Source organism: Dama dama, chromosome 22 (genome assembly GCF_033118175.1).
Source record: "Dama dama isolate Ldn47 chromosome 22, ASM3311817v1, whole genome shotgun sequence".
Classification (NCBI taxonomy): Eukaryota; Metazoa; Chordata; class Mammalia; order Artiodactyla; family Cervidae; genus Dama; species Dama dama.
This window is the reverse complement of record NC_083702.1, coordinates 30,826,291-30,970,469: the sequence shown is the minus strand read 5'-3', so window position 1 is coordinate 30,970,469 and position 144,179 is coordinate 30,826,291. Positions and strand designations below refer to the sequence as shown.

Here is a 144,179-nt window from a genome sequence, read left to right as displayed (position 1 = left end):
GGACTTTTCCCTAAAATAGAAATACAAAAAGGCATTCCAGCACAAAAACTGTTAAGCTATGTAAATCACAGAAATTATATTCAAAATAAATTTAAGTTTTCTAGTTTTGTCAGAGAAATAAAATAGCAATCACTGGGAGGAAAGTCTAATATTCCTGGGAAAATAAAGTGCTTTTAAGAAGGAGAGCAGTCATCTCTCATTCTAGGAAATGACAGAATTTTTTGTTAATTATGGTTTAAAGTTTTATAAAAGTTGTATGTAGTTCTATACATGTATATATCATGTATACACATCACATAAAAATAGTCTAAGTTGATAACATTTCTTAAACCACTGCCCCACTGCCATGGGCACTGATATCTTAAGAATCCCCATTTCTGCCATGATCATGGCAAAAGTTACACACTTCAGGGACCTTGCATTAAGATTAGGAAAGAACCCAAATCCTTTTATTGTTAATCCAGCAAATCCACTTCTAGAAATCAGTCCCAATACACTACCAAGATAAAAAATACATTTGCTCAAGATTATTCTTTGCAAAAACAAAAAACAAAGAGAACAAACAAAAAAGGAAAGAAAAAAATTATTACAACATAATTTGTTATATGAAAAGTCTAAAAACAATTCAGAAGCTCATCAAAATGGGACTAATTATTTAAATAATACATCTTTACACGATCAAACACTCTTCAGAGTTTAAAAAAGAGTGAGAACTACCTCCATGCTCCATGCATTTCTATGGATTGTGTAGTTGTTGTTCATTTGCTAAGTTGTGTCCGGCTCTTTGTGACCCCATGGACTGCAGTCAGTACTAAGAGTACCCTCGGTGCCCAGACTGTGATATCTAAATTTATTTTTTTCCCCCAGTTAGGTGGAACCTGGGCTTCTTAGAGAACTGACTGATTCCAGATCTGGAGCAAGAAATTTACAAGATAAACTTGAACATTCTTGTTGGGTCAAAAAGCGAGAACACTGCCCAGATTATTTTCAAAAGACTCATGGTTCAACCTGAAAAGATTCCCACCATCCAAAAGTTAGACTATTAGAACACCAAGAAGAGTAATAAATGCAATCACATAAAATATGTGTGTATGTTATAATGTGTAAAATATTATCAAAAACCATGTGATAGGATCACAAACCATATCACATGGTTCGTGATAATATTCAAGCAAGGGAACAGGCAAACTCATTGACCATCCTTGGAGAATGATAGGGAACATGGTCATTTTGAAAACTAGTAAATAGAAGGAAAGGACCAAACTTCATCCTGCTTTTTCTATATAAATTATACTTCAGAGTAATTCAGTGGGTAATGGGGCTAGAGATCTCTATGCGCTCAGTCCCTTCAATTGTTTCTGACCATTTATGACCCTATGGACTGCAGCTCACAAGTTTCCTCTGTTCATGGGATTCTCCAGGCAAGAATACTAGAATGGGTTGCCATGCCCTTCTCCAGAGAGAGTTCTCTATATAGAAATATTAATATTTCAGCTAATAAAAAAAGGAATTGTAGAATAGTGATATTCCAATGCATATCACTCTTGCAAGCTCTAATGTGTTAATAGATTTAGACAATGGTCATGAACTTCTAAAATCACAAAAAGAGAACCGGCTAGACAATAGGTGCCTTCTATTAAAAGGTCACTACCCACTATTCTTGCAAAAAATTAAATCTAAGTTTCATCAAGACTAAATCTATCACTCTTCTGAAATGACAGAACATGTAAAATGATACCACAGATTAGCTAATTGCAGTGCATGAGTCTTATTTAGAACCTAATGATAGCAAAAGTGAACTCAAAATAAATTGAGACTATGGGAAAATTTGAACACTGACAGAACACTTGATGGTATTAGAAATAATTGTGAATATCTTTCTTGTGACAATCCCAGGTCTCCTGCATGGCAGGCATATTCTTTACAGTCTGCATTACCAGGGAAGCCCAAGCCAGTTATGAGAGGCACACGAATGAAAGGGCAGAATGTTCACTGGGGAAGGAGGAGTTTGGGGAGCTGTATTCCCTGATTTTTATTCCAGCTCCATTTTCCCAAGGGGAGGAGGGATTTTTGACCTCATTTAGTTTAAATCAGAAGTGTCATGGCATCAGTGAATGATGGGTGCTTCTTATCTGCAAGGCTAATTTTATTAGAATGAGAGCATAATAAGCAACAAGTTACATTTCAAGGTAGGAGAGTCCCATCTTTCCCCACCTCTCTTTGTCTGCTTTCAGGACTCTTATCACCCAAAAGATGTGGTTTCCTGTTAGTCTGGAGGTTCCTACTTTTATTCGTCTGCCCATGGAACTGCCCTGTGTGCAAGATGTGTGATTTCCTGCCACCTGGCCTCTGCCCGCATGTCTCTGCTTGTATTTTCTCTGCCTGCCTGCTGGAACAAAATGACCCAGACACCAGTATTAACAAGCCTGGAGTGTGAGGTTTACAGTGATTAGATTCTTGTGATGCCTTTACAGCCAAGGTTTATAAGGATGGTGGAGAAACAATAGCTCTTTCTCATTTAATTTGCTTCAGAAATTAGAAGGGAATAGAATGCTATCAATACAACTTTTGAGGTCTTCCAAAGGCACTGTTTTCCCCTTTGGTTTTTAGGGCAAGAAACTGACCTAAGGTAGGCTGAAGTGGGAGGCTGGCTTCAGAAAACAGGTACTAAACAGGATCTGAAATGCTTCAGGGCAAAGAAGGAAGAACACTTAAATCAGAAAAGGACAAGAAAATGGGGGTAAAGAAGAAAGCGACTACAGATGTGGGATGTTGTTTGTCCCTAAGGATTTCTTTATAATGACACAAAATAAATTCTACTTCTGTGTTCAGGGTTAGTTGTAGAAATCTGGCCATAAAATAAACAGTAGAAGACAAAGGGCACGTTGCAATAGAAAGGTGGATGAAGGCAGATGGTTATGTAATTTCACAACAGCTCCCCACCCCTTGGCGAGAACTGATGGTTCTGTCAGGGGAGCGTAATCTCCTCGGTTCTGTCTCGTCTCAACAAAAATTTGAAGCGACGGACGTTAAAGCCCTCGGCGTGTCACAGCTCTCAGACAGACCGTTTATAGCTCTTGGGTCTTGAACAGACTGTGTTATAGCTCTTGGACAGATCAGTGTTACAGCTCAGTTCTATTTAGAAAAAATAGGAAAGTAGATCCTGGAGGCGTGAGGGCATGCCGACCCAAAGATGCGAAGAGGAGAGAGAGAGAGAGAGAGAGAGAGAACAAGCGTGCGGGCGGGTTGGGGGAAAGAGACCCCTGGCCTTTTGGCTCCTCTTTTTATATGTTTTTCCTCCCCCTGGGTTTGCCCTATGTAAATTGGGCTAGCCAGGAGTACTGTTTGTTCTACCTGAGGTCCTCACTCCGGTCCTTGGACCTTCCTTTGTTCTATTTTCATGGACTTTCCCCTTCCTTGTCTTTTAGCCACTGACACTCTGGACTCCTTTTTCCTATTCTAACTACCTATCAGTTCCAAAAATCCAAGAATATCTCCCCATGTGATCCGGGACTTATTGGAAAGGAGCTTGTACCTGGCTTGATGAGGGGAGAGCTTGCCCCCATAAGTGATGAGTGAAGAAATCATTTTCCCTGCTAGACTTAGGTCAGAAACCTCAGAGAGAAGAGATTTGAGATTCAAAAGCCAGTGATGGCCACCATCGTGCTACTTTTAAAGAAGCTGGAGGCTGTTAACACCATATGCCATTTATCTCATTTACTTCCCCACATCACATTCTTTGAACATATACACTATTAACAAGTTCATGTGCCTGAGGCACACTGCCGTCAAACAAACTGAAATATTGGCGTTTGAAGCAGAGAAAAGTTTATTGCAAGGCCTTCCGAGGAGACAAGGTGACTCATGCCCTGAAAAGCTTCCGACTCCCCGAAGTGTGTGCTAAGTCGCTTCAGTAGTGTCCGACTCTGTGCAACCCCATGGACAGAGTGTGCAACCCCATGGACAGAGTGTGCAACCCCATGGACTCTAATCTGCCAGACTCCTCTGTCCATGGGTTTCTCCAGACAAGAACACTGGAGTGGGTGCCTTGTCCCTCCCCCAGGGGATCTTTCTAACCCAGGGATCAAACCCGTGTCCCTTACTTCTCCTGTATTGGCAGGCAGGTTCGTTACCACTAGTGCCAACCCTGAAGGGTTTCAACAAAGCGTTTTAAAGGGCAGGTGAGGGGAAGTGTCACAGGGCGGGTGATCAGCTTACACACAATTCTCTGACTGATGGTGAGGCAGCAGAGTGCTGTCACGGAGTTTAACATGATCAGTCCCTAGGCTCCAGGAGGCCTGGGGCTATGCGCTTAGTTAACATCTCCCATTTAGTGGGAAGAGTTTTCATATCTGCAAAACAACTCAGGAAATTTGTATCAAATACTGTTATCCAGGTACTCCAGAGAGGAGCTAAAGCAGAGAATATGGGGCAAGTCCTATCCCAGGAAGGCCCCAAGAAGTTCTGCTCAGTTACAAGTTTGCCAAGCCCTGAGCTAGACCCAGGGATTGCATCACTGAGGAAAGCAGGCCTGGGGTCTCAGGACAGACAGAATATTACATCCTTGTCTATCAGGATTCAATTGTCCAGTGATCTTCAGTGAGAAGCCCGGCAAAGGGCTTTCCTAGGCTCACCTTTCTCAGCTTCTTTTGACAATAATCTTTCCCTCTATACCCCTGTAAGCCCTATTTTAAAGCTAACAGAATCCATAAGAGATTAGTACATGGAACAAAGATAGGAACAAATACCTCCAGAGGCCAGAACTCTTTACTCTGCAGAATTTCTGATGTACAGTGATGAAAAAAACAAAATCCTCAAACATTTAGTTGTCTAAACAGGACAAAATAGCTCAATAAAAGTCTCCCATCCACTTCACCATCACTACTGTAGGCACTTTTGTTCAAAGATAGACAAGTCAAGGCCTTGCCTTGCCTATTTCTATTTTGTCTAGTACAGAAAATAATTCATATTATGACAAATGGCAGCATCAAAGAATGGGCTGAATGAAGTCTGCTTTATTTCATACATAGAAATTAATGCATATAAAGTAAGTGGACTGATTAAAAACTGAAAAGTTTTGGTGTGTGCAAAACTGGCATCAAAATTAAAGGAACTTAGACAAAATGGTCCCACTTAACAGACAGGACACAATATACAGGTGCCATGAAATGAACAAATTAAGAATATTTTATCAGAATATATACAAAACTTCACCTAGTTTTAAAATTAATGAGTAATTAAAATACTAATACAGAAAAGAGACTTAAAATACCATTTTAATTCTGTTATAAAGCCATGTAACCATTGGTATATTTTTTCTTGTATAAGACAACTATTTTAATTTTTTTGAATAGGTAATAAAGGTGTTTGGTTAAAAAAATAGGAAACAGAACTTCCCTGCTGCTGCAGTGGATAGAAATCTGTTTACTCATGCCTGGAGCTCATGCTCTGCAACAAGAAAAGCCACCGCAATGAGAAGCCCACGTACCATGATGAAGAGTAGCTCCCATCACCATAACTAGAGAAAGCCTGCAGGGAGCAACTAAGAACCAACACAGCCAAAAATAAATAAATAGATTTTTAAAGAAAAGGACACAATAGGAAAGTGGATCTCCTCCCCACTCCTTATCACCTCTGTCTCACTTTCAGAAGCAAGCAGTGAACCCGGATGTTTGAGTGTCCAAGGGAAGCAAGCAGTGCAGACGGGTTTTGGATGGGTAGGGCTGGTATCGGAATGCTAAGTCACTTCAGTTGTGTTGGACTCTTTGCCACCCGATGGACTGTAGCCCACCAGGCTCCTCTGTCCATGGGATTCTCCAGGTAAGAATACTGGAATAGGTTGCCATTTCTTCCTGCAGGGGATCTTCCTGACCCAGAGGTAGAATCCACGCCTCTTAGGTCTCCAGCATTGGCAGGCAGACTCTTTACCCTTGTAGCCACAGGGGAAGCCCCCGCTCTATTGGCTGTTAAAAGTCAACACCTGTTCTGACTGGTCAGTCAGCATCCCCGACTGAGTACAAGTATGTGTACACGTGTAAAATCTTATTTTACAAATGTAACACACTTTGTATCAATTGCTCTGCTTACTTAATTTATGTGTGATTTTCCACATACGTTAATATAGATAGCTTCTTGTCCTTTCAGTGTATTAGCTCTACTCTTCAGAATGTCCCAATTTATAGATGCGTAAACCTAGACAGCGTATTAAAAAGCAGAGACATTACTTTGCCAACAAAGGTCTGTATAGTCAAAGCTATGGTTTTTCCAATAGTCATGTATGGATGTGAGAGTTGGACCATAAAGAAAGCTTAGCACCAAAGAATTGATACTTTCGAACTGTGGTGTTGGAGAAGACTCTTGGGAGTCCCTTGGACTGCAAGGAGATCAAACCAGTCAATCCTAAAGAAATCAACCCTGAATACTCATTGGAAGGACTGATGCTAAAGCTGAAGCTCCAATACTTTGGCCACCTGATGGAAAAGACCCTGATGCTGGAAAAGATTGAAGGCAGGAGGAGAAGGGGAGGACAGAGGATGAGATGGTTGGATGGCATCACCGACTCAATGGACATGAGTTTGAGCAAACTCTGCAAGGCAGTGAAGGACAGGGAAGCATGGTGTGCTGCAGTCCACGGGGTTGCAAAGACTCGAACACAACTGACTGACAACAACAAATCCAAAGTTTAGAAAGATTAAGCAATTTCCCTAAAACCACAAAATTAGCAAGTGACAGAGTCCTGATTGAACCAGATCTGCCTCAGTTCAAAAACTCAACCTCTTAGCAACACTTTACAATTTTAAATTCATTAAAAGCAATAATAAATAAAACATAAATAAAGAGAAAAAGACAAATTGTTAGCACTACTGCTGCGTTTTACTGTTCCCTTAGCTTCTAGTCATTGATTTCATGGGGATAACAAGAGGTGAGAGATGGGGGATGAGGGAGGTCAGACTGAAATAGAGAACATGTTGGGTGTTCCCACAGCAGTTCTAGCAAATTTCCACCAGGTGGCAGTATTTAAGAACATTACTGAAAACCACCAGGAGGGCAGCTATTGCTGCTATGTGATTGAATGTCAAACAAGATTATTTAAACTTTGGCCCACATTTGCTTTTCCAGTAAACTTTTTTGTTGTCCTTGGAAAAATCCAGGAGCTAAAGTTTTACCATTTCCAGTAACGAAGGGTTCACCCTTCAACTTGCTGATGTAGAATTTTGGCTTTAACAAATTACAGTAAATTTGGTTAACCTGATTCTGAGAATTCTGTGTAAGGTCCTTGAAATTGCTCCAAATACCAATTCCCCCTCTGGAATTTTGTTGGCTATGCGACAAAGTGGTATTTAAAAGGCTGTTAATCTATATGGTGTCTAAATGCCTGGGCCATCTGTGAAGTACAAGGTCAGGAGATCCTGACATGGCCCAGGAATCATTGGTAAGAACACTGCCTGGAAAGAAGAGTAACTTTTTCCTAACAGTTAAGATCTTTTACAAGCTTCCCCACATTTGTCTTTTCTCATCACTTGGCAACACTCGACCCTTGACCCAGTCTATTAAGCCATTTGCCTTCTTGTAGACATCACATCACTGTTGCTCCCACTACCACATTTTGCACACAATTTTCCTGTTTAAAAAATTCCTTGCTGGGACCTCCCCGGTGGTCCAGTGGTTAACACTCCATGCTTCATCTGCAGGGGTTGTATTTTCAATCCTTGTCGTGCATGCTGCATGGCCCAGCCAAAATAATGATGATGATGATCCTTGCATCATTCTTTCTTTTTCATGTTTATTTGGCTGCCTTGGATCTTAGCTGTGGCACGTGGGATTTTTTCTTGGGGAATGTGTACTCTCTAGTTGTGGCAGGAGGGCTCAGGAGTTGAGGTACTTGGACTTAGTTGCTGGGCATGTGGGATCTTAGTTTCCTTTCCAGAGATCAAGCCTGCATTCCAAGGCAAATTCTTAACCACTGGACCACCAGGGGAGTTCCTCTTGCTTCATTCTTTCTCAATTAAGGTAGCTACTGAGAAACAAAGAAATTGTTTTTTCACCTCCCAGATCAGTAAACAAAGAATGTTGCCCACCATCAAGCTATCAGTTACTGCAGAGCCCTGAGGGGAGTTTGGGTTGGAGAAAAGCAGGATATGGGGCCAAAATATTTAAGATACATATCTAAGGAATCATTTCAATGAACGCAGACTTTTGTATCTTCCCATACATTATAAGCGGCTTTCCTGGTGCCTTAGTGGTAAAGAATCTGCCTGCCAGTATAGGAGACGTGGGTTTGATCCCTGTGTTGGAAAGATCCCCTGGAGAAGGATTCTTGCCTGGTGTATTCTTGCCTGGGAAATACCAAAGACTAAGAAACTGGGGTTGCAAAGAGTCGGACACCACTGAGTGACTGAACTGAACTGAACTGAGAAGGCTGGTGGGTTGTCCAAGAGGTCAAAAAGAGTCGTACATGACTGAGTGACTAAACAACAACAACAAACATGCTAAAGATCATTAATTTGAGATTTCCGGCTTTTGCAATTAGCAGTAATCTTTTGTGGTTCAACTGCATGTTTTTGCTTTGTTTTTCAGCAAAAACTCCTATATTTCCTGGTTCTCCTCTTACCTCTTCAGAACAGTTCCTCAGAACTATCTGAGAGGCTGTCAACCAGGTTAGAATCTTTAGGAAGACCCCCCAATAAAGCATAACTCACAACTTCTAGGTCATGCATATTTCTTCAGTCAACACTCCCTTGCTTCAAAAGTTATTTTCAAAAAAACAAAATCTAGGCATTTTCTTGACTGATTTTCTGTTGCTTTTTGCATCTCCATTCAGGATTTATGAAACTAATTTTCCCATAATAATTTATGTATTTCATATATGTTTAATTATTCAAGTCAGCATTTACTTAGTACACACAAAAAGCCATTCTGAGATTTTTATATTTCCAAAGAGTCGTCTGAGGCCAGTTTGATTTCTCATATTAAATATTTTTAGAATATACATTCCTCTTAGAATTGGGGCTTCTTCCATAGAGAGTAATTTACATTTGTAAGACACTCTGAATCAAATGTGCATAATATTCACATTTTCCTTTTTTCTTTCTTTACTATTTTGTGTGCAAATTAATATTGCAGTATTATACACCTGCAGAAATACATGTAAATCACAGACATAGAAATGATAATTCTCAAAGTAAGCATACTGCATAACAAAATCTAGATCTAGAGATTGAGCATTCTCAGAATCAGGAGTCCCACAGAGACCTTGTGGACAAGAATGTTGTCTGCCACATTAGTAGGTGAAGAATGCTGTCTGCCACATTAATAAGTGAAGAATGTAGTACAAGGCCCTTAAGTCATCAGCCCTACAGCCATCATAACTGTGTACTCCGAGGGGATTCAGGAAGGAAAAAAGCAGGACACTGGCCCTGTACAGTTAAAGTGCATCAAAAGAATGATTTCAATGAGCCCAGACTCTTGCGTCTTCCATACACAGAAATGCACTAAGTTCATTAACTTGAGATGTCTGATTTTCCTTAATTAACAGTGATCTTTTGAAGTTTGACTACCTAGGATATATTCTGGCTCGTTCCTTACCTCTTTGTAACAGTCCACCTGAGCTATTTGAGAGGCTGTCTCCTGGGTTTAAGTCTTCAGGATGTCCACCCAGTAATGAATCTCAACTTTTAGGTTGCACATATTTTTCAGTGAACAGCATCTTGCAGTCAAAACTCTACCTAACAACCATCCTGCCTGACTTCTACCACCATAAATTCACATCTAACTTTAAGAAGCATAAATAATCCAGCACACTTGCAATAGATGGAAACATAAATATATTTAGAATAAATATATCTAACTAGCGGTTGTACTTCATCTCCATTTATTTATGTCAACCTTCTCGATAACTCTATGAGTTATGTCCTCCCATTTTCCTAATTTTCAGATAAAGAAACTAAATATTAGAGCAAAGACAGCATTTTCTTAAGGCCACCCAGACAGTTAATGGAAAAAGTGTAATTGTAAGCAACATTCTAAAGCAGTTATCTTCCAATTAAGAATAAATAAAATTTAAAAATAGCATAGCAATGGCATAGGGAGAGATGAAAACGAACTATATCCTTCGAATATTTACTGAATGGTTATTTGTGCAGCAGGAATGAGGGGATGCAACCACGAACAGTACAGATTCTTGTTCTGTCCTCTTACAGGTTTATATCCTTGCAACTAGAACTCTAAGAGGATGCCCTAAGATAACCTTTCCTCCTCATGCTGGTGGAACATCCAAAGTAGAGACACCAGTCTCAGGTTGCCCTGATAGACTTCAAGCATCCACTTGAGCTCAGAAGGATTTTGAAAGCTTTGTAAACATTCGTTCCCCAGCCTGCTCGGAACCTGAGCCTAGGAAGAGAGGTTAGGACCACAAAAGAAGAAGTGTGCTAAAACACCTCAAAGACAAAGATGGAAATGAAGGAGGATGAGGAAGAGGAGGAAAAAAGCAGCAACAGCAAGAGGGCCTGAAGCTCCCATATATTCATATAATCTTCATTCATCCGAGCACTTAAAAGAAATGAGTCATTAAATTGTTTTCTATGATATGCCTTCATTGTTTTAGCCCTGAAAATACAGAGATGGAAGATGGGCTTCTAGAAGTTCGAGCTCACGGATAAATTAACAGACTCTGCATGTTGGTGAGTAACTGTAGAGCGTCACACCTGTTCAGAAAGCCTTTTACCGGCTCAGGGGCACCTGTGATGTGGCCACAAGGATACATGTGCAAGGTGCAAAGGAGCAGTGAGAGAGATGCTGTCCCCATCTTTGGGGTTAAGAAAAGTTTCCCAGAATTTTAGACCAGGAATTATTATTTCTCTCTTCAGTTCAGTTCAGTTCAGTTCAGTCACTCAGTCGTGTCCGACTGTGCGATCCCATGCAGCATGCCAGGACTCCCTGTCCATTGCCAACTCCCAGAGTTTGCTCAAGCTCATGTCCATTGAGTCAGTGATGCCATCCAGCCATCTCCTCCTCTGTCGTCCCCTTCTCCTCTTGGTTGCAGTTTTAGAGAATATGCCGCACATATTTTATCTAATTTGGGCTTCACCCACAAAATGATACTATGCTTGTGCCCATTTTACAGCTGAGAAATGTTCAGAGAGGTTACATTGCCCATGCACTTTGACATAGCTAACAATGGGAGAGCCTGGATTCAAACCCAGACAGTCTGTATACTTGTGATCACCACCTTCATTGACTCCTTTGTTCACCTATCACCTTCATCAAAGCATTTGGCATTGAAATATATATTTGTGCCCTGTTTAAATGTAAGCCTGCATCTTAACCATTTAAAACACCTATTTTTTTTGACAGAAAACAACAAAATTCTGTAAAGCAATTATCCTTCAATAAAAAGATAAATTAAAAAAACAGAATTAAAGCAACAAAATTAAAAAAATAAAAAACACCCCCCCCCAAAAAAAAAACCCACCTACTTTTATACTGATATAGTGGGAAATTGAGAAGTTTCCTCAATTTTTGACTATTAAAAAAAAAAAGTTTTGGAGCTCCAGTAGAGCAAATGATGCTGGGTGGACTTGCAAATATAAACAACCAAAAAAATAAACAAAATAGGAAAAGCAACAATTTTTAGACATTGGAAAAGAGGCATAACAAGACCATGATCCAGAAAAAAAAAAAAAAGAGGAAAGAAGATGACCCTTAAATTGAGCCTATTGTTGACCTGACTTTCTTCCTGGAAACATTTTGTGGTCACAGCATTAGCAGGATTCCACGCAAAGCACTAACATCTCACTGGATTCAAGTAACAGGGATTCCAAAGCTTAAGGTGACTGAAATATGTGGGACCCATGTAAGATTCGTGGTCAGCAAAGAACAACTGCCAAGAAATGTAACTGGATGATTCCCAGAACCCAAATGGAATTTGATGTTGTTCAGTTGCTCAGTCATGCCAACTCTTTGTGACCCCATGGACTGCAGCACGCTAGGCTCCTCTGTCCTTCACTATCTCCTGGAGTTTTCTCAAACTCATGCCCATTGAGTTGGTGATGCTATTTAACCATCTCATTCTCTGCTGTCCCCTTCACCTTTTACCTTAAATCTTTCCCAGAATCAAGGTATTTTCCAATGAGTCAGCTCTTCACATCAGGTGGCCAAAATATTGGAGCATCATCTTTAGCATAAGTCCTTCCAGTGAATATTCAGGGTTGATTTCCTTTAGGATTGTTGGTTTGATCATCTTGCTGTCCAAGGGACTCTCAAATGAGATTTGGTGGTATTCAGTTTTGATCAGCCATTGTGTAGAAATCTTACTGAAGGCCCAGGGTCTCAGTACATACCCTAGAAATCTAACACCTTGTTAAGACATGTAATATTTTTTTAACCCTTTCTAATATTCAGTTCAGTCTTTCAGTGGTGTCTGACTCTTCGCAACCCCATGGACTGCAGCATGCCAGGCTTACCTGTCCATCACCACCAACTCCTTGAGCTTGTTCAAACTCATGTCTATCGAGTCAGTGATGCCATCCAACCACTGTATCCTATATCATCCCCTTCTCCTGCCTTCAATCTTTCCCAGCATCAGGATCTTTTCCAATGAGTCAGTTCTTTGCATCAGGTGGTCAAAGTACTGGGGCTTCAGCTTCAGGATCAGTCCTTCCAATGAATATTCAGGACTGATTTCTTTAGAATCAACTGGTTGGATCTCCTTGCAGTCCAAGGGACTCTCAAGAGTCTTCTCCAACACCACAGTTCAAAAGCATCAATTCTTCAGCACTCAGCTTTCTTTATAGTCCAACTTGCACATCCATACATGCCTTACTGGAAAAACCATAGCTTTGACTAGACGGACCTTTGTTGGTAAAGTAATGTCTCTGCTTTTTATTTATTTATTATTTTTATGTCTCTGCTTTTTAATATGCTATCTAGGTCGGTCATAGCTTTTCTTCTGAGGAGCAAGCATCTTTTTAATTTCATGGCTACAGTCGCCATCTCCAGTGATTTTGGAGCCCCAAAAAATAAAGTCTGTCATTATTTCCATTGTTTCCCCATCTATTTGCCATGAAGTGATGGGACCACATGCCATGATCTTAGTTTTTTGAATGCTGAGTTTTAAGCCAACTTTTTCACTCTCCTCTTTCACTTTCATCAAGAAGCTCTTTAGTTCTTCTTTGCTTTCTGCCATAAGGGTGGTGTCATCTGCATATCTGAGGTTGTTGCTTTTTCTCCTGGCAATCTTGATTCCAGCTTGTGCTTCATCCAGCCTGGCATTTCACATGATGTACTCTGCATATAAATTAAATAAGTTAAATAAACAGGGTGAAAATATACAGCCTTGGCATACTCCTTTCCTGATTTGGAACCAGTCTGTTGTTCCATGTCCAGTTCTAACTGTTGCTTCTTTGTCAGGGAATGTTTAACAGGAGGATTCCTGTGTGCTGTTTCCTGTCTCTCTTGAGCCCTCTGTTCCTTATCAGTTCCTGTCAGGAGCGAGAGGAGTGGCAAGCCACTCCCAGGACTGAGATCATAGAGATGGGATGCTTGCATAGGATGTCCTTCATTAGTTTTCCATTTGGTGAAAGGGGGAGAGGAGTGGCAAGCCACTCCCAGGACTGAGATCATAGAGATGGGATGCTTGCATAGGATGTCCTTCATTAGTTTTCCATTTGGTGAAAGGGATTATTTACGACCCTCTTTTGATATGGATTGCCTTGTGGCCTTATGGCCTCTATTGCTCCTCATTTCCCTGGTAACTTGTAAAGTCTGGTCTTTTGATCTTTATCTGAAGAAGCTACCTTGTAATATGGTATATATACTCACACAGAATTCAATAAAGCACCCTTGTTCCACCAGAGACTTGGGTCCCCGTGTCCTTCTTTCTCTCTATCTCTCTGGCTGATTCACTGGAACACGAAGGCCTGCCAAGCTCATTTTCCTGCCCGGGCTTCCAAGGCCTCTCAAGACTTCTTGAGAGGGTGCCCTGCACCTACGTGAGCGGTACAAGCTCTGTCCAAGGGCTTTATTGGCTTTCTGCATAATCCAGGGAATATTAGCCTCTTTCCTTCTTTCACTTTCTTATCATCGACTCCGGACCACCAGGTTCTGGTCCATTAAAGGACGCCAACACTTCTTGACCTGGACACAGATTTCTCAGGAGGCAGGTAAGGTGGTCTGGTATTTCCATCTCTTTAAGAATTCTCCACAATTTGTTGTGATCCACACAGTCAAAGGCTTTGGCATAGTCAATGAAGCAGAAGTAGATGTTTTCTGGAACTCTCTTGCTTTTTCTATGATCCAACAGATGTTGGCAGTTTGACATCTGGTTCCGCTACCTTTTCTAAACCCAGCTTGAACATCTGGAAGTTCTCTGTTCATGTACTGTTGAAGCCTGGCTTGGAGAATTTTGAGCATTACTTTGCTAGCATGTGAGATGAGGGCAATTGTGTGGTAGTTTGAACATTCTTTGACATTGCCTTTCTTTGGGATTGGAATGAAAACTTACCTTTCCCATTCCTGTGGCCAATGCTGAGTTTTCCAAATTTGCTGGCATATTGAGTGCAGCACTTACACAGAGTCATCTGGAATTCCACCACCTCTACTAGCTTTGTTCATAGTGATGTTTCCTAAGGCCCACTTGACTTTGCATTCCAGGATGTCTGGCTCTGGGTGAGTGAGCACACCATCATGGTTATCTGGGTCATGAAGATCTTTTTTATATAGTTCTGGGTATTCTTGCCAGCTCTTCTTAATATCTTCTGCTTCTGTTAGGTCCATACCATTTCTGTCCTTCATTGTGCCCATCTTTGCATGAAATGTTCCCTTGCTATCTCTAATTTTTTTGAAGAGATCTCTAGTGTTTCCCATTTTATTGTTTTCCTCTTATTTCTTTGCAATGATCACTGAGAAAGGTTTTCTTATCTTTCCTTGCTATTCTTTGGAACTCTGCATTCAAATGGGTATATCTTTCCTTTTCTCCTTTGCCTTTACCTTCTCTTCTTTTTTCAGCTATTGCCTCCGCTGACAGCCATTTTGCCTTTTTGCACTTCTTTTTCTTGGGGATGGTCTTAATCACTGTTTCCTGCACGATGTCATGAACCTCTATCGATAGTTCTTCAGGCACTCTATCAGATCTAATCCCTTGAATCTGTTTGTCACTTCCACTGTATAATTGTAAGGGATTTGATTTAGGTCATACCTGAATGGTCTAGTGGTTTTCACTACTTTCTTCAATTTCAGTTTGAATTTGGCAATAAGGAGTTCATGATCTGAGCCACAGTCAGCTCCCAGTCTTGTTTTTGCTAACTGTATAGAGCTTCTCCATCTTTGGCTGCAAAGAATAGAATCAAACTGATTTCCATATTGACCACATAGAGATGTCCATGTGTTGAGTCATCTCTTGTGCTGTTAGACGTGAGTGTTTGCTATGACCAGTGCGTTCTCTTGGGAAAACTCTGTTTGCCTTTGCCCTGTTTTATTTTGTACTCCAAGACCAAATTTGCCTGTTAATCCAGGTATCTCGACTTTCTACTTTTGCATTCCAGTCCCCTATGATGAAAAGGACAACTTTTTTGAGTGTTAGTTCTAGAAGGTCTTTCTAGTATTAGGCACTATTTATATAAAAAAAGTAAGACGTGAAATAAGATGACTTGACAGTATATTATCGATTAGCCAGAAACTGCTTGATATTTTCTTCCATTTCTGACTTTACTATGATTTTGTTGCCTCCTTAGATCATCACCCTTCTTCATTAAATACTATTAGATGATTGTCTCAAGGTCAATAGCATCAGTTCACTATTGATGATATTGCCAAGATTACGTTGGGCCATTCAAAGCAATCAGTGTGACATCTAACATACACAAGTCTTAAATAAATAAATACTAGTTCCCTTATGCTATACTCCCAAATAGCACCCCCCCTCTTTTTTTTTTTTTTTCATTTAATGAGCAATGTCAGGTTTCTGGATTTTAGGTGTTGCTTTTGGTGCACCTGTTTTTCTTAATTAGATGTTTTGTTTGTTTGTTGGCCACACCATGTGGGATCTTAATTCCCCAACCAGGGATTGAACCCTTGTCCTCTGCATTGGAAGCATGCAGTCTTAATCACTGGACAGTGAGATAAGTCTCTGTACCTGTTTTTCTGCAATTTGTTTTTTCAGTTTTGTTTTGTTTTTTATTTTTCTTTCTTTTCTTTCTTTTTTTTTCTCTATCAGCTAGTATCAGGGAAAACAAAATGAGATTTTTTTAAAAGGCTTTTTAAATTTTAAATGCAGATGAGAAAATTATTTCTTACCCTATTTTTGCTTTGGAGTGAAAGGTAAACACAGCTGCAGGAAAACCAATTTCAAAAACCCATTAAGAGAACTGATTACAGCCAGATGGATGAGTGGTAGAAATAAATTCTTTTGCGGTACACAAGAGCACTGCAGAAAGTTGCATTTTAACCTGCCCTAGATAAGCAAGAAGACATAATAACTAACTTAAATACACATTCCATGCCAAAATGCCTGAAGCATGTGCTCTTTGCAACAGTTCTACTCTATAAGTGAAAGGCATTATTCAAGTCTATTGACATTGCCTAGAAACCTTGGTAAAGCTTGATGTATTTAAAGTATATATAGAGAATGTATTATGTTTATTTTCTAGTTAAAGAAATTATCTGTGGACATTGCACAAATTGTTCAATATAAAGAAATGTATATATTTTAAAAACAGTGAGATGCATATAAAATCTAGTGAAACCTGAATGAGTAGTTTAATTTTTGTAGTTTCATTTATAGAAGTGTACCAATCTCAATGTATTGGTTTTAACAATGTACAAAGGTTAAATCAGATGTTAATCAGAAGAAATTGAGTGATGAAGATATGGGAGCTTTCCAAGTGATTCTGCAACATTTTGTGAGTCTAAAATTATTTCAAAATAAGAAGATTTTAAAAATCAGCTATAGTTTTGATATTTTGGTGTTGAAACAAATATAAGGTTAATGTGGTTAAAAAAAAAGAACAAAAGAATGTGTCAGTAAGGACCCTTTCTTTGGTCAGCGATTTGTTTACCTGAAAAATTCCAGAGGAGCGGTTCAAATGCTATCATCTGTTTTTTTCTCTTGCCCATCATCCCCCAATTCTTATTTCTCTTGGTTGGTTCTAGTTTCAGACAGACTCTTCTCTTGAGCAGTTCCAATGGATCCTAGGAGAGGATGGGGTGAAAACAGGACAGAGAACTCTGGGCTGGTTTTACAAGGTAAATAGTTGCTAAGTGGAAAAAAACAAATGTCCACTTCAGTAGATGAGCAGAGATACAGAAAGTTAAACAAACAACTCCCTCAAAACCACCTTCTCCACAAATATTCAAAAGATATATATCTTAACTAATAGTCAAAATTACATAAATTTACAACATATTCCATTTTCATATAACAAACTGGAAAAAAAAATTAAGTAAGACATACAAGGGCTGGGAAGCATAAAAGGGCACAAGCCTTCTAGAAAACAGTACATTCATAAGCTTTGCTAATTTCATTTTCAGTGATTGTAAGGAAAGAACTAAAAACATGCATAATGACTATGTACAAGAGGTATTTATGCAAGATTTTTTTTCATAGTGAAAGACATATGCCTCAAAATATGGGGATAAGTGAATAAGAACTTGACTGAATATTTGTAAACTTCCAGATTTCTTGTAATATTTAAAGTAATATTTTTTAAAAGACACAAGTACATATAAATCTGTACTTTAAGAATGATCTTCAAATTTTAAAACAGTTTGCTTACTAGCTGTCTTCTCTTGGTCAGAATATTAACTTCTCTCTGTCTCAGTTATCTCATTTGTAGAATGAGGATAATAAGAGTGCAATATAAGCTTGAAATCAGGATTGAGTTTGTTACTACTAGTAAAATAAGTATTAAATTGTTGTTAATTTGTGTAATTGCATGTATTACATGCTTCTTTGATGTATTACATGTCTGGCACATAGTACTTTTTACAATAAATGAAAGTTTTTTTAATTATATAAAACAAACTCCTTGATGAATATTGATTTATAGAACTCTAAGAAAATATTAGGGGACTCCAGCATTTCCCAGTTAAATATTTCACTTTGTGCATGTGTATTAGTCAGTCAATTGTGTCCAACTCTTTGCAACCCCATGGACTGTAGCCCCCTAGGCTCCTCTGTCCATGAAATTCTCCAGGCAAGAATACTGGAGTGGGTTGCCATTCCCTTCTCCAGGGGATCTTCCCAACCCAGGAGACAAACCCAGGTCTTCTGCATTGCAGGCAGATTCTTTTACCTTCTAAACCACCAGGGAAGCCTGATAACACTTTGCACCTTACAAATGGATGTGCTTTAAATAAGTATATCGTTGTTTATATTTTAATGAGTGCAAAGAAAGAAGGGAAGGAGCAGGTAGGCTTTAGAAGAATTCAAGAATTTAGGAAGACGACACAGTTGCATCTGTACTGGGCATGACAAGCAAGGGGCAGGGGACCATTTATTTCATTATTAGTACAAGCATTTTCATTCCATTTAATTATTTATCTATCTTTTATTTGCTAAAATATCATGATATCCAGTACCATCACTTCATGGCAAATAGAGATGGGGGAAAAGTGGAAACAGTGACAGTTTTTATTTTCTTGGGCTCCAAAATCCTGCAGACAGTGACTGCAGCCATGAAATTAACAGAAACTTGCTCCTTGAAAGGAAAGCTATGACAAACCTAGACAGTGTATTAAAAAGCAGAGACATCACTTTACCAACAAAAGTCCATACAGTCAAACCTATGCTTTTTCCAGTAGTCATATACAGATGTGAGGGTTGGACCATAAAGAAGGCTGAGCCAAAGAATAATGCTTTCGAACTATGGTGCTGGAGAAGACTCTTGAGGGTCCCTTGGACAGAAAGGAGATCAAACCAGTCAATTCTAATGGAAATCAACCCTGAATATTCATTGGAAGGACTGATGCTGAAGCTGAAGCTCCAGAACTTTGGTCACCTGATGTGAAGAGTCCACTCATTGGAAAAGACTCTGAGGCTGGGAAAGATTAAAGGCAGGAGGAGAAGCGGGCAACCGAGGATGAGATGGTTGGACGGCATCATTGACTCAATGGACAGGAGTCTGAGCAAATTCCAGGAGATAGTAGAGGACAGGGTGCCTGGCATGCTGCAGTTGGGTCACAAAGAGTCGGACAGGACTTAGAGAGTGAACAACAACAAAAGATGGCCAGAATGCAGAAAAACTACTTAACATCTTCAGGGTTTCTAAAATAGGAAAAGAAACCATCAAGAAAACCCATGGCAGCACAAACAGTAAGAGGTCATGATTCCAGGAATGGGAAATGTGGATGGAGGACTTTCACACAATGAAGACCTTGGCAATGCCCTTAAGGGCATGTGGAAACAGCGCCCAGGCAAATTCAAGGGCAACTCCTTGTAAGCTGTAGGAACTTCCTGCTTTCTGATTGGCTGTGCTGTAAGAACATTCTGCTTTTTGATTGGCTGTGCTGGAGTTGGCCGGCCTGAAAGTTCACCTTCAGGCAAAAGTTGTAACCTTTTATCTGGTGTATAATTCACTCTATGTGAATAGTTTCATCTCAGTATCAAGTTAACGGGAGTGAACCTTTACCAAGGCAGGACTCACCAGAGGTGCCTTTCAGAGATTTATCCCCCTCCCCCAACAGAAGGGCAAAAAGACATTTTTCCATGAGTGGGACATGGTTAGTCAAAAAGGTATCACTGACGTTTTTCAGACACCCAGAGAAAACATCCTCCAAGGCCAAGGGAAGTAAAAATGCATGCCTGATTTTTGGTTAGAGTCCAGGAACTTGTCACCAACGACACTACTTCTAAATGCCTAATGCCGGGAGCCAACACACGAGACCCTACCCCTAACAAGGCCGTAAGGGAGAAAACCTGACGGGCAAGGCGGATCAGGTTTTCAGGGGTTTTCAAAAAGGCCAGCTCACGAGATCCCACCCATGACAAGGTCACGAGGAGAAAGCCTGACAGGCAAGGCAGATCAGGTTTTCAGGGATTTCGAAAAGCTGCCCCCGGCTCTCACCTTAAAGATGGTATCTGTCTTTCTGATGCCTGCCTCAATGGACTACTCCCTAATTTCTCTGACACAGGCAGGCAGGCCTTCCCCCATCTCTTCCCAAATAAGAATCAATTTAGAACTTTAATCAATAAGTTTCCCAGGTGGTGGTATTTTATGAGATTATTCAGAGTGAAAGGAGTGTTTTAATTTAAACTCCTTTGCTAGTAGTTTGTTAGCCAAATGCATTTATGCGCTTGGTACTAATATGTATGATTGCTTATAATATCCTAATCATAAAATAGCATAAAGAACCTGATTATATGAAAGCCCTAATAGACATAGAGCATTTTTGAGGGGTGAAGGAGTCCTATTAGAAAACATAAGAAAATTATTCTATAGGTGGTTATTGGGTTGTGATTTGCTTGCTGTGTTTTGCTTGCTGTATTTTTGCCTTTAATGTGCTAAGGTTGTGTTATAAAAACCATTGTTAATATAGTTAAAGATCTAGAGAAATAAGAACTTAGCCCTAGTGTGGTAACAATGAGATGGTTGTTAATTGTCAGCCAGGAGTGCTAGGCAGAAGCTGCCTCACTGAAGCCGCAGAGTCTGTATGAGGTAAACTTCTTAGATAAATGCAACTGACAACTTTTGCAGAAAGATTAATTTGTGTATTAACAAGAATATAATTCTACTCTGTACTATTTCCCTATGACCCTGTTACCTTTCAGTTAAGGTCACCATAAAAACAGAAAATAGGTTTACAATCACCTGACCTGCATGAAATGTTAATAGCCTCAAGGCCAGAAGATCATGTGCTAAAAATTACTATAGAATTAGAAAGCAAAAAAATCCTGCTTTTCCTAAAAATCAAAATGATGCAATGCTAATCCTGTGTAATCATGAGTAAGCATCTTGTACCTTGAAAACGTTCTGTGAAAGGGTATAAAACCAATTGTCAAAAAGTAAAAACACAGACTTGGCCCTATCAAGGCTGGTCTCGCGTGTCTTCTCTCTCTCTCGCCGACACCGTTCATCCTGAGGGTACTCCCTGGATCCTGTCGAAGCTGGACCCCGGCAGCCTAACACTCAGATGTACCAAGGGACCCTATACTGGTTAGAACTAACCAGTTCATACCCAACTAGGTTCAAATATAGGTCATTTCAAGACTACTAGTATAACTTAGAATATCATTACCTTCCTTTAAAAAGGAACAGCTAGAAGATGGCGGAGGAATAGGATGGGGAGACCACTTTCTCCCCCACAAATTCATCGAAAGAACATTTGAACGCTGAGTAAATTCCACAAAACAACTTCTGAATGCTGGCAGAGGACATCAGGCACCCAGAAAGGCAGCCTATTGTCTTTGGAAGGAGGTAGGAAAAAATATAAAAGATAAAAAAAGAAGCAAAAGAGTTAGGGATGGAGATCCGTCCCAGGAAGGGAGTTTTAAAAAAGAGAGAAGTTTCCAAACACCAGGAAACACTCTCACCGGTGAGTCTGTGGCGAGCCTTGGAGCCTCAGAGGGCAACATAACCGGGAGGAAAAATAAAAAAATAATTAAAACCCACAGATTACGTGCCTAAGGGCAACTCCCAGCAGAGAAGCAGCGCAGACACTCGCATCTGCCACTGGTCAGGGAGGCGCGGGCTGCATCCTTAGGGTAAGGACCAGGCATGAATGCCCCGAGGGCAATCCGAGGGAACTAACTTGAGATAGCAACTCAGACTGGGATATCTATCCTGTGAAAAGTCCTAACCTAAGACACCATCAGGCCCGCTCACAGAACAAAGGACTGAGCAGAGCTGGCCGGCTGTGGACCGGCCCACCCCCCGCCAGAGACAGGCAGGCGAGGGCAGCCAGGGCCAGAAAGGGGGCGATTGCGGCCCCAGAGAGGCATCATCTACCAAACTGCAAGCAGGCTTCGTTGCTAACCAAGACTTCCTGGGATTCTGGACCAGGAAGAGTCGACATCCGCCAGGGGGGTCGCAGCCAGAGATCAGCTCCCCAGAAGAGACACACCGCACACCTGAGAATGCACGCCCGCTGTACACCCAGAAAACCGAGCAGCTGGGATGGGGGAGGCGAGAAGATGCAGCCCCCAATTGGGGCCACCGCGCTCGCCAAGCACCTGGTCACCTGAGCGGCTCAGAGCTGGGAAGGGCACAAAACGCAGGCCCCACCAAGTCTGCGCCTTATACGGGAGAACCTGAAGCTGAGCGGCTTAGACCTGGGAAGCGCACGCAACCCAGGGCCCACTTTAGATAGTTCCCCTGCAGAGCAACCTGGAGCCTGAGCCGTGTAGACGGGGAAAGCACGCACGCCGTGAGGGGGGCAAACCCAGGGTGGCCGAGCGCTCCCCACACACGCCAGTGATATCAGTGATATGTGTATGCAGTGTTCCTCCCTCCTCACAGCACGACTGAACAAGTGAGCCTACAAAAGTGACCACCACTGCCCCCTTGTGTCAGGGCGGAAATTAGACACTGAAGAGACCAGCAAACAGAAGCTAAAATAAACAGAGGCAACTGCTTTGGAAGTGACAGGTGCAATAGATTAAAACCCTGCAGTTAGCACCGACTACATAGAAAAGGGCCTAGAGATCTTGAGAAGTATAAGCCAGATCAAGGAACTATCTGAAACTGAACTGAACCCACTGTCCACAACAACACCAGAGAAAGTCCTAGATATAGTTTTACTATTATCATTTTTTTAATTAAAAAATTTTTTTAAATTTTAAGTCCTCTATTACTCCTTTAATTTTCATTTTTATAACCTACTCTTACTTTGCAAAAAAAAAGACCCTATTTTTAAAGCAAACTTCATATATATATATATATATTTTTTAATAATTTTTGTGACTTTGTTTTTTTCTTTAATATTGTATTTTTGAGAATCCAACCTCTACTCTAGGTTTTTAATCTTTGCTTTTTGGTATTTGTTATCAATTTTGTACCTTTAAGAACCCAATCTTCAGTACCCATTTTTACTTGGGAGTGAGATTACTGGCTAGATTGCTCTCTCCCCCTTTTGACTCTCCTTTTTCTCCACCAGGTCGCCTATAGCTCCTCCCTCCCCTTCTCTTCTCTACCCAACTCTGTGAATCTCTTTGTGTGTTCCAGGCTGTGGAGAACACTTAGGGAACTGATTACTGGCTAGATCTGTCTCTCTCCTTTTGATTCCCCCTTTTATCCTCCTGGCCACCTCTGTCTCCTTCCTCCCTCTTCTCTTCTCTGTGTAACTCCGTGAACATCTCTGAGGGATCCAGACTGTGGAGAGCACATAGGGAAGTGATTACTGGCTAGCTTGCTTTTGCCCCTTTTGATTCCCCCTCTTCTCCTCCTGGTCACCTCTATCTCCCTCCTGCCTCTTCTCTTCTCCATGTAACTCTGTGAACCTCTCTGGGTGTCCCTCACTGTGGAGAAACTTTTCATCATTAAGCTAGATGTTTTATTATCAGTGCCATATAGATGGAGAAGTCTTAGGGCTACTGTTAGAATAAGACTGAAAACCAGAGGCAGGAGGCTTAAGTCCAAATGCTGAGAACACCAGAGAACTCCTGACTCCAGGGAACATTAATCAATAGGAACTCATCAAACGCCTCCATACCTACACTAAAACCAACCACCACCCAAGAGCCAACAAGTTTCAGAGCAAGACATACCACGCAAATTCTCCAGCAACACAGGAACATAGCCCTGAGCTTCAATATACAGGCTGCCCAAAGTCACACCAAACCCACTGACATCTCAAAACTCATTACTGGACACTTCATTGCACTCCAGAGAGAAGAAATCCAGCTCCACCCACCAGAACACTGATGCAAGCTTCCCTAACCAGGAAACCTTGACAAACCACCCATCCAACCTCGCCCACAGCGAGGAACCTCCACAATAAAGAGGAACCACAAACTGCCAGAGTACGGAAAGGCCACCCCAAACACAGCAACATAAACAAGATGAAAAGGCAGATAAATGCCCAGCAGGTAGAGGAACAAGATAAACGCCCACCAAACCAAACAAAAGAGGAAGAGATAGGGAGTCTACCTGATAAAGAATTCTGAATAATCATAGTGAAAATGATCCAAAATCTTGAAAACAAAATGAGCCACAGATAAATAGCCTGGGGACAAGGATCGAGATGATGCAAGAAAGGTTTAACCAGGACCTAGAAGAAATAAAAAAGTCAATATATAATGAATAATGCAATAAATGAGATCAAAAACACTCTGGAGGGAACCAACAATAGAATAACAGGCAGAAGATAGGATAAGTGAGGGAGAAGATAGAATGGTAGAAATAAATGAAACAGAGAGGAAAAAAGAAAAAAGAATTAAAAGAAATGAGGACAACCTCAGAGACCTCTGGGACAATGTTAAACAACCCAACATTCAAATCATACGAGTCCCAGAAGAAGAAGACAAAAAGAAAGACCATGAGGACATACTTGAGGAGATAAAAGTTGAAAACTTCCCTAAAATTGGGAAGGAAATAATCAACCAAGTCCAAGAAACCCAGAGAGTCCCAAACAGGATAAACCTAAGGCAAAACACCCCAAGACACATATTAATCAAATTGACAAAGATTAAACACAAAGAACAAATATTAAAAGCAGCAAGGGGAAAACAACAAATAACATATAAGGGGATTCCCATAAGGATAATAGCTGATCTTTCAATAGAAACCCTTCAGGCCAGAAGGGAATGGCAGGACATACTTAAAGTGAGGAAAGAAAATAGCCTACAGCCCAGATTACTGTACCCAGCAAGGATCTCTTTCAAGTATGAAGGAGAAATCAAAAGCTTTACAGACAAGCAAAAGTTGGGAGAATTCAGCACCACCAAACCAGCTCTCCAACAAACGCTAAAGGATCTTCTCTAGACAGGAAACACAGAAAGGGTGTATAAACTCAAACCCAAAACAATAAAGTAAATGGCAATGGGATCATACTTATCAATAACTACCTTAAATGTAAATGGGTTGAATGCCCCAACCAAAAGACAAAGACTGGATGAAAGGATACAAAACCAAGACCCCTATATACGTGGTCTACAAGAGACCCACCTCAAAACAAGGGACACATACAGACTGAAAGTGAAGAGCTGGAAAAAGATACTCCATGCAAATAGAGACCAAAAGAAAGCAGGAGTAGCAATACTCATATCAGATAAAATAGACTTTAAAACAAAGGCTGTGAAAAGAGACAAAGAAGGACACTACATAATAATCAAAGGATCAATCCAAGAAGAAGATCTAATAATTATAAATATACATGCACCCAACATAGGAGCACCGCAATATGTAAGACAAATGCTAACAAGTACGAAAGGGGAAATTAACAATAACACAATAATAGTGGGAGACTTTAATATCCCACTCACACCTATGGATAGAGCAACTAAAAAGAAAATTAACAAGGAAACACAACTTTAAATGCTACAATAGATCAATTAGACCTAATTGATATCTATAGGACATTTCACCCCAAAACAATGAATTTCACCATTTTCTCAAGCACACATGGAACCTTCTGCAGGATAGATCACATCCTGGGCCATAAATCTAGCCCTGGTAAATTCAAAAAAATTGAATCTTTTCTGACCTCAGTGCAGTAAGATTAGATGTCAATTACAGGAGAAAAACTATTAAAAACTCCAACATATGGAGGCTAAAAAACACGCTGCTGAATAACCAACAAATCACAGAAGAAATAAAAAAAAGAAAGCAAAATATGCATAGAAATGAACAAAAATGAAAACATAACAACCCAAAACAGTGCTAAGGGGAAGGTTCATAGCAAAACAGGCTTATCTCAAGAAACAAGAAAAAGTCAAATAAATAACCTAACTCTACACCTAAAGCAACTAGAAAAGGAAGAACTCCGGGGTTAGTAGAAGGAAAGGAATCTTAAAAATTAGGGCAGAAATAAATGCAAAAGAAACAAAACAGACCATAGCAAAAATCAACAAAGCCAAAAGCTGGTTCTTTGAGAAGATAAATAAAATTGACAAACCATTAGCCAGACTGATCAAGAAACAAAGGGAGAAGAATCAAATCAACAAAATTAGAAATGAAAATGGAGAGACCACAACAGACAACACAGAAATACAAATGATCATAAGAGACTACTCGGAGAAGGCAATGGCGCCCCACTCCAGTACTCTTGCCTGGAAAATCCCATGGATGGAAGAGTCTGGTAGGCTGCAGTCCATGGGGTTGCTAAGAGTCAAACACAACTGAGTGACTTCACTTTCACTTTTCACTTTCATGCCTTGGAGAAGGAAATGGCAACCCACTCCAGTGTTCTTGCCTGGAGAATCCCAGGGATGGGGTAGCCTGGTGGGCTTCCGTGTATGGGGTCGCACAGAGTCCAACACAACTGAAGCGACTTAGCAGCAGCAGCAGCAAGAGACTACTATCAGCAACTATATGCCAATAAAATGGACAACTTGGAAGAAATGGAAAATTCTTAGAAAAGTACAACTTTCCAAAACTGAACCAGGAAGAAATAGAAACTCTTAACAGACCCATCACAAACACGGAAATTGGAACGGTAATCAGAAATCTTCCAGCAAACAAAAGCCCAGGACCAGACAGCTTCAGAGCTGAATTCTACCAAAAATTTAGAGAAGAGCTAACACCTCTCCTACTCAAACTCTTTCAGAAAATTGCAGAGGAAGGTAAACTTCCAAACTCATTCTAAGAGGCCACCATCACCCTAATACCAAAACCTGACAAAGATGCCACAGAAACAGAAAACTACAGGCCAATATCACTGATGAACATAGATGCAAAAATCCTTAACAAAATTCTAGCAAACAGAATCCAACAACATATTAAAAAGATCATACATCATGACCAAGTGGGCTTTATCCCAGGGATGCAAGGATTCTTCAATATCCGCAAATCAATCAATGTAATACACCACATTAACAAATTGAAAAATAAAAACCATATGATTACCTCAATAGGTGCAGAGAAAGCTTTTGACAAAATTCAACATCCATTTATGATCAAAACCCTCCAGAAAGCAGGAATAGAAGGAACATACCTCAACATAATAAAAGCTATATATGACAAACCCACAGCAAACATTATCCTCAATGGTGAAAAATTGAAAGCATTTCCCCTAAAGTCAAGAACACGACAAGGGAGCCCACTCTCACGACCACTATTCAACATAGTTTTGGAAGTTTTGGCCACAGCAATCAGAGCAGAAAAAGAAATAAAAGGAATCCAGATTGGAAAAGAAGAAGTAAAACTCTCACTGTTTGCAGATGACATGATCCTCTACATAGAAAACCCTAAAGACTCCACCAGAAAATTATTAGAGCTAATCAATGAATATAGTAAAGTTTCAGGATATAAAATCAACACACAGAAATCCCTTGCATTCCTATACACTAACAATGAGAAAAAAGAAAGAGAAATTAAGGAAACAATTCCATTCGCCATTGCAACGAAAAGAAAAAAATATTTAGGAATATATCTACCTAAAGAAACAAAAGACCTTTACATAGAAAACTGTAAAACACTGGTGAAAGAAATCAAAGAGGACACAAACAGATGGAGAAATATATCGTGTTCATGGATTGAAAGAATCAATATAGGGAAAATGACTATACTACCCAAAACAATCTATAGATTCAATGCAATCTCTATCAAGCTACTAATGGTATTTTTTACAGAGCTAGAACAAATAATTTCACAATTTGTATGGAAATACAAAAAAACGTCAAAAAGCCAAAGTAATCTTAGGAAGGAGAATGGAACTGGAGGAATCAACCTGCCTGACTTTAGTCTCTACTACAAAGCCACAGTCATCAAGACAGTATGATACTGGCACAAAGAGAGAAATATAAATCAATGGAAGAAAATAGAAAGCCCAGAGATAAATCCACACACCTATGGAGACCTTATCTTTGGCAAAGGAGGCCAGAATATACAATGGAGAAAAGACAATCTCTTTAACAAGTGGCACTGTGAAAACTGGTCAACCACTTGTAAAAGAATGAAACTAGAACACTTTCTAACACCATACACAAAAATAAACTCAAAATGGATTAAAGATCTAAACATAAGATTAGAAACTATAAAACTACTAGAGGAAAACACAGGTAAAACACTCTCCGACATAAATCACAGCAGTATCCTCTATGACCCACCTCCAAGAATATTGGAAATAAAAGCAAAAATAAACAAATGGGACCTAATTAAAATGAAAAGCTTCTGCACAACAAAGGAAACTAAGCAAGGTGAAAAGACAGCCCTCAGATTGGGAGAAAATAATAGCAAATGAAGCAACTGACAAAGAATTAATCTCAAAAATATACAAGTAGCTCCTGCAGCTCAATTCCAGAAAAATAAATGACCCAATCAAAAAATGGGCCAAAGAACTAAACAGACATTTCTCCAAAGAAGACATACAGATGGCTAACAAACTCATGAAAAGATGCTCAACATCACTCATTATCAGAGAAATGCAAATCAAAACCACAATGAGGTACCATCTCACGCCAGTCAGAATGGCTGCTATCCAAAAGTCTACAAGCAATAAATGCTGGAGAGGGTGTGGAGAAAAGGGAACCCTCTTACATTGTTGGTGTGAATGCAAACTAGTACAGCCACTATGGAGAACAGTGTGGAGATTCCTCAAAAAACTGGAAATAGAACTGCCATATGACCCAGCAATCCCACTGCTGGGCATACACACCAAGGAAACCAGAACTGAAAGATACATATGTACCCCAGTGTTCATCACAGCACTGTTTATAATAGCCAGGACATGGAAGCAACCTAGATGTCCACCAGCAGACGAATGGATAAGAAAGCTGTGGTACATATACACAATGGATTATTACTCAGCCATTGAAAAGAATACATTTGAATCAGTTCTAATGAGGTGGATGAAACTGGAGCCTATTATACAGAGGGAAGTAAGCCAAAAAGAAAAACACCAATACAGTATACTAACGCATATATATGGAATTTAAAAAGATGGTAATGATAACCCTGTATGCAAGATAGCAAAAGAGACACAGAGGTATAGAACAGTCTTTTGGACTCTGTGGGAAAGGGCGAGGGTGGGATGATTTGGGAGAATGGCATTGAAACATGTATATTATCATATGTGAAACAAATCGCCAGTCCAGGTTTGATGCATGATACAGGGTGTTCAGGGCTGGTGCACTAGGATGACCCAGGCGGATGGGATGGGGAGGGAGGTGCGAGGGAGGTTCAGGATGGGGAACACATGTACACCCGTGGCAGATTCATGTCAATGTATGGCAAAACCAATACAATATTGTAAGTAAATAGCCTCCAATTAAAATAAATAAATTTATATTTTTAAAAATAATTTTAAAAAAAAGGAACAGCTGATATGTACACAGAAAAGTCACTCCAAGTTACAATTATTCAATAAATGGTCAGACAATGAAACTTTCATTTCTCTTCTTTTCCCACAGGCATTGATTTCTCTCCCTGGCCACATCTGTTTCTTGTAGTTAGAGATAACCAGCAACATCAGTTCTTCATTTTATAAGCAAATACTGCTAGTACAGTTTCAACTTGAATGACAACCCACCCACTAGAAACTCAGCTTCAAGAAATTTAAGTATTGGAAACATGCTTAAGAGATGGGAAATTAAAAAAAATGACACTCTCTCTATATATATATACATATATATATGCATATAATGTATGTGTGTATTTGTGTGTGTGTAAAAGAGTCTAAATCAAGTCTGAATCATAAATCCTTGCTCATATTGTACCCCAAGTTTAATAAGTATCTAGCTATGAGAGACACAGGTGTCTTTCAGATACTATGTTATTTGTATATAAAAAGATGAAAAAAACCTCAAGTAATTTATAATTCTAATAAGATTAACCTGGTTTCATAACCACAGAAGAACAAAAACAGAAAAAAAATAGAACTGAAAGGATTCCCACAGGCAGGTACACAGACAGTGGCAAGACCAAAGTGCTTTCTGGTTCTATTTTTAACTAACAGAGTAACTTGAGGCCAGTCACTCAGACTCTGGGTATTCATTTGGATGACATGATGTCAAGGTTTCTATTCCATTCTAAAGTTCTATGAATTTGGTTTTAGAAACAGTTGATAATCTGGTGACAGGGCTTCCTAGGTGGCTCAGTGGTAAAGAATCTGCCTGCCAATGCAGAAGATGCAGGGACTCAGGTTCAATCCCTGGGTTGGGAAGATCCCCTGGAGGAGAAAATGGCAACCTACTACAGTGTTCTTGCCTGGAGAATCCCATGGACAGAGGAGCCTGGCAGGCTACAGTCCATAGGGTTGCAGAGTCAGACACAATTAAAGCAACTTAGCACACATGCACATAAGGGATAAGAGTTAGTAGCTCAATCGTATCTGACTCTTTGAGACCCCGAGGATTGTAGCCCGCCAGGCTCCTCTGTCCATGGGATTCTCCAGGCAAGAATACTGGAGTGGGTTGCCATTTCCTCTTCCAGGGGTTCTTCCTGACCCAGAGATTGAACCTGGGTCTCCCACATTGCAGGCAGATTCCTTACCACCAGGGAAGCCCTTAGCACACATGCACATAGCTGAGAAATAACTTTTCCTTCACCCTCTTAAGGCTCCCTGGCTGGGTCTGAAAAGTAAATTGACAAAAACAGTTTAACAAGAGAAAAGCATTTATTGATTCATTAAAATTTTGTTTAAAGCATTTAATTAAATTTTATTAAACTTTTACACATACATGGGAACCCTCACAAAAAGAAACCCCAAAGAATTGACCAGAGGAGAGAAGTTTTATAACTTTTAGACCAAGAAACAATAAATTTGTGAAGACTTTGACAAGACAGGGATTTGGGCTAGTGGTAGTAGATAGTGAAAAAGTGGTTAGAAAGTTAAAGGTTAGCTTAACAAAAGTTTGTTTATACACATTTTCCTTCTTCCTGGTAAAGGAAGGGTACCTATCACAGGGGAGATTTATCGCCTGCTCTCAGGGAAGATGGGTGATATAGGGGGAGGGGAGGTCAGAGAAAACTTATTGATCCTACTGTTTCCTCAACCCCTTCAGTTTAAGATATTCAGGATGCCAAGGTACCGTATTTTGAGGGTGGCATGTCCTGAATCCTGCCAAAGGATTTTATTATATGAATCATTGCATATAAAATTGTCTTTCACACTTCATACATAAAAAGATCACTGGTCTGGTTATACAATTCTCAAAAATCTTCGAGGCAGGTGGTGTGTCCCCTCCTGGCACTGAGAGCTGCAGATGGAGAACTCAGTTTGATCAATCAGATTAGTAACTGACTGTGGAGGGAGGGGATGGAGATGTGGTAGAAGAGCTACAACCTCTTATTTTTTCTCGTCCCATCTTCCTTACCAAAGACAGGCAGTAGCAGGGCTGACAAGAAGGGGGAAAACTAGGAAGATACTTAGAAATCTATAGCAATGTAAACTGACTGTTTTTGAAAAACAGAAGAGAAGATTCTACGGTGGCTTCTAGATATCTTGTCAGAGTGAGTCACTGGTCTTATTTCAAACTTGGATTCAAGATGAACATAATACTACTTTTGAGGTTACAGTGGCTCAGAAAGTAAAGAACCAGCCTGCAATGCAGCAGACCCAGGTTTGATCCCTGGATCGGGAAGATCCTCTGGAGAAGGGAAGGAAATGGCACTCCACTCCAATACTCTTTTCTGGAAAATCCCATGGACAGAGAAGCCTGAAGGGATATAGTCAATGGGGTGGCAAAGAATCAGACATGACTGAGCAGCTAACACTTTCTTTCACCAAATCCTTTCTATCCCTGATCATCGTGTTTCAGTTTGCAAGTAGACTGTGTCTTCATGGGCACCAAGGTCCACACTAACTGGCCTCTGTAATCCTGGAGTTTGAGGTTTATCAATTTTCTAGCCACACTCTTTCTTAGGGGCTCTATTCTTTGCATTTTTTTAAATTGTATTTTAGCCAAATCTCTATTACCACTTATCACATTGAACTGTAATTGGAAGAGTTTGCCTACCTTATCTCCTTGGAACTGGGAGCACCTCAGTGAGCACAGTGTTACACTCGTCTTTGTACTTCCCACACTTGCCACTGAGATGAAATTAAAGAATAGGATTAATGGCCATTTACACAAAATAAATAACACTAGCAAAAAAGAAAAAGAAAAAAACTCCCTTTCAAATGCAAGGGGTTTCTGAGATTGCTGTACCTGAAAACATGTTAATAAGCATATACAACTGAATCCAAATCTTTAGGAAACTTTCACCTGCGTAATCATTCATTCACTCACTCATTCATTCACTCATTCACCAACACTGAGGTACCAGGCACAGGGCTGGGTGTTGGAGACACAGACTGAATGGACACATGAAGCCTTGGAGTCGCTCAGGGACTAAGAGAAACTGCATTTCACTCACTAGTGGCCCAATTATATGCCCTTGAGACCATACAGATTGGTAGGGAAGTTTAAAATGCAGGCACTAGGCCTCACTGACTTCACAGGCAAGTGTATGTGTGTATGTGTGTGCGCGCACACACGCTCAGTTGTGTCTCTTTGTGACCCCGTGGACTGTAGCCTGCCAGGTTTCTCTGTCCAAGGAATTTTCCAGGCAAGAATACTGGGGTGGGTTGCCATTTCCACTTCCTCCTCCAAGGCACCTTTCCAACCCAGAGATCAAACCTGCCTCTCTTGCATCTCCTGTATTAGCAGACGAATTCTTTACCGATGAGCCACCAGTAGGTAGTTACTGCGTATTTGCTAAGGTGGGGAAAACCCTTCCATCAAATGAACTTTATATCAGAGATGAGGAGAAGTGAAAATCCAGCTTTACTTCTAAAAACATCCAGAAGCAGGAGGATTATTCCAGAGAAACTACACACACCAGCAGCATCTCAGCTTAGAAGAGTGGTCCTCTAAAGTTGACCTGGAATGCCAAAGAGAAATTTACTTCTACTGGGACCAAATTTATCCAATCAAGAGCGTGAGAGTCCAGGAGGGCTGAAGATGGCCAGGTTTCAGAAATAACGCAGCCTCTGTGTGCAAGAGTCTTTAAGCCCGGAGGCTAGCAGAGATCGCGGCCGCCTTAGCGGCCAGAAGGTGACCTCCTCAATCGGGCCGAGGGAGGGCGTGGGCGCACCGGAGCCCTTGTCCTTGAAGAGGATTGAACGAGCCGGGGGGAGGGGTGGGCGGTGCTCGGGTTTCCAATCACAATAGAGGAAGCTCGGAGGCGGCCAAGGGGCGGGCCCGCCTGCTCTTCCTCCCTCCTTGCTGATCCTGCGCCGGAGGAGACGCACGCTGCTGACCTCGTCTTCTTCGTGCAGCCCTCACCACTGTCCGGAGAACTTTCTTTCCCCTGGTAGGTTTCAGCTGGGACCCTGCATCCTGGCTCTGCGGAAAGACCTGGTGGGACTTGTCCAACAAGACTCAGCGGGGGAAGGACCAGGAAGGACATCTGAGCTCGCGGGCCTGGAGCCCTGAGCATCCGGATCGGGTTGGGGCGGGGGCCCTGTCCCGGGGCTGGGGGACCCGGCGGAGCCGAGGGTCTCCGCCCGATCTCCGGGCTGTGTCGGCCGCCCATCGGAGCTCGAGGCCAGCCTGTGCCCTCCCGGGGGACGGATTTGTCGCATTTGCCGCTACATCCCGGTCCTGCGTGTCCTTGATGGGTTCATGGCGGCCGCATCACCCTCGGTGCCTGCTGGCGCGCGCCCGGACACGTGCCGGAGGAGTCGGGGCAGGGAGAAGGGGCCAGGCGACCCGTGAAGCTGGGGGATGAGGGGGTTGTTGGCGCCCACCACCTCGGGCCTGGAGAAACGCCCGGCTTTTCGGGGATGAGAGTGAAGGATGATCTTGGCCCTGCCCTTAGCCTCTCCCCAGCCCTTCCCGGAGCGATGGGCCGGCTCGTTTCTGGCCTTTTTTTCCCTTGATGCTTAGGATGCTGTTTATTTACCGGCTTTGGGTGTTGAGAGTTTAGAAAGGCCTAGACTTTTCCACGCTAGAGACCTTCTCTGGGGAGATCCGTGGTGGCTGCCTCCCCTGGTGACCTGAGCTCAGCGCTGCGGCGCGAAGAGGAAGAGGTTGCCCGTGGGCGGTCGGCACTGCGGGCTGGAGGGATGGAGTGGGGGAGGGGAGAGCCGGCTCTCAGCCGAGGAATTGCAGGGCAAAAATTGGCTGTTTAGAAGGTTAGAATCGAGATAGTCTGAAAAGTGGAGCTTTGTTCTGAACTAAAGGCACGGATTCTTTTCTAGTGATTTATATCCACAGAAGGGGCAGGAGCGTGGGGATGAAAAGGACCAAGTATCGATTATTTTTACCCTGTTTTTCATTTTTTGTCCTTACAAGCTGCCACTGATCTTGAAACAGGCCTGTGTATGATATAAAACATTTTCTTGTCATTTCTTACAACCCTATTAAAGAACCCCTGTTAAAGAAAAAAAAAATTAAATCACATTTCTGTAGAAAGATCTGAAAGAAAATCTGTATTGGCTCAAGCCTCTACAATGTCATATCTGAAATTCCCCAGATAGTTTAAAAGGTCTATCTGAACAACTAATCTGTATTTCTAGAGCAGTCTTTCTGGATTTTTGTTTTCCACCGCTTTGCTGGATCCTCTATACCTAGAAGATCTTAAACCAACTAGTGAAAATACTGTGATGAAGAGAAACTTAGCCTTTGTATCTCAGTTCAGCAGGAGAGGCAGCATTCATTCTTCCGATTCTGCTCAACTGCTCAAAATGCAGGACGTGTAAATTTCACTGCAAGGTCATCTATTTGTGGAAACATTTGCACCATTGTATATTTCTTTTTTCTCTAGCATCCAGGAGAAAACTGCCAATGTGCTTTGGAAAGGCAAAATAATCTCCCAACATAGACCCTAATGATTGGTGGGGAATAGTTTTTTTGGGGGGGGAATAGCTATAGAACGAAACAGTTGCTAAACAGTTGTCTCCAAATTCAAGTACTTTATTCCAACTAGGAGTCTTACTGACTCTTACCTAATATATACAATTACTCAACCAGGTTTTGTTACTTAGTCCTTTGCAGATGAGAAACAAAAAACCAGACTGGGAAGCAGGGGTACAATTTGAAAGAGGGACCTTGCCCTGCCACGTGGCTGTCTGCAGCAAAAGTAAAGGGCAGACACAAATAGTAGACATTTTAATGGGTTATAATTATAAATGATACTTAATTTTGAAGAGAGGGCTTTTTAAAAAATATCATCTGAATCCTCTCTTTAAGAAGGCAGGTTGATACACCAAGTTTCACCATTTGTTTTATTTATCCAGAAAACTCACCTGATAACCTGATGAGAGAAATACAGTTGGTGTTATTTTAATGGGTTATAATTATAAATGATACTTAATTTTGAAGAGAGGGCTTTTTAAAAAATGTCTGAATCCTCTCTTTAAGAAGGCAGGTTGATACACCAAGTTTCACCATTTGTTTTATTTATCCAGAAAACTCACCTGATAACCTGATGAGAGAAATACAGTTGGTGTTACTTGTATAAATGCTTCCTAACAGTTTCCTTCTTTTTAAAAAAAAAAAAAAAAACTTTATTTATTTATTTTTACTTTTTCTTTAATGGCTGGAAAGAAGCTGACTCAAAGGCTGGTGTTTTCCTTATGTGGTCCCTTTGGGGGGAAATGTATTAAGTATCTACCCACCTTCCAGTAAGCTTCCAAGGCACACTAAAAGGAATTCAGAGTAATAATTTTTACAGATTTTGTGCAAACATATTTGTCACTATTTTCTCATTATTGTATTTATTGAAGCACACATTGTATGTCCAGTACACTGACAAATTTTAAGTGAGACCTCAGGAGAAGAAGAAAATAGACAAACCAGTTGGTCCCTATCTTCTAAGAGTGATAATAACCATTGATAGTAGAAATTATATTCATAAGTAGCTCTTCTTTTAGACCAAGTTTAATATGGGTTAATACTGGGCCCTAACTTAAATAAATATTTTGTAGGGAGCATGGAAACCAATCAGCTAATCTAAATATAAATGTTGTTTATCCAGGAAATGAATAGCCACAAGACAATTATTACAGCTTTGTTAAATACAACTAGATAGTCATAGGCTGAAGAGAAGAACGCAAACTCTAAAGGGCTTCATGGAGATTTTTGTCTTGAAATTTTTGTTAGTGGGTCACATTTTTTTCTTTTTTTTTTTTTAAAGAAACTGTGTTCTGGAATACCATTAGGCTCATTTTAAAATGTATTTGGATTCAAACTTGCAACACTAACATTACAAGTTTCCCTTCCTGTTTCTCAAGTGGATACATGTATCATATTTTGATTATTTTCTTTCAGGGCACAATGGCAACTCTTAAGGACAAACTGATTGCACCAGTTGCGGAAGAAGAGGGAACAATCCCAAACAATAAGATCACTGTAGTGGGTGTTGGACAAGTTGGTATGGCATGTGCCATCAGCATTCTGGGAAAGGTACTTTTCAAGAACTCCATACGTGATAGGTAGTTTCATCATGTGTATGCAATCTCTTTAGGCTTTTGAGAATTTGATTGTATCTTTAAAAGGTTTTTTTTTCCCCCTGAAAATTTTAAAATAAGTTGTAGACCTGGTGATGCTTTATCTTTAAACACATTAGCAAATATTTCCTGAGAGAATGACATTCTTATCTGATACAGTAGACTTACTGTACTCAGTAATACTGATTAAACACTATTATTTACTATACAGTACCCAGATTATAGTTCTCCAGTTATCAGAATCATACCTTTTCTCCCCTAGTCCAAGATCATATTTTTGTATACTTTTCATGTCTCTTTATTCTTCCTTAATCTGGAACTTAGCTCTTCTTCATCTCTCATGTTACTGGTCAGTTTGAAGAGACATCAGTTTTGTAGAATGCCCCTCGGTTAATGTTGGTCTGATGTTTGTAACTGAGTTCAGGTTATATTTGGGGGTGGCATTATGACCAGGTGATGGCCTGTCCTTCACAATGCATTACATCAGGAGGTGTGTAATGTTATTTTGCCTCGTTATCGGCACAGCTGCTTTTTGAGGTCATGGAAATATCCTATATTATTCCCCTCAAGCCTTCACTCAGTTGTTTAATTTTAATGTAATTTCAAATTTACAGAAAATTTGCAAGAGTATTTTTTAAAAAGTAAAACTTCCGTATTCACTTCACCCAGATTTACCAATTCTTAATGTATTTCTGTTTGTGTGTGCACACAAGTGTGTGCCTGTGTGTATGAGCGTATGCATGCACATGTGTGCACATGTGCATATGGGGCTTTTTTCTGAACCCTTTGAGAATAAATGCAGACATGGCCTTCCTTCTATCTGAGTACTTTTCCTCAGAATAGGACATATTCTAACATAATCAGTTATCAACATCAGAAGCTTTAATACTGATAACATGCTTCTAGCACCTTCCACTCCTCTAGATTATATTTCCCCACATACCTCCATAGACTTTTAGTTTGCCTCCTCTCTAATTACTTCATTGCTTTCTGAAGGCTGTTTTAAATGTTTTTTACGGGGATCCCCTGCCTCAAAAAATGTTGCTGGGCCTTCGGTAGAACACACTGTCTTTTTGTATTGTATGCGAAGGCTGCTGGAATAACTCCTAGGCAAGCATATTTCTGTCTATAAAATTTAAATTCTAAAGGATCAAATTCTGAATCTTCACTGAGGAAAGAATCATCAGAGAAATCAACTAAAATGTGTAGTGCACGCCAATGAAAGTTTTATTCTTTTGCATTTTTCCTGGCTAGTTTAATTGACTAGGTTCCCCTAATTTAGGGGAAGAGCTGCTCCCCAAGTTACAGGGGAAATAAATAATCACAATTTAATGTTTACCATTCATACCAATAAAAATGGAAAAAAATATTCCAGCTTACTTTTCTTTTAAAATATTTATTGTGTAACATATTTTAAGTGTTTTGTTTAAAATGCTTTATTTACACAGTAATCTCAATAAATGGAAACTGTTCATATCCTGTTTCCAGATATGGTAGTTGAGGCTTGACTAGATTAAGTGGCCGCCTGCCTGTTGTCACACAGTTGGTAATGGTTGAGCTGTATTTGAGCCCGGGACTCTGAACTCTTAACCACAGTAACTCTGGCATTTCTTTTTATTCTATGCTAGTGTTGGGGCAATTAAAGACAATTTTTTTTTTAATTGAAGTGTAGTTGGTTTACAGTGTTGTGCTACTTTGAAGTGTACAGCAAGCTGATTCAGTTATACATATATATATGTATATGTATATTCTTTTCCAGGTTCTTTCTCATCATAAAGTATTACAAGATAATTGAGAACAGTTCACAGGTCCTTGTTGTTTACCGCTTTTATATACAGTATTGTGTATGTGTTAATCCCAGACTCCTGATAATTTCTCTCTCCCTGCCCCAGACATAAATGTATTAATAAAATAGTAAAGATTTTTCATTCCTTAAGCTAAACTCAAAATTGGAATTTTTAGGAAATTAGCAATATATCTGAGCTATCGTTATTCTCTGAGAACCTCTCTGATTGTTTTAATTGTAAATGCAAAGTCCTCTTTGATAAATAATTTAATTGACTCTCTCTGCTGTTATATAATACTTTGGCCCAATTCAAGTGCTTGAGAACCAACCAGGCCCCTAGCACAGTAGGAATCTTTCAGCTGAGCTTCTGTGAAGGAAGGACTGCCTTGTTCAAAGACCATTTTACTAATTAAAAATGTTTAAATCTTCTTGTAACAGGGAAGGATTAGAGTCAAAGTTGTTATTACTATTTGGTAAGGATTATAAGCCCCATTCCTTTAATAAGAAAGATACCCAAAAGAGAGAGAGAAAGGGAACTAGCCAATTCTATTTTGTTAAGTATATATTACTTTATTCCTCTACAAAGTTTCTAGGGAATGTTGTCATCACTATACTACTGGTGGAAAAACACAAACTCAGAACGATTAAGTGCCTTAATTAAGATCTCAGAGATCTTACATCCCCGGTGTGGTTTTCAGAGGATACACAATGCTTTGGCCCAGAAAGGGGATGAGCTAGGGCATCAGACTGGTTGAGAAGGTTCGTACCTTGATTGGGCCCATGGAGGTACCTGAGTCCAACCTCCACCATGACAAAGATGCTAATGTTTTCTGCTTCTCTTGCCCATTTTCCACATCCTAATTGCCAACATGGAAACCGTTGTATAAAAATAGCTCCCCTGCTTAGAACTGCACACATAAATGAAATACAGGGAGGATCTTTCCCTGTGTGTCTCTCAGAGCAAGGCAGGGTGCACACCTCCAGGGGGTACCATTCGGAATGTCGTGGATTCCTTCCAGTGCTATGTGGTGGCTGGTGCCACCTCTGACTTCATCTCTTACCTTCTCCCCTCTTCAAAGCACTAAGTCATCACGGCTTCAGTATTAGCCACTCAGTCATATCCAGCTCTTTGTGACCCCATGGACTGTAGCCCACCAGGCTCCTCTGTCCATGGAATTCTCCAGGCAAGAATACTGGAGTGGGTTGCCATTTCCTTCTCCAGGGGATCTTCCTAACCCAGGGATCGAACCTGGGTCTGCTACATTGCAGGCAGATTATTTACTGTCTGAGCCACCAGGGAAGCCTGGCTTAAACCCTTTTATTTTTAAAAAGTATTTTAAAAATTATTTTATTTATTTGGCTGTGTCTGGTCTTAGCTGCAGCCTGCAGGATCTTTTGTGGTTGGCGTAGGCTCTCTGGTTACGGCACACAGGTTCTGGATTGCACGGGCTCAGCAGTTGCAGTGCTTGAGCTTAGTGGCTCTGTGGCATGTGGGAATCTTAGTTCTCCAGCCAGGGATCGAACCTGCACCCCCTGCATGGGAGGCAGATTCTTAACTACCAGGGAAGTCCTTTAAACCCTTTTAGAACTTGATTTCCCTTCCTTGGAATGGCTGCCTTGGATCATCAGAGTTAACTCCCTCCTATCATTCATATCAGGCCTTTGCAGATGGGTCTTCCTTAATCATCCAATACCAAGTAAGCTTCCTTTCATTTCCTTTAACTTCACTCTGCCTTGCGCTGTTTATAGCATTTCCATGATCAGAACCATCTTAAATTGTTTGCTTCACTCCTCTCCCCTTCCTGGTATATTCCATGAGAGCAGGAACCTTGTCAGATTTGTTCATTACTATATTCCTCACTAGTAGAATAATGCCTGGCACGTTGAGTAGTGAACATGTATTAAATAATGGATATTCCTCTTACTAAGAAACAGCACTTACATCTGGTCAAATTTTAATCAGAGCTTTTCCTTTTTCATGGTTTCTCCTGTCACTGCTACCAATCATAAGGTGTCTGCTTTGGCTGCCAAGACCCCATCACGTTGTCAAGGTCATATAGAGCTTCCATGTGATTATTCTGCCCTTAGCCTCTGACCAGCTGTTTTTGGTTTGAGTGTCTGTCAGTCAGCTGTAGTCACATTCTTCTATAAACACAGCATACAGAGCAATGTAATTACAGACATACTGCAAAGTAGTTTTTGCACTGCAAGACTTGGCCTAAAAGTGAAACTTAATTAGAATTTGGTGTTTGTACAAGAATAGACAGGCTAATGGAACAGACTCAAAACCCAGAAACAAAACCAAAGAATATTTAATACAAAGGGACTTGCCAGAGAAGAAAACCAAATTATTGAATAAGCGGTAGTTGTCCATTTAGCTATTTGGAAAAAGTTATACCTTTTCCTCCCACAAAATGTCATGCAGACTAAACACTTGAATATAAAAATGCAGAATGCAGCCATCAAATATTAAGGTACTGGTAGCACAGTTGGATGTGACTTAGCAACTAAAAAGCAACAAAAACAATAGTTTGCTAGCTCAGGGACCAAGAGGTAGGTTGTGGCTATGTCTGGTCCACATAGGACTTAGATTAAGAGATTTTTTTTTTTTTTTTTTTTTTTTGGCCAAGCCATCCAGCATTCAGGATCTTAGTTTCTCCACCAGGATTTGAACCTGTGTCCACTATAGTGGAAGTACAGAGTCTTAACCACTGAACCACCAGGAAAGTCCAAAGTGACGATTTTTGTCTTATGTTAAACAGGCTATCAACAAATGTTGTTCTTGGCTTCTAACTGACCTTGTTCCTCAATAAGTTAGTGCTTTTGCAGTTAATCTAAGCCTTGATGTATTGATCATTTTAAAATATGCAGCTTAAGTGGAATATACATGTGGTAAATTCATTGGCTAGTATACACTATGTGAATACAGAAAGATTTATTTAAGTCCAAGTGTCAGTACTTAGTCACACATCTTCTGTTTGCCTGCCTCCCACTGGGAGGATATTCAGTCGCATAAATGCAGCTAAATTCAGCGCTGCAATTATTTTCTCCAAGTGTTGGATCTCTTCCTTCCTTGCCAGCTGACTATGCACTTCTCCGCCAATTCTCTACCCACAGAGACAAAACAGAGGATCTGAGATCCTGTGACATCCTTTTCCACTTAAGCCCCAAATTGTTGTGCCCCTTGACTTCAACAGCACACATGTGATGTCCCCAAAATAAGAGTGACATCCCCAGTACTTGGCACCTGAAAGGAATGGTTATGAAGTTCTCTGGAATGAATTTAGGGCTCCAGAAACACAAGCAAGAGCTTTGTGTGATCTTGCAAAGGAACGAAACCATTTTAAGTGTTAAAAACATGTGTAAGTGAAAAGGGGTGGGCATTAATGCCTGCATTTGACATACATGGAAGGAGAAAATACTTCACAGGGAAGCCTGGCGTGCTGCAGTCCATGGGGTCACAAAGAGTTGAACACGACTCCGTGGCTGAGCAACAACAAAGCAACCCCCAGTTCATGAAAGGGTCCTTTGAAGTTGGCAAGTGAATCAACTGCTTGGAACTAAGAATGCATTCAGTCACAGGGAAGTTTGAGTCTCAGAGAAACCCTCCCAAGCAAGCCTATTGTAGCTTCCTGCTTCAGGCCAGCCGACACTGGTTTTCTAGAAACAGGTGACAGTCTTTATTCCTAGGCTCCGACCTGGAGCAGGACCTGTTTTGCTGGCAAGTTAACTGGGTCGAGTTTTCTTATTGGCCACCTCTTCTCTCTTTCTCTGCCTTTCCCTCTGCTGCTCAGAGCCTTCCTGACCCTTCCCAATTCCACATGGATTATTCTATCTTAGCCTTCAAAGCACTTTCTGAACCTGAGTTACTTCATACTTTTCCCCCTTTACATAACTTATCAAACTATCCTTCACATATTAGGTGAATTTCAGGCTAAGAGCCTGAAAAGCCATAAAGGCCAGGATTTGGGTGATAGGTCAATGGGAAGGGTAATTGCTTTTTAAAAGAGTTCGTAGGGACTTCCCTGGTGATCCAGTGGTTAAGACCCCCTGCTCCCAAGGTAGGAGGCATGGGTTTGACCCCTCGTCGGGGAACTAAGATCCCACACGCTACAGGACATGGTCAAAAATATGATTAAAAAAAAGAAATAGAATTTGTAAATTACGAGTTTTCACAAGACAACTGACTTACTTATTTTTTAAGTTTTTGGGCCATGTTGCATGACACGCAGGGTCTTAGTTCCCTGACCGGGGATCAAACCTGTGCCTCCTGCATTGGAGGCCTGGAATGTTAAAGACAACTGATGTTAAAAACTGAAAGGTTATTTAAACGCAACTATATCTCTTGATGCGAAGAGCCGATTTACTAGAAAAGACTCTGATGCTGGGAAAGATTGAAGGCAAAAGGAGAAGGGGGTGGTAGAGAATTAGGTGGTTAGATGGCATCACTGACCTAATGCACATGAATCTGAGCAAACTGTGGGAGATGGTGAAGGACAGGAAAGCCTGACATGCTTTAGTCTGTGGGGTCACAGAGTCAGACACAACTGAACAACAACAGATCAACAGCTCCCTTTTCCTGAGAAGAAAAGATTGAGGACTTGCTGAAAAGCAGACAGGATAGTTGATTGAGGGTATTACTTGGGATGGATGGCACAAGATGACAATCGGAATAGAAAATAAGAAAACATTGACACTGGCCAAGTTTGCCTTGAAAGCGTATGGAGAATTCACTAGCCCTGTAGCCCTGTGCTCCTGACTCTTATCTTTCATCAGCAGGATGTTCAAATTAGTCAGAGCCAACCTGAGGGTTCCTAGCTTCAACCAGGGCTTCAAAGCCTGCTCTGAAGTGAACTGAGCCTCTTGTTTTAAATGAAATCTGCCCTCTCTAAATCCCTCCAAACTAGGAGTGACCTTCAGGATGGACACAATGCCCAAGACTGTTTCTAGGTCTTTGTGAGTCTATTTTTTTGCCTTCACCCCCCTTTAATGTGAAGACTTGAGCACCCTGAGGCCATTGTTGAACCACAATACTTGCATGTTTACAGATTCTTAAAACAATTATATCAAGCTCACTTAATGTCCACTGAGTACTAGAGGTGAAATTCTTTAAAACAAAAATGGTATCAAATATTAATAGTTCATTATTCAAAATGTTTCATCATCAAATTTTTGAAAGCACACCTAACTCCATGGTAAAAATTCTTCCCTAGGTTTTTAGACATTGGGCATTTCCATTTCAAGGGTCTTTGACTTAAATACTGTGAACTGAGGTGTCCTTGAGTGGCTTGGTGTCCTAATAGCTCTTCTTGTGTTTATAGTCTCTGACTGATGAGCTTGCTCTTGTGGATGTTTTGGAAGATAAACTCAAGGGAGAAATGATGGACCTGCAGCATGGGAGCTTATTCCTTCAGACACCAAAAATTGTAGCAGACAAAGGTAGGCTCCTTTCATGCCCAAAGTGATCAAATAATAAATTGATATCCTCACTCCCTGAGAGAAAACAGGTTTTCCCACCCCGGTGAATCTAATGTCAGCAGTTTCTTGTTTCCTTCTGGGTCCAATTCATCCTCAGGGACAATCATAATTGTTATCTCTGTAAACCCTCCCCCTTGTGCCTTGCACATATACAGTGTGCAAGGCACAAGGAAATTGGATCCAAATGCTTTTTCCAAATCCATTTTAGGAAATTGGATCCAAATGCTTACTTACACATACCTGAGAACAGGGATGTTTTAGATCCGAAAAAATGTTTGCACAAAATAATTTGAGTGCCTCAAGAATCTAAATAAATTTGTATTCTAGCCATCTTTGTTCTGGATTAATGCATTTATGCAGTAATACGGCTGTGCCTACAGATGTAGTAATGTCCAGCCTCCAAAATAATTTCTAACAATACTACTAATGATAGTGTGTGTGGCAGTCACTCAGTCATGTCCAACTCTCTGCCGCCACATGGGCCCCTCCATAGCCCCCAGGCTCCTCTGTCCATGGGATTCCCCAGGCAAGAGTACTGGAGTGGGTTGCCATTCCATTCTCCAGGGGATCTGCCCAACCCAGGGATCGAACCTAGGTCTCCTACATTGCGGGCAGATTCTTTACCATCTGAGTCACAGGGCAAGTCCTCTGCTAATGATCGCTGTTACTTATTGAATTATTAGCATTCTGGGTATTGTGAAACTTGTTGCATGTCTCATCTTCACTGCAGCCCTGTGAAAAGTGGGTCTTATTACCTCCATTTTATGGAAGAGGAAGCTGATAAATTATTAGTAACTGTCAAAAGTCACATAGCAACATGGTTTAATTCTATGAGTCATCCATAAGTATTGAGTCTAATGACCACATCCAATCAAAATGTCTATGATTTGAGAAAGGATTCACTTGCTTGGGGTAAAAAATAAAATACTCTCTAGAGAAACTCACTGCTAAAAACAATAAGCTTCTTTAAAATATTGAGTATTAGAAATTAAATTCTAGCCAAGAACAAACACTTGAGTGCCTTCCTTAGCCTTCATAAATTGAATTAACATTACAAGTTGACAGTACCTTCCAATTGCTTTTTTGTTGGATGACTGCCAGTTGAACTTTGCACTCACTGTTTATACTTTGTATTATTCCTGACAATCCAATATTCTCTAAAGCCAATACAATTTTGAATCTGTTAACAAGAAACATAATTTAGGGCCGTCTTTGTTTCCTGGGTTCATTTTCTGAGCCAGTGTTATGGTCAGAATGGTTCCACATGGCTCAAGGAGGAAGAAGAACACCATGGAACACTGGTGTTGCAACTCAACGTTACACAGAAAATGTAATTCTCACATAAACATTCCATGAGCTTATTGTATGTTTGGGTTCCTAGAGCATCTCACATGGCATGTTTTGATGCAGAGTTGTATGTAAAGTCCTTTTCTCCTCTCTCCTTCAAGATTACTCTGTCACTGCCAATTCCAAGATCGTGGTGGTAACTGCAGGAGTTCGCCAGCAAGAGGGGGAGAGTCGCCTGAATTTGGTGCAAAGGAACGTTAATGTCTTCAAGTTCATCATTCCTCAGATTGTCAAGTACAGTCCTGACTGCATCATCATTGTGGTTTCCAACCCAGGTATCATTGTGATGTCTTAAGGATCAGTTCTGTTCAATTCATTACTTTGGGATTTTTTTTTTTTTCTTTTCCTTTTTTTTTTAACTTATAAAAAATCTTTTCTGGTGTTTGGCCTAAGCAATTCACGTGTCTTCCGTTAATTGGCTACAGAGAATGATGTTTGCAAAACCCCTGGCACATTCCCAGGCCACATGCGGAAGAATGTGAGAAGAGCTTTATATAAAGCAGTTTCATCTCCTTATTTTATCTGGGTTTGTTGGAAAGTCTAAAAGCTTTAAAATTTTTCTATTAAGATTATCCTGGGATACAAAATGAGGCATTTGAATGTGGCTCCAGATTGGAAGGAATATTTTAGCATATTTGACCTTCTATTTTCCAGAAAATGCACTTTAGTCTTCTTATTTCTAAAATTCTTGAAAATTAAGTTGACTGATTTTTTTTTTAAGGAGTTAAAGCCATTAATTAGTCTAGATTTAAAGATGGAAAATAGCCTGTTGATGGACAAATACATGTTTAACACCAAATGTTGTAACTTAAAATTTCTGATTAGAAAGAATTGTATTCTTTCAGCCCAAAGAGTCAGAATTCACTGTTTCACACTTCTTTCGCCTATAATTTGCCACCAAGCTTACTTTTTATTGGTAAGCACAGTAGATAAATATGTTGTTAAATGGTAAAGCTGGTTATCTCTGATACTTCACGTAGAGAAACATTGTGAGAGCCAGGAAAATCCTTAAATTTTATGGGATATTGAGAGTTGGGAGCCAGCAAGACCATCTTGGCTTGGAGTTTCCCAGTCAACCTTGTATCTAAAATTTCTCGTAAATAGAGAGTGGCAAATAGATGTAGGGCATGAGTGACAAACAGCAGGCACAAATGAAGTTGCTACATCCTGTGCTTAAGGCAGACATTATTAACTGGTTATACAACTTTTTCAGGTATAGCTTCAAAGTCTTAAGTCTCCAGGGAGTCACTCCTACTGAGTCAGTGTTGCCAAGGAAGAGGTTATGATATCCAGGCCAAAATGACCTTAAAATATCTCAGCCAGGGTCTGTATATGAGAGTGGGGGTGGAGACTTGCCTTCTTGGTGTGCACATTTTCCTGCTTTTTACAGCTTAGCCTGTATAAATGCTCTGATCTTCTCCAGCCCGGCAGATTTTACCTCTGCACCACACCAGAATAAAGGCTCTGTCATTAAATTCTTTCTGTTAAATACTAGAAAATGCGAATACCCTATATTATAATAATTGTTTACTGAAAACTGTCTTGTTCCCAAAGGTAACTTAGCAGCGTGCCTTAGTTGTTTAGTAACCTATAGCTTTTGATTTCTAAAAACAGTTGTTACAATCCTAGAATGTTAGAATTGGAAGAAACTTAAGTGATGATCCATATTCAGCCCTGTTTTTCTTTCTTTCCATATATAGTAAATTAATCTGCAAGATTCATATATTCTTGTTTCCAATGATAATGTAAATTAAAACCGCAATGTTGCATTTTTCATGTTTTACAATCTCTTGACTATACAGCTTAAAAGTTTTTCTTACCTTTCTAACGCCCGTGGTCCCTAATTATGAAAAGTCAAGTATTTATATCTTTCTGGCCACATCTCATTTGGGGGATGAGGCAGGGGGGAGAGGAGAAAACCAGGGCACCGCTGATTAACATAGCAGTTGACATCAGTTTTGATGTGCTTACATATATTATTTTTAAAAATTTTAGTGGATATTCTCACATATGTTACCTGGAAACTAAGTGGATTACCCAAGCACCGTGTGATTGGGAGTGGATGTAATCTGGATTCTGCTAGATTTCGCTATCTTATGGCTGAAAAACTTGGCATTCATCCCAGCAGCTGCCACGGATGGATTTTGGGAGAACATGGCGACTCAAGTGGTAAAAAACAAAACAAAACACGGATAGTGTTTGCTGTGTACTTAGGATATTGTTTCTGCCGTTCTGAATTTTTTGTTTTTACATTGTAGTTTATATTTTCACATACTTCACATTACAGATAAGTAATTGTGAGAGAATACTTTGATACTGACTGGGTAAATTCCTGATTCCTTATCAGTTTTTTGCCTCATAAGTTTAGTATCCACTAATGATTCTTAGTTAAATATTATTTAGATAATAATGGTTTAAAAATGGTTATTACTGTGATAGTTTTGAAACATTCTAATTCCATCATTTCATCTTAAACATTGAATATTACACATTGAATAGGCTTATTGTATAAAACTGTAATAATCCAAGACACAATGATAATATTGGTTTTATTAAATCCACTTCTGCCCAATATGCAAGGGGCTATTTTCTCCCTAAAGGTTAAGGTGTAAGTTTTTCTTGGAAAAATTTGTAGTGTAATTCTGGAAGAGTGAACTTTGGTACAGTAAGAACTGGGTCTTAAAAATACTACTTAGTTTTTAAAATATAAGCAGGCAGAAAGTTCAGAATTCCTCAAACCCAGGGTTTAGGATAATCCCAAACTAGAATCCCTCACGATTTCACAAACCCACAGAAAGGGAAGAATTTCATAACGCCTGTAAGTCTGACACAGCAATTCTGTTTGCATCGAAATGGTTGAAAGGTAAAAGGTCAGATTTGACGGCAAATGTTAGTCCCTGGGGGGGAGTGTATGGGAGTGAAGTGTATGGGAGTGAATTGTCATTGAAGCAGTTAGTGGATAACTTGCATCAAGGGTGAAATCTGAACTAAGAGAAGGGAAGATTTTTTTTTTTTAAATAATGTCAGAGGTAAAATGCCTATCTCTCCACCACTCCCAATAGTGGCTGTTTGGAGCGGAGTGAATGTGGCAGGCGTTTCTCTCCAGGAACTGAATCCAGAAATGGGAACAGACAATGATAGTGAAAATTGGAAGGAAGTGCATAAGATGGTGGTTGAGAGGTAAGCAGGGGTAGGGGGTTTAAGATTTAGGACAATTAATATCATCTTAGATAAAATCGGGAACACTTTCCATGGCTGCCTATTCAGATAAACTTTTTCCAAAATTTTTTTTCTCCTTTTAAAAAAATTTACTCTTTTTTTGTTGGTTTGTTTGAGAGAGAGTGGTTTTTTTTTTTTTCTTTCTCTTTTCATTTTTTAATTATTTTTTTTCTTTTAGATAGACTCAGCATAGCAAATATGCAGCTATTATCTTCTGAAAGAGGCAAGACTGACTTATGCTGGTCAAACTTGCTATGCTGGTGCCCCTAGGGAAAGCAAATATTTTTCCAGAGAAATTCTGTTGTAATAGGAGTGAAACATGGAATTCACAGATGACAAAGTTGGCTTATTTAGAAAAGTAAACCTAGGCACTGTTGTGTCATAATTGACTAAAATGATACTTACTGATTAATTGTTAATAGTTTTCAAGCTATTAGCAATCAACAGCTTGAACATTGATTCAGTGTCTCTCCACACCCAACCAAGGATGTCCCCTTTCCCCTGTTTTTTAAAACTGCCTTTTGTGACTAACCATTCTCTCTATGACCCTCATGTTTATCATAAAATAAGGTATCATTTTGGACCAGAGTAAAGACTGTGGGCTTAGACTGAAATTATGGGTCTTTTGACACTAACTGTATAATATTGGGAAGCCATTTAACCTTTAAACTGAATCTCAGTTTTCTCCTCTGCAAAGTCTTAAGGTGTTTATATTATAAGTCTAACTGGTTTCTCAAATATGTTGTTTCATTTAGTTCAATTTTAATGACTTTTTTCCCCTAAGAATTTGACCTGTATATGGAGAAAAAGGATCTTTAAAAAGTTGAAATAATTCATAGGATTTCATTAAGATAAACCCAATGTAACTCACCCAAGTTCTTTTAATTAGTGATAAATTGCATTAAGTCCCATTTTTCTAGTACTCAGTTACTCCTGCTACCTAATTCTCAAATACAAGTGCCTTTGTGGGTTCAGAGCTGTATATAATTTGTGCTCAGAAAGTTGTCTGCAAGGTTTTGACATCACTTTGCTCTTAAAAGTTAGTTGGTCATAGTATTTTAGGTGACAGTGATTAGTTGCCTCAAAGGGACCTGAAAATCAAGGTGTAGTTTGTCCTTTGAATGTGAATGTGAAGGTTCTTTTACTTACATTGTTCCCTGATTTTATTAATCTCTTTGGAAATATTTGTGTTTATAAATAAGAAGATTGGTTGCAAAATGTATATGCTACCACTGTGACTTTATAAATGGCCATTTATACAATAAACTACTTAAATTTGTCAAAGCATTTACATAGTACCTACCGTGTAGTTTTAGTTTTAAATATTTTACTTAATATATTAACTCATTTAACAAACTTATGAAGTAGATACCATTGTTACCCTTATTTTACAGAAGTGGACCCTGAGATAGGTAGTCTAAATACTGTTCTCAGGGTGACAGAGTTGAGACAACAGGAATCCAACCACCAGAGCATCTGGTTAGTTACCAAAGCATCTGGTAATTATCTCCTTTATGATTTTTTTTTCTTAGTGCCTATGAAGTCATCAAGCTAAAAGGATATACCAACTGGGCTATTGGATTAAGTGTGGCTGATCTTATTGAATCCATGTTGAAAAATCTATCCAGGATTCACCCAGTGTCAACAATGGTGAAGGTAAACTGTTACAAAATATTAGGTGGTTTCTCGTCGAGTATTCCTTAAGTAGGTGAATTTTAAGAACGATGAGATAATGTCTCAGTCCACAGTTATTTTTCATCTCAAAGTTTTATGGAAACTTTACTCATTTCTATCAGAAGCTTAGGCCAAAAGAGCAAAAAGTTCATAGAAGCTGAGACATCAAATGCGTTTTTATAATTCTCCTTTGTATAATGTGGCAAATTAAATATTAACTCTGAGTCTTATTCAGCATATTCTTAGACGATCATTTGAATAAGTTTAATAGTTTCATTTCAAGTTGGTGTATTATAGACTATAGCTTGGCTTTGATGTATGTAGCACTGATGCCTTAGCAAATTGAGTTTAATTCAGAAGCTATGGAGCAGTTAAGTAGAAATTGATTATTTTTAAATAAAACTGAGATAACTGACTCATTTTCTGCAAGCCAACAGCAGGAGTGAAAAAGTAAGGGAAAATGCAGTAGACTGAAAGAAACAAGAGGTAAATATAAAAGTATTGGGGGATAAAGCATGTATCAGATGTTTTGAGGGTTTTTTTGTTATTGTTGTTTGGCTTTTTGACACTATAGCAAAAAAAAATTAAAAGTAAGTATGGCAAAACTGGATAATTGCCCCAGTCCATATATAAAAATTTGTTTATTGCCTCCACTTTGGTATATGTACAAAAACTTTCAGAGCTAATTTAAGAAAATATTAAATTTAAAAAAAGAAAAGAAAATATTAAACTGACTTGATTAATATACTAAAATAATTACATAATTAAATTGATCCTGTGAGTAAATTACTTTGTACAAACCAGTACAGTGTTTGGGGAATTGCGTGATTTTTTTTTTTTTCAGCAGTTCTTGAGTATTCCAAGAATCTTGCCTTTGTGTGACTTCCAATTACTTTCCTGGACGTTGAAGGTCAACCAGTACCTGAAATCTTCTACTTAACTAAAGAATTTTCAGGATGCTTAAAATTTCATGGAAAAAAAGCCCAATAAGAACCACATTTGAATGTGATTTAATTTGAAGACATATAAGCAGAGAGGTGTCAATAAGTTTGATAAAGTACTTTGAAAATTCTAGTTTTATCATAGAGTCTATTTGTATATTCTATATGCAAAATCAAATTTGAAATACAAATATTAGAGATAGATAGGACTGTCAGTGATAAAAGCTAGAGGAGTTTATGCTTATCAAATTTCCTGTAATTCGTCCTGTTCAACCCCAGGACCTGTGGTCGTTTCTACCTTTGGTTTCATTTCTTAATCTTGGTGCTTTTCTTGTTCTGGCAGGGCATGTATGGCATTGAGAATGAAGTCTTCCTGAGCCTGCCATGTATCCTGAATGCTCGGGGGTTAACCAGTGTTATCAACCAGAAGCTGAAGGACGAAGAGGTTGCCCAGCTCAAGAAGAGTGCAGATACCCTCTGGGGCATCCAGAAGGACCTAAAGGACCTGTGACTTCTGGCTGCGAGGCTGTAGAAACTTAAAACTACAATTTGATTAACCACAAGCCTTTAGTTTGCGTCCACGTACATGGAGCACAGTTCGCTTTTGTCTTCCTAAGTCTGTGAATCTGGGCTCCCAGAATCAAAGCCCATGCTTGCTATTAAAGCTTGCAAGATGAGTCCTTGAACAAATAAAATAAACCACCTAGTATAGTGTGTTCCTGTCTCTCAAATTCTTTAATTTCTGAAAGATTTCCATCTGTTTCTATTTTTTTTTAAATAATTCTTCCCCCATATCATAAATTTCCTTAAATTCTGTCATCTACATTTCATCCTGTACTTCTTCCACCAAACAGCACTACAATTCTTTGTCACAACATGTGCTGTGATTTTGTTGTCCTAAGAATGTTACCATTTTTTTGTTTCATGTATTTTAAATTTATTGGGCTGGTCAGGTCTTAACCATGACATGCAGGATCATTATTGCGTCATGTGGGGTCTTTTGGCACAGCACATAGACTCTAGTTGTGGCTCACTGGTTTAACTGCTCCATGGCATGTGGGATCTTAGTTCCCCCACCAGGGATTGAACCTGCATTCCCTGCATTACATAGCAAATTCTTAACCATTGGACTGCCCGGGAAGTCTCAAGGATTTTGGGGGGTTTTTTTTTTTTGAGAGTTTAGTTTCACAACAAAATTGATGCAGAGGTTTCCCATAAACACTTTCCCCTGTGTTTATAGGAAATCTGTCTATGAATATATGTATATGAACACATATATTCGTAGCATCCCTCAGAGTGGTGTATTTGTTATGTTATGGTCAATGAACCAACATTGCTATGACATTCAAAGCCCATCATTTACATTATGGTTCAGTCTTGGTATGCATTCTGTGGGCTTGGACAAATGTAAAGTGACATGTACCCAGTATTTTCATGGCCCTAAAAATCCTGACGGTACCATTTTAGGTTTACCAGTGAAGAAAGAACTAGAACCAATGGATGACATTTATGAAGAAGTCCATTTTATTTCTCTCAAAGGAAAAGCCTCTAAAATGACTTTCTAAAGTTGGGATTAACTTTGTTACAGTTGGTTCAATTTGATAATGAAAAATGAAAATGGGCTGAATTATTCACATCCAGGCTACTGGGAGACAGCTTAATACAGGGGTTAAGAGGGGGCCTTAATCCAGACTTCCTTTAAAAAATAGAGTCTACTTTACATGTAATATCTAGGGGTCAGTTGTGGTAGTGTTAAAAGCACGGGATTTATTATCACATAAACATGGATTTCATTGATTAACTGCAATTTGGGGCAAGTTACCTTCTTAACCACTCCTACGCCTCAATTTTCTCACCTATGAAGTAGTGGTAATAATGGTACCTCTTCAATATGGTGTATGAATTAAATGAGAAAATGTAAAACTTAAAGCATAATGCTTCAGTCTAATAGTATTTTAGTGCTTACTGTTATAAGTGATTTCAGTTCAGTCACTCAGTCATGTCCAACTCTTTGTGACCCCATGAACCGCAGCATGCCAGGCCTCCCTGTCCATCACCAACTCCCGGAGTTCACCCAAACTCATGTCCATTGAGTCGGTGATGCCATCCAACCATCTCATCCTCTGTCATCCCCTTCTGCCTTCAATCTTTCCCAGCATCAGGGTCTTTTCAAATGAGTCAGCTCTTTGCATCAGGTGGCCAAAGCGATTTACATATATATAATATATGTGAGTTACATAAATCATCCTAAGCTGGCTTAAAACTCAGCATTCAGAAGATTATGGCATCTGGTCCCATCACTTCATGGCAAATAGATGGGGAAAAAATAGAAACAGTGACAGACTTCCTGGGGTCCAAAATCACCGCAGATGGTGACTACAGCCATGAAATTAAAAGACACTTGCTCCTTGGGAGAAGAGCTATGACAAACATAGGCAGCACATTAAAAAGCAGAGACGTTACTTTGCCAACAACGGTTTGTCTAGTCAAAGCTATGGTTTTTCCAGTAGTCATGTACAGGTGTGAGTTGGACCAAAAAGAAAGCTGAGCCCAGAAGAACTGATGCTTTTGAACTGGTGTTGGGAGTAGACTCTTGGAGTCCCTTGGACTGAAAGGAGGTCCAACCAGTCCGTCCTAAAGGAAATCAGTCCTGAATATTCATTGGAAGGACTGATGCTGAAGCTGAAGCTCCAATACTTTGGCCACCTGATGTGAAGAACAGACTCATTTGAAAAGACCCTGATGCTAGGAAAGATTGAAGGCAGGAAGAGAAGGGGATGACAGAGGATGAGATGGTTGGATGGCATCACTGACTCGATGGACATGAATTTGAGTAAGCTCTGGGAGCTGGTGATGGACAGGGATGCATGGCGTGCTGCAGTCCATGAAGTTGCAATGAGTCAGACACGACTGAGCGACCGAACTGAGCTTATAGGGTAGTGTTTCTGCACCTTGGCACTGTAATTTGGGGCTGGAATATTCTGTGTTGTGGGAAGGTCTTCCCTGGTAGCTCATTCAGTAAAGAATCTGTCTGCAGTGCAGGAGACCCAGTTCGATCCCTGGGTTGGGAAGATCCCCGGAGAAGGAAATGGCAAACCTCTCCAGTATCCTTGCCTGGAAGAACCTATGGACAGAGAGCCTGGTGGGCTGCAGTCCATGGGTTGTAAACAGTTGGGCATGATTGAGCAACTAACACACAGTGCATCATAGCATGTTTGCTAGCGTCTCTGGCATCTATCCGCTTGGTGCCAGTTACATACACCTCTCCCCAGTTTTGTCAACCCAAAATGTCTGCAGACGTATCAGATTTCTCCTGGGAGCAAAATCACCCCCGGTTGAGAACCACTGCTCTAAAGTATTTGAACCCTCATTTTACAGATAAAACTGAAACAGACACACAGGTCACACAGCTGCTAGGTAGAGAAAGGTTGTTGCTGAACCATGAAAGACGCCAGGGTTCTTGGCCTCCGGAGGAGAAAAATTCAATCCGGGGCCAGAGACGAGGCTTGATCGCTCAGAGCTTTTGTGCAATAGAGCTATATTAAAGTATAAAAGTGATAGAGAAAGCTTCTGACATAGACATCACAAGGGGGCAGAAAGAGTACCCCCTCGCTAATGCTAGCTATGGAATTATATACTTTTTAATTACCTATTACAGTGAATCAAAAGAATGTCTGGGGGTTGTAAAGACCTTACTAGACCCACTCCCATAATTTACATTTTAAGATAACAGGATTAGCCAGAAGCTTTTTTCTAGAAACTGTCCTCAAGCAGGATGCATTATTGTTTTACAATCCTAAGGAATGTAGAGGGACAAAAAGTTTGTCCTTTCCTCCTTGAGAATTCCAGACTCCTCTCTCCTTGGGGACCCCTGGACTTCTTATCAACCTGCCTAAGCATTGACTCTCTCAATAGCAGAGTTGAGGTTCAACCCAAGCACCACAGCTCCTTAATCTGTCCTGTGCTACTATTGCTGTAAATACTAACACTTATTGTTACATTTTTGTATCTTTAACATAAAATAATGTCAAAAATCACTGTTTCATTTAATGTTCCAGCATATTATGAGGATGTTCTTTTTTTTAATTTGGTGTAATTATCAGTTTGCATGTGTTCACTATTCTTGCATCCTGCTTACAATGTCTAACTTACAATGTTACTCCAACTTACAATGTCTTTTTTTGTTTTTGTTTTTGACTTTCAACATTAACATTTTATTATGCAGGGACATCAAATGTCACTTATAATTTACACATATTTGAAGAAATTAACAAGTTCTATGTATCTGTACCTGGCTCAAGATACCAACCTTAAAACATCTCAAAATTTTTACAGAAAGGGAGTCTAAACTACAGGTACTAAGTATACTTCTCAGGTCACATTTCTTAAATGACTCAGTCTGCTGAACAGAACAGGATGCTATACTCAACATTTTGCAACACATATAAAGGGAAAGAACTGAAAAAAAAAAAAAAAAACCTGAATTACTATGCTATATGAAGCTCAACACAGTACTGTAAATCAACCATACTTCAATTTTTTAAAATGACAATCTTAGGATGATAATCATATCTAGCTAGATATAAGGAGAAAGGTTATTTTAATTTGTAATTCATTGTTTCAATTTATTCGTGAATACTAAATTTACAACAAGCCAATGGTTTCCAAGCTTGCATTTCATAGACCAGTTTAAAATCTTTTAAACTTTATCAGGGATAGAAATGAGTCTTTGTGTGGAGGGAAATCCGGGGCCTCAACATAGCCAGATAAAGACATGGAGGGGAAAAAAAAGACCATGTATTCTTACCATTATACAGAAGAACAGATATTTTAATGCCAAAAGAAGGAAAACATCGCAATCACATTTATCAGCTGTCCTGCACCATGAGCAGAAAAGCAAAACCCTTGCTCTGGAGGAGCCAACCGCTGGAAGAAGTCTGGGTCTTTGGAGTTTATGGAGCTGCTCTTCCAGCTAGACTGCCTGCTTCCAACTTACTTTTGCCTGAGGAGGAAACAAACGCCTATTGCTGATATTTTGGGTGTGTGTCTCAGCAGCCAAATTTAACTTAGTAACACATTCTGTAAGACTTTATTGGGAAAATTACCGTAAGGCAAAGCACCTGCTAGCAAATAACTGTTTTTAAAAATTTATTTGTTTATTTCTGGCAGCACTGGGTCTTTGTTGCTGTGTGTGGGCTTTCTCCACTTGCAGCGAGCAGGGACTACTCTCTAGTTGCAGTGCATGGGCTTCTCATTGTCATGACTTCTCTTGTGGTGCATGGGCTCTAGGGCTCGTGGGCTTCAGTAGTTGGGGTGCAGGGGCCAGCTGCCCTGAGGCATGTGGAATCTTCCCAGAGCAGGGATCAAACCCATGTGCCCTGCATTCTGGACTTCTGGAAAGTCCAGAAAAGAACCTCTTATCTAATAGAGGAGATAGTCATGAATGATAAATAGCAAAACAAGGTGCAGTAAAATCAAGAAAAAAAAATTGAGTCTTCACTTGTGCAGTCAGAGCTCTTTGGTTGTTTTCTTATTCTCTGGGGAAATGAAAAATGGAATTGCTAAGATTCCTTAGGAATAGAGTAGATCACCAGTGAGCCCCTGACTAGTTAATATATAGACTCAGAAAGACCCAGATGCTGGGAAAGATTGAAGGCAGGAGGAGAAGGGGAGGACAGAGGATGAGATGGTTGGATGGCATCACCGACTCAATGGACATGAGTTTGAGTAAACTCCGGGAGTTGGTGATGGACAGGGAGGCCTGGCGTGTTGCAGTCCATGGGGTCGCAAAGAGTCGGACATGACTGAGGGACTGAACTGACCTGAACTGATTCCACAGATCGGTATCCAAAATGCAAAACTCATGGACTGTTTGGGACTGACATTAATAAAGAAAGCTAATTTTGTCTCATATAATGTTAACATTGGAAATGAACTTGGCTCAAGCATTTCTAGAGCCACTGAGACCCATGTGCTAATCTGATTTACCTAAATGTGACCAAGCTAGTTTACGGAGCTGATCTATTGATTAGTGATCTTTCAAACTAGCTAAAACAAAACAAAAAAGAAGGATGATTTATTGATGCACCCAACTGAAAAGTGTAGAAGTTGAACCGACATTAAGCAAGATTATATTCAGGAACAAAAAAATGTTACCAGAATATTCAAGGTTTTCTCCAACCCTCTAACTTTTCTGTCCTTAGTATATGTGTTTGATTTTGAGGTTCTGTGTGGTGGTAAAAGTTCAGTCTCACATAATCTCCTAATGAGATCTAGTTGGAAACTACCTACTGCTTTCCTAGAAGCCTCAGGAAAGATCTCATTGTATCCTACTCTCACTGAGTCAAATGCACATCCCTGGACCTATCTCCATGGCCTAGAAGATACTGTGCTCACACTGACTATTGAGTTCATTTTTCTGGAGCCAGAGCCCAAGAAAGCTGAGAGTGGTAGAGGGAAGTGTCTGAGAAGAAATTTAAGATATTCTTACCAGACATTGGGGGAAAATAGATGATAAATGATAAAAACAATAGATGTCAAATCTCAACACCTAATCTGTGATCTTTTCCAACACCCTACTTTATTGCCTAGTATTATATCCTCCAATAGCTAACATGGGCTTCCCAGGTGACACTAGTGGCAAAAAATCACCAGTGCAGGAGACGTAAGAGACGCAGGTTTGATCGCTGGGTCGAGACGATCTCCTGGAGGAGGAAATGGCAGCCCACTCCTGTTTTCTTGGTTGGAAAATTCCACGGGCAGAGGAGCCTGGTGTGCTAGAATTCATGGGGTCACAGAGAGTCGGATATGACTGAGCGACTAAGCAGCAATAGCCGATGTAATAAGTGCTTTCAGTTATATCTGGATTCTGCCTTAGTGAAGGTTTTTTGTTTTGGTTTGGGTTTTTTTAGGTCAATTGCAGATCTTATAAGGGGAAACTATGACATTTTCCACTGAAATGTCTGACTCAACCTGGTTTCTATTTTTATTGGAGCTCCCACATAGAAACACTAGTGATTACTTTAGGAAACTGAAAGATCAAAGGAAAGTAGGAATTCTGCACTGTTTTGGAGCAAACAGGTCTATGTGAATAAAATTAAGGCAAAAATTAAAAGAAGAAGCCATACAACACTAACTTAGCCAAGAAACAAATGTTTATTGAGTGTTTATTTAGCATATATAGCTTCTAGTTGTCATGGTGAAAGTCAAAAGACAAAGTCCACATCTAAGGGAAATAAAACATAAAGAAGTGTAGTAATTTGTGTGTTTAGTATAGCACACAGAAAATTACACTTGGGTCCAAATGTCACACTTGCAGAGGGAGTCATGGTTCTTACTCAAATCCATATGATCACAACGTCATATTCTTCCATTTAAGTTGTAGTGAATGAGGACATGAATGTAGGAAATGAGTCCCCCAAATTGTCAAAAACTACACATGTACATTATTATGATAAAACCACAGTACAGTGGTAAAACCCCAAGTGCCATGACAGTTCTTAAAAGTAAATCTCAGTGGACTAAGAGATACTTTATGGAGATGATTTAGATAATAATATTTAGGTAAGTGGAAAAGATTATGAATGACTCAACAGCATGACTAGAAAAAATGTTGTATACATGCCCCACACCCTAAAACATGACAATCTATAAATGAATCAAAGATTTAAATACAGAAAGAAAAAAAAATGTATGTCCTAAAAGAAAATAGTACATTCTTTTATTACTTTGGCTTGGGAGGGCCTTTGTAATTAAGTCTCCAAATCTAGAGTCATTAAAAAAAATATTGGTCCAATTCAACCACCGAGAAAAAGAAAAACCTGCTTGGAAATACAATGCAAACAAAGTAAAAAAAAAAAAAACAACATGCTGGGGGAAATTATCAACTAAAATCTCAGGCAAAGGATTAATATCTCTAATGTATGTGGACTTCTTAAAAATGGATTTTTTAAATGCCATAGGAAAAGAATCAAAGATGCATGAACAGTTCACAAAAAAATAAAGAAAATTACTATAAAATAGGTGAAAAAATTCTCAGCTTCATTTAAGAAGTTCAGGTTAGGGACTTCCCTGGTGGTCCAGTGGTTAAAAATCAGCCTTCCAATGCAGGGGATGCAGGTTTGAGCCCTTGTCAGGGAATTAAGATCCCACATGCCACAGGGCAACTAAGCCTGAGCACTGCAGCGAGAGACTGAGCGCTCTAGAGCCAGTACTCTGTAACAAGTTAAGGCTCCCCCACGAGCCTTAACTAGAGAAAGTTGGTGCACCACAACAAAGACCCAGAACAGCGAAACATTTTTTTTAAAGAAGTGCATGTTAAAAGTAAAGTGATATGCCACTTTTCACCTAGGAGGAAAAATCCCAATGTTTGCTCACACTCTACAATAATAACATGCTGATAGGGTGGGGAAGCGGAACTCATATACTGCTGGAAAGAGCATGAATTGATGTAACACTTATGAGGGGCAATTGAGCAACATCAATCAGGTTGTAAAAGCAAATGACTTTGATTCAGAACTTCTAGTTTTGAAACTTAATCTTGCTTGTTAGCACAAGAGGGACACAATGTATGTGTTAGTTTAATCAGGCAACATTGTCTATAATAGCAAAAGATGGAAAACAATTGAAATATCTTTCAAAGGAAGACTGTTAGAGTATATCGTTTCACTCAATGGACTATTATTCTATTGTGTAAATGAATCAGCATCCTCTCCACGTATCAATACAAGAAGATGGATTGATAGGCAAAAAGAATAGCTTGCAGAAAAATGGAGGGAACAAAAGGACATATTTGACATTGAGTATATGTACATTAAGAAACTGTAAGGGGGGAGAGATAAATTAGGAGTGTGGGATTAACATAAACACATTACTATATATAAAACTGGTAAACAACAGGGACCTACTGATAGCACAGGGAACTGTACTCAATATCTTGTAATAACCTAAAACGGAAAATAATCTGGGAAAGAATACTTATAATTGAAGCACTTTGCTGTATAGTTGGAACTAATGCAACATTTTTTAGCATGTATTTATTCGGCTGCCTCTGGTCCTAGTTGTGGCATGTGGGATCCTTCATGGCAGTGAATGGACTGTAGTTGTGGTGCGCAGACTCAGTAGCTGTGGCTCCCAGACTTACTTTCTCCATGACATGTGGGTTCTTAGTTCCCCAACCAGGGATCGAACCTGGGTCCCCTGCATTGCAAGGTGGATTCTTAACCACTGAACCACTAAGGAAGTCCCAACATTGTAAATTAACTGTACTTCAATTTTTTAAAAAGTTGTAAGGTTATAAAATATATCCTATGTATCTTTACAGTTAACTAGTAATGGTTGGGGACGGAGAGAGGGGCTGTGGTAAGACCTGGGCATATGAAAAAGCATCTTAGGGTATAATTTTTATACTTTTATGGCTTTCGAACCAGATGAATGTATTGTTGATTAAAGTGAATTCAAGTTTTTTAAATAAAAAATTGTTAAAATTGGTTTCAAGGTAAAAAAAATAACAACAAAGACATTAAAATCTTCAGAAATTTTTATAAATTAATTTTGTCTTATGTTTTCATCTTTTCCCCAGCCTCCTACACTGTGGGAAAATAGCAAGAATAAGATAATCTTTTTGTAAAACTTTTAATTTTGTATTAGGGTGTAGTCAATTAACAAAAAAATGTTGTGATAGTTTCAGGGAAACAGTGAAGGGACTCAACCATACAGATACATGGATCCATTCTCTCCCAAACCCTCCTCCCATCCCAGCTGCCACATAACGTGAGCAGAGTTCCGTGTACTATACAGTATAAATAAAGCAGCGTGTACATGTCCATCCCAAGCTCCCTAACTATCCATTCCCCCACCTCTCCCCCCAGCAACCATAAACTCAAAGAACAATATAATCTTTTATGAAGTGTTCTTTACAAACATTCTGAGGGCTCTAGTGATTTTTTTTTTTTTTAATAATGTTCTTGCCTAGATCATAAAGTAAAACAACCCATGACACTCAGATCATTAGATTGTAAGAGCTATTTGCTATTGTTTTTATAGAAGTCAGAGTTCACAAAGCTTTTTCTAGATCTACCAATTTTCTTTGGGAAATTTTTGAGATTCTACAGAATATAAGGTATTTTCATTATAAGACAAGTTATAAGCAGTATTATAAGACAAATTCTGTGTCTCCTTTCAAGCCCACGGAACAGGGTGATTTTGAATAGACACTGTTTTTCAGAGTATAGCATTGAGACCCTTCTTTTCTTACTTCTAGATTAATAGACACTAATGGTTAAAGAACTACCATTCTCTTTAAATATTCTGTATTACTTTATCTGCGCTCAGATAATAAAGAACAAATTTTACCATCTTCAGTCAATAGATTTAACTGAATGATATGAAGGAAAAATGAATTCTAACATCCTTAGACAACAGATTTAATTTGAAACAACCAAGAAATTTTACTATTTAGAGATCAGAGAAATAAAACATATATGTGTATATTGATATGACTTTTTTTATATTTAGCCTAAGGCATACAACGCTACACGTGTGTTCAAATGTTACACTTCCAAAGCCATGGATCTTCTACTTCAAATCCATGTGATGAGATTATTCTGAGATAAATCTGATTTGGGGTGAAAACAGCTTTCTAAGAAATACAGAAAATCCTGAGGTTTTTAGAAGGGTTAAATACACAGGGAGTTTTCCTTCCAAGGGAAAAAAATTCAAACAGAAGGTGATGACAACTCACTTTTCAGGTTATCTCTTGTTTATTCTACTGGCATGGTATTTGGCCGCCTGCATTACCAAACACTCAAGGTTGCCGGGCACGTCCTCCTAGCCATGAGGAGCTAGCTAGCTGGTTGAAAATTATGACGCCCACCTGATACCAGGCAGCTGGTGCTTTCAATTCTTGTTGAAGACGTCCGTGGTCATTTCTAATCAATTACATAATTCTAGAACAATGCACAGGATATTTTTAACAGTAGACAAAAATAACACACATATATTAGGCAAGGGGTTTACAAGGAAACATCATGAGCTTATTTAAAATTTAAAGATTTATTTCAGTTTGTTTCTAGCTCTAAAAATAACGTGAGGGAGGGGAGATGGGAGAGGAAAAAAAGTGTGCTAAAAAATTTGTGTGAAAAGCTTTACACAAGCAGGATGAATGTTAATTCACTTGTATATTTATAGGACGGATTTTTTTAGGTTAAAAGGCCTATTTTATACATAAATATTATATCTATGCCCATTCCATACATACACATAAAAGACATGTATGTTTTTTCTGTATGTTAATTTTGGACACCTTGCAAACTCAGTAATATATTTACATCTCAACTTTAAATTCAGTTCTGTTCAGTTCAGTCACTCAGTCAAGTCCAGCTATTTGTGACCCCATAGACTGCAGCAAGTCAGGTTTCCCTGTCCATCACCAACTCCTGGAGCTTGCTCAAACTCATTTTAAATTAGATGCCTATTAAATGGTTTCCTCCATGTTTCAACCCATACACTAGTCAGATCTTTAAAATTTTAATAGTAATAATGTCTTTGAATATTCCAAAGTGTTTTAAAGAGAAAATCTGCTAAGAAATTGGTTTTGCTTTTTATTTTGTAAGCATCAAGAATGGAATGAAAGATGATGTCTTGTTTTATGTGGACATATTTAAGGCTAAATTATACTGCAAGGAATTTTGTCTATGATAGTAACAGTTTTCACTTTAGTCCTGAATATCCTTTATCCTCATTCTTATTTTTTTTTTTCAGTCCTACTTCAGAATTGTGCTACCTTCATGCTATTATAGGAATCATTGTAAGCCATGTGAAATATTGTCTAAAAAATGTATACTTTAAATAAGTCAAACTACATAAAGATCAGTAACAAGCAAAATCTTCAGACTTTTATTGACTGTCATGTTCCAGACGTTGTGCTAGGGGCTGAGAATTAAAGGTGAAAACAGCACAATTCCACCTTTAACCATCTTACAAGAGAAGAAATAGAGGCAAATAGGAAATTGCTATAAAATACAATATGACAAAGTAGCCAGTGATACACACAAGGCATTAAAGAAACAGCTGGACCAAGGCTTTCTGAAACTCCACTTTCCTAAGGTTTCCTTAAATATTCTTCCTTAAGGGATATCTTGAGGTCACTTAGAGGTGCTGGCTGGGGGCCCAGAATGAGCAGCCCTTAGACTATTCCTGGCAAAGGGGACAGTAACTGCCCAGGGAGAGAACCAGGTCTGGGGGTTTTGAAACGCAGCCTGATGGGCCTGGAGCATTACATTCTCAGTTCTGCATGTTAGATGGTGAGGCTGGGGCAGGTGAGGGGAGGTGGCTATTTCACAGAGATTCCACTACTAAAAGTGGCCACAAAACACAGGGCATCACAAAATCGACAGTGGGTGCTGACACTGTGGAGTCCTACACCAAGGTCACAGATATGGAGCCTTTTACCAAGGTCACAGACAAAAATCTCCGTCATTGACTGAGCCCCATAACAACTGTTGCCATGAGCCTCCTGATCTAAACTGGTCAGCTCCCCAACTTTGGCACCCTAACAAATCACTTACTGCCGCCCTTCCAGCAGGCATTTTCTTTGTCTTGAGGCTATAAAAATTAGCTACCAGCCCTCGAAAGGTGTCGGCTCTCCCTTGAACCAGCCCATTGTTCTAATAGCGTCTCCTGCTCTAATAAACTCTATAATCCTCTCATTCTGCTCATGTCTGAAAATTTTTTTCCAGCCCATGCATGGACCACAATAGGCATTATTTAGACGCTGAATAATTATGGACTTCTGGCCTTATCGGGCTTATGAATAATGTATCTGTTAAACTCTACATAAAGATATTCATTGATTTACATGTATTTTTATAAAGAAAAATGATCTCTTTCCTCTTCTTCCTCCATTCCTTAACCTGAGAATGGACTGCAAGTACACATGGAGACCCCAGACTCAAGTGAGAAACACATCATTTCCAAAGGAAGGATTTTCCAGGGAAGGCAGAGTTCCTGGTCCTTACCAAGTACTAATACTTCCAATTTCCTTGCGTGCTTAGAAAGATGGGCGCATCTCTGTATTATCCTTTCCCCGCCTCTTTTCCTTGTTCCATTAATCCATTCCACATCTTCTATATTTCCCCTATTATTTTTTAAATTGTGCCATTTCAACATTTCACTCATACTTGAGAACTGAAACTTTCATGATTTTGCTTCTAGAAAGTGCCTAAATATGTTGAAATCAGCCTAGGCCTCCCTCCAGAAACAGATTTGTACATTCATGAAACTAACCATTAATTTCAAATGAGTACTTACTTCCCTTGTGACTCAGCTGGTAAAGAATCCACCTGTAATTCAGGAGACCTGGGTTCGATCCCTGGGTTGGGAAGATCCCCTGGAGAAGGGAATGGCTACCCACTCCAGTATTCTGGCCTGGAGAATTCCATGGACTCTGTAGTCCATGGGATTACAAAGAGTCGGACATGACTGAGCACCTTTCAGTTACTGAGTACCAGGCAATGTAACAAGCACTGCAGAAAGAGTGGAAAACCACAGACACGAGCCTAGTGGACAAAAAGATTCCACTCAAATAATTACACAGTTAGATATATTGAATCTATAATTACAAACTGTAATACGTATTATGAGGAAAACACGCCTTGCTTCAGGGAATTATAGAGGGCTTCCCTCTGGGACAGTTACACTCGATCTGAAAGGGAAAGATTTGAGGAGCATTCTAGGCAGAGAGCAAACTATGTACAACCAAGACTCTGGCAGAAAGAACCATGATTTATTTAAGAAACTGAGAGAAAGCCAGTGAGGAGGGGGTTGGGGAGTGATAAAGTGGGGGTTAGGGAGTGACAAAAAAGAAGCTGCGGAGGTACATAGGAGCTGGATTCTGCAAGAACTTATAAGTCAGGCTTCTGATCTGAATATGTAGCCTAAGAACCTGATGGCAATTGAGAGTTCTGAGTTTGAGTGTGACTTGATCCAATTTGCACTTTTCAAAAAAATAAAAAACACCAACCAAACAAACAGCACAACACTTTAGTTGTCAAGTGACAAGAGTGAATCCTGGAAACGATTACAAGAGATGACTGTAACTTAGACTAGGATAGCTCAGTTGGTAAAGAATCTGCCTGCAATGTAGGAGATTCGGGTTCAATCTCTGGGTTGGGAAGATCCCCTGGAGAAGGGAAAGGCTACCCACTCCAGTATTCTGGCCTGGAGAATTCCATGGACTGTATAGTCCATGGGGTCACAGAGAGTTGGACATGACTGAGCGATTTTCACTTTCAGTTAGACTAGGATGATGATGGCAGATAGAGAAGCTGGAGAATTTTGGAGATATTTACCAGGCTGCATTGACAAGGGCTTAAGAAAAACAGGCAGAGCAGTTTCTAGAGCCAGACCTCTTGATGTAAATCATGGCTCTGACATCTGTCAGCTGTGTGATGTTGAACCAATCCATTAACCTTTGCCTCATTTTTCTCATGTGTAAAATGGGTAAAATATTGGTCCTTCCCACCCAGGGTTGTTGTGAGAACTAAATACTTAAGAGACATAAAGCACCTAGTCCATTGGCCGACACCAGAGCTCTAGAAATGTGCGGATGCTCTCAGCCTAGATACAAAGTAGGTCAGTGGAGAAAAGGGAGGTGCCCTGGAGGCTACTCATAAATACATTCAGTGCATTCAAATGTGACTTGAATTGGTTTAGGAGGAATCACAAAGGAACATGAACTTGTTAAGCTCTAAACTGGCAATAGTTTGGAGAAATGATCTGTGTTGTGCTCAAGGAGAGAAGATGTTTTTCAGTTCAGACCCCAAAGAGGAAATTACTCTCCCTTCAAAAAGTGGTTTAAAACAATAGAACTTGATTTCGCTGAGGAATGTTGAACATCAAAGAGAAAAATCACAAGTGGGTACCCTTATTACCTCAGTAATAAGGAATTAGCAGCAGCTTCCTTAGGAAGCTATTGACACACCCAATCATCCACCCTTTCAGCAAATACTTCCGGACTGTGTGCAATATGTCAGGCAATTTGTGAGGTGCAGGATAGGGAAGTGACTATAACAGACAGAGTTATGTCTGTTACAACCCTGTTACAACAGATAAGTGACTATTAGTATGGAAGCATTAAGCAAATCCAAGAAATTATTTTAAATAAAACACTATACATGAAATTAACAAATTTAAAAAGGAAATAAAATTGATAAAGAAAAACTGAGGAAAAATAGGAAAAGTTACTAAACACAATAAGGGCTGTGTTTCAGAGTTCAAGAGCAAGCATTCTATTAAAATATTAATACTTAAAGCAATCTCATAAGAGTCACTGATAGACACTTGTCATGATTATTTGGCAATGCTTAGTATATTCTAGCTCTTACAATCAAAGAAAAATGAGATGTGCTATAAATATTAAGAAAGAATTACCACCTTGATATGATTGCCTACCTAAAAATATTCAAGAAACACCATTAAAAACCTATCAGTGCTAATAACACAATGTAATATGGCAGATACAAGAGAACTGTAAACATCAACTACATTTCTTTATACTAGAAATTTAAAGTTGAAATTCATTTCACATATCACACTAAAGATAAAGAATTTAAAATAACACATGAAAAGATGCCCAACGTCACTCATTATCAGAGAAATGCAAATCAAAACCACAGTGAGGTACCATCTCACACCGGTCAGAATAGCTGCTATCAAAAAGTCTACAAACAATACGTGCTGGAGAGGGTGCGGAGAAAAAGGAACCCTCTTACACTGTTGGTGGGAATGCAAACTAGAACAGCCACTATGGAGAACAGTGTGGAGATTCCTTTAAAAAAAAAAGGAAATAGAACTGCATACAACCCAGCAATCCCACTGCTGCGCATACACACCAAGGAAACCAGAACTGAAAGAGACACATGTACCCCAATGTTCATCGCAGCACTGATTACAATAGCCAGGACATGGAAGCAACCTAGATGTCCACCAGCAGACGAATGGATAAGGAAGCTGTGGTACATATACACAATGGAATATTACTCAGCTGCTAAAAAGAATGCATTTGAATCAGTTCTAATAAAGTGGATGAAACTGGAGCCTATTATACAGAGGGAAGTAAGCCAGAAAGAAAAACACCAATACTGTATATTAACACATATATGTGGAATTTAGAAAGATGGTAACGATGACCTTATATGCGAGACAGCAAAAGAGACACAGATGTAAAGAACAGACTTTTGGACTCTGTGGGAGAAGGCAAGGGTGGGATGCTTTGAGAGAATAGCACTGAAATATGTATACTATCCTATGTGAAATGGATCGCCAGTCCAGGTTCAATGCATGAGACAGGGCGCTCAGGGCTGGTGCACTGGGATGACCCTGAAAGATGGGATGGGGAGGGAGGTGGGAGAGGGGTTCAGGATGGGGAATACATGTACACCCATGGCTGATTCATGTCAATGTATGGCAAAAACCACCACAATATTGTAAAGTAATTAGCCTCCAATAAAAATAAATAAAAGAATTTAAAATACCCATGAATAAATTAAATGAGAAGGTGAAGTAAAAGTAAAATCTTATATGATGAAAATTATAAATTTACTAATCATAAGTAATAATAAAATAACTTTATAATTGATGAAATTTATTAATGAAAGGATGCAATTTCAGAGAAATTTATATTTCTGGGTGGAAAGACAATATCCTAAAGATATCCATCCTTCAGTTCAGTTCAGTCACTCAGTTGTGTCCGACTCTTTGTGACCCCCATGGACTGCAGCATGCCAGGCTTCCCTATCCATCACCAACTCCCAGAGCTTGCTCAAACTCATGTCCATCAAGTCAGTAATGCCATCCAACTGTCTCATCCTCAGTCATCCTCTTCTCCACCTGCCTTACCAATATAAAATAACTTGAATCCCAGGCAAAATCTGAATGAACTGATGTTTTGGTTTTTGGTTTGGTGGGGTGAGAGCTGTGAGGGGAGGGTGATTGTTTTGGTGGTGATGGATTCATCCAAATGCAATGGAATTAGATGATACATTTAAAGTAAGATAGTAATATGATCATAGTTTTATGTTTAAATGGCCACTTTTACTGCTGAGTGGAAAATAGACTGTATATTTGTGGCAAGGAGGAGAGCTAGAGAAATGCAAGAAGTCTAGGTAGGAGGAGTAAGAAGGTCCAAGATGGAGGGAATATATGTATACATACAGCTGATTCACTTTGTTGTACTGCAGAAACTAACACGATATTGTAATTACACCAAAAAAAAAAAAAAGAAGAAGAAGAAGGCTAAGGCATTTTAAGGGCTTCCCAGGTGGGTGACTCAGTGGTAAAGAATCTGTCTGCAATGCTGGAGATGCGGGTTTGATCCCTGGGTTGGGAAAATCCCCAGGAGAAGGAAATGGCAGCCCACTCCAGTATTCTCACCTGGAAAATTCCATGGACAGAGGAGCCTGTTGGGCTACAGTCCAAGGGGTGGCAGAGTTGGACACGATTTAGTGACTAAACAACAATAATAACAACAACAGCACAAAGGCAGTTTAAAGGTTATAGTTAACGGCAGCATGTACTACAGAGGTGGCCAAGGTAAAGGAGAGAAATGGACTCCTTTGATATATAATTATGAGAAAAAAATTGTTAGGACTCAAGGCTTAAACTATGAACATTTTCAGATGCAGAATGACAAATTTTGAAGTATTATTAATAATAAGGATCCTGACATGAGATAGTGATTTCTAATAGAGATGTCATGAAACAGACCGATTACTAGGAAACATTAGGGAAAGCCCACGTGGACACCTCAAAAAGACTGAGACTCAGAAATGATGAGAGACTTTGCTCTCATCCGAATCTAGCTAATGCTGGGCTTTCGGTAGCTCCCTGGAAAGAGAAAACTAGAAGTTAATATTGGAACTTTCATTTGTATCTGCTGCAAAGGTTATGCTGAAGTGTTTAAACATTGTTCATTTTATACTTGAATTCAGTCACAATCTAATCCTGTTGTCTTCATAAAATCCTAAATAATGAAATCTTCCAGACGCTGATACACATTAAATATATCGACATTAAATATCTCAACTAGGTGGATGCTACCTGAATTAAACTCAAGCTTCTGCTATCCAGAGTAAGAAAACTGGGTGAGCAGTATTTCTCATATAGAGTTTTCTTTCACCAGGTCAAATTTCTGTATGCTGTGTTGATTCCAGAGAAGAAATAATTTTCTCCAGGGGAGGATCAATTCCTTTCTCTTGACTTCTGGAGGTCAATTCTCCATGAGAATGTTTTTTAAAAGTATCATTTTGGCAAATAATTACCATCACAAATAAGAATAAAAGCCTAGCCATAACAATCTTCTGAATCTCTAAAAAAAAAAAAAAAAAAAATCAAAAGAGAAAGAAACAGATGCTTAGGACAGATAATAACTTTCTCTTCCTGTTATTCTAGAAATTGCTCTGCTTCTCACTGAAAGAGAAAATTTTTTCATTTTAAATTATATATTTCGGTAGAGGTGAATTTTTAAAATTCTGCACAATGAAGATAAAGTTCTTTTTTTTTTTTTTTACAATGATGATAAAGTTCTTAACTTCACATGTATACTCACAGACTGGTACACATGTCCCAGGTTGTCTACAAAGCTTCTTATAGTAGTATTTGGGTATCTTACAATTCCTAATTAAAATTTGTGTGATTTGAGACAAAATAAACCTTAAGAACAAGAGTCAAGGTCTTTTTCTATTTTTCCACAAGTGATCTTGTGAAAACTGTGTGCTCTATTCCTGAATCCAGGCCTAATTTTTTTTTTTTCTTCGGCTGCTCTGGGGTCTTCACTGGGGGTATGTGGGCTTTCTCTAGTTGGGTACACTAAATTGTCCCACGGTATCTGGGATCTTTGTTCCTGGACCAGGGATTGAACTCACTATCCCTGCATTGGAAGGTGGATTCTTTACCACTGGACCACCAGAGAAGTCCCTCAAGGCCTAATTTTAATGAGGTGCAAAGATGAGAAAATAAATTCTTTCTGAACAAGCAGTATCTTTGAACTTCCATCCAGAAGTTTATCTGGTCTTGGATGGAAGGACTCAACATCAGTGTTTAATTGCAAAACTGTAACCTAGTGCCAAACTGATTTTCTCATTCATTCTGGGAATTTGGCCACCTGACTGAGACACATTTCCCAGTTTTTCCAGAGACCAGGTATAGACATGGAAGTAATTATCCACCAAAGGAAAATTAACCTAGATCAAACCAGTCAATCCTGAAGGAAATCAGTCCTGAATATTCCCTGGAAGGACTGATGCTGAAGCTGAAGCTCCAATACTTTGGCCACCTGATGTGAAGAACTGACTCGGAAAAGACCCTGATGCTGGGAAAGATTGAAGGCAGGAGGAGAAGGGAGGATGAAATGGTTGGATGGCATCACCAACTTGATGGAGATGAGTTTGAGAAAGCTCCAGGAGTTGGTGATGGACAGGGAAACCTGGCATGCCACAGTCCATGGGGTCGCAAAGAGTTGGACACAACTGAGTGACTGAACTGATACTGAACCTAGTGTATTTTGCTCATCTCTCCCCTGAAGGTAAGAACTGCTAGGCTAACTACAAGAGATAATAAATTGCTTTTAATTTTAACTCTTCCTTGGTTATCTTAGAAGACATTGCTTGCTTATATTCATTCTGATTATTCATTTCCTCAGCCTACCTATCTGCTTTGCATTGTAGTTAACTTTTCTTCTCTGATTGGTTCATTCTAAAATGTCATCCCTTACTATTCAGCTAATTATGATGTTATATGATATATTTCCAAGAAGAAAAATTTTCATGAATTCTGGGATTTTCTAAAGTCTGGGACATTAATCAGTTCTGTTCACATTCCTTTGGTGGAAAATTGCTTCCATGTCTATACCTGGTCTCCAGAACAACTGGGAAGTGTGTCTCAGTCAGGTGGCCAAATTCTCAGACTGAATAGAAAAATCAATTCAGCACACAATCTAAAAAGTAAGCTATCCAAGAAATAAACTTTTGATTTTCAAAACCAAGCTAAAGTTTCTAAGTATTGTGGCAAAAAAAAAGGAAAGAAAATTTTTTTAAAAATCATAATAATGTTAACACATTCTGTGGATAGTAGAGACAACAGCATTACCTTTATCATTCACTCTCTTATTCATCTTTGATTTATTTATTCATATATGATTTTTAACTAGCTAGCTATATATATGTTTGGTGAAATGCCGACTTCATTTAAAACACTTAACCTGGGATCACACATCAAAAAAAAAAAAGGGACAACCTCAAAAGGCAAACCCACACTCTTAATCACTAAGATACCAATATGCTGAAGAATATGTGTGCCTCCCACAATGCTTATCTTCATTGCCTTGCATTAGAAAGACCTCTGAAAACAAACACAGTACTTATTCGCCATGTGTAGAAACAGGGTACCTATGGATGGACTTAGAAAAAAATCTCTTTGCATTTTCTAATACCACTTTCCTCTTAAACTTTCAGTTTAAATCAACATTAAACAGCTTTGTAATCGTATCAAGAATACTTCCACAGTATTCCTTGGGAACATTTCTGGGTCACAAGAACAACTTTTTTTCTAGTCAAAGTGCACATGCAATTGCCAGCCACATAAGGTAATAAATACTGATTCTCCTCCAAGGGCAGGGATTGAGAAATAGCCTGCTACTGCTCTTGTGAAAGATATGATTTAAAAAAACCTTTCTATATATATATATGTTAAGTATAAAATCATTGTGTAAAAAGTTGTGGCCATATTTTACTTCCTGACTTGGGTGGAGAATGTCAGAAAAGTAAGCCTGTAACTTATTTCTAACCTCCACACTAGTGGCCTTGCATCCAAGTAGTGCTCGGAGAAAAGGGAGTCTAACTGGCAGCCAACCAGTGGTCTCCTGAGTGGAGACTGGGGCAGAGGCAGCTTTGCATCTTGGCCAGCCACAGGTCAACTTCACGCATCAGGATTGCAGTCCCTGGACTCTGAGCCAAAGCAGGATTCGACAGACCCTATGAAGGAGGTGCTTACATTCTCTTAAGTAATCCTCACAACGACCTCATGAGGTAAATGTTAATACCCCCATGTCACAGGCTAGTGAGTAGTTCAGTATTCTAACTGAAACGAGCCTGACTCCAAAGCTCTTTTTATTTTTATTTTGTTTTTACTTATTTTACACACCTCATATAGGATGTTAGTTCCCTGACCAGGGATAGAACCCTCGAACCCTGCATTGGAATTACAGAGTCTTAACCACTGGACCACCAGGGAAGTCCACCAAAGCTCCCCCCTTTCAAAAAAATTTCACTGTACTACCTCTCCAGCAATCTGTTACGTGGACAGTCTCAGCAGGTTTTGGTTTCTCCCCTTGGCAGATTCTGTCATCAACTTTACACCCCTTTGCTTTGATTCTGATTTTTTCAACTGATATTTTTAAAAAGTGGTCATATTGATTCTATTAAAATTTGAATAGGAAAAAAGAGGATGGGTACACATTGGGAAAAAAAAAATCACAAAATTCAATTGAACATCTCAGGGTGACTTCCTCTCTCCCCAGAGAGAAATCCTCTCTCTGCCTTCTGTCTTCCCCCAAATCCCATTCTTTCAGCTCTTCATTCACAGGAGCTAAAGCTCTTCCTCTGAATCTCTTCATCTTGTATAATCGACCCAGGAAAGAAGAGTTTAAAATAAAGCCAGAGAAGAGAGCACAGTGAAGCAAAAGTTCTATTCCAAAAACAAGTTCTGAGTGTCTAAGCAAAACTCCATTTATGCTCCCCTAAAATCATCTCAATGATCAAGGTCAAAAATCTTTCTCATTGTCATCAATAAGCATGACAAGGGCATTGACAACTTAGATTACAAGGTTAAATTTAGAATAACTTCTTCTTTCTTTGGCCATTTCCTAATCCAGAAACTCCAAGTGCACACAGTAAAAAATAAAATTAAAAGCCTAAGATTCCTGTGTTTTTAGGGAGTCATTTACAGTTAACCTAAATGAGTAAAATAGCCCTGTGGAGACAAGGTAACTATAGTCACTGCTAAACTAAGATAGGTTTCTCCAGTTCCAGTGACTGGTGCTATGAAGATATGCAAATAGGATCTAGATTTTTCAGGAGAAAATAGAAACCCAAAGTTTTATGTTAAATTTCTCTTTTTTGAAAAATAATTACTCCTTTTATATTAAGCACTAGGAATCTGCCTGCAATGTGAGAGACCTGGGTTTGATCCCAGTTCGGGAAGATCCTCTGGCGAAGAGAATGATCACCCTCTCCAGTATTCCTGCCTGGAGAATGCCATGGACAGGGGAGCTTGGCCAACTATAGTACATGGGGTCACAAAAAGTCAGACACAACCGAGCAACTAACACTTTCACTTTCACACTGAGTAAAATTCAGGTGACCGTATTGTGACTTCTGCCATAAAAGCTGAATTTTCTGGAGCTCTCTTTCAGCACCCTGCAGTGCCTGTTCCTGGGATCTTACTGTTCCCATAACCTCAGTTACCAGTTTTGTCTGAGGTCAGTCCTCGGAGGTTCTGAGTAGGGAGTATATCTAACATCTTTTTGAACATCTGGCTGGTATTTCAAACGCACCATGGCTAAAACTGAAGTCAGTCTAATCTCTCAAGTAAATCTACTTTCCCCCTGTTTCTTATTTTAGTACACTGCATGGCCATCTGCAGAGATACCAGGCTAGGCACCGAACTACCTTCCCCACGACCAGAACTCCAGGCCCTAAGATCCTGTGAACTTTTGTTTCGTGTGTGTGCCACTTGCTTCCACTATTTATTTATTATTTATTTATACTGAAGTATAGTTGATTTCTGAAAGAGATGGGAATACCAGACCACTTGACCTGCCTTCTTGAGAAGCCTGTATGCAGGTTAGGAAGCAACAGTTAAAACTGGACATGGAACAACAGTCTGGTTCCCAATAGTAAAAGGAGTACGTCAAGGCTGTATATTGTCACCCTGCTTATTTAACTTATATGCAGAGTACATCATGAGAAATGCCAGGCTGGATGAAGCACAAGCTGGAATCAAGATTGCCAGGAGAAATATCAATAACCTCAGATATGCAGATGACACCACCCTTAAGGCAGAAAGAGAAGAAGAATTAAAGAGCCTCATGATGAAAGTGAAAGAGGAGAGTAAAACTCAACATTCAAAACAAAACTTAAAACTCAACATTAAAAAAATAGAGGTCATGACATCTGGTCCCATCACTTCATGGCAAATAGATGGGAATACAATGGAAAGAGTGACAGACTTTATTTTCTTGGGCTCCAAAATCACTGTAGATGGTGACTGCAGCCATGAAATTAAAAGATGCTTGCTCTTTGGAAGAAAAGCTATGACCAACCTAGACAGTATATTAAAAATCAGAGACATTACTTTGCTAACAAAGGTCCATCTAGTCAAGGCTATTGTTTTTCCAGTAGTCATGTATGGATATGAGAGTTGGACTATAAAGAAAACTGAGCACCGAAGAATGGATGCTTTCCAACTGTGGTGAGAAGACTCTTGAGAGTCCCTTGGACTGCAAGGAGATCAAACCAGTCAATACTAAAGGAAATCAATCCTGAATATTCATTGGAAGGACTGATGCTGAAGCTGAAACACCAATACTTTTGCCACCTGATGCAAAGAACTGACACATTGGAAAAGATCCTGATGCTGGCAAAGGTTGAAGGCAGGAGGAAAAGGCGATGACAGAGGATAAGATGGTTGGATGGCATCACTGACTTGATGGACATGAGTCTGAGCAAGCTCTGGGAGTCAGTGATTTACAGGGAAGACTGGCATGCTGCAGTCCATGGTGTTGCAAAGAGTTGGACATGACTGAGCGACTGAACTGATAGTTGCTTTACAGTGTTGTATTAGATTTGAGTTATATATATATATGTGTGTGTGTGTGTGTGTATGTATTATATATATATATTCTTTTCCAGATTATTTTCCCTAATAGGTTATTAGAAAATGTTGAGTATAGTTACCTGTGTTATACAGTAGGTTTTTGGTGATTATCTATTTTATATATCAGCCAGTCAGTTCATTTGCTCGGTTGTATTCGACTCTGTGACCCCATGGACACACATAGTAATGTTTATATGCTAATCCCAAACTTAATTCATCCCTCCCTCCCACTTTGCCATTTGGTAACCATCAGTTTGTTTTCTACGTCTGTGGGTCTGTTTCTGTTTTATTAGTTCATTTGTATCAGTTTTTAGAGTCCATATATAAGCCATATCACAAGATACTTGTCTTTCCCTGTCTGACTTGCATGACTTACTATGATAATTTCTAGGCCATGTTGCAAACAGCATTATTTCATTCTTTTTTTTAACAGCTGAGTAATATTCCATTTTATGTATGTGCCACATCTTCTTTGTCAATTCTTAAACACGTCCCCCATCCAAGTCTCTCTACTTCCATTGCTATCACTCTAATACAAATTACCACCATCTCTTGCATAGAGCTGGGCTTCCCTGGTGGCTCAGATGGTAAAGAATCTGCCCACAAGGCAGGAGACCTGGTTTTGATCCCTAGGTCTGCAGGATCCCCTGCAGAAGGGCATGGCCACCCACTCCAGTACTCTTGCCTGGAGAATCCCCACGGACAGAGGAGCCTGGCGGGCTACAGTGCATGGAGTCGCCAAGAGTCGGGCATGCCTGAGTACTTGCACAGATTACATTCGAGTCTTTTTTTTTTTTTTTTTAATTGAGATTGGGTTTCATAGCCAGCATATAAGTGGAACATCTAGGTCAAAATGTATGTGTCAACCCTCAGGCACATTCAGCCGGTGAGATGCTCAGACTCTGAAAAGACCAGTTGTAGGAAATACAACCTTCTAGTTCCTTCTCCTAAGACATCCTCTCTTCTCACTTGGGATCCTCCCAAGCTATTTAAATTATTCTCTGTCTTTCTAGCTTCTCTTTGTCTTGCAGGTGCAATTGAATTTTAAGAAGTTAGATGTTCATTTATGGGTATTCAAAAACTGCAAACACATCTTCTTTAGCCTCATCCCTCCATAATCTATTCTCCAGTGTTCAGTGAGAGTGATATTCGGAAAACATAAATCATCAGAATGATTCCATTTTCAAACTGGCACACCATGGAATCAGAAGCCGCTCACAAAACTTGTCTGAAAAAAATCCCCACACTCCTATGTGATTTCTTCTAATTTTTCATTAAGCTATTACACAAGGGTATTAACTTTCTGAGAGCTCATTGGGCTTACAATTTATGCACTCTACTGTGTGTGTGCATGTTTGCTAAGTCACTTCACTTATGTCTGACTCTTTTCGACCCTATGGACTGTAGCCCACCAGGCTCCTCTGTCTGTGTGGGATTCTTCAGGCAAGAATACTAAAGTGGGTCACCATGCCTTCCACCAGGGGGTTTTCCCAACCCAGAGACTGAACCCACATTTCTTAAGTCTCCTGCAGTGGCAGCCGGGTTCTTTACCAGCAGGACCATCTTGGGAAGCCAGTGTGTGTACTCTGTCTCAACTTAAAATTTAAATATATGTAAAAATTAAATTAAAAAAATTAATTCTATCATGGTTTTTCCTTGCTCTCATGATAAATTCATAACTCCTTTTCTCTCTTTTTTTTTTAACAACTTTATTGAGATGTAATTGACACGTAACATTTAAGTTTTTAAGTTTAAGTTTTACTACATGATGATTTGATGAATTTATGTATTGTGAAATCATTACTACAGTAGGGGTAATTAATACCTCTTTCACCTCATATAATTACCTTGGTTATAGCATTCAAGATCTACTCCTCTACCAACATCAAGTATGTAATAGCATTGCTAACTATAATCATCATGCTGTACTTTTGACCCCCAGAACTTATTCATTTTGTAACTGGAAATTTGTATCCTTTTACCAACATCTCCCTATTTTTCCCAGCCCCTAGCCCCTGGCAATCACCAATCAACACTGTTTCTATAAGTCTGGCTTTTTTTAGATTGCACACGTGGTAATTGTGTTTCTCTGTCTGACTTATTTCACTTAGCATAATGCCTTCAAGGTCCATCTGCGGTGTTAAAAATGGCAAACTGTCCTTTCTCACAGTTAATATTCCATTGCACACACATATATACATATATATATATATACACACACATCACATTTTCTTTATCTATTCATCCATCAGTGAATACTAAGGTTGTTTTCACATCTTGGCTATGGCAAATAATGCTCCAAAGAACATGAGGATGGAGTTATCTTTTCCAGTTAACGTTTCTATTTCCTTCAGATAAATACCCAGAATGCAATTGCTGAATCATATGGTAGTTTTCAGTTTTTTGAACTGTTTTCCACAGTGACTACATTAATTTACATTCCCATCATCAGTGTCCAAGGATTTCATTTCCTCCACATCCTCACCAGGACTAGTCATTTTTGGTCCATTTGATAATAGCTGTTCTAACTGGTACGGGGTGGTATCTCATAGTGGTTTTGACTTGCATTTCCCTGATGATTAGTGATGTTGAGTACCTTCTCATGTACCTGATGGCCACCTGTATGTCCTCTTTGGAAAGATGTCTATTCAGATTCTCTGCCAATTTTTAAATCAGGGTTTTTTTTTTTTTTTTTTTTGGTATCCAGTTATATGAGTTTCTTATATACTATCACATATACAATTTGCAAATATTTTCTCTCCTTCATAGTTTGCTTTTTTATTTTGTTGATGGTTTCCTTTTCTGTGAAGAAGCTTTTTAATTTGAAATAATCCCACTTGTTTATTTTTGCTTTTGTTGCCTTTGCTCTTGTTGTTAAATCCAAAAAAACATTGTCAAGACTGATGTCAAGAAGCTTATTTATTATGCTTTCTTCTATGAGTTTTATGGTTTCAGGTCTTATATTTAAGTCTTTAACCCATTTTGAGTTAACTTTTGAGTATGATATGAGAGAGCAGCCTAATGTCATTCTTTTGCATGCGGCTGTCAGCCTTCTCAATACCGTTTATTAAGACCGTCCTATGCCCATTGTTTATTCTTGGTTCCTTTGTCATAAATTTATTTCTGGATTTCATTCTTTCTGAAACAATTGTCTTTTAAAAAAATATTTCTGTATTTATTTATTTGTCTGTGTTGGGCCTTAGTTGTGGCACTCTGGCTCTCTTATCCAGAGTGCGCAAACTCAGTAGTTGCACTACATGGGCTAAGTTGCTCTATGGCCTGTGGGATCCTAGTTCCTGACCAGGAATTGAAGCCAGGTCCCCTGCATTGGAAGGTGGATTCTAAACCACTGGACCACCAGGGAAGTCCCTTTCTGATATAATTATAATTGGAATTGTTTTCTTAACTTCTCTTTCTCACAGTTTGTTATTAGTGTACAGAAATGCAACAGATTTTGGTATTGATTTTTTATCCTTCAGCTTTACTGAATTCATTTATTAGCTCTAACATAGTTTTGGTGGAGTTTTTAGGGTTTTCTATATATAATATCATGCCATCCTCAAATAGTGACAGTTTTACTTCTTTTCTGATTTCCTTCTGTTTCTCTTTCTTGGGAGATCATTTTCAATATCTAGTTGTGTTAATTCTACTGTTACCTGTGTTTAATTCATCACTTTCAAAGTCCTTTAATTACTTGTTTCATACTGACTTTCCCTGCTAGAATGTAAACTTCATGAAGTCAAGGATTCTGGTCACAGTCCCTGAGACATTGCATTTAATGCTCTATTTTAATCTTATTTTTGTAGTGACAACAGTAGCCCATGCATATTAAGCTACAGACAATGAACAAGTGAGAGTGTAAAAGTGAACTATAGAGAGCTGCCAGCTTGGAAAATCACTCTGTATACTTTAGGAAGAAAAAGATCAAATGTTAATATCTTTTTGAGAAGAAAACAGGAGATTATCTAAGGAAGGGGTAAAGTACTACATTCTAGAATCTGTTACTGATAGAAAAGCTTCATTAACCTCAGATTCCAAGCCTCTTCTCTTGCCCTCCTCGATATTCCCTTTTTTTTTTTTTTTTCTTTTTTGTAGAGAAAACTGAGAAATCTTTTCAGAGCATAAATAAGATCACATTGCTACCCTGCATAAAATCAGTCAATGATTTTCCAAGTCAACCAAAATAAAATGCAAGTTCTCAAGCAGCATTTCTTTGATTTGTTCTCTGCTTTTGTCTCTTTTCCCCCTCCAGACTTCTCATTCATTTTGCTCTGGGCCCCAAGCACATTGGCCTTTCTGTTGCTGTGTGACGTAAAGGCATTACTCTCTCTTCTCCCTGATCGTCAAGTGTAGCCTCTTTTCACCTTCTGTGTCTCAATTCATGTAACACTTCCTCAGAGTCATCTTCCTTGCCCTCTTCAGCTGAAGCACCCATTTCTATCAAATGTCACCCTCTACCATTGTGGTTTTTCCTTTTTGGGAACTTTGGCTTACATGATTAATGTCTGTCTATTCACACAGAGGCAGAGACTTGTCTACTGTCTATAGAAAATACCTTCAGCTCCTACAATAGTAGTACACAGTAGGTGCTCCATATATGTGTTAATAGAATCCTTCTGGATATGCAGGTGAGGGCTAATCAAGCCTTGGAAATCCTAAAGACTTCCAAGACGATTGCAAAATTGCAAAGCAAATGCGTGGTTTTCTAAATGTATCTAGTGACCCCTGCTGGAATACTTACCAAGGAAACCATCTAGGAATCCTTTTCTTTTTTCTCTCAATTTCCCTCTCACCTCTCTCTTTTTGGTTATCCTCACAGTTACGGTTTATTACAGGGAAAACCCAGAGATTAAAATCAACCAAGAGAAGAGCAGCATAAGGCAAGGTCTAGGAAAAGTACTATTAATAAATATGGAGCTCCCATTGTCCTCTCCGCATGGAATCTTGTACTTGTTCTTTTCCTGGGATCTGCATGCAACACATGGAATATTGTCACTATGGAAGCCCACCTCAGCCTCGCTCTTCAGAGTTCTTATTTGTTTAAACTCTCTTTAATTGAATGTATAGTTTTTTGTGAATTTTTTTTTTTTTGGCCACCCTACACGCAGCTGTGAGATCTTACTTCCCTGGTGTTGTTTAGTTACTAAGTCGTGTCTGATTCTTTTGTGACCCCATAGACTGTAGCCCACCAGGCTCCTCGCTCTATGGGATTTCCCAGGCAAGAATACTGAAGTGGGTTGCCATTTCCTTCTGCAGGGATTCTTCCCCACCCAGGGATTGAACACATGTTCCCTGCATTGGCAGGTGGATTCTTTATCACTGAGCCACCAGGAAAGCCCTTACTTCCCTGACCAGGGATCAAATCCCAGCCCCCTGCAGTGGAAGCGTGGAGTATGACCACCAGGGAAGTCCCTGAAGAATAGTTCCTTTACAATGTTGCATTAGTTTCAGGTGGACAGCGAAGTGATTCATGTTATCTTTTTGAATCAGAGTTTTCTCCAGATATATGCCCAGGAGTGGAATTATAGGATTGTGGTAACAATTTTTAGCTTTTTAAGGAATCTCCATACTGTTCTGCATAGAGGCTGTGCAAATGTACATTCCCACCAACAGTGTGGGAGTGTTGCCTTTTTTCCAACACTCTCTCCAGAATTTACCTGTAGACTTTTTAATGATGGACATTCTGATTGGTGTGAGATGATACCTCATTGTAGCCCTGATTTGCATTTCTCCAGTAATTAGTGGCTGAGCATCCTTTCACGTAGGGCTTCCCCAATGGCTCAGCAGTAAAGAATCCACCTGCAGTAGAGGAGCCACAGGAGACATGGGTTCAATCCCTGTGAGGGGAGGGTCCTCTGGAGGAGGGTGTGGCAACCCCCTCCAGTATTCCTGCCTGGAGAATCCAATGGACGGGGAGCCTGGTGGGCTACAGTCCACAGGATGGCAACGAGTCGGACATGACTGAAGTGACTTAGCACACATACACATCCTTTCATGTACCTGTTGGCTGTCTGTATATAGTGTTTGGAGAAATGTCTGTTTAGGTCTTCCACCCTTTTTTTTTGATTGGGTTGTTTGGTTTTTAGATATTAAGGCGTATATCACCTCTTTTTACTGAATGATAAAATGTTGGCGTGAGTGTAAAATTAGAGCTCAGGAACTGCTGAGAGTTTTTCTCCCGTCTTGGAGAAATCCCACCTCCCTTTCTGTCTAGATATCTGTTCTCTTTTGGCTCCCAATTAATCAGTTTGTCCTTTTAGCACAAATCTTAAAGGAGAGTATTCACGAATATAAGAAACAGAGAACTTTCTCTGTTTCTCCTCTAAATCTTATTGTATAAATGATTTCATTCTTTTCATATATATCTGAAGGAAAGCAAATTCATCCAGAAAAATGTGGATTGATAAAGGTATTTTCCATGGACATATTTCAATGGAAGTATGTTCATGGAAAATATATATATTTTTTCCTGAAAGAGTGTAAAAGGAGCTGAGAATTATGCCTTAAATTTGTAATTCTCTGCGAAGTCCATGAGATTTATTTCTGATGGTTTACCTCATATGAGAATCTACCAAAGCCTGTGATCTCCCAGCTCTGAACCTCTGCGTCCCTAACATGCACCACTCCTGGGATTACAGTTCACCAAAAGAGGGACCAAAAGTTCCAGAGAACTGAAGAAAGAATGCTTCAATGTCAATTGCTATCTGTGACATCCCTAGGTGGGCTGCCTCAGTGGGAAAATATGGTTCATTTATTTCACCTCTGTTGATTCAGGGAGCAATTTTGAAAAAGACATTCACTGCTAAAAAGCAAAGAATTGACAAAGTGTGTCCTGGTGTCAGGAATAATAGGTTCAAGGGTTATATTACTTTGGGTTAGTATTTACAAGGGTTAGTTTACTTTGAGGGATTGTTAGGAAATGAAGGGTTCTTCATTGTTAGGAAATGAAGGGTTGAGAGTGTTGGTATTTGAGGCAAAGCCCCAGGTGAAAGCCAACAGCCAGGAATTTCAAAAATCCTAAGTAATGAGAGTGAGAGTGAAATAATCAGGAGGTGATCTGATTGTACTTTCAAAAATTGTTTGCTTCTTCTGTGTATGATATGACTATATGCACACGTGTTTATTGCAGAAAATTTGTAGGATAACAGTGAACAGAAAAGATCACCTAAATATTAATCATCATCACTACCACCTAAAGAAAACCATTGTAAGAATTTTGTTTATATTTATTCCTATCTTTCCCATCCATTGAATTATTCTTTATAATATTTGAGGTAAATTGACTAAAATTAATTTCTCATTAAATGATTTCTCATTAAAATGATCTGGTGATCACTGATCAAAATTACATTCTTTGTATATTATACCTAAAGACATCCTGGTATTTATACTTTTTCATAAGGAAAGTTTTAAGAAAAGTAATCAAGGAAAGGGGAACCAAGATCAATGTTTATCATCAAAATTCAATTTGTCAATGTGGAATAAAACAATTAGAAAAAATGTTTTTATTGATCTAAAAATCGGAATCAGAAGAAAAAATAACAGGAAATCTAAAGAGATCTAAAGCTTAGAAACATGTCCTAGTCAATTCTACATGTAACCTACAATGATCTGCATACTTTATAAGTGGAATTGCTATTCCTGGATCACTTTGGAGGTGATGAAATAAGTTCCAGTGACTGTGTGAGTCTAGGAGTTTGTTCTAGAGGACAAGGGTTAAAGGTCTGTGCTAACGTCACGATGAGCCTGTAAAGATTCCGTTATCCTAAGAGTGTTTACCTAAGCCCTAAACTGGTGGGTTTTACTTGTGATTGCTCTGGGTTATTTGGGTAGATATTGATCAGAGATAGTGTCCTCATTGGACCTCCCCAGAAAGAGTGTAAAAGGAGCTGAGAATACCGCCTTCCATCGGGAATTCTCCGAGAAGCCCTTGAGATTTATCTCTGCTGGTTTACTTCATATGAGAAGCTACCAAAGCCTGCCATCTCCCAGCTCTGAACCTCTGCGTCCCTAACACGCATCACTCCTAGGATAACAGTTCTCTGAGAGAGAGACCAGAAGTGCCGGAGAACTGAAGGAAGAATGCTTCGAGGTCGGTCGCTATCTGTGACATCCCTAGGTGGGCTGCCTCGGTGGGAAGCCGGACTTCCCGTGGAGAATTTACTGCTCTTTGAAGTCTCTTGGGAAGTGACCAATAAAGGTTTGTACTACCCCTGAGGCAGCTCTTTGCCGCATCACTGAAGAATGTAGATTAGGAATTCACAGAACGCACTCCAGTGAGAATGAACTGCCCTTGTGAGTGAGGAAAGTATTCAAACCGCACAAAGGTTTAGACGAGGTTTAACCTCGTTTATTTCAACAGGCGATGAAAATTTACACTGGTGTACGTGTTGAAGGGAGAGACAACTGAAAATATTAGTCTTGGTCAGGGAATGCGGTGTTTAAATTAAAATTAGAAATTCAAGTTATGACAAAAATAGAAATATAGAATTAATATTTACTTTTTGGGTTTCATGATTATTTTTTCAGGAACAAACTTCAATTCTGTAGTTTATTTTAGGAAGAATTGTGCCTGATCAGGACTAATTAGAAATTTCAACCCCTGTTGAAAGGATCTGAAATATACATGTGCTCTGTTAGCAAGTATGTGAAATATTTAATAACATTTCTAATAATTCAAGATTAGCTTGGAATTAAAGTTTTAACTTAGAAGAAGTTCTGAAGGTATAATATTGACCTCCTATTAAGAAGAATGCATGTAGTTTTTTCTTCAATACTATATAAACATAGAAATTATAAGATAAAGGAAATCAAATTAACAAAATTAGAACAATTTCCTAGTAAGATGTAACCTCTTTTATGCTGGATTAGAGAAGGCAAGGCAGAGAACTGTGGCCTAAACTTTTTAATGATAAAGGTACCTGTAAAATTCTTAAAAAACAATTTCTTGTGGGTTGATAATGTCTAGTTTAAAAGTCTCAAGACTGTTACCACTAATATTGAAGAAATATTGGTAGAGAAAAAGCAACAGTTGTGAAGGTTTAGTTTTTCAAGGTCAAGGAAAACCAGCCCAAATGATTGTTGGATGAAGGTAGTGATAATGTGTGGAATTTAAAGGATCTGAAACGAAAATATGTGATGTGATCTATTACATATTCATTTAGGGGGAAATTATATTTTTTGTATTTGTTACTTATAACATGCTTATTGCAATAAATTAAAGGATCTGAAATATACATGAATGTGAAAATTACATCTTCCTTTTAGCTAGTCAGAACCAACAAAACCTCAAAATCAAAGAAATTACATTTAGCATCTGTTCTGATTTTTACCTTATGCTCAGTGTTCACTCTCACACGTATGCATTCGTAAAATTCATAAACTCATAAATAAAAATAAATTCTTCCTAAGTAGAAATATATAGAATGAATGTAAGAGAACAAAGCACTGTCTTCCTCTTTGTAGTTTACTGAGTAAGAGGCAAAGAGGACAGAAACCTTAATATGGACAAGCCAAGTGTTTTTCAATCAGCTTGTTCCTAATGTTCTTTTTCTAGTCACAAGATTTTTAAATATGCCCAAAGCTCCTGGGAGCAGAGCCATCTTTACTACACATAAATCCCAGCCTGTGACTTGAAATAGAGATTTGCTAGCAGGCATTCAAGGATATAGCTTATTGGTGGAAAAGAAACAGGGCGGGGGGCCTCTTTTGCACCAGGAATCTGTTCAGAAGAATTCTGTGTGGGTTCTTCTTTTTGGTTTGTTTCTAAATAGTTATTTATTTGTTTATTTTTACTACTTTGGGCTGTGCTGGATCTTCATTGTCGCGCAGGCTTTTCTCTGGTTGCAGAGGGCGGAAGCTACTCTCTGGTTGTGGTGCTTGAGCTTCTCTTGTTCCAGAGCACAGGCTCTAGGGAACACAGGCTTCAGTAGTTGCGCATGTGGGCGCAGTAGCTGTGGCTCCCGGGTTCTAGGGCAGAGGCTCAATAGTTGCGGTACACGGGCCAGGTTGCTCCGTGGCATGTGGGATCTTCCTCGATAAGGGATTGAACCCATGTCTCCTGCATTCTCTGCCTCTGAGCCAACAGAGAAGCCCTTGTGTGGGTTCTTCTGAGCAGAATGCTTCCCCTTCCTTCCTTTTCTCTCCTTTTAGCAAATGCTAACAGGGTATTGTCTCCTGGTGCTGGGCCCACAATGGCAACACTGACTGTTCCCCATCCCCCAGCCTGACTCTTTCAGCCTGATGACATGCATGCTGCTCTCAGGGCCTGGAACAGTGCCTGGTGCATAGAAAATGCTCAATGGATATTTTTTCTTTTGAATGAAGGAATAAATACATTTATTTTTCAACTTCTAAGCTGCCTTTGATACTATTTTTCTTTCATTTTCCGTGCAGGATAAAGGGAATTTTCTTATCGAGAGGAAACCCATTAAAATGATTTACCCAATCACTTCAATATCTCCTTCAATCTTTATTCCTTCAATATTTATCTCCTGCAATATTTATTATAGTCTGATTTTATTACATTTTTATATAAATGGACAATTATTGTGTGCATCTCTGACAAGACATTGACACTATAGTTTCTTTGAATTTGAATTTTACTTTGAGTTTTTATTTCCCTGCTGTTCACAGCAGTATAGGAGACATCTTCAAGATCATGAATCCAACTTCTCTACTTCATAGATGAAAAGGATGCCTACAAGGATGCATTAAATGGTCAAGCACATAGCAGGGTTGGGACTAGCATTTTGGTCTCCTGAGTCCACTTCTCTTTTTTATTAGCATGCAAGAATAAAAAATTAAAATGTCCACTGTCTAAGGAAATATCCTGTAGGTATAAGAACACAAGAGTTGCAGTCCAAAAGGTCAGGGTTTTCTGAGACTTAGAAAAAAATCCCTTAAACTGCCTGAACATCAGTTTCTTTATGATGAAATGTACATACTATGTATGCTCCAGCCATCTTACAAATGTTTCATGGCAAACAAGAAAACATATCCAAGAAAACAAAAAATTTTTTAGAGAAGGGGGCAATTCCGTACTGACAGAATTTTGCCTGTAAACAATGGAAATGTGTAAGATATAACAAATAAGAGTCATAGTTAAATTATTGGGTGTTAATTCTCTGACTTCAAAATAACCTTTTCTACTTTAATAATTAACCTTGAAATATCTTGCTTTTATGCACTCATTCATTCTTATTCAATAAAGATTCATCAACTATCTATTGGATATCAGACACTGGGAAATGAAGGGCATAGAGTTCAACAACACAGAATTGATTCTCAATCTTTCAGAATTTACAGACATTAAACATGCAATTGTAGTCAACTGTAATGAGTGTAAGAATGAGAACAAGTTGCTCTAGAACTGTACAGGCAGACCTGATTTTATTGTGTTTCACTTTATTGTGCTTAGCCAATATTGCTTTTTTTTGACAAGTTGAATGTTTGTGGCAATCTTGCATCAAGCAAGTCCGTTTTTCCAATGGCATTTAATCACTTTCTGTCTCTGTGTCAGATTCTATTAATTCTCATGGTATTTCAAATTTTTTCATTATTAATATATTTGTTATGGTGATCTGTGATCAGCGATCTTTGACATTACTTTTGCAAAAAGGTTATAACTCACTGAAGGCTCAGGTGATGGGTAACCTTTTTAACTATAATATATTTTTACATTAAGGCAGGTACATTATGTTTTTAGACAAAATACTGTTGCATACTTAATAGACTGTGTTATAGTATAAGCATAACTTTTATATGCGCTTGGGAAACCAAAAAATTCATGATTTGCTTTATTGCAATTTCGTTTTATTGGGATGGTCTGGATAAGAACCTGTAATATCTCTAAGGTCAGCCTGTGCTTTAGTGTGGGGAGGGAAGGTTTCTATCTAATTGGAGGCTTGGGAAAAACCTTTAACAGAGAGACATTTGAGCTGGTTCCTGAAGGATAAATAGCTGGTGGGTAGAGATGAGGAGGCAGTGATAAAGAACAGACAGTGTTCGGTGTGTGGGAACTGTACATACCGAGATACAGAAGTGAGAAAGTGAACCCTGTTCAGGGCTCTGAGGGAAGCTCAGAAAGGGTAAGAGGAGTGGAGCCTGAGAGGAGATGGGAGACACCAACAAGGGCTGGATTGTGGAATGCAGAGTGAGTTAATAGCCTTAAGGGGCTCCATTTCCAACCCATGAAGCGTGGGAAGCCATTGAAGTTCTAGACAGTGGAAAGCACTAAGGAGTGAGATGTGTTTTTAAATTTTTTTTTGCTGAATGAAAGATTCTTTAAATTCTAGAGTGCTTTATAATTTTCAAGTCTCACACACGTGATTTCATGTAATCCTACAATAACTTTCCCCCCAGCCCTACATTGCTTCTCTTCCCTTCCCTCTCCCCATGAGTAACCATTAATTTGTTCTCATTATCTGTGAGCCTGCTTCCTTTCTTTTTGTTCACTAGTTTGTTGTGGTTTTTAGATTCCACATATAAGTGGTATCATACAGTATTTGTCTTTTTTTTTGTCTGACTTAATTCACTTATCATGATGCTTTCCAAGTCCATCCATTTTGTTGCAAATGGCAATATTTCTTTCTTTCTGGCTGAGTAATATTCCATTACATATATTAATGCTGTGCGGTGCTGTGCTTAGTCGCTCAGTCATGTCTGACCTTTTGCTACCGCATGGACTGTAGCCTGCTAGGCTCCTCTGTCCGTGGGGATTCTCCAGGCAAGAATACTGGAGTGGGTTGCCATTTTCTTCTCCAGGGGATTGTTCCAACCCAGGGAATAAACCCAGGTCTCTCACATTGCAGGTGGGTTCTTTACTGTCTGAGCCATGAGGGAAGCCTGTATATATTAATATATACCACAAATATATATTAATATATACCACAAATAGCACTATAACTAGTTGGGGGACAAGTTAGCAAGAAAGGAACAATAAGAGATTGTGCTATGGTCTAGGAAGGAGTGTTTTGCCCAAACACTTTACTTTCAACTTCTCTGCTACAATTATTTCTTCTGTACAAACTTGCCTGAATCATTGAAAACTGTGGACCAATGATCACATTGAGAATTTTTGGAGTCATTAAAAAGAGGTTAATGAATGTTGTCAAAAATAATGTATGGTAATATAATAAATGTGAACTATTTTGAAATTTAGTCACTGAATAGATGCTTCCCTCTAAAAACTGACTAAAAACAACTTGTTTTAGCCCTAAGCCAGTGTCAGCTAAAAAAAAAATTGCACAGTCTAAAAGTTGAGAGTCTTGTTTTATTTGGCGGACTTTCTGAGGACTATAGCCTGGGATACAGCCTGTCAGATTGCTCCAAGGGACTGTTCCAAAGTGGTAAGAGAAGAGCCAAGATATACAGCAATTTTTGCTCATTATATATACGTGTTTTTTCAGAGTCAAGATCTGAGTGATTTCATTATATTTCTAAAGGGCTCTATGATCAATGTGAGAACCACTGCTCTGAAGTTCCCTTAACCCAGGTTTGTTTTATTTATTTATTTTTTATTAGACCAGAATGTTTAGAGCCAAAGTAAAAAAGCCATTTCCCTTAAGTGTTGTTTTCCAGATGGACCTTCTCTAAAGTAGAGTAGAAATGATTCCACCCTCTCCAAGACCTAAAGATGCTTGTCTTTGTGTGACCCTGCTCACTTTCTCCTTCTGTCCGTCCCACCACCACTTGCAAAGATTCATCAGTATGTTGCTCCATAGAGTTAAAGGCAACCCTCCCTATCCGTGGTTCCATATCTGTGGATTGAACCAACTCTGGATCACAAATAGTGGGAAAAAAATTCCAGAATGCTCCAAAAAGCAAAACTTTACCACACACCAGCAGACTGACTATACCCCATTTACACTGTGTTAGATGTTACAAGTAACCTAGAGATGATTTAAAGTATGTGGGAAGATGTGCATAGGTTATATGCAAATATTATGTCATTTTATACATAGGACTTGAGCATCTGGGATTTTGGTATCCAGAGTGGTAGTCAGGGAGTTGTGTCCCAAAACCAACCTGCTGTGGGTACCAAGGCACAATTCTACTTACAATCCTGCTGTCTAAGGCTTGTGAGTCTGGAGTCAGACTGCCTGGATTGGAAATCCCAGCTCCATCATTAAATGTCTAATATTGGATCCATCTCACAGCCTCTATGTCTCAATTTCCCTGCCTTAAAAAAAAAAAAGATAATAGCATCTTCCTTAACAATGTGGTGAAAACTAAAAGAAAATAGCAACTGTAAATCACTTAGAACAGTGTCTAGCATTTAATTACTCTCTGTTAGCTTATTATTATTTCTTACAAAATTTATTCATAAAATGGGGACCTTGAATCATTCATTTTCACACTGACTCTCAGTTTGAACAATTGCATGATTCTGTTTTTAAATGCAAAAGCAGGGAAAAGGGAAAAAAGACATGGATCAGGATTACTATAGTCATGAGCAACACTGTAATTAGAGGTTGGGATTGCTCTTCCTGAAGTGGATATGCACAGCCATGTCATGTCAAAGGCACCCCAAGTCACACCGCACGAAACACACAGTCTCTGTAAGAACTATGCTCGGCACACACATAGGTTCAAGAAGAGCACTAGTCTCCCCACTTTCCTTTCATTCAGATTGCCATGACTGAGCCCTTCTTGTATAAAGCATTCAGATCTGCCATTGTGGATATAATCAGGGAGGGCATGCCTGTGGGCTTGCTCCAAGTCTGTCATCTCCCACTGCCCTGGACTACAGTTGCTCTGATTGAAACCTCAGACCTAGTCAATTGCCAGGCACACAAACATTTGGTGACCATCATCACCAGTAGCATTTAGTCTCTTTCCCGCCAGACCTGCTGCCTCAGAGAATGATGTCTAACTCTGTAATGACTATCCCTGCTTCTGCAACTATGTCTTGGGATAGGAATCAGATGAGTAGCTATGCACACTGAAATCATAGACTTCTAAATTCTCTGACTTTTAATCACTTAAAAATAGTGAAGAGTCTCTCTGTATACATACTTATATATTATTATATGTATCTCCTTTTTATATCTGTCCTGGTGGTTCATTGATAAAGAATCTGCCTGTCAATGCAGGAGATGAGGGTTTGATCTCTGGGTCAGAAAGGTCCCCTGGAGAAGGAAACCCCCTCCAGTATTCTTGCTTGGGAAATCCCATGGAAAGAGGCATCTGGTGGGCTACATACAGTCCATGGGGTTGGGAAAAAGTTGGCCATACCTTAGCGACTCAACAAAATATCATTTTTAACAGGCTCCCACCTTCCATACTGCCTTGGAGTTCTGCTTTTAACAATGTCGGCAGTGCTTCATCAGTCATAGATGACAACCTGAAGTTTTAGCTACTTCACTGAACCATATGTTATGAGAGCTCATCTTTTCTTTACTCTGCCCTCACACGAGAGATAGCTCCTTTGTTGTTTCAGGAAAAGTAGAGATCAATAAAATGCAAAGTACATGTTTGAAAGTGAAGAGTCAGTCCAAATTCAATGACCTATACTGTGGAAAAACAATAATTCATTAAAAAATAGATTTTAGTGAACCCTTGCTTTATATTCCAAATTTAAAAATAGGAATGACCCTATTTCTAGGCTATCATACTCATCTTTAATTAGAATGCCAGGTGTGGAGTTGGTTTAAGATGGTAAATAGAGTGAGAACTAAGGGAAGTTCAGTTCAGTTCAGTCGCTTAGTCGTGTCCGACTCTTTTCGACCCCATGAACCGCAGCATGCCAGGCCTCCCTGTCCATCACCAACTCCTGGAGTCCACCCAAACCCATGTCCATTGAGTTGGTGATGCCATCCAACCATCTCATTCCCTGTCATCCCCTTCTCTTCCTGCCCTCAATCTTTCCCAGCATCAGGGTCTTTTCAAATGAGTCAGCACTTCACATCAGGTGGCCAAAGTATTGGAGTTTCAGCTTCAACATCAGTCCTTCCAATGAACACCCAGGACTGATCTCCTTTAGGATGGACTGGTTGGATCTCTTTGCAGTCCAAGGAACTCTCAAGAGTCTTTTCCAACACCACAGTTCAAAAGCATCAATTCTTGGCATATAAATCTGGGAAGGACAGAGAGGGCCTGAAATGAAGCTTTAGCATATCAATTAGCAGTAAGAGCACCTCCTCACAGAAAGACTGTAAGGGGAGAAGTCTGGGGGATGGGGGAAATTTATTTACAATCAGGTCTCAACCAATATGGGATGAAAAAAAACTTTTTTTTAGTTTTGTGCTTCTATTCCTAAGAGACTGAAATAATATAGTCATAGTATTTATAAGCACTCTGAATAAGCTGAAAGCCTTTTATAAGCTGAAAACCTCAAATGGGAAAAAGAAGTAGAAAATTAATTAATTGTGTTTATCTTTGCATTTCAATTCTCAAATCCTATCTTTTTTTGAAATAAAGAATTTCTCTTCTCCCTTATATCCTTTAGCAAATAAAAATGTTTTGTTTGCATTAATGCAATTGTATTTGAATTTGCAACACAAAATCTAACAAACAAGGAAAGATGTTCTAAAATCTCTGGTCAAGATACATAGTTGCAAATAAAAGAGAGTGTTCAAGGGACTTCCCTGGTGATCCAGTGGTTAAGAATCCACCTGCCAACTGAGCAGACACAGGTTCAATCTCTGATCCAGGAAGATTCCACATGCCGCGGGCCAACTAAGCCAGTGGACCACAACTACTGAGCCCTTGCCCTGGAGCCGGTGCTCTGCAACAAGAGAAACCACCACAATGAGAAGCTCAAACACCACAACGAAGAGTGGTCCCTGCTCCCCACAACTAGAAAAAGCCTGAGGGCAGCAACGAAAATCCAGCACAGCCAAAAACAAATCAGCTAATTAATTTTTTAAAAAGTTTACCATTAAAAAAAAGATTGTCCAAGAATAGAAATGTAAGACATTTAAGAAGTGTATGCCATCAGAACCCGAAAATGTATTCCCCTGGATCATATACAGATGAAGGAAGTAAGTCTACAAAGAGGAGAAATTATTTGAAGATTTTGAATTATTTTGGTAGTGGGCTTGAATAAAGCTTATATAAATATGTATATTTAAAGATGTTGCTAAGACGTGACTCTCAGACTTTAGAGAAAAGTTCTATTTAGTTACCCTTGCCAACTGTTTGTCTAATTTTTTTTTTTTCTCAACAAATGGTTTCGATGGTCCCTAAATTTTTCTGGAATTTGGCGAAGTGCATAGGTGTCCTTAATGTTGGCATCAATCAGATTCATCATTGAATGGCTAAGTGAACCCTGTCGGTTCTGATCCAGTCTGGAAGGCTCTGCTTGTAGATTTGCAGATCATCTTCCTGTGTCCCATACTGCATTCATCAGCCAGTGGAAGCTGGGATTGATAATATCTTTATTATCAGACTCTGCTAAGTGGCCGTTTCAATTTCTTTTAGGTATGGTCAAAAAGTTTTTTCTTAAAGATCAAGTTTCAAAGGACAATAAACTTAGTAGGCTTATATGAAAATTACATATAATATTTACATTTTGGAAGTTATATTAGCTCTTTTCTAAGTTAGTGAACCCTGTTTTGCCATGTAGTAGTATTTATATTTGCTTTTTGTGTCTCACCTCTCAAAAAGCAACTTATCAAAAACTTTGTTTTGAGTGGTTCAAAACATTTGCAGATGGCAATTCTACCTTTTGGATGTCAATTATGACTATCATTGTAAGTCACATGGTACAAGTAAAATGTATTATTTAAGGTCTGAGTGATTGAAATAAGAAATTTAAGAGATGCAGTTGCTATCAAACTCCATATGCTGAAGAATTGAAATACTTTATGAAAAACCATGATGAAAAATAAGACTTTTTCTTCTTCATGTACAAGTAACAAAATTGCTCTTGGAAGTAGAGTTGATGATTAATGCCAGAATCTGTATTAGCTTGGGGGATTTTACATGGAATTTCTTGAGTCATTCCTTTGCCTTGCAAAGTACCGCTCAAGAAACTGATTTAGACTGTTTTCATATTCTCATACTAGGTGATTGCTCTGAGCTGGCATAAGAATTATCCTGTGCAGTTTACTAAGGGTCTTCTTCCCCTTGACCTTCTCCATCCCTCCTACCTGTTTACTGAACTCTTCCTTTTGAATGCCTATGACTCTGCTGGTACTCTCTGCTCCAAATGTAGTGCCTTGGCTCTAACTGTTCCCTCCGCCTAAAAAATTCTTCCTCATGAATCAACTTGCTTGATTTCCTTACTCTTTTAAGTACTTACTTTAAATATCACCTTTTCAATGAGGCATAATTTTTAATACTGCTGCTTCAACCTGTCCTTTCTCCCCAGGTGAGGTATTGGGTTGGCCAAAAAGAGGTTTTGCACTGAGGTTTTTCTGTAACATCTTAGGGACAAATCTGAATGAACTTTTTGGCCAACTCAGTACTATTGTATCCCCGTTGAACAGGTGAGCTAATTAAGCCTCAGCAGGTTAAATGAGTTAACTAGTTCAATTTAAGCTAGTTACAATTTTTTACCTTTATAATTCTTTAATAAATATCCTTATGCCCGCATATTAAGTCGCTTTATCCATGTCTGACTCTGTGTGACCCTATGGACTGTAGCTCGCCAGGCTCCTCTGTCCATGGAATTATCCAGGCAAGAATACTGGAGTGGGTTGCCATTCCCTCCTCCAGGGAATCTTCCTGACCCAGGGATCGAACCTGGGTATCCTGTATTGACAGGTGGATTCTATATCATCTGAGCCACCTAGGAAACCCAAATATCCTTAAACGCATATCTTATTTTCCCCTCAGGATAATTTTCCATATGTAGACATGCTGGCTATAACAGTAGGCATATTTTCCGAAAGTATACTATATTTTGGCTTTGTGTTTTAATTGTAGTGGCAGCAAAGGCAGAGAGCTAAAATGAAGTTCTATATGAAAACTTGGATTTATGTCATGTAAGTTGGACCAAGCATCCCCCTTTAAGATCTGTTAGGTTTTCCCCCTTGTCAAAAGGTACTTGCTTGGTCCCTAAAAGAGAAGTGGCTCTTTATCCTGGGAGAAAGTAAAAAAAAAAGTGAAAGTGTTAGTCACTCAGTCATGTCCAACTCTTTGCAACTATGAACTTTTAGCCCGCCAGGCTCCTTGGTTTATGGAATTCTCCAGGCAAGAATACTGGAATGGGTTGCCATTCCCTTCTCCAGGGGATCTTCCCGACCTAGGGATCGAACCCAGGTCTCCTGCATTGCAAACAGACTCTTTACCATCTGAGCCACCCAGTTTGCTCATAATTTGAGCAGTAGCTGATACTTGGTCTTCTCTTATGCCCTTGGGCCACTGAAGGAGAAGAGGTGAAAGGTGATTACTGCTGCTAAGGGCACGTGCCATGACAATAGCTGTTTGTCCACCTTTGACATGTCCATGTAGATAGAGCTTTAAGCCAGGTACTGCTTTATCTCAGTTGTCTCTTCAGGTTTCATTGAAATATTTGTGATTTGCTGCTGCCAATCTGCTGCTCTCTGACAAAGTACCCAGCATGGAATCGAAACAAATACTAACTTTTTGATAGTATTCTTTAAAAACTTTCTTTTCCAAAGCTAAATAAATCCTTGTGCTTGATTTCAGGAGCTAACTTAAAAATGAGGACTAAAACAATATTGTAGATCAACTATACTTCAAAAAAAAGTTGGCTTGAACTTTCCTGATGGTTCAGTGATTGAGACTCTACCTTTCCAATGCAGGGATGCAGAGGGCATGGGTTCAATCCCTGGTCAAGGAAATAAGATCCCACATGCTGCATGGCACAGCAAAAAAAAAAAAAAAAAAATGACTTAAGCAATATAGAAAAATTGAAGACTTATTTCCATCCCTTCATCACTTAACATGAGCTACTAACGTGAATGATAATAGGACCTTTTCTTTTTAACAGTTGGTGGCATCTATACTGTGATTCAGACAAAGGCCAAAACTACAGCAGATGAATGGGGAGACAACTATTTTCTGATTGGTCCATATTTTGAGCATAATATGAAGACTCAGGTGGAACAGTGTGAACCTGTGAATGATGCCGTTAGAAGAGCCATGGACACGATGAACAAACACGGCTGCCAGGTAAAAGACACCGTCTGATGCTTCATTCAGCAAGTCTCAGTAAACTGTTGTGGAATCACACCACACTTTACATGAACTCATGAGAAAAGACCACTCATCTTCTTAGACCAAAGAAGTTGGTTTATGAGAAAGATGATGAACTTGATTTTAGATAGGTTACATTTGAGACACCTTATGAAAACCTAGTAGTATAGTAGGTTTGGGACTCAGCAGAGGGTATAGAATAGAGATGCTTGGGGGAAAGTCAGTTGTGTCTAAATTGTAATTGACATTATGGATGTTTATAACATTATTCAGTGGAAGATTATAGACTAAGAGGCAACATTTTGAGCCAAACCTTGGGCGATGTCAGTGTGTTAGAACATCCACATGAAAAGAAGTCAGGGACTGCAAAAGTAGAAGTTCAGCTAATGATTAGAACCAGAAGGGCGTTGTAGTTGTGACAGTGTTAAGGTTCTTGAAATGGGAAGGTTATTCTGGATTATCTGGGTAGGTCCAATGTAATCATAAGTATCCTGATATTAGTAAGAGGGGAGCAGTAGAACTAGAATCAGAGAGGAGATATGACAACGCAAGCAAAAATTGAAGTGATGAGAGCTTTGAGGTGGAGGAAGGGGCCACACGCCAAGGAATGCACATGGCCTCTGGAAACTGGGCAAGGCTAGAAGACAGATACTCCCCAAGAGACTGCTGATGAAATGCACCTCTGCCAACATGTCAGTTTTAACTCATAAGACCCATTTCGGGGGGCTAACCCCCAAATCTGTAAGACAATAAATTGTGCCATTTTAAGCTACTAAGTTTGCAGTTGTTTTTGCCATCTCAATAGGAATAGAGATACCAAGGTAAGGAAGGAGAGAGTTTCAAGTATAAAGGAGGGACTGGATCAACCAAGGATTGAACCCAGGCCAGTTGGGTTGAGCAATACTCAGGTCATTTGTGGTCATCTTGCTAATGACAACTTCAGAGGAGAAAGTGGGGTTAAAGCAGATTGCAGTAGCTTGAGAAATGAATAAGTAGTGAGATAAAGGATACAGAAATGTGACTGTGAGGCTTTTCTATGAAGAGGAAGGATAAAAGTTATTTCAAGTGATATGGCTTTGAGAATTCATGTTTTCTTAAATATGAGTGAGCATATTTATATTCCAAAAAGAAACATCCAGAGGATAGAGAGAAACTTAAAGCTTAGAAGGAACAGATGATGAAAGAGAGTAAGGTCACTGGGAACAGGAGAAGAAATGAGATCCAAAACCCTACTGAAAGGATTGTTCTTCACTCCTTTTGCTCAAACTGGAAATACAGGATAAATGCAAACAGAAATGAGTTACTGAGGAATTCAAGATCATCTCACTCTGTGTTTTCAATGATCTTAAGTGCTCAAGATAAACTTCTGAGAGCTAGAAGACAAGTATTAATATAAGAGTGTAAAGAAAGAAATTTTGGAAAAGTGTTAAAGGAATAGGGAAAAGAATTTCCGGACATCGTTAAAGTATGCGTGTGTGTGTTAGTCGATCAGTCATGTCCGACTCTTAGTGATCTCATGGACTGTAGCCAACCAGGCTCCTCTGTCCATGGAATCTTCCAGGCAAGAATACTGGAATGGGTTGCCATTTCCTTCTCCAGCGGATCTTTCTGACCCAGGGATTGGACCCAGGTCTCCTGCATTGTAGGCAGATTCTTTACCAATTGAGCCACTAGGGAAGCCCCTGCTTAAGGTATAGTCATGACTTTTTAATGGCACAAATATACACAACTGTGGCTTTCTCCAGCAGTCTCCTACATAGGAATGAGTTCTGTTCTGAGAGCACATTCTCAAGTTCAATTGTCTGTTCACCAAAGTTAGCCCAGGTACCCACCTAACACAATCGGCTATATAGCACTGTCCTGTAATAGGTTTATAATACTTTTCAAACAAACAATATATAAAAAATGGACACAAAAAGTAAAACATTTTTAATCTTACAGTACAGTGCCTTGAAAAGTGTGGTCCCACAGCTAGCATTCAAGGGCTGGCATCAGGTAAACAGACGAGAAGATTTACTGACTGGAGGAGGGAGGTGGGAGATGGTAGAGATGGAGGATCGTCAGCAATAGGAGATGGAAGGTGAGTTGCAGTTTCATGCACGCCTGATGTTGATGGCACAGGGTCTGGGGCCTGAAATAAAGCACTATACTACTGTACTCTACACAGTACTATACAGTAAAGTACACAAAAGCAAAACCATTTTTAGAGGATGCACACGTGTGACCATATATGCCACACATGTGAACTAACTTATGTGATGGGACATGTGAACGCACGTTTGCATCTTTGAAAGTTCGCAACTTGAAGGTTCATATGTAGAGGGGATTTACTGCAGTCAGCAGCCTGACTGAAAGTGTTAGAAGTTAAATAGTTGGAGATTCAGTGTCGTTAATTTCAGCATGTGTGCAACGAGGCAAGGTGGCCTAAGTCTTGAAGGTAACCGTGCAATTGACTGAATTAATGGTTGAGTTGCTGGATAGTTGGATCTGAAATGGACAGGAACAGAAGCAATGAAAGGAAAAAAAATGGTGATGATGTAGGACAAGAAGGAGGGTTCTAGAAACTGGAGATGCTGAAGAGGAAAATGAAAGAATACATACACTGGGAAAAACACAGTGAGAGAAGTATGGAAGTTGTGGTTGAGGGATACAGTGCTAAGGTTAAACATTTCAGAGGAGTAACAATTCGGCTATTGACAAGGTGAAGATTGCAGCCTTGAGCTTGGGGGGCTAACATGCGGTGGATGTGAAGTTCTTTAAAGTCAGTACGGTCAAATAGCTATGAGGTAAGTGTGTAGGATACAATCTTGGATTTTAAAATTTCCCAGAATAAGGTAGAAAAGTACCCAGGAGATTCATAGAACAGGGAAAGGTAACATGTTTGGATAATGTAAATTTCAGAGATGTCTTTATATACAAAGAAAGAATAAGGTTTTAAAAGTTTCAGTGTGATGTAAAAAAATCTGCACTTTCCTTCGCTTTCACCTGAGGAATTTTCTAAGAGTTTTCTAAGGAATTTTCTAAGTTTCTAAGAGTGGAAAAAAGAGTTTTCATTAAAATGTTGATAGGAGTGGTGGTGTCTAGGAGGTTTAGAGTGTAGAACATTTAGTTTAAAAGGTAAGTTGAAGTCCCAGAGGGTACTTTGGAAGCATATCACAGTGAGAATGGTGTGGAGAATTAGGAGAATAGGGAAGGTTGCATGTTATAATGTTGGGATGAAATGAGTGAGATGTTAGAAGGGGTTCACACTTGAAAGTGTGAAAGTGAAAGTCGCTCAGTCATGTCTGACTCTTTGCAACCCCATGGACTATACAGTCCATGGAATTCTCCAGGCCAGAATACTGCGGTGGGTAGCCTTTCCCTTCTCCAGGGGATCTTCCTAACCCAGGGATCAAACCCAGGTCTCCCACATTGCAGGCAGATTCTTTACCAGCTGAACCACAAGGGAAGTCCAAGAATACTGGAGTGGGTAGCCTATTCCTTCTGCAGAGGATCTTCCCAACCCAGCAATCGAACTGGGGTCTCCTGCACTGCAGGCAGATTCTTTACCAACTGAGCTATAAGGGAAGCCCCTCACATTTGAAGCTCTTGTGAAAGAAGAGGGAGATGAAAGTCATGATGAAACTGACTGCTCTCAAGATTCCAAGCAGATCTCTGATGTAAAGATGTTTCCTGTCATGAGCAAGAATACACTGGAAGTCAAGACAAGCTAGCTTACATTTTCTGTAGTTTCAACACTTCACTGTGCTCTTAGCTCACTGCATCATATGCCACGTATCAGGCAACCAGTAGCTATTTGTTAAATGAATGTATAAATCAATGAATGTCCCAAAAGAATCTATTGAAAGGTTGTTTGGAGCTCAGGAAAACTAAATCTGAAAAGGAAATTATGCCATGATAAATACTGAATTGCAGTGGGTGCAACTGACAAGTAATGAGGACTTTTCAATGTTTACCAAGGCATGGATGGGAGAAAGAAATCACCATGAATTCCTGAGTCCCAAGCAAGGGAATGGTGATCAAATGGGTTTTCATGCTCTGGAAAATTCAGCCTTGGGAGGAGTCATAAGGTCAATGTTAGCAATGTAGACAAATTCAGTTTACTAGAGAGGACTAGATACCCAATGAGAGAGGCTCTTCGCTTCTGCCAACTTCAAAAAGGGTTTGAAGTCACTTATGGAATTGCCTTGCACATAATAGGAAAAGAAACATAAAATAAAAAACATGAGTAAATTACTATAGAAAAGTGGATACCAAAAGGGAAGTTAAAATTTAGATATACAAATGACTATATAGTTACAACTGGAAAAAATCTGAAATAGCTACTGCATTAAAACTTGCAAAAAGTAAAATATTTTGGAATAAAATAATCAATTTGAAGAATATAATAGAATTAGACTGCTATCTTAAAGAGAAAATGTGTCTTGCCTGTGTGCGTGAAGTCACTTCAGTCGTGTTCAGCAGTGCAACTGTATGCACCATAGCCCTTAGGCTCCTCTGTCCATGGGATTCTCCAGTTAAGAATACTCGAGTGGGTTGACATGCCCTCCTCCAAGGGATCTTCCTGATCCTGTGTTTTATATCTCCTGCATTGGCAGGTAGGTATTCTACCACTAGCACCACCTGGGAAGACCCCAAAATATGTCTTGGTCAATATATTTAGTTAAGACTTCTTGCAGCAACCATATTGGGAAGAACTTATTGTCACTTTTTTTTTTTTTTTTTTGGATAGGAGGAATAAGAGAAATCATATACCTTTGTCTAGAGAAACAACCTAAAACCATGAACTCAAGGTCATGGGAAGGTAATGATAGACAGAAGAATAAAGATCACATGATCTACATACTTCATTTTTGAATGACTAAATTTAATGAAAAGCAAGAACTTGGAGATTCTAGATGAATGGGTGCTGGCTCATTTCCTCTTCAGGCTCAAACATGAGATGCTCCGTGTTATCACTATTGTTTCCTATATGGCTTGTGTAATCTCTGGAGTTCTAAATACAGTTTCTATCAAGCACAGCTTCTAAGTACAAGTAGATTTTCCTCCCCTGCATTGCCTAGTGTTACTCCATGGCCATGTGTCCTTTCTATGGCAGGTGCGCTTTGGAAGATGGCTGATAGAAGGGAGTCCTTACGTGGTTCTCTTTGACATTGGCTATTCGGCTTGGAACCTGGACAAGTGGAAAGGAGACCTCTGGGAAGCATGCAACGTTGGCATTCCTTATCACGACCAGGAAGCCAATGATATGCTGATCTTTGGGTCATTAACTGCCTGGTTCTTGAAAGAGGTACTGTTTACTGTAGAGTCCCATGAGAGAGGAGAAGCATATTGTAGTACCCAGCAATGATCCTCTGGTTTTTAAGCTAGTTTTGAGATGGTACCGTTATCAATTGTTTTATTGACATATCAAAGGAATCTGAGAAAATGCCTTCTTGTAACTAAATGGGGATTCTCCAAGCAAGAATACTGGAGTGGGTTGCCATGCCTTCCTCCAGGGGATCTTCCCAACCCAGGGATCAAACCCAGGTCCCACACATTGCAGGCAGATTCTTTACAGTCTGAGTCACCAGTGAAGCCCTGTAACTGAATACCAGTCTTTGAAACATGGTGATAATCATGCTTATTAATATTTACCTCATATCAGGTTTAACTAGAACAATGTGGGTAAAACACCCAATTATATTTCCTGCTACATAAGTAATATTCAATATATATGCAAGAAAAAATATTCTACATCATGGACTATGTACATGCGTTCCAGCATCAGGGGAGTAGAAAATGGCTTGAAATATTTGGTTTTGTTCATTCTTGAGTGCTTGTGTGACTGCAGTGGCTCTTAGATCTTTTAATCATTTACTAAAGGGTGAAGTGATCTCAGCAGTTGCTAAGAAGTCCACAGCAGTGAAATATTCTGTAGATTTAAAAAAACAATAAGAGCCTTGGAAATCAGTCTTTGTTAAATGAGCCATGTCTGTACTCAATTCCTGAAAGCATGGCAGTAGGATTTCTTCACATTCCTTGCATTACCTCAAGATGATTATCTTTTGCTTAAAAATAAAAAAATTAAGAGCATCTCTGGCAAAGTGGGACTGTGTTCTTAGAACAAATCACAGAGTTGTATATTGGCTGTGTGTCCTCTTTACCAGTATAACTTCTTTCTGATGAAGCCAACAGTCGTAAAGGGTGTGTAGGTTATTACAAGATATAAAATATAGTTTGTGAATCTTTACTGCTTATCTATTTTATATATAGTACTGTGTATCTCTTAATCGCATACTCCTAATGTATCCCTACCCACCACTGTTTATCTTCTGGTAACTCTAAGTTTGTTTCTATGTGAGTATGTTTCCATTTTGTAAACAAATTCATTTGTGTATTATATTTAAATTTCCCTTATAAATGATATCTCTGTCTGACTTACTTCACTTAGTATGATAATCTCTACTGCACCTATGTTGTTGCAAGTGACAGTATTTCATTTTTTTATGACTTAGTAATCAGTTCAGTTCAGTTCAGTTCAGTTGCTCAGTCATGTCCGACTCTTTGAGACCCCATGAATCGCAGCACGCCAGGCCTCCCTGTCTATCACCAACTCCCAGAGTTTACTCAAACTCATGCCCATCGAGTCGGTGATGCCATCCAACCATCTCATCCTCTGTCGCCCCCTTCTCCTCCTGCCCCCAATCCCTCCCAGCATCAGGGTCTTTTCCAATGAGTCAACTCTTCGCATGAGGTGGCCAAAGTACTGGAGTTTCAGCTTCAGCACCAGTCCTTCCAATGAACACCCAGGACTGATCTCCTTTAGGATGGATGGGTTGGATCTCCTTGCAGTCCAAGAGACTCTCAAGAGTCTTCTCCAACACCATAGTTCAAAAGCATCAATTTTTCGGCACTCAGCTTTCTTCACAGTCCAACTCTTACATCCATACATGACCACTGGAAAAACCATAGCCTTGACCAGACGGACCTTTGTTGGCAAAGTAATGTCTCTGCTTTTTAATATGCTGTCTAGGTTGGTCATACCTTTCCTTCCAAGGAGTAGTCCATTGTATATGTATGCCATGTCTTTATCCATTCATTGGCTGATGGACATTTAGGTTGCTTCCAGGTCTTGGGTATTGTAAATAGTGCTGCTCTGAACACTGGGGTGGGTGTATCCTTCCAAATTAGAGTTTTCGTCTTTTCCAGTCATATGCCCAGGAGCGGGATTGCTGGATTGTTTGATAGCTCTATTTTTAGTGAAACAAAGTAACTTTAAGGCTAGAAATTGGTGCCTTGCCTAGTGTTAGAGTTAGACCTGGAATTAGATCTGGGTCGTCAGTGTGTTACTAAATTTCTAAGCAAGTTATTAATCTCTTTTTCCCTCAGTCTCATAATCTTAACATAATAATATATAAAATAAGATATATTAAAAATAATGTTAATAATATAAAATAATATTATCATAATATAAAATAATGATGTATATAATAATATATCAGCTAAAATGTTTTTGGCTCTAAATAGCAGAAAATCGAAATAAGACTGATTTAAAACATGAAGTCATTACTTTTAATTTAAAAAAGAAGATTGTAAGTGGCTTGTCCCAATTGATTCAGCTGCTCAGTGAAACTTCAAAAATTTTATTGCTATTAATCATTCATTCATTCAATGAATATTTATTGAGCACCTACTGTACATTTATTCTGGGAGTTCCCTCTGTGAATGCAAAAATAAATCTGATCCATATTGAAAAAGAGGATTAAGCCATAAACATATATGGGCTTTATGAACAGGAAGCTAAATTCTAGAAAGCCTTTATAGTTGCTAAATCTGCATGGTTTATATTTAGATTCTTTTTAATTGTGCTAAAATTTACAAGCATAACAACTTTCCTTATGCTGTGGACCATGAGCAAGATCAAACTTCATCCTCAACTTTTCTACAAGTTTCTTTTCTGACCTAGGTGACAGACCATGCTGATGGGAGACACGTCATTGTCCATTTCCATGAATGGCAGGCTGGGATTGGACTGATCCTTTCTCGAGCTCGGAAACTGCCCATTGCTACAGTCTTTACCACCCACGCCACACTGCTTGGGCGGTATCTCTGTGCAGCTAACATCGATTTCTACAACCAGCTTGATAAGGTAATTAGCTCTTCCACCCTCGCCGCCTTTCTTTCCAACCCTTGAAGCTGAAGGATGGGAAGTATTGATCTTCACCTTTCATCTGTCATCCAGATGGCAGAAATGCCCTTTTAACCAATCAATATTTGTGACGCAGCCTCCCCTGAGGGGACTGAGAGCTCATATAAAGTTTAACTTTGTTCAGAGTGCAGCCAAGTGTAGCCAGGACAGGCCAAATGCCTGTCCACTTTCAAGTAACAGACCCAAAATCCAAAGAGGCATGGAAGACATCAGCCACTGCGGTCCTGAGGTTGGGCTGCTTGGGAAATGCTTTGAGGACCCGGGATCCTCACACAGCTCTGAGTGGCAGGTACCCCACAGGGATGCTAGGCATCCGCTTGTACTATGAGCCTCACTTCCTCCATCCTCCAAGTGAACGAAGGTCAGATTTCTGCTGTAATTCTGCAGTGAGTTATAGGTGGAGTTTTGTGGGGGTCCAGTTAAGACAGAGTTACCAAAAACAGGAATGTAGATCCTTGGTGATCAAACAGTTGGGTTTGCTTATCTTAGAAGACTGCCCTATTCTGTGACCAAAAATCATTCAGTTTTGACTTCTTTCTTCCAGTTTTCACCAGTTCAGATTAATGTAGCTATGTTTTTCATATTATCCTGTCAATAGTAGTGGTCAAGCAACCAATGTAACATTGTAAAGCAATTACCCTCCAATTAAAATCAAACAAATTTTAAAAATAAATAAGGAAAGAATGTAACAAAATTAAAATAAAAAAACCATGGTCAAGCATTTGAGTCACATACAGTCAGGACTTTTGTAGACTTGGTGTCTATATTGCCAGTCAAATCAATTTAGCATTTTAGGGTTTTGTCTCACTATCAGGAACATTAGGAAGTTGAAAAATTGACCCACCCCCCCAGTTTAAAAAAGCTCTAGGAGTCTATGCAACAGACTGCATACTTTTCTGAGTGTATTTTTGTGCCTATTTGTAATACATGATTAATACTACTCAAATAATGAGAGTAGGAAGTTATACCACCATCTCAGAGGCATTTTGAGTGTAGGAAAGTTCTTTTGAACAAAACTTAACATTTGCAAAATAGTGAATGGTTCTAAGGAGAGCTTGCCTATAAAAAGGTCAATTGAACCTGAAGGTCAAACTGTAAACATAAGATGTATATTCAAAATAAAGTCACCAAGGAATTCAGAAAGGTCAAGAGGTCAGGGAGATTTCCTAATAGTAGACTAATAAGGGCAAACCAGTGATCTGTGATAAGCTCAACCACCGTGTTTCCCAGGCTTTGATGTTTGTGAAAGAGAAAGCATTATAGAGGCATAGCGAATATTTCAAGCACATCAAATATTTCACTTCAAAATACTTAAGAGCATAGTATATAGCAATTAATAAAAACAACTAATAATATTCATCAGGTTTTATTAGTTGTTTTTAAGGAACAAAATAATAATATATAGTTATATATCAATATTATAACTTTATCCTTTCAATAAAAGGTCAGTGTTCATATCAGACTGTCTTCAAATATGATTGCATATCTCCCCAGCTTAAAGTAAAGAGCACTCTTTGTAAGCATAAGTAGCTTTGTGTTTCAGTGATGGGTTTAATAAAAATTTGTCACTTCTTTTTTATGGTCATAAAATTCCATATAGCCGTAAGGAAAAACGGTGTGAGAAATATGTGATTTTGCTTTGCCTATGTAGAAGGACGGGTGTAAGCAAATGTCTATGTGTGTGTGTGTTTGTTTTGTTTTCACAGTTTAACATAGACAAAGAGGCTGGGGAAAGGCAGATTTATCACCGGTATTGCATGGAGCGCGCTTCCGTCCATTGTGCTCATGTTTTCACTACAGTTTCTGAAATTACAGCCATAGAGGCAGAACACATGCTGAAGAGAAAACCTGGTAATTAATTATTATCCCTCAGTTTGTCACTAATCTGTGATAGATTTGTTTTAAACAAAAATGCATGAAATAATTTTAAGAGGAAAACTGCACTATCACTACTCAAATCTTTATACGTATTTGAATTCTCATTTTCAGTAGCTTTGTTGAACACTAAGCTATATCTGGAACATAATAGTAAACGATCTGTGCTTGTTGAATAGTCTATATTTAAAATACCCTAATTCTGAACTGGGTTGTCATAATGACTTCCTGTGTTGAAGCAAGCTGAGTTGACTTTTCTATTTTAAGAAAATGAATGTCAAGAAAATATCAGAAATGTGTGTGTGACTTCCCCAGTCCTACATCTTAGAACATTGCCTCATTGGTCCTGTTTAGTAGAAACCTGTTGTTTTACTTCTCGCAAGATTTTCTTGCAAGTTTTTCAGGGAACTAGCCCCAGACCCGTCCAGAGGTTGCAATGCCAAGCGGTGTGTTCATAAAACATGACCCTGTCACCTGGCCACAGCTGATTGGTCCAGAGGTGGATTCCTGATTTAAGTTGGCCCAATCAGACTGCTTTCATAATGAGTCTAAACAGATGAGTTTGTTTGAATACTCTTGTATAATAGAAGCTTGGAAACTGTAAAGATGCAAAGAAAGATAAACTACAGTGAAGTACAATAAGAAGCAGAAACACTGAGAGAACTCTAGATTCTCCACAGTGATTTAGACCATGGTTTAAATTAATTCCTGCGGCCCAGCTACATCTCTGCCATCAGACACTCCAGGATCCTATTAATAATTCCTCCTTGTAATACTTAAACCAGTGTTAGTAGATTTCTCCTGTGCTGTGCTTAGTCACTCAGTCATGTGTGACTCTTTGTGACCCCATGGACTGTAGCCCACCAGGCTTCTCTGTCCATGGGGATTCTCCAGGCAAGAATACGGCAGCGGGTTGACATGCCCTCTTCCAGGGGATCTTCCCAACCCAGGAATCGAACCAGGATCTCCTGCATTGCAGGCGGTTTCTTCACCAGCTGAGCTGCCAGGGAAGCCTAGATTTCTCTTACTTGCAACAAAACAGTCCTGATTAATACATCTTTCCTTGCTTAATTCCTGTGGTCTTAACTCTAGTTAATTAGTCTTTCTTTTGTATACCAGTTTAACATCTAGAGAAAGCATTACAAAGTTCTACATAATTAAAAACGAAGCAAGTAATTTGAACAGTGGCAGCCGAAAGATCCTGTGCTATTCTTTTTTCTTTCCAAAGGTGCTCTTGAGTCCACTTTGCTCCTCACACTCGTGTCTCTTGCAGGAGTTTGCTTCATCAATATGCTCACTTGTTTCTTGGATCTTACTTTTTTTTTTCCTGTCATCAGTATCCTTTTCTGTGCTTACAGAAATGCTTTGTTTTTTCCTATTGTGAAATAAAAATTTCTCTTAAAACCACTACTCTCTTAGATGTCATAGATACATAATTTCATCCTTTCTCCTGCTATCGAGTATTTTACAAAAATAATCCATAGTTTTTCCACTTAGAGCCTCTTCAACTTTAACTTCCAACCTCCAACACTTGATCTAAAATTGCTTTTTCAAAACTCACCAGGTTCACAATTCTGTAATTTTTTTATGTTCCTTGACATTCTTTAGCAATTAAAGGTGGCAGATACCTCTATCATTCCTTATTTTCATGACATTACACATTCTGAGGTTTCTCAAATATTCTTTTCTAGTGTCTCAATAGTTTCTCTACTAACTTCTGTCTTTTAAAAGCAGACATTCTCCATCATCAGGTTCTGGACCCCGCTTTCTCTTTATACTGTTTTCTTAACTCCTTATTTTCTTAGGGGATTTGTTGTAGGTAGTGGTGAAAACTGTGGACTTATTGCCAAACTGTCTGAATTCAGTAGCAAGAATGACTTTGTGTTGAATATATGTTATTAGCTGTAGACACTGTGGATATTGCTTACGTCCTCTTTGCCCAGATTGTATAATGAGGATGATATCATCTCTTATGTAGAATTGTCTCAATGATTAAAGGAGCTACTACATGGGAAGGACTCAGATACACACCTGGCCCATTGTAAGAGTTCAGAAAGTGACAATTATTATTTTGTGTGGATTAGGCTTTTCATAAATTCTCATCTCTGTTTCTGCTAACTTCACCTTGAGGTTCTACTAGAACTATAAACCCCATAATCTACAACATTTCTGACTAGTCATGGAATCACGTGTTGGTCCTGATTGAAATTGTGAAATCCCTGATGCTTTGTGGCTCAAGAAAATCCACAGACTTTTAGTGAATTATCAAACACAAAATTTTATTGAATGCTTGGTGTGTGCTAGACTCATTCTAGTATTTTATCCACATATATAGTCTCATTTCATCATCACAGTAGTCTAAAGAGATAAGAACTATCATTATCTTTCCTTGCTATGGGTGAGGAACCCAAGGGACAGAGAGGTCAAGTGACTATTCCAAAGCCAACAGCTTGTGAGGGCTGCCATCTGGATGCTGCTCAGCTGGACCTGTTATTTCTCTTATTAATTTATTCTATTGAAGTATAGTTCATTTACAATGCTGGGTTAATTTCCATTGTTTAGCAAAGTGATTCAGTTATACATATATACATTCTTTTTCATATTCAGTTCCATTATGGTTTATCACAGAATATTGAATATAGCTCTCTGTGCTATATAGTAGGACCTTGTTGTTTCAACAATGCTATTTTAGATACCCAAGGAATCATAACTCATCTTTGGCTCAGAATTTCTGAGCAATTAGACTTTCCAGCTGTATGGAGATTCTCAAATTGCAAGTATGAAGCAACATTTCAATAATGTCATATGCAAATTAATCATGAGTCAACCAATTAATTATTAAACCCTGCTTCAAGCAATATGAATGAGTAACTGGCTGAAAACACATGTCTACTTTCTTTTTTTTTTTTTTATTTTTTTTTTTAATTTTTTTTTTTTCTTTTTTTTCTTTTTTAATTTTTTATTATTATTATTTTTTTTTCCCAGTGGGTTTTGTCATACATTGATATGAATCAGCCATGGATTTACATGTATTCCCAATCCCGATCCCCCCTCCCACCTCCCTCTCCACCCGATTCCTCTGGGTCTTCCCAGTGCACCAGGCCCGAGCACTTGTCTCGTGCATCCCACCTGGGCTGGTGATCTGTTTCACCATAGATAGTATACATGCTGTTCTTTTCAAATATCCCACCCTCACATTCTCCCACAAAGTTCAAAAGTCTGTTCTGTGTTTCTGTGTCTCTTTTTCTCTTCTGCATATAGGGTTATCGTTATCACCTTTCTAAATTCCATATACATGTGTCAGTATGCTGTAATGTTCTTTATCTTTCTGGCTTATTTCACTCTGTATAATGGGCTCCAGCTTCATCCATCTCATTAGGACTGGTTCAAATGAATTCTTTTTAATGGCTGAGTAATATTCCATGGTGTATATGTACCACAGCTTCCTTATCCATTCATCTGCTGATGGGCATCTAAGTTGCTTCCATGTCCTGGCTATTATAAACAGTGCTGCGATGAACATTGGGGTGCACGTGTCTCTTTCAGATCTGGTTTCCTCAGTGTGTACTTTCTAACACCATACACAAAAATAAACTCAAAATGGATTAAAGATCTAAATGTAAGACCAGAAACTATAAAACTCCTAGAGGAGAACATAGGCAAAACACTCTCCGACATAAATCAAAGCAAGATCCTCTATGACCCACCTCCCAGAATATTGGAAATAAAAGCAAAACTAAACAAATGGGACCTAATGAAACTTAAAAGCTTTTGCACTACAAAGGAAACTATAAGTAAGGTGAAAAGACAGCCCTCAGATTGGGAGAAAATAATAGCAAATGAAGAAACAGACAAAGGATTAATCTCAAAAATATACAAGCAACTCCTGCAGCTCAATTCCAGAAAAATAAATGACCCAATCAAAAAATGGGCCAAAGAACTAAACAGACATTTCTCCAAAGAAGACATACAGATGGCTAACAAACACATGAAAAGATGCTCAACATCACTCATTATTAGAGAAATGCAAATCAAAACCACAATGAGGTACCATTACACGCCAGTCAGGATGGCTGCTATCCAAAAGTCTACAAGCAATAAATGCTGGAGAGGGTGTGGAGAAAAGGGAACCCTCTTACACTGTTGGTGGGAATGCAAACTAGTACAGCCGCTATGGAAAACAGTGTGGAGATTTCTTAAAAAACTGGACATAGAACTGCCATATGACCCAGCAATCCCACTTCTGCACATGTCTACTTTCATAAAGCTTACATTCTAAGAGGAGTAAGTAGGCAGTAAATCAGATATTCAAATAAACATATGATATGTTTGGGGTAGGGCTTCCCTGATAGTTCAGTTGGTAAAGAATTTGCATTCAATGCAGGAGACCCCGGTTCAATTCCTAGGTCAGGAAGATCTGATAGAGAATGGATAGGCTACCCACTCCAGTATTCATGGGCTACCTTTGTGGCTCAGCTGGTAAAGAATTTGCCTGCAGTGTGGGAGACCTGGGTTTGATCCCTGGGTTGGGAATATCCCCTGGAGAAAGGAAAGGCTGCCCACTCCAATATTCTGGCCTACAGAATTCCATGGACTATACCCATGGGGTCACAGAGTTGGACATGACTTTCACTTTCTTTTTCATGTTTGGGGTAATAAATGCCATGAAGAAAAGTAAAGCAGGTAAGGAAGTGGAGGTGATGGGCATATTTTGCTTTTGTATTTTTTTCCTTTATATAGGGTTTCAGAGAAGTTCTTTTTGATAACTGGAATTTGAGGGAACACCAGATGAGACTCAAAGATTCATCTATATGGGGATGCCTTTGCATCCAAGAGGGAGAAAAAGAAATAGGAAATAATGAGTCCCTGATATCTCATTTGGGGCTTCCCAGGTGGCACTAGTGGTAAAGAATCTGCCTGCCAATACAGGAGACACAGGAGACAAAGGTTTTATCTCTGGGTTGGGACAATCCTCGGGAGAAGGACATGGCAGCCCACTCCAGGGTAATTGCCTCAGAAATCCCATGGACAGAGGAGCCTGATGGGCTGCAGCTCATGGGACTGCAAAGAATTGGACACGACTGAGTGACTGGGCACTCATAGTCACAGCTCACTTTGATAGAAAATAATAATACCTACCTCAGAGGTTATTTAAAAAATTAAATGTTAAAATTTCTGTGAATGCATAGCACCATTGTTGACACATGAGTAAAACCAATTTTAAGTGGTTTTAAAAAAAGTTACTTTCTTAGACTATTACAATTCTGTGAGTTCCATGCTTAAGCTGCTTGCAATCTAAAATGTTCCCTGCTCCAAAAGCCAAGCAAGAGATTTTATTTCATCTTTAATATATATTTTAAAATATTTATTATATATCAATATATGCATGAGTGCTCAGTAGCTGTCATGTCTGAGTCTTTGTGACCCCATAGACTATAGCGTGCCAGGCTCCTCTGTCCATGGAATTCTCTAGGCAAGAATACTGGAGTGGGTAGCCATTCCTTTCTCAAGGGGATCTTCCCGACCCAGGGACTGAACCCAGGTTTCCTGCATTTCAGGCAGATTCTTTACCATCTGTGCCATTATGGAAGCCCACGAAGATAGGCAAATCTCTACCAATAATAAAACATTTCTCTCTTTTTCTCTTTTTCCTGGAGTGTTAGATACCACAGCAATGAATATTCATCAACGATAGTAGTGAAAGTGAAAGTTGCTCAGTCGTGTCTGTCTTTTTGTGACCCCGTAGTCTGGGGCCTGCCTGGCTCCTCTGTCCATGGGATTCTCCAGGCAAGAATACTGGAGTGGGCAGCTGTTTCCTTCTCTTGGGGATCTTCCCAACCCAGGGATCGAAACCAGGTCTCCTGCATTGTAGGGGAATTCTTTACCATCTGAGCCACCGGGAAGACCAGGAATACTGGAGTGGGTAGACTCCAGGAGATCTTCCCGACCCAGGAATTGAACCGGGGTCTCCTTTGTAGCAGGTGGATTCTTTACCAGCTGAGCTACCAGGGATAAAACTTATAGAAAGAGATATATTGTAGGAGGGGGTTGTCTGCTATCCTGATCACGCTACATGGTTCATCTAGGGATTATTTGCATGAGGGCTTTTATTGGAAACTTTGGTAACCTAAAATTAACTTTGCTGTGGCAAGATATGGAAATGAATGTAGCAAATGCCTGAATAATTAGTAAAAAAAAAAAAAAAAAAATCATAAAAACAGAAGTTCTTTTTTAATTTTTCACAAGAAATGACCAAGAAGCCTGGATTGATTTTTATGGAGCCATTTCAAGGGAATAGCCTGTTTACTATATAAAATATCCTTCAAAATGATTACATTCTTATCATTATAGCTCAGATCTCCTTTGAAAAATCTGTATTGCAATGTGCTAATTTTTTATTTCTATTGTTTTTTACTGCTTCTAAATAAAATAATCCATGAATTCAACTCAGTAGGTGATTTCCATCATGTATTCTGAGCAGTCTTTATCTTTCTTGACAAAGACCAATATTCTGAAAAATCAAAATCGTCTCCCTACTCAAGCAACAAAATCTTCTAGGCAGAAAGAATCAGTTATGTGTTGGAATAAAGGGCTACTTTTCCAATGTTCCTTATGGACAGAACACTCTTCACACATTTGACTAAAATAAAATGACAAGAGGTAGTTTAACATGGATGGACTTAGAGGCTGTCATATGGAGTGAAGTAAGTCAGAAAGAGAAAAACAAATACCATAGATTAACACACCTATGTGAAGTCTAAACAAATTGGTATAGATAATTTTATTTACGAAAGAGAAATAGAGACCCAGACATAGAGAAAAAAACATATGGATACCAAGGGGGAAAGGGGAGGATGGGATGAATTGGGAGATTGGGATTGACATATTTATGTGACTATTTATAAAATAGATGGACTTCCCAGGTAGCCCTAGTGGTAAAGAACCCACTGGTCAGTGCAGGAAACATTAGAGACCTGGGTTTGATCTCTGGGCTAGGAAGATCCCTTGGAGGAGGGCATGGCAACCCACTCCAGTATTCGTGCCTGGAGAATCCCACGGACAGAAGAGCCTTATGGGCTAGTCCACTGGGTAGCAAAGAGCTGGACAGGACTGAAGTGATTTAGCATGCATGCACGTATACAATAGATAACTAATGGGAACCTACTGTATATCACATGGACTCTACTCAGTGCTGTGTGGTGATCTAAATGGGAAAGAAATCCAAAAAACAGGTGATATAGATACACATACAGCTGATTCACTTTGCTGTACAGTAGAAACTAACATTAACACTGTAAAGGCACTTTACTCCAATAAAAATTAAAACAAAAACAGAGGTAGTTTAGCACGTAGCACAGTTAAAGATAAAACAGGTGGGGACAGACAGCATGGACTCTATTCATGTGTTCTGGGACAGATTCTATAACTACTCTGCGTCTCAGTTTCTGCCTCTGAAATACCACCTCACTCCACGGGGTGTTGAAGGGATTAAATGAGTTACACTGCAAGGCGTTTAGAGCAGTACCTAATGCATAGTAAGTGATCAGTAACTGAAAACTCTTAACAATGACTATTTTTGCTATTGGTCTTTTATGTAATACCCATTACTCAATGCTATTTCAGTCAGATCCTCCTGATTATCTATTTCAGTGGTTCATTGTGGATTTTTATAAACTTCCAATTCTATGATAGTCAGAAACTAGAAATGTTAATAGACACCTAACTTGTTGTTTTTGTTCAGTTGCTGAGTAGTGTCCAACTCTTTGTGACCCCATGGACTGCAGCACTTTAGTCCTCCCTGTCCATGACCAGCTCCCAAAGCTTACACAAACTCATGTCCATTGAGTTGGTGATGCCATTCAGCCATCTGATCCTCTGCCTCCTCCTTCTCATCCTGTCTTCAATCTTTCCCAACATCAGGGTCTTTTCCAGTGAGTGGGCTCTTCACATCAGATGGCCAAAGTATTGGAGTTTCAGTTTCAGCATCAGTCCTTCCAATGAATATTCAGGGCTGATTTCCTTTAGGACGGACTGATTTGGTTTCCTTGCTGCCCAAGGGACTCTCAAGAGTCTTCTCTAGCAAAATACTGTTGTTTTTGCAATGCTACCCTCTCTCAAAAGAGATTTTTCCATGAGGATTTTACTTTGCTTTTCCAGATGTAGTTACTCCAAATGGCTTGAATGTTAAGAAATTTTCAGCTGTACATGAGTTTCAAAATCTCCATGCTATGTACAAGGCCAGGATCCAAGAATTTGTTCGAGGTCATTTCTATGGGTATGCTTTTCTTTATTTAAAAAAAAAAAAATTGTCCTGTGACGTTAGGGATCTGGGGTATAGAGAAAAGGGTTGTTAAAGTAAATGTTTATCCTTCCCAGTCCCCTTTGTACTTTCACAGAATTCATGTGTACATTTTGTTGCTGTTGCTTTCTTTCATTAGAAACTGTTTTGTTTTGTTTTAGTCATCTGGACTTTGATCTTGAAAAAACATTGTTCCTCTTCATTGCTGGGAGGTATGAGTTTTCAAACAAAGGAGCTGACATCTTCTTAGAATCCTTATCCAGATTAAATTTCCTGCTGAGGGTAAGAATGCTCTAGAACACTAAACGGTGCTTTTATAGAGGACTGTCTTCTGTGGAAAGTAGAGAACTTCCTGGCTTCTTAAATGGTTTTCAAAAAAAATATATGATTTTGAAGACTTAAAATGTTAGCTTTATTTTTAAAATGCCTTTGGTCTTTCAAGTTCATATTTAAAATGATAAATATGATTGCCACACTCTTTGCTCGTGTATTTGTCTAGAATGTCAGGTATTTTTTAAAGAGAGCTACAAACTTATCATGTTATATTGGGTATATAGCCAATATAATAGTATGGCTTTTTTTTTTTAAGAATCATAGAAGCAAAATTTTTTTGGAAATGCACCCCAAAGAATATTTTATCTTAATTTAAAAATTTTTTAAAATTCTACTGATATATAGTTGATTTACAAAGCTGTGTTAGTTTCAGGTATATGGCCAAGTGATATAGTTATGTGTGCTCAGTCGCTTCAGTCATGTCCAACTCTGTGAGCCTGTGGACTGTAGCCTACCAGGCTCCTCAATCCATGGGATTCTCCAGGCAAGAACACTGGAGTGGGTTGCCATGCCCTTCTCTAGGGATCTTCCCGACCCAGGGATCAAACCCACATCTCTTGTGTCTCCTGCACTGCCAGGCGGGTTCTTTACACCAGTGCCACCTGGGAAGCCCTGATTCAGTGATACATATATGTAAGTGTATATATTCATGTTTTACATTCTCTTCCTTTCTATGTTATATATGTGCCATGTTTTAAGCTGACTGTATAGCATCCTCTTTCCCACCTATCCCCCAAGAGTTTGTAAATGATCGAAAGATACAGAGAAATCAAGCAAACAGAGAGTAAAGAGAACAAAACCTTGCCTTTTTTTAAATTGATAGACTTAATACACTGTGGTGACCTGAATGGTAAGGAAGAGAGAAGATGTATGTGTATATATGGCTAATTCACTTTGCTATACAGTAGAAACTAATGCAACATTGTAAAGCAACTATACTCCAATAAAAATTAATTGTAAAAAATACTCTAATGGGAAATATGGCTTGGTTGCATGGCATTAACAGGCTTCCCAATATTGGACCTTGGTATTAAACTTTGTGGTATTACACATCTGAGCACAGACAGCCCTGGTCATATCCATCCCCTCCAACCAGAAGCCTTCAGAAAAACATGTGCAATGTGACTGACAGCCAAGCAGTTGCCCTTGTAGAATGGGGCAGACACACACAAACTCTATTCCTCTCCCAGCTCACTAGCCATGCCTCGACTCTGAAATCCGAAAGCCTCAAACCATGCCACTAGGAGAGGCCCCACCACACAGAAACATAGAGGAGTTTCCCACTCCCAATATGGAATGATTTTTTGCTCAATAGGTTAGGTTTGCTCAGAATCTTAAAATAGATTCTGAACTGTTGTTGTGTGTGCATGTTCAATCATGTCTGACTCTTTGTGACCCCATGGACTGTAGCCTGCTGGGCTCCACCAGGCAAGAATACTGGAGTGGTTTACTCTTTCCTTCTCCACAGGAGCTTCCCGACCCAGGGATCAAACTCACGTCTCTTGTGTTTCTTGCATTGGCAGGCGTATTCTTAAAATAGATTCTGAACTAATCCATCAATAAAACCTGTGCCAACAGAAGTACTGCATCATAGATATCAATGAAAGTTATCAGCTTATATTCTTGTCACATCATAGAAAAATATAGAATACATAAGGGAAATAGAAGAGGTCAGTATAGAAGTCTAATTTTACTGAGATGCTGAGATAATCTAAGTTTTCCTGAGCTCTGTGTAACTCTCCCGTTCAGTTTTTATTTCTTGGACATAGATTTATCACTGTCTTAGCCCAGATATTCCTGGATGGCTCAGAGGGTAAAGAATCTGCCTGAAACGCAGGAGAGACAGGAGTTGCAGGTTTGATCCCTGGGTCAGGAAGATCCCCTGGAGAAGGAAATGGCAACCCACTCCAGTATTCTTGCCTGGGAAATCCCATGAACAGAGGAAGCTAGTAGTCTACAGTCCAAAGGGTGGCAAAGAGTCAAACATGACTGACAGACTAAACATATACACTGTACCAAGTATTTTAGGAGATTACTAAAATCACATTAATAAACATCCACGCTTATAAAATAGGATTGAAGATCAGAAAGATTATTCAAGAATAAACAGGAGTAATCTTATTTCACAGTATTTTCTGATATGTATCTATTTAACAAGCTTTATAGATGGACTCACAACTATATAAAAATGTAGCATGTCTAGAGACATTATTAATTTATCCATACATTTATTAAATATTCACTTTATTTTTAGATGTGAAGAAAAAGTGAATTTCTCTTATTCTAGACATCAGAGATAATTATGATCCTTGGAGAAATCAAAATAAGACATTTTCTTTCCCTATAGTACATTTAGTCTTCAATAAAAGCACATTGCCTACTCCTGGGGTGTTTCCTATTTTATGGTTCCTATAGATATTTTGAATAGAATATAAGGTCCCAGAGGGCTGAGACCATAGGTTAGATGATAGTGCCCCACATTGAAGAGTCAGTCATTTCAGAATATAAAAGCATTCATCAGTACACAGTCTTAAGTAAGTTTACACTATCATTCCCACAGCTGTTTGGCATGTCATTTCTTTCTGAGAAACTTCAGGTCAATAGTGTTTTTGGAATAGGAAAAGTAAACAGATTGTGGAGTCAAAAAACACTAGTTTAAAATAACAAAACAAAACACTAGTTTGACTCCCAGGTTTGCCAATAACCTGTGATAGGAGCTCAGAAGAATAATCAAAACTCCTGTGCCTCTCTTTTGAAATCAATGAGGAAAGTGATAGTTAGGCTTGGGTTAAGTTATGTGTTTAAAGCACCCAACACAGTAACTGCTACACCAAAAGTTCTGAGTCCCCATTGTGGTTCCTTTATGGTTGGAAAAAAAACAAAATACAACATCATGAGAATCAAGACATTTAACAGAAAAATGTAATAATCTGTTTGTGCAAATCCATGTAAATTAGCTATAAGACATAAACCCAAGTGAAATCCTCATTAACTTTCCAATCTGGAATTTTAACATTTGTGTTATCTTTTATGTAATTTTTTAACAACAGAAAACCACAGTGATATCAGTAGCAATTGCTATATATTTTAGATGATGGATGCCACCAAATTATTCTGTGTGGATTTTTAATTGTTAATTGTCAGATCTTAGTTGAATGTCATATTTAAATTTTCTGAAGAAGCTTCAAGACAGTGGTGTATAATTTCTTTGTCAGTTATAAATAAGTATTCTTATTCCCTCAAGATGTTTCAAAGCACTCTTTGCCACAGTTTAAGGTCCAGCTGTCACGTGGTTTATTTTATCTTTGATAGTTGACTGTTGTGTTTTCTAACCCCTCATTAGATGCATAAAAGTGACGTCACCGTGGTGGTGTTTTTCATTATGCCTGCCAAGACAAATAATTTCAATGTGGAAACCCTGAAAGGCCAGGCAGTACGCAAACAGCTATGGTAACCTCACATCTTATAAATATTCTCAAGCAATAGGTGTAAAGGGATTTTTTTTAAGTGCATAATTTCTGATCTATTTCTTTGAACTATTTTTTCCCCTTAAGGTTATAATAGCTTACATACTACTTGGTTCTCTTCTCATTGCGTTCCTTTGTTAAATTTTGTCATGTCTATAAAACTGTGTTCATATAAAAATGTTGGAATGAGCTACTATGGAGGGATAAGGCCTTTGTAGAAATCTTTAAAGATGGCTCAGATTTTAAAAAAATTTGTTATGGAAATGTTAAAACATATGCTGAAGTAATGAAATTAGTATCGTGCTCCCCCTCTTCCCCATAGGCCAGACTCAACAATTATAAATGTTGACTTAAAAAATAGTTGCAACCTAAAAATTGAGAGTTATGTTTTATTTGCTGGGAATATTTAGAACTTTGAGCCCGGGAGACAGCATCTCAAGTAACCCTGAGAGAACTGCTCTGAGGAGGCCAGGAGAGGAGCCAGGTTATAAAGAAGTTCTGCAACAAAGGGCAGGTAGTTTGAACATCAAAAGATTATTGCTAATTAAAGAAAATCAGATATCCCCAGTTAAGGAACTTAGTGCGTTTCTCTGTATAAGAAGATGCAGGAGTCTGGACTCACTGAAAACATTCCTCTGATAGAAACGTCACCTATCTGCGGCTAGTTTGTAGTGTTTTTCACATTTTGAGCTCCCTTGGGACTCACAGTAGGTAGTGACTGCAGTCTGATGGCTGCTAGATGGCAGGTATTCTTCTCCTTTCTGAGTTTCCTTAGGGCTCACCATCTCACACCAGGGGCTACAATTGCTGATGACTGTGACATCCTTGTTTACTGATATGGCAAGAATGTTCCATTTCTTATAAACAAATTCCTCATATTATATGCATACCTCCCTACACTCCCTTTCCCTTCCCCCAACCTTCTCCTGATTATCATCAAGCCAAAGAAAGTTACACACCCCGCACTGGTCAGGGTGTTCAGTTGCCTAGAGGTGTTAACTCAGGCCAAATTGGCAAATAAGAAAAGAACAAAAGAGGTGATATAAAAGAGACCTGAAGTTTCAAAGAATGCACTGACAGAACACCGTCATGGAAAGAAAGACTTAAAAGGGTGACATTGTTTGAGTTGTATATCTTTCTGTTCATACAGGGACACTGCACATTCTGTGAAGGAAAAGTTTGGAAAGAAACTGTATGATGCACTATTAAGGTAGGAGCTTGGAACACTAAACCACTCAAACATTTAGGGCTTCACTATTGAGACACGTATTTAGACACTATACTAATTTTGTTCCAAATATAAAAGAATTAATAGCCATTGAAGATTTTCCAAGCCAGGCTTCAACAGTACCTGAACCATGAACTTCCAGATGTTCAAGCTGGATTTAGAAAAGGCAGAGGAAACAGAGATCAAATTGCCAACATCCGGTGGATCATAGAAAAAGCGAGAGAGTTCCAGAAAAAACATCTACTTTTGCTTTATTGACTATGCCAAAGCCTTTGACTGGGTAGGTCACAACAAACTGTGAAAAATTCTTAGAGATGGGAATACCAGATCACCTTACCTGCCTCCTGAGAAATCTGTATGCAGGTCAAGAAGCAACAGTTAAAACTGGACGTGGAACAACAGACTGGTTCCAAATAGGAAAAGGAGTATGTCAAGGCTGTATATCGTCATGCTGCTTATTTAACTTATATGCAGAGTACATCATGTGAAATGCCAGGCTGGAGGAAGCACAAGCTGGAATCAAGATTGTCGGGAGAAGTAGCAATAACCTCAGATACACAGATGACACCACCCTATGGCAGAAAGTGAAGAAGAACTAAAGAGCTTCTTGATGAAAGTGAAAGAGGAGAGTGAAAAAGTTGGCTTAAAGCTCAACATTCAGAAAACTAAGATCATGGCATCCAGTTCCATCACTTCATGGCAAATAGATGGAGAAACAGTGGAAATAGTGGCAGACTTTATTTTTGGGGCTCCAAAATCACTGCAGATGGTGACTGCAGCCATGAAATTAAAAGACGCTTGCTCTTTGGAAGAAAAGTTATGACCAACCTAGACAGCATATTAAAAAGCAGAGACATTATTTTGCCAACAAAGGTTCATCTAGTCAAGGCTATGGTTTTTCCAGTGGTCATATGTGGATGTGAGAGTTGGATTGTAAAGAAAGCTGAGTGCCAAAGAATTGATGCTTTTGAACTGTGGTGTTGGAGAAGACTCTTGAGAGTCCCTTGGACTGCAAGAAGATCCAACCAGTCCATCCTACAGGAGATCAGTCCTGGGTGTTCATTGGAAGGACTGATGCTGAAGCTGAAACTCCAATACTTTGGCCACCTGATGCGAAGAGGTGACTCATTTGAAAAGACCCTGATATTGGGAAAGATTGAAGGCATGAGGAGAAGGGGATGACAGAGGATGAGGTGGTTGGGTGGCATCACTGACGCAATGGACATGAGTTTGAGTAGGCTCTGGGAGTTGGTGATGGACAGGGAAGCCTGATGTGCTGCAGTCCATGGGGTTGCAGAGTCGGACACGACTGAGCGACTGAATGGAACTGAAGATATGTTGCATCATATGAGCAGGCTTTGTTTAATCCTTCATCTGACAAATATTTGTAGACAGGTTGTACAAATGAGAACACAGTTAAATATGTGGGTAAGTTATCTGTGTGTGAACTCAGTCACTCAATCATGTCTGACTCTTTGTGACACTGGACTGTAGCCCACCAGGCTTCTCTGTCCTGAAAATGGGATTTTTCCGGCAAGAATACTGGAGAAGGGTGCCATTGCCTCCTCCAGGGGATCTTCCCAATCCAGGAATTGAACCCAAGTTTCCTGCATTGCAGATGGTTTCTTTACCTGCTAAGGCGTTGAGGAAGCCCGCAGATAGGGTCTCCTTCAGTGGAATTCTCATTTAGAGTTAACATGTCAATTTGAAGCTGCAGAAGATTTCAAGTCAAAATATATACTGACATATCAACATATATTTATTAATGAACATATTAGTTAATGTTAACTAACATTTACTTAAGTAATATACATTACTTAATGCATGTTTAGTATACATTGAGAAGCTCACCACAGTGAGAATCCCGTGCACTGCAACTAGAGTAGCCACCACTCGCTGAAACTAAGAGAAAAGCCCACACAGCAGCAAAGACCCAGCACAGCCAAAAATAAATACATAATTTTTTAAAATATCAACTTACAGATGGAAATGTTATGGCCACTGTAGAACATAGTACTCACTTCCTATAATTGTTAAAGTAGGCAAAATATTATGAAAGTATCCTCCTGGTCATCAACAGTAATGCTTTAAAAATTAATTTCAATTTTCTTTTATGCTAGCAAAGGTATTCTTTTATCAAACTTCCTTGCCCTTTGGAATTTGTCTGTGAGCTTCATCAGGAAACTATGTATGTTTGACATTTATTTTTAAATTGCTTGAAATGGTGTTTGACGCATAGGAAGCAGTCGGTTAGTGCTGTTTTTATTTTGATTTTTAAAACTATTTTCCCTACAGAGGAGAAATTCCTGACATGAACAATATTTTGGATCGAGATGATCTGACAATTATGAAAAGAGCTATCTTTTCAACTCAGGTAATAAAGGAAAAAATGCCCATTACTTCCCATAACTGTTAAAGTCTATTTTAGATCAATATCTTAATTTTTTGAAATGGGCTAATTTGGGAAATTTTTAAACCTGAGAGCTAGAAAAGTCATCCTCAGGTATTCACCTAAGGGACACCTTTGTGAATTCTCTTTCACCAGTGTTTTTCAAGGCTCCTATAAACAATTGTCATGGAACTTGTCTTCATATCTACTTAAAAAATTCATTTGGAACCTATATGTCAATTGAAGAATTATGTATATTGCAATGGCAAAAAAAGTGCCTAAAGTTTTCAAAAAGCTTAGACTTTGGAGTCACTCTAGAGAAAAGGTGAATGTTTCTCAGTCGAGTGGAATTGTTAAAAAGATAATTGTGTTAGCCATGTATAGCAATCTTGTCATTAACAGGGAGGCATCGGAGAACAGCCCCCTAGTGGGAATCAGCAGAGTAGCTCACCTGGAGTTCCATTCTTATTGCAAATACAGTCAGTCCCCTACATATGAATGAGCTAACATTCTGAGAGCATGTTCCTAAGTCCATTTTGTTCATAAGTCCAACGAAGTTAGTCTAGGTACCCAGCTAATATAATTGGCTATATAGTGCAGTACTGTAATAGGTTTACGATACTTTTCACACTAATAACACATAAAAACAAACACAAAAAATAAACATTTTTAATCTCACAATACAGTACCTTGGAAAGTACAGTAGGACAGTCCAACAACAGCTGGCATACGGGGGCTGGCATCAAATGAACAGGCAAGAAGAGTTACTGACTGGAGGAGGTAGCAGAGGTGGGAGATGGTAGAGCTGAAGGACCACCAGCAATAGGAGACGGAGGGCAAGCTGCAGTTTCACACACGTCTGATGCTGATGGAATGTGCTTTTGTATCTTTTTGAAAATTCCCAACTTGAAGGTTCGTATGTTGGGGACTAACTGTTAAGTCTCAGGAGGCTTCAAGAAGTCTAGGCTTTCCATAGCGTGGCTGCTGGTGAACAAAAGCATCATGTGTTCAGAGTATAGAAGGAAGTTCTTTAACCTGTTATCTTCCTATGAAATATACAGACAATCCCTCATCCCCTTTAGTGGCATCTCAGACCATAAAGGCATAAAGGTTGGATGACATATCACTGATGACCTATTGTTGAAATTAGTCACACTTAGTAATTCTTTTCCTGAACTGACATTTTCTTCCCTCTGCTCCTTCAGCGGCAGTCTTTGCCCCCGGTGACCACTCACAACATGATTGATGATTCCACCGATCCCATCCTCAGCACCATTAGACGTATCAGGCTCTTCAATAGCCGCACAGACAGAGTCAAGGTAAAACTCATTGTTTATGCAGGACATTTCAAAATCATAGAGGACAGGTTTTTGAGAATTTATTAGAAGCATCCCTTGTTTGTTTTAACATCTATCGGAAATATTGTAAATGATACTTCCATCAGAAATATTGTAAATGATACTTCCAAAGAAAATTAATTCTGTTTCCTGTGTTGGGCAATTAAAAACTGCTATATTGGTATCATTCTTAAAAATAATTGCAGACTATTTATGGCTTTGAGTTGTAATGTTGCTTTCATTTTCATTGTCAAATACTGTCAGCAAGCATCAGGAAATGGCCTCATTTTTAAGAAACACATATGGTCTAAGAATTGTTTAATGAATGAATCTTGGAGATTAATATAAATTGTCTTTGTTTCTTCCTCATAAAGTTCAATTTAAGGGCATAGTATGAGAAGCTTCTAGTTTCAGAGAATGTGGCTAATGATGGTTTTATGTAATTTCCTGTAGACTAATTTGTTCTTTTGACTCTTTGAGTTTCTCCAGTGATGAAGCACAGTGTTGAATAAGATCTTGTTTCTGCTGCAATGGAGCTTAATCTCCATGATGTTTACTGAGGGTGTGTTACGTTCTAGGCACGGGGTTAGGTGGGGGAGACAAGGGTAAATGTGTCAACAGATCATAGCTTATTCCTACTCACTTCCATCCACCAGCATTCAAGGTCAAGTTGTCCAAAGAATTTACCAATCTTTTTGAAAGGAAGGTCCTGGTGCCTCTTCTTTCTTTTGCCTTTAGCAGATGATATGAATTCTAAACTCCTTCACAGTCCCTTTATACTGGCCTCACATATAGATTTTGACTCATTCTTACTTCTTTTCCTTCAGATTGTAAGAGTTTTTCTGGGATCTTATTTCCTCCCACATTCTTAGGAAATGCACCCTGTTTACCCTTTTCTATATTGTAGGCTTACTAGCTCTTTCCCTTGCTGTTTACAAATATTTCTGAAATTTTTCCACATGAAAAAACAAGCTTTGCCTTAACTTTACCCCTTCTTGATGTTTTTAAATGTTTTTCTACTCTTCTCTGTAAAGTCTCTTGGGAAAATACAGTCTATTCTTAAATGTATTTCTCATCCTGCACTCAGTTGTTGAAATAGGCATCAGTGGATGTCATGGAGACAAGTTAAGGACCTACTGCAACAGACAAGTTAAGGACCTACTGCAAGTATCCAGAGAGATACCGAGGGCCACTTCCAAAGGCCTTCTCAGAAGTTCTGGAGAGGATGGAACAATGGAAGGAATGGTTGCCTGCAGAAAAAGACCATACTTAAGTGACCAGTGGGCACAGAGTGAGGAAGAGGCAGGCGGCAAGGCTTCAGGATGTAACCCACACTTTCTAGACCCTAAGGAAAAGCTTTAAAATAAGTTGGTTTCAGGGTCATATCTCAAATGAAGTTGAATTTTTTATAGATTGAGTTACATATGGGATATTCAAGTTAAGATGCTTAAGAGGTACTTAGAAAACATAAGTCTGAGGTTTATAAGGACAGTTGTGAGGGAAGCTATTGGCATGTGGGCAGTAGTGGAGACCAAGGAATGATGACCTTGCCATGTTGGAAGACTAGGTGGAATGAATGAAGAAAATATTGACCCAAGGGAACCTCAAGAGAGGACTAAAAGATGAAAGATTAGGGAAAGAAAGGAAAAGATAAATATATCAGAAATCAAGGCAGGAGAAATTTTAATAATAGTAGAAAGAGCTAATAGTACAGCATTAGATGATCCATGCTGTTTATAAAATGCTCCATATTGTGTTAACTCCTTCATTTCAAACAATCTACACATAGACCCACATGTATATGTATATTGCCCTGTGCTATATAAATATGAGTGATTTTTTATTTCTCATTTGTGTTTGTGAATTTCCAAATTTTCAACACATAGCACACATATAAGAGCCAGGCTGCACAGTTTCTCCTGGAAATGCAGGACTCTTGCTGCCAAGACTGCACCACTCTTTACATTTTTTCAGCAGGATTCTATCCACAGAGTAAGTCAACACACACTTGTCATCATTCTCATGTAGTTTACTCCAGACTGGTCCTTCTCAGTTTTTTGTGTTTTGGAAGGAAAATAGTGGGAGCGAGAAAACATCTTATTTCCCCTTTGATTTCTGCTTTTCTCAGAACATTTCATGTCACAGTTCAGTTCTGTCACTCAGCCCTGTTCAACTCTTTGTGACCCCATAGTCTGCAGCACACCAGGCTTCCCTGTTCATCACCGTCTCCTGGAGTTTGCTCAAACTCATGTCCACTGAGTCGGTGATGCCATCCAAACATCTCATCCTCCATCATCCCCTTCTCCTCCTGCTTTCAGTCTTTCCCAGCATCAGGGTCTTTTCCAATGAGTCAGTTCTTTGCATCATGTGGCCCAAGTATTGGAGTTTCAGCCTCAGCATCAGTCCCTCCAATGAATCAGGACTGATTTCCTTTAGGATTTCCTGGTTGGATCTCCTTGCAGTCCGTGAGTCCTCCAACACCACAGTTCAAAAGCATCAGTTCTTCAACACTCAGTTTTCCTTATCATCCAACTCTCATATCCATAAATGACTACTGAAAAAACCATAGCTTAGATTAGATGGACCTTTGTTGGCAAAGTAATATGTTTACTTTTTAATATGCTCTCTAGGTTGGTCATAGCTTTTTTTCAAATAAACAAGTGTCTTTTAACTTAATGGCTGCAGTCACCATCTGCAGTGATTTTGGAGCTGAAAAAAATAAACTCTGTCACTGTTTCCATTGTTTCTCCATCTATTTGCCATGGAGTGATGGGACAGGATGCCATGATCTTAGCTTTTTGAATGCTGAGTTTTAAGCCAACTTTTTCACTCTCCTCTTTCACTTACATCAAGAGGCTCTTTGGTTCTTCTTTGCCCCCTGCCATAAGGGTGGTGTCATCTGCATATCTGAGGTTATTGCTGTTTCTCCCGGCAGTACTGATTCCAGCTTGTGCTTCCTCCAGCCTAGCATTTCTCATGATGTATTCTGCATATAAGTTAAATAAGCAGGCTAACAATATACAGCCTTCACATTACTCCCTTCTCAATTTGGAACCAGTCCGTTGTTCTATGTTCGGTTCTAACTGTTGCTTCCTGAACTATATATCGATTTCTCAGGAGGCAGGTAAAGTGGTCTGGTATTCCCAGCTAAGAATTTTACACAGTTTATTGTGATCCACACAGTCAAAGGCTTTGGCATAGTCAATAAAGCAGAAATAGATATTTTTCTGGAACTCGCTTGCTTTTTTGATGATCCAGCGGATGTTGGCAATTTGATCTCTGGTTCCTCTGCCTTTTCTAAAACCAGCTTGAACATCTAGAAGTTCCATGGTTCATGTATTGCTGAAGCCTGACACTGAAATCAGATTGATTATATTCTTTGCAGCCAAAGATGGAGAAGCTTTATACAGTCAGCAAAAACAAGACTGGGAGCTGACTGTGGCTCAGAGCATGAACTCCTTATTGCCAAATTCAGACTGAAATTGAAGAAGGTGGAGAAAACCACTAGACCATTCAGGTATGACTTAAGTCAAATCCCTTATGACTATACAGTGGAAGTGAGAAATAGATTTAAGGGACTAGATCTGATAGAGTGCCTGATGAATTATGGATGGAGGTTCATGACATTGTACAAGAGACAGGAATCAAGACCATCCCCAAGAAAAAGAAATGCAAAAAAGCAAAATGACTATCTGAGGAGGCCTTAGAAATAGCTGTGAAAAGGGAAGCGAAAAGCAAAGGAGAAAAGGAAAGATATGCCCATTTGAATGCAGAGTTCCGAAGAATAGCAAGAAGAGATAAGAAAGCCTTCCTCACTGCCTCCTGTACAATGTCACAAACCTCTGTCCATAGTTCTTCAGGCACTCTGTCTATCAAATCTAATCCCTTGAATCTATTTGTCACTTCCACTGTATAATCGTAAGGGATATGATTTAGGTCATACCTGAATGGTCTAGCGGTTTTCCCTACTTTCTTCAATTTAAGTCTGAATTTGGCAATAAGGAGTTCATGATCTGAGTCACAGTCAGCTCCTGGCCTTGATTTTGCTGACAGTATAGAGTCTCTGCATCTTCAACTTCAAAGAATATAATCAATCTGATTTCAGTGTTGACCGTCTGGTAATATCCACGTGTAGAGTTGTCTCTTGTGTTGTTGGAAGAGGGTGTTTGCTATGACCCATGCGTTCTCTTGGCAAAACTCTGTTCACCTTTGCCCTGCTTCATTCTGTACTCCAAGGCCAAAATCGCCTGTTACTCCAGGTATCTCTTGACTTCCTACTTTTGTACTCCAGTCCCCTATGATGAAGGGGACATCTTTTTTTGGTGTTAGTTCTAGAAAGTCTTCTAGGTCCTTGGGGAGGGAGGTGGGGGGGGTGGTTCAGGATGGGGAACACATGTAAATCCATGGCTGATTCATGTCAGTGTATGGCAAAAACCACTGCAATATTGTAAAGTAATTAGCCTCCAACTAATAAAAATAAATGAAAATGAAATAGAAAGTCTTCTAGGTCTTCATAGAACAGTTCAACTTCAGCTTCTTCAATGTTGGTGGTTGGAGCATAGACTTGGATTACCGTGATATTGAATGATTTGCCTTGGAAACAAACAAAGACAGTTCTGTCATTTTTGAGATTGCACCCAAGTACTGCATTTAGGACTCTTTTGTTGACTATGAGGGCTATTCCATTTCTTCTAAGGGATTCTTGCCCACAGTAGTAGATATAATGGTCATGTGAATTAAATTCGCCCGTTCCAGTCCATTTTAGTTCACTGATTCCTAAAATGTCAATGTTCACTGTTGCCATCTCCTGTTTGACCACTTCCAATTTACCTTGATTCATGAACCTAACATTCAGGTTCCTATGCAATATTGCTCTTCACAGCATCCAACTTTGCTTCCATCACTAGTCACATTCACAGCTGGGCGGTGTTTTCGATCTGGCTCTGTTTCTCACTTTCTTCTGGAGTTATTTCTCCACTGATCTCCAGTAGCATATTTGGCACCTACAGACCTGGGGAGTCCATCTTTCAGTGTCCTATCTTTTTGCTTTTTCACAGTGTTCATGAGGTTCTCAAGGCAAGAGTACTTAAGTAGTTTGCCATTCCCTTCTCCAGTGGACCACATTTTGTCAGAACTCTCCCCTATGACCCGTCTGTCTTGAGTTGCCCTACACGGCATGGCTCATAGTTTCATTGAGTCAGACAGGCTGTGGTCCACGTGATCAGTTTGGTTAATTTTCTCTGATTATGGTTTTCATTCTGTCTGCCCTCTGGTGGATAAGGATAAGAGGTTTATGGAAGCTTCCTGATGGGAGAGACTGACTGTGGGGGAATCTGGGTCTTGTTCTGATGGATGGGGCCATGCTCAGTAAATCTTTATTCTAGTTTTATTTTGATGGGTGGGGCTATGTTCCTTCCCCGTTGTTTGACTGAGGCCAAACTATGGTAGTGGTAATGAAGATAATGGCAACCTCTTTCAAAAGGACTTGTGCATACACTGTTGTATTCAGTGCCCTGACCCTGCAGCAGGCCACTGTTGGCCCACGTCTCTGCCAGAGACTCTTGGATGCTCGCAGGCAAGTCTGGCTCAATCTCTTGTGGGGACACTTTTTCTTTCTCCTGGCTGCTGATGTGCACAAGGCTTTGTTTGTGCCCTCCAAGAGTCTGTTTCCCTGGTCCTGTGTAAGTGCTATAATCAAATCCCACTGGCCTCCAAAATCAAATTCCCTGGGGGTATTTTTTTGGGGGGAAGCAAGATGGTGGAGTAGAAGGGTGTGTGCTCATCTCCTCCTGTGAGGACTCCAAAATTGCAACTCGCTGCTGAACAACTATCAACAGGAGAATGTTGGATCTCACCAAAAAAAGATATCCCACATCCAAGGGCAAAGGAGAAGCCCCAGCAAGATGGTAGGAGGGGTGAAATTGCATTTAGAATCAAATCCCATACCTGCCAGAGACACTTGGAGGTCTCAACCGGAACCTTGTGCAAACCAGGAGCCAGAGACCCCACAGAGACCGAGCCAGACCTGCCTTTGAGTGTTTGAGTGTCTCCTGCAGAGGTATGGGTCAGCAGTGGCCTGCCACAGGGGCAGGGGCTCTGGGTGAAGCGGACCTACATCACATGGTGTGTGGCATAAGCCCTTTTAGAGAAGGTCGCCATTAGCCCCACCATAGAGCCATCGAGCAGACGACCCACAAGCTGCAGAACAATTATACCAAGGAAATTCTCACACTGTTAAGAAAGTTCTAGGACCCACAACAGACTTCCCAACCTGGGGATCTGGCAAAGGGACTGAGAACCTACAGGGGATTTGATTTTGGAGGCCAGTGGGATTTGATTTCATGTCACATCCATATCTAAACTTTTGACTCTTCCTCTGATGATCTATCTGTGCTTGACACTTATTAAGTACAATAAATACAGATTGATGCTTTTAAAAAAGATTCATAACAGTAAAGCAATTCCCAGGAATGGATAAGTAACTTATTTCCTAAACATGTGAAATACTTTCATACTTCTATGTAATTGCTGATATTTTTTTTCCCTTTGAAATAATCTGATTTCTGTTATTTGAACAATTCTTTTGGAATCCAACCTAGAAGTCATCTCTTTCTTACACTTTTCCTTAATATACATTTACCTACTCCAGACAGAACAATTGTTTCCTTGTCTGTATCTTCTGCAATTATAGGAGTTATCACATTGAATTCTATATATTTTAATTTAATGTGTCCATTTCTCCAGAGACTGTGGGTTTTTTTGAGCTGGTGATCATGTCTCATCTATTTTCTCAATTTTTGTCCTCTGAAAAGCAGATACTGAGACAAGAGTAGTTATGAAAACATTTATTGACAGAAATACCTGTGTAGGATAAAGAAGTGGAAAGCAAGAGCAGGCAGAGAGGTGCAGCGAGACACAAGGAAGAAAGCGGAATGGAAAGAAGAGGTTGTTGTTGTTTAGTCCCTCCGTTGTGTCTGACTCTTTGCTACCCTATGTACTGTAGCCCTCTAGTCTCCTCTGTCCATGGGATTTCCCAGGCAAGAATAGTGAAGTGGGTTGTCATTTCCTTCTGCAGGGAATCTTCCCAACCCAGGGATTGAACCCATGTCTCCTCTATTGGCAGGCAGATTCTTGACTGCTGAGCCACTGGGGAAGCCCTAAATAAATCATAGGTGCCTTGTTTAGCAGGCTTCTCATACAAATTGTGTTTATGCAGTTAAGCTCATGAACATGTCCAGATATTCACTGTTTAATATAAGACAAACACACAGAAAAGAAATAAAAGAATAGCCTCTTTTTATCTGTTTTAAATTTTTATTGGAGTATAGCTGATTTACAAAGTTGTATTTGTTTCTGCTAAACAGCCAACTGAATCAGTTATACATGTATCAGCTCTTTTTAAAAAATTTCTTTCCCCATATAGGTCATTACAGAATATTGAGTAGAGTCCCTGGGCTATAGAATAGGTACTTACTTGTTATCTATTTTATATATGAAAGTGGAAGTGTTAGTTGCTCAGTTGTGTCCAGCTCTTTGCTATCCCATGGACTGTAGCCCTCCAGGCTCCTCTGTCCATGGCATTTCCCAGGCAAGAATACTGGAGTGGGTCACCATTCCCTTCTCCAGGTGATCTTCCTGATCCAGGGATCGAACCTGAGTCTCCTGCATTGCAGGCAGATTGTTTACCATTTGAGACACCAGGGAAGCCTATTTGTTAATATAGTAGTGTGTTGGTGTCAATCTACATCTCTACATTTATCCCTCCCCGCCTTAGCTCCTGGTAACTGTAAGTTTGTTTTCTAAAGAATAGCTCTTTCTAACAATATACATTCAAAGCACTGAGATAAACTTTGGTCAATTCAGAATTATGTATTTTATTTTATTAATAGTGTCCTTTAAAAGTTTGACAGTATGAGTATCTATTGGATTACCTGCATGTTTATAGACAGCTATAGAGTGATTCTTAACTCTTCAACTGAATTGACAAGTTTTTTATATTAATGTAACTGTTTGATTCAGGAAGCATTGCAGATAATTTTGAATCTGAATTTATCATCCATCCTGCCTCAGGTTCGAGACATAGTGAGAAAAGTCTAGACTGTAGATTTCTGATCTCGACCCTGTGCTGCCCGCTGTGAAAGCAAATTAACTTCCAGGGACCTTGCTTCCCTCCCAGGATAAATACAGCCTGACAAGTTTTTGTTGTATGCTGACTGATCCAGGTCTTGCTGTGAACCAGCTGCTCTGCTGGGGGGCTTTGCACACAGGATCTCATTTAATCCTCCCTGTGACCTTGGGCTGACCTCTAATATCCCTTCCTCTGCCCTGGGCTTCTGCCATTGGCTGTTTTAGGATGTAGAACAGCTGTGTTCTTATTTTAGTTGTGCTGTTATTCTCTTTAGCTAGGAACAAAATGAATGAGCCATGATGTTTTCATGTTTCAAAATGGGCTTTGGAGAGAACAAGTTTTCCTAAGTTTGGAAATGCCAAAGCAGGCATAATGCCTTTCAAATCCCTCTTTGCTAATATTTGCCAACAGGGTACAGTGGGCTTTGGACTTGAAGACATAGACACGGTCAAGTGTCTGCCTCTTTGGTATCTTTCCCTAGTGCAGTACTTTGCAAGTAATAGGAATTAAAATTATGTTTTGTGGAAGAAAATACTTTATCCATTATTTTCTTTGCCAATTTGTAATTCTTGTGATTGAATAAACCATCATTTATAGGTACTAGTTTTGGGCATTTTTACCATTTCATTTCTTCTTTAGTGTTACATATCTCCTATTTATGGATCTATTGACATATGCTTGCAAAGTCTTAGTTTCCTTATTTCTAAAACTAGAAATAAAATAAAATAAAGACAATGAGAATGTCTACTCTCCTTATCACAAAATGTTGCTAAGATTAAATGAGGTAATATATGTGAAACTGATTTATAATATATAAAGTATTGGACAACTATTGTCATCATTATTGATGTATATCCCAAATTAGGTTTGTTTTCCTTCAAAGTAATCTCTTTGGAAGAATATGCACTTATTTCAGTTGTTAATTTCAACCGTACAGCAAAGTATTTCAGCTATATATACATATATATTCTTTTTCAGTTTTTTCCATTATAAGTTATTAGTATTATAAGATATGAGTCTCATTTCCTGTGCTATACAGTAGGACCTCATTGTTTACTTATTTTATATACAGTAGTGTATATATGTTAATCCCAAACTTGCAGTTTATCTCTCTTCCTCTCTCCCTCACTATTTCCTTTGGTGACCATAAGTTTGTTTTCTATGGCTATGAGTCTATTTCTATTTTGTAAATAAGGTCATTTGTACCATCTCTTAGATTCTATGCATATGTGATGTCATGTGATATTTGTCTTTATCTGACTTACTTCACTTAATATGATACTCTTTAGGTCCACCCATGTTGCTGTAAATGGCATTATTTCATTTTTTATGGAGTAATAGTTCATATTTACCCATTTATCTCTCAGTGGACATTGAGGTTTCTTCCATGTCTTGGCTATTATAAATAGTGCTGCTATAAACACTGGGGTGCACGGTATCTTTTAAAATTAGAGTTTTCTCCAGATACATACCCAGCAGTGGAATTGCAGGATCATATGGTAACTCTATTTTTAGTTTTTTAGGGGGGAATATTCTTGTTTGCAGGAAACACATGTTAAGTATTTATGGATGATGAGCATCTAGTCAGCAATTTATACTCATATGGATCTGGAAAAATATTAATTCTATTCACATTATACTTGCAACTTCTCTGTAAATTTGACATTATTTCAAGTTATATATAAACATGTTTACATATAAGCAAATAAAAATATATAAAACATACTACATATGAAAATATATATAATATATATATATAATTCTATTTCTCCGTTTTATTAAAGTTCTCACCGAACCAATTTTAGGTTACCTATCAGCCTTCCCTCATAGCTAAGTAAGTTATTAAAATTAAATTCTAATAAATGAATTAGAAAAATCTGATTCTAAAGTACTGGAGTAATATAATTTATATATTATAATTATATTAAAATTTATAATTCATCATTTTAGTAAATAGGAGAAATAGAACTCATTTATCTAGGTTACCAGCTAAGTAGCTATTCTATTCATAGCTGTCCAAGTATAGGTGCATTCTGGTCTCTGTCTGCCTTTGCAGAAAATTAAGGTTGCGGGGCTTCCTAGGTGGCACTAGTGGAAACCCTCTTGCTAATGCAGGAGACGTAAGAGACACAGGTTCGACCCCTGGGTTGGGGAGCCCCTGGAGGAGGGCATGGCAACCCACTCCAGTATTCTTGCCTGGAGAATCTCGTGGACAGAGGAGCCTGGCAGGCTACACAGTCCATGGGGTTGCAAAGAGTCGGACACAACTGAAGTGACTAGCCCACACACATGCACTGGCTGTGCAGTTCAAGAAAAGGCTCATACCAGTGCCCGGGAGCCAATTGCTAACTTTTCAAAATGCTGTGGGCCAGTTTTAAACACAATTGCTGTGTAAAATCAAATTGCAAAAACTTAAAAAAAAAAACCAACTATGCTAAAAGGAAAGGTAATGCTCAAACTCATTGCATCCTAGCTGTGTACTGCATTTTTCTATGACCTATGCTCTGGAGGTTATTTTTGACCACTATACTCGCGTGATGAAAATACCCTCTCAGGATGCCCTGCTCTTCTTCCTGTCTCCAGTTCTGCGACATCGCGGTGGTAGCTTGCGATTGTCCCTCAGTTCCATTCACTTGGCGTGTAAGGGTAGCTCCCTTCTTCTCTGCTCCTGGTGGGAATAAATTGAAAGACAAGGCAGGGGCCAGCAGTTAGGAAAGCAAATAAAATCTTTACTGTCAATAAAGGCTGGGTTGGATGAGTTTAGCATGAGAACAAAAATGGACACAATTCCATATCCTCCAATCCAGGCCTGGGAACTTGAGGGAAAATCAATCCTCAGAGTAGATATTCACAGAGAATAGGGAGAGGAGGAAAAAAACACCCAGACCTTTTCCTTTTTATTTTTCCTTATCTCTCTCTTTCTTTCTCCTGAGTCTATAACACAAGGATTCTATAGTATCAAAATACTGAAATAAAAAAACTGTAGGAGATTTTTTTGCTCTAATTTCTTCTTTCTTTTCTCTTTTTTCTCATTAGATTTTTTTTTCTCTTTCAGTTGATTTTGCACCCAGAGTTCCTGTCCTCTACCAGCCCCTTGCTACCCATGGATTACGAAGAGTTTGTCCGAGGTTGTCATCTTGGAGTATTTCCATCATACTATGAACCCTGGGGTTATACTCCAGGTATGTGACAGGTATAGATTGTGAGATGCTTTAAGTTGTATTAGAATATTATTCTACACACATGTATATAATATTCCAAGTTGATATGTCATTTCTGCTAAGGTTCTGGTTTTGTTTGTTTGTTTTAAAAGTGATTTTGGTTGGATCTATCCAGAGGTCAAATGTATACTTTGTCGCTCCTGACGTAAGCATAAGGACATAATGCGTGTGTGCATGCTAAAGTTGCTTCAGCTGTGCCCAACTCTTTGCGACTCTATGGACTGTAGCTCACCAGGCTCATCTGTCCATGGGATTCTCCAGGCAAGAATTCTGGAGTGGGTTGTTGTGTGCTCCTTCAGGGGATCTTCCCAACCCAGCGATCAAACCCACCTCTCTCTCTTTTTTTTTTTTTCATTTATTTTTATTAGTTGGAGGCTAATTACTTTACAATATTGTAGTGGTTTTTGTCATACATTGACATGAATCAGCCATGGATTTACATGTGTTCCCCATCCCGATCCGCCCTCCCACCTCCCTCTCCACCCGATTCCTCTGGGTCTTCCCAGTGCACCAGCCCTGAGCACTTGTCTCATGCATCCAACCTGGGCTGGTGATCTGTTTCACCCTAGATAATATACATGTTTCGATGCTGTTCTCTCGAAACATCCCACCCTCGCCTTCTCCCACAGAGTCCAAAAGTCTGTTCTGTACATCTGTGTCTCTTTTTCTGTTTTGCATATAGGGTTATCGTTACCATCTTTCTAAATTCTATATATATGCATTAGTATACTGTATTGGTCTTTATCTTTCTGGCTTACTTCACTCTGTATAATGGGCTCCAGTTTCATCCATCTCATTAGCACTGATTCAAATGCATTCTTTTTGATAGCTGAGTAATATTCCATGGTGTATATGTACCACAGCTTCCTTATCCATTCATCTGCTGATGGGCATCTAGGTTGCTTCCATGTCCTGGCTATTATAAACAGTGCTGCGATGAACATTGGGGTGCACGTGTCTCTTTCAGATCTGGTTTCCTCAGTGTGTATGCCCAGAAGTGGGATTGCTGGGTCATATGGCAGTTCTATTTCCAGTTTTTTAAGAAATCTCCACACTGTTCTCCATAGCAGCTGTACTAGTTTGCATTCCCACCAACAGTGTAAGAGGGTTCCCTTTTCTCCACACCCTCTCCAGCATTTATTGCTTGTAGACTTTTGGATAGCAGCCATCCTGACTGGCGTGTAATGATACCTCATTGTGGTTTTGATTTGCATTTCTCTGATAATGAGTGATGTTGAGCATCTTTTCATGAGTTTGTTAGCCATCTGTATGTCTTCTTTGGAGAAATGTCTGTTTAGTTCTTTGGCCCATTTTTTGATTGGGTCATTTATTTTTCTGGAATTGAGCTGCAGGAGTTGCTTGTATATTTTTGAGATTAATCCTTTGTCTGTTGCTTCATTTGCTATTATTTTCTCCCATTCTGAAGGCTGTCTTTTCACTTTGCTTATAGTTTCCTTTGTTGTGCAAAAGCTTTTAAGTTTCATTAGGTCCCATTTGTTTGTTTTTGCTTTTATTTCCAATACTCTGGGAGGAAACCCACCTCTCTTATGTTTCCTGAATTGGCAAACAGGTTCTTTACGACTAGTGCCACCTGAGAAGCCCAAGGACATAATACGTAATCTTTTATATAAGTGTAAGAGGTTGTGGTTGGGCATATTTTAGTATCTGAATTGTTGCCTCATTGCATTCCAAAGAAAAAGACTGTTTTATAAAGAATATATCTTTTTAGTTAAATTCACCAGTCTTATCCATTAATACGAAGAAGAGACTAACTACAAGGAGATTAATATGAGAAACAATTGTTTCTGAAATTGTTATAAAATTTATTTCAGAAGAATCCCTTTTAAGTTAAGGATATATTTATCTTTTAATTAGGTAATGCATTCACATGGTTAAAGACACAAATAGTATAAAGAGATGTACGGTGAAAAGTCATCTTCACACCCTTGTCTCTCAAAAAGGAGGTAAAGATAGAATGTCAGTTTGGTGGTAGGCATTATGCCAATGACATAATTCCATTCAGACCCTACACTTGCCCCATCCCCTTTTTTCCCCACAGGTGGTAGATTCTCAGATCCACTATCTTTTTTTCTTTTCTGTATCCTACTAACATGGTTGTCATTGGCATCAGGAGCTGTCAATTTGTATTTGTACTGAAATGCCTAATGAAAAAGGAAACAATTACTTTATATGCCAATGCTAAGAAGACATTGATGACTTTTCCATCTTCCTGGTAATCCGAGATTTTCCTCCCAGTACAGCTATAATTCCATTTATAATTGAAAATAAGAGGCTCAGAAAACATTTTTATTTATAATGAATACATTTTGCCTTCTGCATCTCAGTGTCTTCATGGTCTAAGTAAGGGGCAGCAGCAGTTAAGGTGAGAGAGGTCATAGGCTGAATTATGAGGAAGGTTTTTCTAATCTTTACATTCTGACCCCAGAATTTAAGTATAGAATTTTAAATTCTATATAAATAGGTTACTATAATCTTTAAAATAGGAGTGACAAGGCTCTGCATCTTTTGATAAAGTTCCTTTTTTATTGTCTTAGGCTCCAGCAAGAATAATTTGCCAGCAGCTGTAAAATCATTAGAACGTTTGGGGAAAGACTGACAAAGAATTACCCATTCTTGAAACATGACATAGTAAAGTTACTAATCTGACTTCTCCAGCTATCTCTCTTGTAGTTCTAAAAGTTGTTTTTGGCACCAATTCCACTTTTGTGAAGGTAGTATCTTCTTACTTGTAAAATGCCCACACAGTTATCTTAAATTGTTTTTAATGAATAACTATCTTTTGAGATACATTAAAACAATTCACTTGATGGACTGACAATTTTGTTACTCCTGTTATTTCTAGTAAGTAATATAATTTTCAACTATAAATATGGAGAACAAAAAGTACAAAACCAAAACATGAGTGAGAACGGGAATGTGGTAAGTCATTTACACTGGATAAAGAGGCTATCTGACTTACTTCCCACCAGAATATCATATCATAGGACAAAGGTAAACCTAACCTGAAATGATAGAGGAGCTATATCTAGTTTGTTAAGATAAAGGCCAGAAAGGTGTTGTAAAAGATAAGTAGATGGAAAAGGGAGTGTGAGAAATACATGCCAAATAGTGAATGAGTCATTCTCTAAGGAAGTTGACCTCTCCTTTCCTAACTTGAATTGCAGAAATAGCAGAACCTCTGGTGGTATAAGTTTGGTATTCGTATATTAGATAATTTTTTAGAACAATTGCTTTATGTGGTGCTAACTCTCACTCCAGAAAGTATTAAAATCTGTGTTTTATGTTTTGAGGAAACCTAGTGAAGATAAACACTGACTTCATTAATTTCATTCAGTGGACATATATGGTGCTTACAAAGATGCCTGAATTTTTATTATTTGGGTGTAAAAGAGTATTTAATAAAACTGAGGATCTGTTAAGTTTCATAGAATTGTAGGCTAAATTTTTCTGGGGAGGATTTCTAGGTTTCATCACATTCTCAAATGAGTCAATAATCCCTGGCTCAACTTCCTCTCCTCTTCCATCTTCCCCCAAATTTGAAAACCACTACTCTCTGGAGCTAAACCAAGAGGAAATACTTGCAGAATAGGAGTACATGGGTCATGAGGAAATTTTTTTTTGTCCACTCATGCCCCCTAATCAACCAAGAAGAATTCCATAATTAAATATAAATTTCACATTAACAATTCAAATATTCTTGAGTGTGGTAACATGTCTTAAGACACATCTGAGATTGTCTGGAGAAAAGGTTTTGACTAAAAGGTGATAGAGGATTGAAATAAACCATGGTTTCCCTGAGTACCCGAGAAAGTGGAAGAGATTGGTGGCCAAAGAGATGAAATTGAGGGGAGGAACTGGTCTTGTCCACAATGTATTTTGTTGTTCAATCGCTCAGTCGTCTCCAACTCTTTGTGACCCTATGGACTACAGCATGCCAGGCTTCCCTGTCCTTCACCGTCTCCTGGAGTTTGCTCAAACTCATGTCCATTGAGTTGGTAATGCCATCCTACCATCTCTTCCTGTCATCCGCGTCTCCTCCTGCCCTCAATCTTTCTCAGCATCAGGGTCTTTTCCAATGAGTCGGCTTACCGCATAAACTTGCCATGTACTTAGAGACACAAGCTTAGAACAGAGCAAAAGAAAAGGCCGCTGGAATGAGAGGGGCAGTTAGGCAGCAGTGCTGAGTAGCTCTGGGGCTGGGCACTTGGCTACAAATCCCAGCTCCACCACATCCCCTGGCTTTGTGAAGCTGGGCAAGCTATTTAACCTCCCTGGGCCTCAATGTCTTCATCTGTAAGATGAGGCTTATGATAGCCTTAGTTCACAGGCTGCTTGAGAAGATTAAATTCGTTCATGCATGTAAGGACCTTAGTGCTGTGCCTGGCACAAACCAAACACTGCTGCTACTGGGACTGGCGCTTTCTCCTTCTCTGCATGTATAAGAAGGTATAATTGCTGGTCTGAACCCAAGCCTTTTTCTGTTTCCCCTGGCAGCTGAATGCACTGTGATGGGCATCCCCAGTGTGACCACCAATCTCTCTGGCTTTGGCTGTTTCATGCAGGAGCATGTGGCTGACCCCACTGCATACGGTGAGGCTTTTCATCATGAACCCAACCAGCGAGAACAGACCTCTCACCAAACAAAGCACAGGGTCTTTACAGAACCTAACTCTTAACACTATCCTGATGATGATTGTTTTTTTTCTGTTGTTGTTTAGATGCCAAGTTGTGTTAGACTCTGTGACCCCATGACTGTAGCTCCCTAGGCTCCTCTGTCCATGAGATTTCCCAGGCAAGAATACTGGAGTGGATTCCCATGCCATCCTCCAGGGGATTTTCCTGACCCAGGGATCAAACCTGGGTCTCTTGCATTGCAGGCAGATTCTTTACTGCTGAGTCAGTAGGGAAACCCCAATTAATATTTATACTTCTTGGTTGATTAAAAGTAGATTACTTATATGGTCCATAGAAAAGATAAGGATGATATTAATATTGACTATATTGCCTAAAAGTCAAACTACAAAGTGTGAAAGTGTTAGTTGCTCAGTTGTGTCCAACTCTTTGCGACCCCAATGACTGTACCCCACCAGGCTCCTCTGTCCATGAGATTTCTCCACGTAAGGATACTAGAGTAGGTAGCCATCCCCTTCTCCAAAAGGAGTGCTAAACTTGGACAAATCTTGCCTTTTCCCCGTTTTATTTTTCTGAACTGTTTTGGTCTTCTATTACCTGTAAGTGATATTATGATATCCACTGCTTTAGAGTACATGTATTGGTCAGCATAATTATTTTCTAAGTTCCAACTACCAAGTTATCAAAATTCACATTTCAGATGGCAGATGGCATCACCATCTCTACTTCCATGTTGCCTAGCAACAAGAAAAATTAGAATGGGCTGGATGCTCTGCCTGGACATGCTGATTCTCTGGTCTTGCGGAGTCGCGCTGTCACCGTTGTCTTTCCCTGGGTGACAGCTGTAGTCTCACCCCATGGTGCACAGTGGGGACACTGGGGAACTTGAAAAGCACTGAGATTCAGTCCTTACCCTGGAGACTCTGGTTAGCCAGTGGCCCCAAGGATGACCACTGATCTGGAGTAGCCCTGTTGCGCCAGGTTTTTTCTGGCAACATTCATTTGGTTGGCTGTGTGTTAGTGACAGTTGTGAGCTATTAGAAGGAAATCACAGGAGAAATACAGTCTTGGAAGGGAAAAGATGAAGCAGAAGCAGTAGGGGAGTCAGGGAGTGGATAAGCATGCGGTCCATGATGGAGCCTAAGGAACAGGAGTAGAAATGCTCCAAGGTTAGCCTTACCTTTACCTGTGCAACGGTGTTTGTGTCCCTCAGGAATTTACATCGTTGACAGGCGGTTCTGCTCCCCTGATGATTCTTGCAATCAGCTGACTCAGTTTCTCTATGGATTTTGCAAACAGTCACGCCGCCAGAGGATTATTCAAAGGAATCGCACCGAGAGGCTCTCAGATCTTCTGGACTGGAGATACTTAGGCAGAGTAAGCAAGTCTGTGATCTACACAGAGGACCCCTTTAAAAATCCCCCCTGGGTTATGAAAGATCTGATTTGAATTGCCATCTATAAGGTCAATCTGTATCATCATTGTTAAGATCTCACTGATGTTCTCACGTACTTAACTATGACTACTTTTAACTTGATGTGAGTTTGGCGAAATCCTAACTCCAATTTTTCATATTTAGTTTGAGACCAGAACAGCCGGTTCAGAGAGATCTAGCCATGATCTTACTAATTATTCTATTTCTAGGGCTTAACTTGATGCATTACAGGTATTGTTTCATGAAGATGAGGAAAACATCAAGAAGAAAGTCCCTGTTTTGTTTCCCTCTAAGAGAGAATATGATCACATTTCTCAACTACAGTGGGGAGTGGGAATAATCTTTTGTTTCTCCAAATTACAGGTACAGGAAATACCTCCTTTCTAGTCTGCAGTAAGTTTATAAATACTCAGATAGATGTTCATACATCTTAGCACTGGATGGTTTAATAAAAACTAAACTGAGTTTGCCTTCACATAATGTAACTGCTTAAATACTGCTGAACTCTGGCTGACAAATGACAGATGCAGCCATCAGCTGAGGACACACACACACTAATGCTGACGGTTATGCTTATTACCTGGAAGATAAATTTTACTGTCCTCATTGTATAATGAAAGCAGGATGGTAAGGCACTTAGAAGTTATGTTTCTTTCTTAATATCTGAAGCAGGATTTAAATCCCGTTTGTCTGATTATTCAGGCTCCAACTTTTTTCCACACTATACTGCTTCTCTGTAGAAAAAAACCAGTGTTTTCAATCACCTTTGTGCTCAATTCAGAGTTCAAGTAAGAGTTCATTTACTTAGAGGGATGGCCTTCCCTTCAGATTTTTGGTAATATTTCTTTACTTATTCACTGAAAAATAATAAACCTAAAATTACCATATTTTAAAAATTATTTTTAATTGGAGGATAATTGCTTTACAATGTTGTGGTGCTTTCTGCCATAAAATGTGAATCAGCCATAGGTAAACATGTATTCCCTCCTCCTGACCTTCCTCCCACCCCCTCATCTCATCCCTCTAGACTGTCAGAGTACCAGGTTGAGTGTCCCAGGATTACACAGCAATGTCATGGTTTTTTGATTCTTAAGTTTAGGATGACTAAAATCTGCCACTTTAAAATATATATATTTATAAGTGGGAGAATAAGACTTTATATAATAATTTGGCCATATATAATAATATGGCCACATATATATATTTATATTTATATATATAAATACATAACTATAAATTTTTTTAAACCATGGATTGATTTTCTATCACAGTATTACCAGCATGCCAGGCTCCTGACATTAAGCAGAGCCTTTCCAGAAAAATTCCACATGGAACCCACATCGCCACCAACGGTAAATAGTTTATGTATTGTTTATTTGTTTTGAAAGCTAAATGGTTTATGTGCAGTAAGTCCTTTTATTTGAAAGTAGCTAAATTCACAAATTATTGTACTTTTTCATAGTGTTGCAACAGAACAGATAGAGAAACTGACAAGTCAGACCATCTCTAAGCCCTCAGTTCAGTTAGCCTATACCTAGGGTCAGCAGTCAGCTACTTCGTGTCACTGGAGAAGCTCTTTCAAATGAAAACTCTCATGCTTTGGTGCCTGAAACTTTTCTGAGGCATCTGTTCTTTTGAGAGTGGTCGAAAAGTAAACTGGCCTACTTTCATCAGAAGTGAATTTGCTATCCAAGGAGATGTTTAAATATTGGTTGCTGCTGCTGCTGCTAAGTGGCTTCAGTCCTGTCCGACTCTGTGCGACCCCATAGACGGCAGCCCACCAGGCTCCCCCGTCCCTGGGATTCTCCAGGCAAGAACACTGGAGTGGGTTGCCATTTCCTTCTCCAATGCATGAAAGTGAAAAGTGAAAGTGAAGTCGCTCAGTCGTGTCCGACTCTTAGTGACCGCATGGACTGCAGCCTACCAGGCTCCTCGGTCCATGGGATTTTTCAGGCAAGAGTACTGGAGTGGGGTGCCATTGCCTTCTCTGGGTTGATGACTCGGCAAGAATAACAGAGAGACTTCAAGCACCATAGAAGAAATTGGACTAGATGACCATTTCCGTTCCATTCAGCCATGCCCACCAGGGAGTCTTCCTCTAAAGTCACCTGAGACATTTATGTTCATGAGACTAGAACAGACTACTTGTCATCACATTTACTTAGAAGGAAACACAGCTCTAGGTAGAGCAGTATCAGACATCTCTCTTCAATGGAATAAGTTCTTACAGCAGTCTACACAGCGGTCTAAGAGCTAAATTTCTCTGCCCCCTCCCCACCAGGTGAACACTTAGGTGCAAAAAGATGAAACCCCTGCTGTTGACCATGAGATCTATTTTAGCTTAGTAGTTCCACGCCCCACAAGAGCCAACATCTCATGTAAATCTTTATTGATAAGCTTCTGTGGTCTCTGCAAGGATTGTGACCAATTATAAGAGTCATCAAATTCAAGGATTTCTAAAAGCTAGAGATCTTCTCAAGTATTTATAGATACTCCAAATGTAGATGTAGTTTTTCAATCAGGAGTCATTTTTACCATGAGCAATTTTGCCCAATACCTTATGTTCACCTTTATTTGGTGTTTGAGGACCAGATCTAGAGAGCTAACCTGAGGTAAAAGTTGCTAATAGAGAAAATGAAAGGGTTTCATAAATCTCTCAGTATATAAATTTCAGTTCCCATGTCCATGTCCCCAGAGTGACTTGCTTAGATTATTCAAAGGTGGTCACTGCCCTGAATGATAATTCAGCTATATTCATCCATTCATTCAACTAATTCAACTAAATAAGTGTTGAACTCCTATGCTAAGTATAGGACTCAGCTTTTTTTTTTTTCTCTCGTTTTGTATTGCTTTCAGGTAAAGTATGAGTCTTGAAGTGATTGTACATATATGACATAACAGTGTCTAAAAATAGTTGAAATTCAGAATGACAAGTGCTGTTACATTTGTTTTCCTGATTGATGAAGCATCATGTTTTTCATCTTCGTTTCCCCGGTGGCATTAGGGTGTCTGTCCTATAGGTGGTGCTCATGTCTGTTTATCAAATGAGTTATCTCGGTGCATCTTAGGTAGAAGGGCAATTGATTAAAACCTAGTGATGAAGGCTCATTAACTGAAATAAATGGAACTGGTGGAATTTCGAGGTCGACGAAGTGGCCTGGCTTCCAGGAATCTTTCTAGTGGTGGCTGTCCATGGATATGCAGGCTGCCCATATTCTGCAGTTTGATTGAGTAAATCTGAAGGATGCAACAGAGACTGATAATCTCAACAGGGTATCATGGCAGTAGATATTAAAGGCTCTCGGGTAGTCACAGCCAGATCATTCCAGAAATCATCGTAAAAATACTAGCAAAAATAAATAGCCTACTTAATTATAATAAGGACAGTATCTCTGAGACATTGCTGAATGATTGTAGTTAAATGTATTAATGTTTTCAGTTCAGTTCAGTCACTCAATCATGTCCTACTCTGCGACCCCATGGACTGCAGCATGATGTTTTAAATGTAGTTAAACCTAAACTGACCAAAAAAAAACCAAAAACAAAACCCACATTCACCCATGGATAAGTTTTTTCCAGAAGTGAGAATTGTTACACTTAGATTGCAGTGAACATCTTGACTGGCCCATTAGTTGGCCCAGGTCTGTAGAGGCTCTGAAAATATTCAGGTCTTCTGGAACCAATCTTTGCTCTACCATTTGCTGTTAAGACCTTGAGCAAATCATTTGGAACCTCTTGGACCCTCAATTTTCTTCTGTAAACGGGAGGAACAGATTGGTTGGAGATTAAATACGATCACACATACACGCAGCACCTGGCACATTTCAGTGCTCCATAAAATGAAGCTATTTATTTAGAATCTCTCTTGAACTTGGTGGTACCAGAGTCAAATTAAATCAAAATTAATAGCCCCTGAACAGACCACAAAAAATATCCAACTGTGATTTTAATAAATGCACATGCCAAGTGTTTACCTCACTGAAAAATCAAGAAGTCCTTCTGATGTTTCGTGTCTTTTTTTGGCTTTGGCAGACAGAAGGGTTTAAGTATCCCAGGCCCTCCTCGGTACCACCGTCGCCTTCGGGATCTCAGGCCTCCAGTCCTCAGAGCAGTGATGCGGAGGATGACAATGAGGATGAGAGATACGACGAGGAAGAAGAGGCCGAAAGGGATCGGTTAAATATCAAGTCGCCGTTTTCTCTGAGTCACGTTCCTCGGGGGAAGAAGAAGCAGCACGGAGAATACAAGAACTGAATTCCACTCTGGTCCAATAGGCTAACTTAGTGAGAACATAATAAGAATGATTATTGATAGAAATGGAAACGCCACACGTTTCACTCTCTTCCTCTCAGTGTTATAATGGGATTTATTCTCTGCCTAAAAAGTGAAGGAGGTTAAGTGAATGGCAATTTGGTAATTTATAATGAAATCCCAGTTATTTTCCCCAATTCCTTTTCTCCAGTCAATGTAGGTCATGAGAAACATGACCTAATTATAGGAAGAAGACTGGAAGTGTTTTTAAAAATGGTTATTTTAAGCAGTAAGAATTTTCATTTCCTAATGTCAATTTTTTAAATTATCATCACCATAACCCTTTGCTTAGTGTTTATACAGCTTCT

At 39.3% G+C, this 144,179-nt stretch overlaps 2 protein-coding genes across 2 annotated transcripts; both read left to right on the top strand.

Moving 5' to 3' along the window:
- Positions 1-33,227: 33,227 nt before the first annotated feature.
- Positions 33,228-51,676, top strand: LDHB (lactate dehydrogenase B). The gene is made up of 8 exons (XM_061125116.1): positions 33,228-33,383; positions 36,344-36,478; positions 43,630-43,747; positions 45,235-45,408; positions 47,129-47,302; positions 48,196-48,313; positions 49,885-50,008; positions 51,311-51,676. Exons 2-8 carry the CDS (start codon positions 36,350-36,352, stop codon positions 51,476-51,478), a joined length of 1,005 nt encoding a protein of 334 aa, XP_060981099.1. The 5' UTR covers positions 33,228-33,383; positions 36,344-36,349; the 3' UTR covers positions 51,479-51,676.
- A 31,301-nt stretch (positions 51,677-82,977) lies between these two features.
- GYS2 (glycogen synthase 2) lies at positions 82,978-143,814 on the top strand. Its single transcript, XM_061125114.1, has 16 exons — positions 82,978-83,095; positions 94,799-94,980; positions 100,103-100,294; positions 102,953-103,135; positions 104,902-105,046; positions 113,228-113,345; positions 113,531-113,651; positions 117,046-117,152; positions 118,320-118,379; positions 120,693-120,771; positions 121,992-122,105; positions 133,307-133,433; positions 137,988-138,083; positions 139,339-139,502; positions 140,832-140,912; positions 143,593-143,814. Exons 1-16 carry the CDS (start codon positions 82,978-82,980, stop codon positions 143,812-143,814), a joined length of 2,109 nt encoding a protein of 702 aa, XP_060981097.1.
- Positions 143,815-144,179: the final 365 nt, after the last annotated feature.

Bases quoted from the DNA above. Each gene is read 5' to 3' on its own strand.
- LDHB (XM_061125116.1), top strand. From the start codon at position 36,350: ATGGCAACTCTTAAGGACAAACTGATTGCACCAGTTGCGGAAGAAGAG. The intron at 47,303-48,195 runs GTAAAAAACAAA...CACTCCCAATAG, and splicing joins AGAACATGGCGACTCAAGTG to TGGCTGTTTGGAGCGGAGTG. The intron at 50,009-51,310 runs GTAAACTGTTAC...TTGTTCTGGCAG, and splicing joins CAGTGTCAACAATGGTGAAG to GGCATGTATGGCATTGAGAA.
- GYS2 (XM_061125114.1), top strand. From the start codon at position 82,978: ATGCTTCGAGGTCGGTCGCTATCTGTGACATCCCTAGGTGGGCTGCCT. The intron at 100,295-102,952 runs GTACTGTTTACT...TTTCTGACCTAG, and splicing joins CTGCCTGGTTCTTGAAAGAG to GTGACAGACCATGCTGATGG. The intron at 113,346-113,530 runs GTATGCTTTTCT...GTTTTGTTTTAG, and splicing joins GTTCGAGGTCATTTCTATGG to TCATCTGGACTTTGATCTTG.